The sequence below is a fragment of the Gorilla gorilla genome, chromosome 14 (genome assembly GCF_029281585.2).
Source record: "Gorilla gorilla gorilla isolate KB3781 chromosome 14, NHGRI_mGorGor1-v2.1_pri, whole genome shotgun sequence".
NCBI classification, from domain to species: Eukaryota; Metazoa; Chordata; class Mammalia; order Primates; family Hominidae; genus Gorilla; species Gorilla gorilla.
In genome coordinates this window covers 33,031,483-33,175,661 of record NC_073238.2, presented here as the reverse complement: position 1 = coordinate 33,175,661, position 144,179 = coordinate 33,031,483, and the positions used below count along the sequence as shown (strand labels likewise).

General features: G+C 41.2%; 1 protein-coding gene and 1 pseudogene across 6 annotated transcripts in view; both read right to left on the bottom strand.

Annotated features, from left to right (window-relative positions):
* Positions 1-24,303: 24,303 nt before the first annotated feature.
* On the bottom strand, positions 24,304-129,262 carry LOC129526211 (lysine-specific demethylase PHF2-like; annotated as a pseudogene).
* Positions 129,263-139,211: 9,949 nt separating this feature from the next.
* LOC129526440 (putative coiled-coil domain-containing protein 196) overlaps positions 139,212-144,179 on the bottom strand; it is a 12,317-nt gene continuing 7,349 nt past the window's right edge. For 5 of the 6 annotated variants that reach the window (XM_063697160.1, XM_063697156.1, XM_063697157.1 and 2 more), the window contains 2 exons: positions 139,599-139,657; positions 139,212-139,412 (listed from right to left, as the gene is read on the bottom strand). In XM_063697160.1, coding sequence (XP_063553230.1) covers positions 139,293-139,412; positions 139,599-139,657 — 179 coding nt within the window. In that variant the 3' untranslated portion in view covers positions 139,212-139,292. Of the gene's footprint in view, positions 139,413-139,598; positions 139,658-140,896; positions 140,938-144,179 lie in introns of all 6 variants that reach the window. The other variant, XR_010130470.1, reaches the window with a different exon arrangement.

Sequence of the window (144,179 nt, the reverse complement as noted above, 5' to 3'; positions counted from 1 at the left end):
CAGCCGGGGTGACAGAGCCAGACTCTGTCTCAAAAAAAAAAAAAAGAACTAATAAGAATGTATAAAACATGGTTAATTGTAAGGTCAGCATAAAACAAATAACATCTTTCTTATACATTATCAAAAGAAAAATGAAAATTATATAAGAAATTCAATTTACAGAGGAAATTTATGTCTACATGCAAATTGCCTAGGAATAAATTAGCAATAAATACATTGGAATATAATCTATTAAAATTTACTGAACTATGTAAAAGAAAAAAAAATTAGAGAAATGCTTTTAATGCATGGCATAAGACAATATTTAAAGACCTCAATTTTTTCCAGTCTCTCTCTCTGTCTTTTCTTTTTTTTTTTGAGATGGGTCTTGCTCTTATCACCAGGCAAGCATGCAGTGGTGTGATCTCAGCTCACTGCAACCTCCACTTCCCGGGTTCAAGCCATTCTCTTCCCTCAGCCTCCTCAGTCGCTGGATTACAGGTACCTCCCACCACACCCAGGTAATTTTTTTGTGTTTTTTAGTAGAGAGAGTTCACCATGTTGGCCAGGCTCGTTTCGAACTCCTGACCTCAAGTGATCCAAACAGCCTCGGCCTCCCAAAGTGCTAGGATCCCAGGTGTGAGCCACCATGCCTAGCCTCATCTATGATTTTATTTTGGCTTTCTTTCTCTTTTCCTTAGTCTAGTTAAAGCTTGTCAATTTTTATTTTTTTTCCAAAAACCCCCAGCTCTTTGTTCCATTGACTGTATTTTTTTGTATTTCGTATTTTTTTGTTTCTATTTGTAAAATTTCTGTTCTAATCTGACATTCTTTCTACTAATTTTAACATTTGATTTTTTTTGCTTTTCTCATTACTTGCTATTTGAGATCTTTTTACTTTTCTGATGTAGGCATTTATAGCTAACGCACTTTTCCTCTTATCACTACTTTTGCTGCATCCCACAGGTTTTGTTATGTTGTGTTTCTATTTTTATTTCAATAAATTTTTAATTTTTTTATTTCTTTATTCGTTGTTCATGAACGTGTATTTTAATTTCCATATGTGTGTACAGCTTTTAAAGTTCCTCCTGTTATTGATTTCTCATACTATTCCACTGTGATCAGAAAAGATGCTTGATATGAATTCAGTTTTTAAAAATAGGCTGTGACTTATTTGGCCTAACACATAGTCTGTCCTGGAGAATAATCCATGTGCTACTCAGTAGAATGTGCATTGTGCAGTTGCAGAGTGGAAAGCTGTGTAAATGTTAGGTCCATTCAGGAGATTACAGTTTAACTGATGATTTTTTGTCGTCTGGATGATCTGTTATTTGATGATAGTGGGGTGTTGATTATAATTGAGTGTTGAGGTACTCTATTATTGTATTGCAGTCCATCTGTCCTTTAAGGTCTGTTAATATTTGCTTCTGTGTTTAGGTGCTTGAGTGTTGGTTGCATTTGCACTTATAATTGTGATATTGCTGTATTGATTTCTTTCTCATTATAGAATTATCTATTTTATCTAACATATGTATAGCTACTCTTGCTTTTTTGTTTCCATTTGTATGGGATATCTTTTACCATCCCTTCATTTTCAGTCTATGTATGTCTTTATAGGCGAACTGAGTTTCTTGTAGGCAGTATATAGTTGGATCTTGTCTTTAAATCCATTCAGCCACTCTGTCTTAATTGGAGAATTTAATTCATTTATATTCAAGGTTATTACTAACAGGTAAAAACATACTACTGCCCCTTATTTTCTGGTCGTTTTGCTACTCTCTTTTTTCTTTTGTTATTTCTCTCTTCATTTCTTCCTCTTTCTCTTTTCTCTCTCTTTCATTCTTTCTTCCTTTCCTTTCTTCCCTCCATCCCTTTTTTCCTGTCTGTATTTATAGTGAGGTAATTTTCTCTGGGAGTGTGATTTAATTTTTTGCTTTTTAGGTGTCTGTTATTTTTAGGGTGTCTGTTACTGAATTTTGTTTTCTGGTTACCATGAGGCTAAAGAATATCATTGTAACAAGTGATTTTAAACTGAAGAAAACTTAAGTTTCATTGCAAAGAACAAAAAAGAGAGAAACAAAAAGCTATAAACATTTATTACCCCCTAAGTCTGTCCCCCCCCAGCACACACACATCTTGAGATTTGGCTCTCTTCAATATCTTTTTATATTGTCTCCCAATTTAAAAATTGTTGGGTTATTATTATTTTAATAATTTTGTATTTTAGCCTTTTGTTATTGCTAATTGCTATTTGCACCATTGTTCAATAATGTCTTAATTTGTTCTAATAATTACATTATATATATATATATATACACACAAATTTCTTAATGGCATGGGCATTTTCTTCACCATTCTTTTTCCAGCCTCTAGTTCCTATTGCCTAGCGAATAGAACACTTAACACTAAATGCTTGTCAGATGAATAAAAGAGCTCTTTACAGTGAGCAGATCTTAACATGTTGCCATATGTAATTTGATTTGAAATAATTTTCCAATAATTTAACTCATTTTGTTCTTTTTTAAACTTCCATTTTTACATTGGGGTGCATATGTAAGATATGCAGGTTTGTTACATAAGTAAACGTGCATTATTGGGGTTGATTGTACAGATAATTTCATCACCCAGGTATTAAGCCTAGTATCCGTTAGTTATGTTTCCTGCTTCTCTTCCTCCCCCAACCCTCCACTCTCTGATAGGCCCCAGTGTGTGTTGTTCCTCTCTATGTGTCCGTGTTCTCATCATTTAGCTTCCATTTAAAAGTGATAACATGCAGTATTTGGTTTTCTGTTCCTGCTTTAGTTTGCTTAGAATAATAACCTCCAACTGCATCCATGTCCCTGCAAAGAACATTATCTCATTTTTTGTGTGTGTGGCTGCGTGGTATTCCCTGGTGTATATGTACCACATTTTCTTTATCCAGTCTATAATTGATGGGCATTTGGATTAATTCCATGTATTTGCTATTGTGAATAGTGCTGCAAGGAACATATGCATGCATGTGTCTTTGCAGTGGAACAATTTATAATCCTTTAGGCATATACGCATTAATGGGATTGCTGTGTCGAATGGTAATTCTGTCTTTAGGTCTTTGAGGAATCACCACGTTGTCTTCCACAATGGTTGAACTAATTTACACTCCCACCAACAGTGTAAAGTGTTCCCTTTTCCCCACAATCTCACCAGCATCTGCTTTTTAACTTTTTAGTAATAGCCATTCTTACTGGCATGAGTTGGTATCTTACTGTGGTTTTGATTTGCATTTCTCTAATGATCAGTGATGTTGAACATTTTTAATATGCTTGTTGACCACATGTATGTCATCTTTTGAGAAGTGTCTGTTCGTGTCCTTTGCCTGCTTTTTAATGGCCTTGTTTTTTTCTTGTAAATTTGATTAAGTTCCTTGTAGATGCTGGATGTTAGACTTTTGTCAGATGCATATTTTGCCAAAATTTTATCCCATTCTGTAGGTGTCTGTTTGTTCTGATGTTAGTTTATTTTTTCTTTTTGCTGTGCAGAAGCTCTTTAATTTGATTAGATCCCATTTGTCAATTTTTGCTTTTGTCGCAATTGCTTTTGGTATCTTCACCATGAAATCTTTCCCTGTGCCTGTGTTCTGAATGGTATAGCGTAGGTGGTCTTCCGATGTTTTTACAGTCAAAAAACCGCTGCCCAAGGAAATCAGAGATGACACAAATAAATATGAAAAACATTCCCTGTTCATGGATAAGAAGAATCAATATTGTTAAAATGGCCATACTGCCCAAAACAATTTATAGACTCAATGCTATTCCCATTATACTACTACTGACATTCTTTGCAGAACTAGAAAAATCTGTTTTAAAATTCATATGGAACCATAAAAGAGCCCAAATAGCCAAGGCAATCCTAAGCAAAAAGAGCAAAGCTGGAGGTATCACACTACCCAACTTCAAACTATACTGCGGGACTACAGTAAGCCAGACAGCATGGTATTTGTACAAGAACAGACACATAAACCAGTGGAACAGAATAGAGAACTCGGAAATAAGACCATACATCTACAAACATCTGATCTTTGACAAACCAGATGAAATCAAGCAATGGGGAAAGGTCTCCCTATTAAATAATTGATGCTGGGATAAGAGGCTAGCCATATAGAAAATTGAAACAGACCCCTTCTTTACATCATATACAAAAAATTGACTCAAGATGAATTAAAGACTTAAATGTAAATTTAACTCATTTTGATACTGTTTCTTGTGCATAAAAAATGTAATACCTCTTCAGTGTGCTATATCCATCTGCTTGTATTTGTGATTATACTTCTATTGATCCAATCTCAGAAAAATTATTCTGTGTTCAATAAAGGCAATAAGATGGATGGATGATTTAGTTCATACCCTCATTTTCCCTGTCTCGAGGTCACTGTACTATCTGATGTTCACTGTCTGAAGACCATTGATATGTATATTTTATCAAAAATTTCTTAGTTTATTTAAGGCAAGAGTACAAACCTAGTCCTTATTACGCCATGTGTCCAGAATAAGTTCCAGTGTTATAAAAACCTATGAATTCTAATGTGAATACCAGCCAAAGTAGACTTCACAGGAAAAACAGTACAAAAGAGAAAGAGAAACATTTTATAATGATAAAATAATTGATTCATTTAAAAGACAAAACAATTTGAAATGCATATGCTCTTAATAATATAACTTCAAATTATATAAAGTAAAATTTTATGTAGCTAAAAAAGAACAGCCAAATTCATAATCTAAAGATTTCAAGTGGGGTTTATACCAGGGATGCAGGGATGATTTAACATATACAAGTCATAAATGTGATACATCACATAAACATAATTAAAAACAAAAATTATATGATCATCTCAATAGACAGAAAAAGCATTTGGCAAAATTCAGAATCCCTTTGTGGTTAAAATCCTCAGCAAAATTGGCATAGAAGGGGCATACCTCAAGGTGACACAGGCCATCTATAACAAACCCACAGCCGACATCAGACTGAACAGAGCAATTTTAAAAGCATTCCCCATGAGAATATGATGCCCACTCACCACATCTATTAACCATAGTTCTGGAAGTCCCAGCCAGAGCAATCAGACGAAAGAAAGAAAGGGCATCCAAGTCAGTAAAGAGGAGGTCAAACTGTCACTGATTTCCAATGATATAATTGTGTATCTAGACAACTCTAAAGGCTCATCTAAAGAGCTCCTAGATCTGATAAATTCACTTCAGTTTCAGGACACAAAACATCAATATACGCAAATCATTAGCACTGCTGTACACCAACAACAATCAAGCTGAGAATCAAATCAAGAACTTAATCCCTTTTACAACAACTGCAATATATATATATAAACACACACATATATATATACGTATTATATACATATGTATAAGTATTATACTATACCTGTTATATACATATGTATATGTATTATACATATTATAGACCTATGTATATGTATTATACTATACATATTATAGACCTATGTATATGTATTATACTATACATATTATAGACATATGTATATGTATTATACTATACATATTATATACATATGTATCTCTTAGGAACATCCAAAGCCAAGGAGGTGAAAGATCTCTTCAAGGAAAACTGCAAAACACTGCTGAAAGATATCATTGACCACAGAAACAAATAGATAACACATCTCATGCTAATGGATGGGTAGAATCAGTATTGTGAAAATGACCATACTCTCCAAAGCAATATACAGATTCAATGCAATTCTCATCAAAATACCATCATCATTCTTCATAAAACTAGAAAAAAATCCCAAAATTCATATAGAACCAAAACAAGAGCCTGCCTAGCCAAAGCAAGACCAAACAAAAATAATAAATCTGGATGTATCACATTACCCAACTTCAAACTATATTACAAGGCTATCCTTACCGAAACAACATGGTACTGGTATAAAAATAGGTACATAGACCAATGAAACAGAATAGAGAACCCAGAAATGAAACCAAACACTTAGCAGCCAACTGATCTTCAACAAAGCAAACAAAAACATAAAGTTTGGAAAAGACACCCTATTCAACAAATGGTAATGGAATATTTGGAAAGCCACATGAAGAATGAAACTGAATTCTCATCTCTCATCTTATACAAAAATCGACTCAAGATGGATCAAAGACTTAAATCTAATATCATAAACCATAAAATTTCTACAAGATAACATTGGAAAAAATATTGAAAACATTGTCTTGGTTCTTCATGACCAAGAAACCAAAACCAAACACAACAAAAACAAAGATAAATAGGTTGAACATAATCAGACTAAAAAGCTTATGCACAGCAAAAGGAAATAATCAGCAAACAGACAACACATAGAGTAGGAGAAAATCTTTGCAATCTATACATCTGTCAAAAACTCATATCCAGAATCCACAAGGAACTCAAACAAATCAGCAAGACAAAAAAAAATTCCATCAAAAAGTGGGCTAAAGACATGAATAGAAAATTCTTAAAAGAAGGTATACTAATGGCCAACAAATATATGAAAAAAATGCTCAGCATCACTAATTATCAGGGAAATGCAAAGTAAAAACACACTGAGATATCACCTTATTCTTGCAAGAATGGCCATACTTTAAAAATCAAAATATAATAGATACTGACATGGATGTGGTGAAAAGGGAACACTTTTGCATTAATGGTGGGAATGTAAACTAGTATAACCACTGTGGAAAACGGTATGGAGGTTCCTTAGAGAACTGAAAGTAGAACCTCCATTTGATTCAGCAATCCTGCTACTGGGTATCTACCTAGAGGAAAATATGTCATTATATGAAGAAGACATGCACATGCACGTTTACAGCAGCACAGTTTGCAATTGTAAAAATAGGAAACCAGTCTAAATACCCATCAACCAATGAATAGATAAAGAAAATGTGGCATGGAATACTACCCAGCCATAAAAAGAAATAAAATAATAGGCCGGGCATGGTGGCTTATGCCTGTAATCCCAGCACTTTGGGAGACCGAAGCAGGCAGATCATCTAAGGTCAGGAGTTCAAGACCAGCCCGGTCAACATGGTGAAACCCCATCTCTACTAAATATACAACAATTAGCTGGGCGTGGTGGCAGACACGTGTAACACCAGCTACTTGGGAGGCTGAGGGAGGAGAATTGCTTGAACCTGGGAGGCAGAGGTTGCCGTGAGCCAAGATTGTGCCATTGTGCTCCAGCTTGGGCAACAAGAGTGAGACTTTGGCTCCAAAAAAGAAAAGAAAAGAAAACATGAAATAATGGCATTTGCAGCAACCTGAATAGACTTGGAGATTATTATTCTAAGTGAAGTAACTCAGGAGTGGAAAATCAAACATTGCATGTTCTTACTTATAAATGGGAGCTAAGCTTTGAGGACACAAAATCCTAAGAATGATATAATGGACTTTGGGGACTTGAAAGGAAGGGTGGTAGGAGGGTGAAGAGACCACACATTCTGTACAGTGTACACTGCTTGGGTGATGGGTGCACCAAAATCTCAGAAACCATTACTAAATAACTTACCATGTAACCAAAAACCACCTCTTCCCCTAAAAACTATTAAAATAAAGACAATTTAACACCTTTCCATCACCACTTGATCAAATGAATAAGATATCAGTACGAAAAAAGAAGATTTAAAAAATAAAACAAATAAATATTTGCCATTTATAACCAGTTAACAAAATATATATTTTTTTCCATTGGTAAATGTTACCAAACATTTAACAAGATGGAATATATGATGAGTTATACATTGTCTCAATATACTTGAACTTTTTATATCATAGAAAGTACATTCTCTGATCACGAGCATATTAAGTTATTAATAAATAAAAATCAGATACTTAGAAAAACACAAGCTATCTGGGAAATAAACCATAAATCTCTGTACATTCTGTAACTAATGTTGTTTTAAAAATTCTTTATATTGGGGTATGTGTGTGTGTGTGTGTGTGTGTTTTGTTATTAGACTTACCATATGTCAAACAAATACGTTAATCTTTCACAGAACAAATTTTTCCTTGTATTTTTCTCTGTCCTTAATTTCTACTTTTATATTTGCTGTTGCCATTCTTCTTCCTTAAGTTTTAATGTAATCTGTTTTTGTAGCTTATCGTGGATGTTTAGATAATTGGTTTTGCATTATCTTTTTTAGGATCAATACACAAGACTATAAATATTTTTAATACTGCTATGTTTGCATCCCACAAGTTGTGATATTTAGTAGTATCATTATTTTTCAGTATGAAAGGTTTTCCAACTTCCCTGTGAATTTTTTCTTTGATTCAAGTACAACTTTAAGAGAATGCCTTGAAGGAACACAACGTCTGCATCTTTTAAGGAAAAAGACAATGATAAACAATTATAGTACAGTGTTACAGTTGGGGACTTTTGATACACGGTAATTATTGGTATTATTAAGTCAACTTTTCTGTAAGTCAGAAATTATGCCAAAATGAAAATTTTAAATTAAGTAAGGCTTTTACTCCATTACAAAAACACATCAGGAACTCAAGGATAATACAGCTTTAAAAAACGTATGTCAACATGTCATATTAAAAGATTAAGGAAGGAGGATTATACACTTAGCTCCACGGTTTTAGAAAAATACACTAAAAAATAAATATTTACTCCAAATTTTAATAATAATTCTTAGAAACCGTAAGATTGAAAGTTCTTGTTTGGATAGAGGGCATCTATGAGAAATATATTGTATATTATGTTTAAAGCAAAACATTAGAAAGATATCTTTTATTTTGGAAACTAGGATGCCTGTTATAATTAATTTTAAATGCAAAATTTGAGATGATTTTCAATAAAATAAGAGCAATAAAATTAGAAAATACATGAAAGAGTGAATGTCAAGCAGAAAGAATCTAGATTCTTCTATATTGAAGAAATCATAATGATATGGTTAAGATAAAAATAACTAGGCCAGGCATGGTGGCTCAAGCCTGTAATCCCAGCACTTTGGGAGGCTGAGGCAGGTGGATCATGAGGTCATGAGTTCAAGAGTAGCCTGGCCAAGATGGTGAAACCTCGTCTTTACTAAAAATACAAAAATTAGCCAGGCATGATGGTGGGTGCTTGTAATCCCAGCTACTCTGGATGCTGAGGCAGAGAACTGCTTGGACCCAGGAGGCAGAGGTTGCAGTGAGCTGAGATTGCGCCACTGCACTCCAGCCAGGGCGACAGAGCCAGGCTCTGTCTCAAAAAAAAAAAAAAAAAAAAAGAACTAATAAGAATGTATAGAACACGGTTAACTGTAGGGTCAGCATAAAACAAATAACATCTTTCTTACACATTATCAAAAGAAAAATGAAAATTATATAAGAAATTCATTTTACAGAGGAAATTTATGTCTACGTGCAAATTGCCTAGGAATAAATTAGCAATAAATACATTGGAATATGGAATATAATCTATTAAAATTTACTGAACTATGTAAAAGAAAAAAATTAGAGAATTGCTTTTAATGCGTGGCATAAGTCAATATTTAAAGACCTCAATTTTTTCCAGTCTGTCTCTCTCTCTTTTTTTTTTTTTTTGAGACAGGGTCTCACTGTTATCACCAGGCTAGCCTGCAGTGGCACCATCTCAGCTCACTGCAACCTCCACCTCCCGGGTTCAAGCGATTCTCCTGCCTCATCCTCCCAAGTAACTAGGACTACAGGCACATGCTACCACACCCAGCTAATTTTTGTATTTTTAGTAGAGACAGTGTTCCACCATTTGGCCAGGATTGTTTCAAACTTCTGACCTCAAGTGATCCACCTACCTCAGCCTCCCAAATTGCTGGGATCATAGGCATGAGCCTCCATGCCTGGCCTTTACTATTAATTCACAGCAATATCAGTCTGTTCCATCTAGGATACTTTTTGAAACCTAATAATTTCTTTCTAAAGTTTATATGGAAGACTAGATGGGTGGAAGTGGGAATTACAAAGAAACATTTAAAAACAGTAAAATGTCTTACCAATTTAAGGATCCCTGCCTATACTTATAAAAATATGATATTTATCTAAACATGATAATCATGTTAATTCAAACCAGACAATAAAGATGGAATAGCAAAATTAAATAATGAAAGAAGAAGACTAAATATATGTACTATAGTTCAGATTTTGTTAAATTTGGTTTTTTTTTTTTTTTTTTTTTTGAGATGGAGTCTCGCTCTGTCACCCAGGCTAGGGTGCAGTGGCGCGATCTCGGCTTACTGCAAGCTCCACCCCCCGGGTTCACGCCATTCTCCTCCCTCACCCTCCCGAGCAGCTGGGACTACAGGTGCCCGCCACATGCCTGGCTAATTTTTTGTATTTTTAGTAGAGATGGGGTTTCATGGTGTTAGCCAGGATGGTCTCGAACTCCTGACCTCGTGATCCACCCGTCTCGGCCTCCCAAAGTGCTGGGGATCATCAGGCGTGAGCCACTGTGCCCGGCCAAATTTGGTCTTTCAAATCAATGATATTATTCCATATTATTTATACCACACAGATGTAAATGCTGTATTATGCTGAAATATTTAAGCATTTGTTTTTGTGCCCCCAGTCAAATGATCACAGATCACATACATCTATGATATGTATATAATAGTGAAAATCCTACATCCCTGAGATAATTACTTGTTGATTTAATTTCTGCTATTTTCTGTTACTAGATATAGTGCATTTATGTTTTTAAATAGAATTCACCTTGTGTGTGTAGTGCATACACATGTGAGGTGTGCACACACACATGCACACATATGCCCTCATATGTGTGCATAAGCATACTCAGGTACACTTATTTTTGAGTTTATGCTAGCTTTGTATGAGTAATTTCTAGGTTTTTCATGTTTTGGTTTTGAATCAATTTATATATTAAGGAAATTATGCATTCTTTCTTTTCCTTTCTGAGCTATGAATTCTGGGCCCAGGGACTTTATTAGAGGAATTCTTTGATGAAGTTCTTTGATAACCTTCTCATTAATTATTTGTATGACAAATATTTTAGTATTGATTTCTTCTAGAGTCAGTTTTGATTATTTCAGACCACACATTTTAAAAAATGATTTGAGATTGGCACTTCATTTTTGGTTTATGTTATGTCATTATTATAATTCCTGTTTTTTCTCCTGATTTTCCATATTCTGCTTATATCATTGTACTTTTTGAGTAGCCAAATATATTTTAAAAAATATTCTCATGCCATGGAAGAAAGAACCTAAACACCTTTTGTGTGATCCATATCACTAGTTAGAATAAAGATCCAATAGACAATTTTAAATGCTATTAAGTTTTGATCAAATATTATTTCTCCACACCAAAATACCAAGTGAATGATGTGAAGTGTAAACCAACCATCTGCTATGTTTCATGTTACTGTCATACACTTGTTTCCTTCAGCATAATGTTAGCAAAAATTGTGTGTGCAGTCATCAGATAAATGTTCTGGGCATGATTTCCTTCCAGATGTAATTTTATGATCGTCCATTTTCCAATTTCCTATGAAATTCACTCATTTAGTAAGAATTTAGTGAATATCTTCTGTGCACACTGCTTTGTACTGAAATTGGTGATTTAAAAAGAAGTTAAAATGTGTTCTCTATTAATACTTTCTGGGAACATTCACTGTACATGTGCATCAAAGACATGCACATAGGAAGAATCTGCAACAATTCAGTTTATATACAATATGAACTATAAAAATGTGTGATACAGAAACTGTGTCTAAAATAACAAACTAGCCCTACAGGAAATAAATTAGAAAGACAATGAGAATCTGAACTTGAACTGGACATTGAATAATAAATAAATTTTAAGAGCCAACAGGAATAGAAAGACAATTGGAAAATTAGGTATATGAAAACAATATTTTTTGAAAACCTCTTTTCTGTTTTTATTCCATTAAAATTTTAGTATGTTGGCGCAAGATAAGTCTAAGAGATTACCATAGAATAGTAAATATGTGCTATAGACCTTAATGGTTTATCTAAATGCAGAAGTTTATTATATGGTTTAAGTCTCTATTGATTCAGAAAAAAATGCATTATTTTTATATTTACTTTCCCTGCTGAGTCCTTTGGCCTGCTTTTTAGAAATGTATATGGGTTATTCACATTATATCAACCACATGTATAGACAATTGAAGAAAGCTGTAAACAAGAAAAAATTGCTCTGATCCTCACGTAATTTATATTCTAGAAACAAAAGATACAATTTAATAAACAAGTCAGATAATATGCACTTTATGATAGGAGACATCATCCATGTCAAAGGTTCATAAACAATCCCCTGGATATGACCACGGCATGCCAATATATGTATTGTGGAAATATCATAATGTTGTAACTGAGCGAGTTGTAGAGAAACCCCACACTGTGAGACGAATTCAGGAGTCCTTTATTAGCCGGCAACCGAGAGACCGCTAGTGCTCAAAATTCTCTCGGCCCCGCAGAAGGGGCTAGATTTTCTTTTATACTTTGGTTTAGAAAGGGGAGGGGGAGCTTAGCTGAAGCAATCTTACAGAAGCAAAACAGGCAAAAAAGTTAAAAGGACAAATGGTTACAGGAAAACAAACAGTTCCAGGTGCAGGGGCTTTAAATCTATCATGAGGTGATAGACGTGGGGCCTTTGGGTGCTATCAACCGGACACAAATGCGGGGGCTTTGGGTCCTATCAACTGGGCAAATTCCTGGGAACTGTGGATATAGCTTGCCACAGTATCTTATCAGTTAATTGTGTTCTTTGATGTGCTAGGAGTCAGCCTGCACAAGTTAAGTCCTTGAGGAAGGGGGGTGGGTAAGAAGCTGCAAGGGGCTGCAAGTGAAGGAGCCAAACTGGAGTTTGTGTGGCTCTCTCAGCTAAGGGAGAGTCAATTCAGGTTAAAACAAGGTAGGATATCACAATAAGACCTTCCATGTGAAAAAGATTTGAAAGGAATCCTAGACTCAAATGAATATGTAAAAAGTTTTTATAGAATGTTAAGCAGGAAATGATTGTGATTTGAAATAACACAGGTGGGAATGGAAAGAGTAAATAGACCAAGGAAACATTTGAGAGAAACATACTTCCTGATGTTGTATTTATGCTGCAAGGGAACAGAGAAAAGGTATACATGAATATTTTTCAAATTTTTGGCTTAAAAATTTGTTAATCCAGTGCCTGATAACAGGGGGTATTAGTTAACACTAACTGCTTTGGTTGCCAGGTAAAGAAACTCTACTTTGTCAGGAAAAGGCAGGAGTCAATGAGCTATGATCCACGGCCAAATTGGTCTTGCCATCTGTTTTTGTAAATCAAGTTTAATTGCAACACAGCCATATCCGACACTGGAGCACCCAAACCTTATGTTCCATAAAACCTAAAATATTTGCAATCTAGCCCTATACAGAAGATGCTTACTGACCTTGGGCTAAAACGGAACAGTAAAATTCATCAGTGTTCAGTGTGTTTTCAGGTGTTCAGACAGTGTTATCCGGACTCTGCCTCTGCATCTTTCAGTTCTGCCTCAACATCAGCTCCTGCTTCAGTAGGCTCAGAAGGTGCTTCATGAGACAGCAACATTACCCTATCCATTTAGAATCCAGAGGGAGTAAACTTTGTCCAAAAATTTTAGCTAAGTTCATGGAAGTCACCGTCCGTACTGAGGTCTGGATTTCATGGCTTCTATGGAGTTATAACTGGAATAAAGTCATTTGGACTGAGGATTTGGAGTCTCCAAAGGAAAATCATGGTACTATTATTACCCACACCTGATGTCCAGCATATTGGGAACATAGGAGAAGCATAAGGTCTTGAAAGAGAAAAAAATATTTAATTTTAGTCATAATGAGTTAAAAAGATACAGTAATTAAATAAATGAATACTCATGCAGAACATATGAGCTAGATAAAGTGTTGATCTTTGGAGAATTTTATCTATATTGAGTCTATTGTCTCTCACAATGCTGCTGTGAAATACATGTCTCTATGTTTCAGATGAGAAAATTGAGGGAAACTGAAGATATTCAGAAATAATAGCAACCAACTAATGCTATTTATTTACTATTTGCTGAATAATTTCCTAAATAAATTTTTAAAGTAATTATCTTTCCCGGCAATGCATAATTATTGAGAAGTCACTGTTATAAGCATCAAATGCCTAGCTATGTACAAAAAGACAAAGTTTCTGCCGTCTGGGAAATCATGCTACTATGACATAATAGTAAGCAGGTAGAAAAAGTTGGCTTTCAGTACTTAAATGCCATCAGCAAAGTATGACGGGAGGCCTTCATTTTAAATGAATGCTGTATGTTTAGCCCAACTCCCTCTAAACATAACTGATATATGAATTGATATCGTACTAGATATTTCTGTTTTTGAGTCTCAGCATAATTTTGAGTGGAGAAAAAATATACATATATCTTTATCTGCGGTGAGATGCTCCTTCTATGTAAAGAAAATTGAAATAGAATTGTGTTTTTTCAGAAAAGCAAGATTAAATTTCTTTTGTTTAATACATGTAAATTATTTACTTATTGAAAGTAGGTAAGGGGAAGATCATGATCACAGTTAATGATTATTGAGTCCTTGAAAAATACCAAATAGTCTTCACTTAAATCATCTTTAGATTAACTGGAATTATTATAAACCTATTTTACCAGCATAGAAATTCTTGTGGTCAGCTGGTTGTTAATGCACCATACGCCGTATAGTCAGGATTTGAAGCCAGTGAGATACAGCTAGAGCAGCGTGCTTCTACTCACTACACCATGATGCCTCGATAGAACCCCATGGTTTTCATTGGTGCTGCTTGTTCTCTTGACTTTGCAGTTGACTCAGAGAAGTAGAAAGGAAATTGCAGCCCCTTTCCTGATAATATCAGGGATAGGAAAGTGACTGCAAACATTGAACACAATTTTAAGAGTAAGAAATGCTTGGACTCACTGTTTCCTGAATCGCATAGTGCAGAATATGAATTCAGGCAGTGGCTGACTTTGTCCTCCAACTGTATAAACAAGGCAGTAGACTCCAGGAGGGAATCTGAGATAAGTTTTTTAATTTGTTTTAGTTATTAGTTTTGTAACCTGTGACACCTGGAGGTGCAGTTTCTGTGGTCCTCTTTAACTCTAAACGGATTATGGAGCAAGTTGATAAATAGTCCATCACCTAGAAAACAGTTATGAAGAACAGGCCTCAAAAAACAACTTCATTGATGTCTATGTTTTTGGAAAGGAAATTCTCCCTTATGCTTTTCACAGTTATAGAAATCTCAGGCACAAAAAAGCCTTTTCATAAGTATTAGCACATACATTTTTTTTAAAATAATGAGAATGTTTTAAATGTCACAGAGAAAATATAAGGAGACATAATAGTTACATTTCAATAATACACTTAGGTACAAAGTAGTAAAAATTGTATGTTGTAATAGATGGGAATCGTATGTTGTAATGGATGGGAAATAGTAATTTGGTTCACAGTATTTGGAGCATGTTCATTAATCTAGATTAATACATTGTCTATTTAATTTAGGTAGAAATAACATTTTTATTTTATAATTATATAAGAACATAGCTATTTTTCAAATTTATACATTATTTCCTTAGAATCTGAAACTAAAATTTGGTTTTAACTGTACTGTCACCTTAGTTTTTCTTTTCGGAGATATGTAGTTGAGGTCAGCTTAGTAATATCCAGAATTTACACGTGTAAAATTTAGCAGGATTTTAAGATATACCGATATTGTCAAGAAAGTATTAAATAAATCATAAATTAATGACAATGATAAAATAATACTAACAATAATCATGGAAAACATTGATCTTATTATCCTTGAAATACCAAAGAATTGGCACAACGATGGGATTTTTTCAGATTAAATGATCTAAATAATTGCTTCAGTCTTCTATTATACTTTCCCAAACTAGATTCTTAGGACTTTATGATATGTGGTAGTTAAGAGTAAACAGAATGGAAGAAATAACATCCAGTAAGTTGTTTGCTTAACGTACTTATCACAGTTCTCACTTATAAGCTAATTTAAGCAATCTTTTTTAGGTATGCTTGTTCTAAGCTAAACCTAACATGGTTTTATTTTCTGATCTCAAAGAAGATAAATCTTAATTCTACTGAAGATATTGTTATCAATATCACTGTCTCATAAGCTTGCTAATATTTAGATATTGTGATACATACATACATACATACTTGATAAAATATAGGAGTAGACATACCTAGAAATAGATCTACCTTTTTTAATGAGGCTTTAGCTCATGGCAACTTGTGCACAAAGAAAGCATGACTGTAGTATCCATAGTAATAATATACAGGAGTAATCCTACTTCATTGAAGTACATTTATGAAAGGATAGCATTGTACCACAATAAAGGTCATAAATTATAATGATACTGGTGAATGGATTTGTTAGAGAAAATAAGTAAAATGGTATTCAATATGTGAGAATCATTTAACACTCATAATTTTATTTTTTTCATAACTTCTATGAAACTTTCTATTTTTTTTTTTTCTGGGATTTGACTTCTCCATTTGGCGAGCTGTCATTTTGACAGGGGCTAACACCAAAGATCATCTTTCTGGAGGGCCATTTTACTAGAAAGCTTGAAGACAGCTGTGGTGGGATTTGGTTTATATTAAACCCAGTTTAGAGGAGAATGCAAAGTCCCAGGTATACTGTTAAAGCAGGGCATTTCAAAGTAACATCTTACTTGGTTGCCACTGTGAACTGCTATCCTCCACTTCAATCCTGCCTGCAATCCTCCACTTCAAGGTCTGTTCCAGGAAACCTGTGTAACACAGTTATGCATAGAGTGGTCTTAGGAAGCTGACTGTAACATGAAAATTTAGAGTTGGATCTTTTGCTGACGTATTGAATATTCGTAAGAGCATATGATACATTTGTCTGTCATAAACATGTCATTTCAAAAAACCCTCAAAGTTGCCTTGTAGAACATCATTTTAAAACTAGTGTGTAGGAATATTTCATATCAGTTATTCAGTCTTCTTAATATCTGAACCCAAATTAATCTTCCATTCTGCTTTTATTTATAATGATTTATTGTCAGATTCAATAATTTATATTTTCATTTATTCTAAGGTAGGAAATACCAGCATAAAAACAAATTATTTGAAACAAATCACGTTGTTGTCCCATTTTACCATTACTCACATGTAGAAGATATTGTTTTTAACAAAAACAATAAGAGAAACAGAAACTACCATTTATTAACTGATGCTTACTGGAAGCTCTAGAAGGATCTTCTTATTTAACTTTCAATCAAGTTTTTCATGGACATTTTTGTTATTGAGAAATAATTTTAATTTATCAAATCCTCACAGCAAATTATAGGTGCCATTATGAACAGATTTGTTTTAAAAAACCTGATTCATAGAAAAGGTTAATGATATGGTTTGGATCTTTGACCCCATCAAATCTCATGTCGAATTGCAATCCCCAGTGCTGGAAGTGGGGCCTGGTGGGAGGTGATTAAATTATGGAGGTGGAGTTCTCGTGAATGCTATAGCACCATTCCTTTGGTGCTGTCTTGTGGTTGAGTTTTCATGACATTTGGTTGTTTAAAAGTTTGTGGCACCTTTCTCATCTCTCTCTTGCTCTTCCTGCAGCCATGTGAAGGGCTGTTCCCCCTTTGCCTTCTGCCATGATTGTAAATTTCCTGAGGCCTCCCCAAAAGCTGAGCAGATGTCAGCATCATGCTTCCTTAACAGCCAATGGAATTACGAGTCAATTAAATCTACTTTCCTTATAAATTACCAGTCTGCAGTTTTTCTTCATAGCAGTGAGGAAATGAACTAATTCAGCTAGTAAATGACAAATGCCATAAAAATAGCAAATAGCACAAGAAGATATCCAACCAAGACTAGGGGACTCCAGAACCTAAGGATTTCTGAAAGCATAGGTTTTTAAGAGTGTGAAGAAACTAAGCCTGGGACACATTTAGGAACTCAATTACGGAAGAAATAAAAATCATATATAGACTTTAAATTTAGAAGAGGAGGAGGAGAGGAGAAAGATGACAAAGAGGAGGAGGAGGAAGAAGACATTCTGGCTTAGCACATTTACTCCAGTCTATAGGGAAAGCTCAGTTATACCCGTTCTCCACTAACCCTAACGGGAGCTCTAATGTTCATAAGGGGCTTTCTCAAGGACTCAAATAAATCCTCAGGGATACAAAATAGGGTGGGATACCAAGCAGTAGAGTTGTGTGTGTGTGTGTGTGTGTGTGTGTGTTAGACAAATAGATGAAAAATTTTATTTTGAGACATAATCATTTCGTTTGGAGCCTCTCTCTTTTTCTCTCGATTTTCTCTTTCCCTCTTTCTTTTTCTTTCTCACTTTCCCTTTGCAATACTAGTGAAGTAAGGCAAAATGAAATGAGCATGGGATCTTTCTCTAGCTTGATAGATCGTTTGTTATTATTTGTTTCTTCATTACAAACTGCCCTGTTAAACTTTCATGGCTTAAAACAAAATACTATATCTTGTTCCTGAAACTGAACTTTGGGCAGGGCCCAGTGTGAAGGTCTCATCTCTGTCTATGTCAATCAGGTCAGCTGAGGAAATTCAACTGGGGCTACAGGTACAATTTTCAAGACAGCTCACAGATGTCACCAATTATTAAGAGAAATTGAAAAGGCTTTTAAAAATGGCTTGTCTCTAGCTTCATCCATGTCCCTACAGCAAACTATCACAAGGACAAAAAACCAAACACCACTTGTTCTCACTCATAGGTGTGAATTGAACAATGAGAACATTTGGACCCAGGAAGGGGAACATTACACACCGGGGCCTGTTTTGGGGTGGGGGGAGGGGGGAGGGATAACATTAGGAGATATATCCAATGTAAGTGACAAGTTAATGGGTGCAGCACACCAACATGGCACATGTATACATATGTAATAAACCTGCATGTTGTGCACATGTACCCTAGAACTTAAAGTATAATAAAAAAAATGGCTTGTCTCTACCATCCTAGGATTCTTAACACTGTGGATGATCTCCTTTTCTAAAGAAATTTTTTCCTTTTTGATTTATTGAATGTTTTATTCTAATTTCTCTACCTCTTTGACTGCGTCTCTCTCTCTACTTGTACACAGTTGTCTTTCAAGGCAAGGTCATGGTTTTGATGTCTTATATTCCACCAAGAAAACAAAAAGTGGTGGCTTCAATAATTGCCTTTAGTCACAGGAGCCTGAGTCCTGGACTCAGACTTCCTGGAATTGAATCTCTCTCTCCAGGTACTCGGTGTCTCCATACCTCAGTTTTCTTATAGGTAAAAATCTGGTGTATTAGTCAGGTTTCTCTAGGGTGACAGGACTAATAGGATAGATGTAGATATGAAAGGGAGTTTATTAAGGAATATTGACTCATATGATCACAAGGTGAAGTCCCACAAAAGGCTGTCTGTAAGCTGAGGAGCAAGGAAGCCAGACCGAGTCCCAAAACCTCCAAAGTAGGGAAGCAGCGCAATCTTCAGTCTGTAGCCAAAGGCCCCTGACAAGCCACTGGAGTAAGTCCAAGAGTCCAAAAGCTGAAGAACTTGGAATCTGATGTCCAAGGGCAGGAGGTATCCAGCACAAGAGAAAGGTGGAGGCCAAAAATCTCAGGGAGTCAAATCTTTCCACGTTCCTCTGCCTATTTTTATCCTAGCTGCACTGGAAGCTGTGTAGGTGTTGCCCACCCAGATTAAGGGTGGATCTGCCTCTCCTAGCCCATTGACTCAAACATTAATCTCCCTTGGCAACACCTTCACAGACACACCCAGGAACAATAATTTTCATTCTTCAATACGATCAAGTTCATACTCAATATTAACCACCACATTTAGGAAATTATACTGCCTTGCTCATAGGGAAATTATAAGGATTAAAATGTGAAAATAGGCTTAAAACATCTGGCACATTATATATTAAGCACTTATTAACATGGGCTGTTTACTTCGGCCCTGACCTGAACGACTCTTCTCAACCATTTTTCTTGTTCCTGTTCTTCTTGCTCAATTTAATATTTTCTCCTGATTTCCAGAGAGTAATTAGTAGTTAAAAATAAAGACTTAGTGATTAAAAGTCAATATCACATTTGAAGAAGAGTACCATTTAAGAAACGAGAAGACAATGTAGGCCTGGAGGCAGGAATATTTAATTGATGGCTGCTGTGGTAATTTGGGCATGAAATGTGGACAGCCTGAGCTAAGGAAATGGTGATAGGCATGATAGAGAGCTTTTGGAAACAGAGCGCATATACGACTGACTGTATGTATAAGTAGCATGGTTTATAGTGATTGAAATACTGGATGAATTGTTTGGCAACTCATTAATACAGAGAATAGAGATTGGTGACTGGTAATGAGTGTTACAATAAAAGCAGTGATAAGTTCAGTTTTGGATATCCTCATGGCAAGCTGTATTTAAGAAATTCAATTAGAGCTACACAATGCATATATGTATATACATATACTGGTCTTAAACTCAAAAAGGAGATGTGTGATCTGTAGATACACATTTACTGGCTATTAGCCCATGAATACGCATAAGATCACTTAAGGAGAGTTTGGAGGGTAAGAAGAAAATTGAGCCCAGAAGAGAATGCTATGTGACACTAACTGAAAATGATGTATGGAAGAATGACATAAAGAAGAAGAGTCTACAAAAGTAATTGAGAAAGGATGCTCAGAAATGTAAAAAAAAATCTTGAGACACTAGTGTCACAGGAGCTATGTATGACTGCATTTTAAGAGTGAAAATATGAAGCAATCTAACAGTAGTATATACCATAAAGAGAAGACTCCTACTTGAATTTGTTCCTGAGATTTAGCAAACTAGAGGACACTGGAAATTTCCAAATGGCACTTTTCACTTGAATAGTTGAATTGGAAGCCATACTACCATGAGTTTTAAGACAGTGGGAATAGAAATGTGAAATGGGAAGAGGAAAATACAATTTGGAACATTGCTGTGAAGGAGAACAATGGTGTAGCTGTAGTAGGTTGCAGGTATGTAAAGATTAAATAAAAATTGTTATGTGTGTTCATTTGTTTTCTGAGCTCATGGAAATGTAGAGATGCTTACTTTGGACAGGAAAGAAATAGAGTGGGAAATTTGGAGTCCCAGATAGGGTAGTGGATGATCTATGAAGCAAAATCCATGATAATGGAAGAGATGGGAAAACATGCCTCCCCATTTTTTCCTGTGAAAGACTGAACATTAGATTTGGGAAAAATGTGACACATCCCTGGAAATGAAAGAGGATAGAACATAAAGATCAATACAAATCCAGATGGATGTACAGATTGAGACAAGGAGAAAGAGAGAAATGAAGACCTCCCTTCTGATTTACCACTCATATGACGACTACTATCCTCCTCCTGTTCCTTTATGGTCTTTTTCTTCTCTTGTTTTACTCCTCCTCTTATTATTCTTTTAAACAAGCATAAAATATTTGGCATTGAAACACAGCACATTTCCAAGAACACAAAATTATAATTGGATTTTGGATTTCCACACTGCAAAATAAAATAATGTTATATTATTTTTGAGATATCAGTAGAGAAAATATTATAATGAATCAAAGACTGTGCTGAAGAAACCTTTGGCAGAAAGAAATTGAAAACATATATTTTCTTGGATACATAATATTTTCTTCAATTATATAAAAGACAAAAAATAAACCAAAAAGACAAAACCCGGTACCTATTGTCTCCATTTGGCCATAGCCAGGTTTATACCACAGTGCCTAACCCCCATCACCTGGGAATCTGACACCTGCATTCTTGATTGAAATGATTACCTATAGCATCCTCATTCTTTATTTTTGGAGGTTATTATGAATATTCATTTTTTAGTAAAAACTTGCAACTATCATTTGTTTGATAATTGAGCAACTATTTCAATCTTTTGTTAGAACTCTGCTGTTTTGAGGTTTTATTCTGAAAATAAAATGACCTGGAATGTTTTCATTTTAGTTTGGATGGGAAAAAACCAAGTGAATACCATGGTAAATATGTTCATTGCGATTCTAAATTACCTAATTTTAATCCCATATATTCTGAGGATAGTAAAAGAAAAGCACTGATGAAAAACAATTGTAAGACATTTTACACACCATTAAGAAATAAATAAATTACTTTAGGGCCCATGTAATACTCTTTTGGAATTTTGTTTTATCTGAATAAGTTTCAGGCCAAGTCTCTTTAGTTAACGTCATTATCTTTAATTCTGCATTAAAGAGAATTACACTGATATTTTTTACATTTGTGGTCTTTTTTCTCCACTCTTTGTGAATGCTATTTTTAACTTTTGCTACTTCTACACTCTGAAAGTCCAGAAAGAACATAACTTTGCATGAAGGCAAACAAACTTTATGCATCTTCTGGGCCACCTCTCCCAGAAGGGTGATTCAGTAAATTCATCCATTGCACCAAATGTTAGACCTCTATTTAGGCAACTGTTAGCAGAACAAATAAAATGCATTTCATTATTCCATATAATGCTAGATATTAACAAACTATATTATGTTTGTAGAACTCTCTATCTGAAGGCAGCTAATATATGTATAAAATGTGTTAAATATTATCTAGGGCTACTAAATGAGATGTTTAATGTTCTTTTGTAGATATCATGATTCATCAAATTATTTGGTTATTTTTACTGTGGGAAATACTTTAAATATGTATTCATAAAATTTTTTCAAAGATTTTTCAGGATTAAATAATCACTTCAAATTAGAATGAGATGTTTTGAGAGTACTATGAATTGAATCAATATTCATTTCAATCACTTTCTAATACAATTTTATTTAATAAAAATGTGGTAAACTAAAAACAAATGAACAAAACAAATTATTAATAGATACATAGATGAACACATACATACATACATACATAGATAATTACCATTTTCAGATTCCTTTGCAGATGGACTCCCATACAGCTGTGGTTCCTCTAAGTAGTTATAACTACATTGAATCAGAGGAAGGAAGCGAGCAATCAGAGGAAGCAACTATATTGAGGAGTGTTGGCTTCTTTAGAAAGCAGGCAGCACAGTTTCAGTGGGTATTCAGGTCTTGTTTTCAGGTCTAGTGGAAGTCCTAGCATGTAATTATTAAAATCCTTAGTGCTTAGAACTATAAAAAATAGTGTTGGGGCTTTCATTTAAAGATAACTAAATATGATTGAGCTTTTTCTTAACTTCTGTTGTTGCTGTCCTTCTTGGAGATTCTCCCAGCTCTCTAAGACTCTAATAAATCTTTCTATTTAAGTGAAACACACAGATTAGTAATGAAAGGGACACTGGTATAGGTTAAAAACTACACTTGCATAGAAAGAGTGCCCCAATTTGGTACCTGGCGATACGGGAATGGAGCAGAGGAAGGCCAGCTCCTAGAAGGAAAGGAAGAATTAAGTAGGTGCGGAGAGAGAAAGAGCAAGAACCTGAGAGAAAGCCTGGGAGGAAGCTGTGGGGAGTGAGTGTAATAGCAAGAGTCCCAGAAATGTCAATGAATCTTTCCAAATACTTAACATTAACGGTGCTATTCATGAAAGTACGCTGCCTTGAAATGCAGTATCCCATGCAATTAGGTCTTACTGTAGCAGCCGCAGATACCAGCTACATCACTTCTATTGTCCATTACCACCTATCATGATTAACATTGAGTGTCAATTTGATTGGATTGAAGGATATGAAGTATTGTTCCTGGGTGTGTCTGTGAGGGTATTGCCAAAGGAGATTAACATTTTAGTCAGTGGACTGGGAAAGGCAGATTCACCCTCAGTCTGGGTGGGCATCACCTAATCAGCTGCCAGTGTGGCCAGAATAAAAGCAGACAGAAGAACCTGGAGAAACTAGACTGGCTTAGTTTCCCAGCCTCCATCTTTCTCCCTGCTGGATCCTTCCTGTCCTCGAATATCGGACTCCAAGTTATTCGGCTTTGGGACTCTTGGACTTTCAACCACAGACTGAAGGCTGCACTGTCAGCTTTTTAAAGAGAATGTGGGTGGAAGGGAGAAATAATTGCATTGATGATGTTTTTGCAGGCTATCATGTGATAATTTTACTTAGCAGCTGCTCTCAAAATATTGTATGATGTTAGAAATAATGGGTCATGTATATTCCTAGATCAAGAAATTCATTCCAATATATGTTATCAAAGATGATTCCATCTTGAATTTGAACAGCAGACCAGGGACACTGGCTTCCTTATTATTGGAAATAAATGGGAATGTAGAAAAATATTAATATGTTTCTAAAATGTAAGTATATAATTTTTCCAAGAATATACATAAATGTATATGAATAAATGCAATTAACAAAACACATATTTTCATATATATTTGCATATTACAATACATATATAAGCTTATTTCTAGTTAACATAGTATAGAGCAATTACATTTTAAAGTTTTAATTCTATGATTAGATTCATTTAACAAAACTATAACGCTAATGCTGATGCTGCTGATAAACGCTATTTAAGTTGACTTAAGCATGTGAGGAGAGAAATAAATTAGATTTTTGGCAAGAATTGCTCTCTGTTTCCTAACAACAGCTTGTTCAGTTTAATTCCTAACAAGGTCATCATCCAATCCTCTGTAAATTTGAAATTTAACTTTTAAGAGTCAGGAACAGATGTGATGTGTTAATTGCAAACTTGCTTGTTTTGTGAGTTGATAGTCTAACGTTGAATTGTTTATTCATCTATTAACAATTTAACTAAATGGAGATCATTATTTTTATTTTTCACTTGGTCAGTTACAAATTATTATTATTTTTTTTTGAAATGGACAGAGTCTCATTCTGTTGCCCAGGCTGGGGTGGAGTGGCACGATCTCGGCTTACTGCAACCTCTGCCTCCCGGGTTCAAGGGATTCCTGTCTCAGCCTCCCAAGTAGTTGGGATTACAGGTGCCTGCTACCACACCTGGCTAATTTTTGTATTTTTAGTAGAGATGGGGTTTCACCATGTTGGCCATGCTGGTCTCAAATTCCTGACCTCAGGAGATACACCCGCCTTGGCCTCCCAAAGTGCTGGGATTACAGGCGTGAGCCACCGCGGCCAGCCAGTTAAAACTTCTTACTTCCCTGTTCCTACGAGGTAGTGTTTATTATGCTATGAGATAACCTCCATGGGGCTGTGTGAAAAGCAATTTAAACACCAGGGAGGGATCAAATTTTATCCTTTCTTCAGCTCCAATGTCTCACACAGTTTTATTAATAAGAAGCAATCATCAACATAAAAAGGCAGGCTGATCAGAGGTCCCCTCCTGTTCTTTGTCTTCCTCTTTGTCTTGTCTCACCTCCACTTCTTTGTCTTCATTCCTTTAGTGATTCCCTAAGGTCCACAAAGAACACAAGAGGCAGCAGTGAAAGCTGTGCTAAGTGACAATGTGGCCAAGACATAAGCAGAGTAGATGCTCATAGAAGGCACCAATTCAAGAGGAAGCCCGCTGCTCATAGTGATACTCACTTCCCTGCCCACGTTTCTGTACACTTGGGCAGTGCAGCACCTCTTCTATAGTGTCTCTTATTTTTCACTTCTTGACACACGGTTGCATTGTTGTTGTTGTTGTTGCTGCTGTTTTGACAACAGGTTTAACCTTGGGACTTGCTTCTAAATGTAAGCAGCAGTGATTTGTGAAGTGTGACAAACTGGGACTCAATTCTCCATGTTGTCTTCTTAGTTATGACCTTGAAAGCTTTTTTCCACATGGATCTTCAAATAGATACAGTGAGTAAAGTCTTCTAGTAACTTGCATGGCCATGTAAAAGAGAAATAACCTTTCACTGGATTAAACCAGTGATAATATGGGAAAGCTATAAGAAGTATCCTAGGTGAAAAGTGTATATTCATGTCAGACATGAAATAAATGCTCAATAAATGTGTTTTCTCACTCATAATCCAAGCAACATATTTCATTTCAAAGCAAGAGAGGACTTTAGATAGCAATTCTAGCTCTTAAACTTTTGTTTCCTATATAAAATGGGAAAGATCAATTTTTAAAATTCTATTTTTAATAACTTTCAGGAATAAATATCAATATTTTGTGAACATTCTGTTCTAATGTTAAAACACTGACAGAAACTATGATGCTTAGCTTCAATTCCATTTGATTTTATTTAAGCTGCTGCATTTCAAAAAGCAAAACTTGAATTTTCCATGCACTGAATTCTGTTGAATCCACGATAATTAAATGATGTGTAGGCTCCGTATTTAGGCATTATAAGTAATCTGGAGATAATTTAAAGTATACAGGAGCATACTCATAGGTTATATGCAAATATTGCAGCATTTTATATAAGATGTTTGGACATTTGCCAGTCTTGTTATCTGATGAGGGTCCTGGAATCAATCACCCATGAACACTGAAGGTCAGCTGTAGTTTTTTTGCCTATAACACACACACACACACACACACACACACACACACACACACACACCATAGTTAAGGCATGCTCATCCTTAAAACTTCAGTTCAAACATTAAATTTTTTCTTATTCGGATCACCATCGTGTCTCAATTTAGACAGCCTCTCTCTCTCCACTGTCCATAATGACCTGTCATGTATTCCTTCTAGTATTTGTCACGTATCATAGTACTCATTGCTTTTATTTTTTTTTTAAACGAGGCTGTTTGCTCCTCTGAGCAGCCTCAATGACTCATTCATTACTGTATTCCCATTGCCTAACACATATCTGACAAATACTAAAAGCACAATAGATGCCAGTTAAATGAACGGTAAATATAAATTAATATAAATAAATAAATTTTTCTTAAATTATCTGTTGCTTCTCAAGTTTCCTTTTCAGATTATCAATTTATTTAACAAATATTTCTTGAATGTTTACTATCTATAAAACGTGGAGCAAGAGAATGTAAAACTTTTTTGGAATAAAATTAATTTATCGTATGTAAGTTTAAATTAGTAATTAAGTAAATTATATTAATTTATTTTTATATTCTATCAATTAGCATTTGTTGGGTATTTCCGTGTGTGGTATCCTTTTTTAAATTGAAAAAAAGAAAACAATGCTCCAATTAGAACATAGAAGGCCTTGTGATACTCAATAAACTGAATACTATTGGAATTCACAATGGTCAATAAAGGAATTCCTGTGTCTTTAGTTATGGTCTAGGGCTATGCTGGTGTGTTAATGCTTATAATCAAATACTGTGCAGCCTTTAAATATAGAGGGTGTGTCCCTATGGTTTACGTCACACTTTTGATGGAACAAAATTAATCAGGGACACTTGGATTCTATTCTTGTGCTTTGCAGTGTTGGCAGCCTTCCGAGATTGGACAGATAATGTTCTCATTAAGCTGGTGGATGAGATTATCTTCCAAGCCATTGATAAAGTGTATGACAATAGTGGGCCTGAGAACTGACCCCAGTGGGACAGCTCTCAATATGCGACCCTAGTTTGTCCCATAATCATTGATCATCACCTATGGGTATGACCTTTACACCAGTTATACATTGACCTTACAAAATATTCCAAATTTCTTGGTGAAAAATGTCATATGAGTCTGTATCAGAGGACTTACTAGGATCCAGATCTATTAAAAGTCTTGCCTTTTTTTTAACCATCATTATCACAAAAATATTACATTGTTCTGGGGTGACTTTCATAAAATCATATTAAGCTATGGTTGACACCGGTGGTCTTTAAAACTATTTGGTAGCTAATAATTTTATGATTATATGTAGTAGCAATCCAAATATTAAAATTCGGTAGACTAATCTTTACTTTTGTTTTTTTCCTTTTCGTTAGAGACAGTGTTTTGCTCTGTAGCCCAGGCTGGAGTGCAGTGGTGTGATCCTAGCTCACTGTAACCTCTAACTGCTGGGCTCAAGTGATCCTCCACCTTATCCTCTCGAGTAGCTGTGATTATAGGTATGAGCTGCTGAGATTGGCTATTTTTTTTTTTTTGTAGAAGTGCGGTCTATTTTGCCCAGACTCGTCAATTTTTTAAATTATATTATTTTAAATTCTGTACTTTATTTTTCTATTGTGACATGTCCATCCCATATCCTCATACTTCCTAAACCTCGTTTTATCCACCTGCCTTTGCCTATTGTTCCTTTCTCAATGTTGCCCCTGTGCTGGATCATAATTACCTCAGTCCTGCTCTCATCAAAATCACCTGATTTGTGTGTGTTCCGTTATTCACATATTAACTTCCCTTTGAAATGCTTGTTATTTTGAGAATAAAAACAATTCTACATCCAAAGTGCCTAGCAAAGAGACCAGAATAGTCTGGGCACTTAATCAGTAAATACATCCTGTACGGTTTTATTCTTAGACTTTTCCTAGAATATCACTTTTTTTTTGCCTTTCCCCAAAACACTATGTCTGGTTGATAATGTGCTCCCCAGGAATTCATAGTAACAGAAAGAAAGCTTTTGCACATTCTTTGCTCACTGCAAGTGGCCAGATGCAGTTATTTCATCCTCTTCTTCAGTTTATCTTGACAGAATTTGCTTTCTGTCCATTAATAGTCATTTACTGTGCTCCCCCAGACATTCTTCCTTTTTCCTCAGTGATTGCAGCACCTGGTCTACATTTTCACCCTCTGCCTTGCCTTCTGCAAAGTTTATGACTATATGGTATAATTCAATCACTTCACAGTTTTTCCACCTCCATGACTCCAGTAATTTAATTTTTACCAGCCATAAGCATAACCATATAACCCTCCAAGTTCACAGACACTGAAATGTTCTATTTTCTCATAGGTGACATGCTCTTACTTTGCATCTGACCATGCTTATCTAAGTATTACTACATTTAGAAAGTAATTTTGGAGATACTCTTAACATGAAGAGTGTTCAAAAGGGCTTCAACGATCATTTTGCAATTAGACAAGCTGCAGTGGGAAGATGATTTGACTGGAAGGACCTTAACGACAGTTCAAATGCCAGTGAGAGCTTTAAAACTGCCTTCAGATAGCGTTTTTTGACTCCTTATCTAACTCCCATCCTAATCTCTACACCCAGTGATTGCAAACTTATTTCCCTGAAATTTAATTCAATCTCACACATATTTATTGAGCATATTTTATTTATGAGAAATAGTTCTAGGAACTTGGTATAAATCAGTGAGCAAACAGATAAAGCTGCCTTCCATTTTGCCACTTAGATCCTTTGCTTGAATTCTCTCGCAAATGTATCCTATTGTCTTGTATATATTATTGATAATTTCATGAGATTTCTGTGCTCAACAGAATCTTACATCTAGACAAATTATTTTCTAGTTTATGTAAAGATTTAAATCTGTTTTCTGTGTGTGGACAGGTTAAACAAGATAATGTTTGGGGTGCCTTGGATGATGACTAACATGTAGTAAGCATGATGCCTGTAATCCCAGCACTTTGGCAGGCCGAGGTGGGAAGACTGCTTGAGGCCAAGTGAGACCAGTGGCCAACATAGTGAGACTGCCTTTCTACATTAAAAAAAAGAAAAATTTTCCTTACCATGACTAGCATTGGTATTTTAGAGATTGCGGTAAAAGTACTGCATTTAAAATTATAAGTGCTCAGCCAGGCATGGTGGCTCACGGCTGTAATCCCAGCACTTTGGGAGGCCAAGGCAGGCAGATCACAAGGTCAGGGGTTCAAGACCAGCCTGACCAACATGGTGCATCGCTACTAAAAATGCAAAAATTAGCCAGGCGTGGTGATGTGTGTCTGTAATTCCTGCTACTCAGGAGGCTGAGGAGGATAATCGCTTGAACCTGGGAGGTGGAGGTTGCAGTGAGCCGAGATCGTGCCACTGCACTCCAGCCTGAGTGACAAAGTGAGACTCTGTCTCAAAAAAAAAAAAAAATTATAAGAGCTCAATGAAGTGTAAATATTTGTTTTACAATACTTTCGCATGGTACTTCCCTACTGAATAATAAGCTCCCTGGAGTCAAGGATTGTCTCTCTCATCCAATCTCTGTTTAATTTGTGTGATTTCCTATGTTGATGACACATCATTGACATTCTAAGTGTTATTTGCTATATTAAATTTAGTTAAAACACTATAATTTCATCTTAATTAACTGCTAGGTTTTTCTTTATTCTGAGTTTTCCAAAATATTTTTTAACACCTACCATTTTCAGTATAAAGAAAAAACCCCAAGGAACTAAATTATAAGATATTGTGAATCTAAATATTACTAGGTTTAGAAAAATGTCAAATTTCACTCTTCTATTAAGAAAGTTGCATTTGATTTTCTAATTATAATTGAGATTTACTTGGAGGATAGACAAATTATGATACATATGAAAGATTTAGCTCTGCTTATTGAAATGAAATGTGGAGCATCTTATTGTCTAATCCTGGATTTTAATTGAAGGAGAGGCAAATCTGAGAAATGTACACATAAGAGGCCATGATGAGTAGGTTTTTTACAAACAATCTAGTTTGAGGACAGTGAAATTTAGCTTCCAACATTTCCATAGCCCAGATTTTCTATATTTGGTATGCTAATGAATAATCAAATCACAATGAGTATGCATTTTAAGCCACAATGCAAGTACTGAACTTAATTTGGTGATGTAAATACATGATAATAATTATGGAAGTTTTCTTGGGTGAAGAGCAGCAAATGTTAGTACCACTAATGCGGTCCTTATTTGTGAGGTTCTAACTGCCTCAATCTGTCAAAAGCTGCTAAGGAAGCTGCCATGCTGTCTTTATTTTTTCATTTTCATTGCTAAAAAACTGGAAAAGAACACTCTGTAAATGAGCTAACCTACTTTTACAAAGTCATTTGCAGTCCTTTGCTATGTTTTTCTAGATAACTTTATAACTATGTGGGCTCAGTCTGTCTTGCATCAGTACTTCTAGGACATCAATATGAATATTTAGAAGTGTCTTAGATATGAATCATAAATCATTTTAATAAAGAATCTGATTACCACTGTTGCATATGACTATTCTTTAGGTTTGCTGCAACATGATAATTGAGCTTTTCTTTTGAAAGTGTGAGATTAGTTTTTCAACACTAACTGATGACAATAGCCTGTCTCTGAAGGAGTTAAACCTAGCTGCTAAGGAAGGCAGTGTTTTATCTCCATAAGAGCCATTTACTGCACTGTCTTCCACCTTGAATTAGAGGTGGGCAAGGTAATCTTATCAACAGTTCAAAGCAAATGCATTTTTGGGTTTCGAATTATGAGATGGCACTATATATTGCAGAGTGGTCTCTCTTGCATTATTTCAAGTTATTTCCACAATTCTATAAAGTAGATTAGATGTTTGTTAGATGAGAATTGCTAGATGAGAAAACTGAGACATATATAGTTGAATCACCTTAGTCATTTGCCTTAATAGACAAGCTCTCAAATTATTTTCTTCATTTTTAGTCAGAAGGTTATATTATTTCCAAAGGATAATATTAATATGTACCCTAATATATAATGTATTACAAAGTTTAAGCATTAGAGAACTACATAATACAGGAAGAGAAAGACCCACATAATCACCTTCCCCTTCCAATAACTGTTTTCAGTTCCCTTTCTTCCTTTTTCTACACATAATATCTATATATATTTTCATTCTTTTACTATTTACAAAAATGCAATAATGGATTCTATTCTCTACATACTATCAAAAATTTGTTAGAATTTTTTTCTCCGCTTAGTAATAAGGGGAAAAATAATATTATTTCTCTGTGATTGTATGTTTTTGTACATTTATTTGGGTTATTTTAAGTTTTTACTACTAATAAAAATGTTGTAATAAGAATTCTTGTTTATTGTTTTTTTTGCTCTCAGGTAAATTTTTAATTTACAAAATGTAGTATGTATCAATAAGTAACATGTAGTTGAATAATTACATATGTATTTCATTCAATGCACTATGTGAAATATATTATTTCATTCAATTCCTGACAATACAGAGGAATTATTGACTAAATGTCAGAAGATGATTTAAAAAATTAAGGTAACATTTTTCTAAATTTAATCTGTGAAAATACCTTTACAACTTTTTTAAAGGAAATTGGTCAATCTGTGTGTATTTAACTGTTTAGTAAACCAAGTAAAAACATATTTATCAGGTATTCACAATGGAAAACATGTAAGCTACTCACTTGTGGAGGAAGGGAAGACAAGGAGAAATGAGTTATTTAATCTCTGTTATGCTCCAATCATTGTGTGAGACTTTTTTTTACTGCCATTCTGTAATCTACAAACCATTATGTACATTATGAATTACTATTAATTTTATTGTTATATAATCTGATGCTTCAAATGGTAAAATAAATGAATAAACACATAAATAAAATCCAAGTTTACAAAGTTTGTAAGTGGTAAAGCTGAGATTTGAACCGAATATTTGATCCTAAGGTTAAAACTATTCTTATTTCACCATATTGCACGTGATATGATGCAAAGATATGAAATGTTTTGTGAGTAAACAGTCTATTATCCACTTTGCTTGTAAAGGGCATATCTATACAGAGAGATATGATATATCATTTCTTATAATAGTGGGGTTTCATGAATTTAATTATACATTTTCCTGTAAAAATAAATCTAATTCAGCTGATTGATTTTTTTCCATGGGTAACATTAAGGTAAAAGTGTCAATGTTGCAAACTTGGACAGAGACATCATTTTAGAACCCAAAAATTAAGTTTCTGTAAAAATGTAAAAGTAAAAATGTAATCTCTTTAATAAGTCTAGGTTCTAAGTCATTACTACTAACGTTGTGGAGAATGTCAACATCAACATTAATAAAACACTTTGCAGAGCAAAACAACTGAGGATTTGCCAAGAATTAGAGCAACATGATGAAGCGTAACTTTAATTTTTGAAGACAAAAATTACTCGAGTTTATTTATTACAAATAGCTCAGAGTGGTTAAAGAGGACTCCTATCATATTCTGATAAATTTTAAATCATCAGTTCAGCTCCTCCATATTCAGTACAATCCCCTCTTTATTGTGAGTGCATCTGCCCTTACAATCACAGTGGCTGCTTTTTCTACCACACTTTGAAATAGCCAGTAAATATTGAGAATTTATATTTACACAGAGAGATCTTCTGTGAAATCTTACATGTATTTATTTCATCTTAAGAAATAGTATAACAGTTGATCAAATGTTGCATAAACTCCTCCAGGACAGTAAACTGCACGTTCCTATTAAGTGAAATAAACTATCCCAGATGCCAGAATCCCACTGGGGGAAGTTTTCTGTGAAAGCATGCATTGGTTGCAAAGACATGGACAACTTATTCCCCAGGAAATATTCATTTACTATGACATCAGGGTTTTTATCGTACACCTGAAAATTTATTAGAATAAAGCACTGTATTTAAAGAAACTTACCCTAGCAATCATAACGCAGAAGCAATTAATGACAGGTATGTTTTTTAAAAAGGCATTGAATGTCATTAAACTAAAGCAAGTCACATGACTGTGATTGTGACTAAATTGTGTAGCCATCAGTAGTCCTTTTCTTTCACAGTTTTAGGGACGTGCTATTATACATTGAAAGCAAAGGGGTCATTGCCTTGTAAAGTCTGCCTGAATCATGGTTTCTTAGGGGTTGCCGGAAAGGCATTGGCCTCTGCGGGAGAACCCCAGCCTCGTCCGGGGGCCTCGCCGCTTTTTTCCCCAGATGCCCCAACGTCCCCGTGCAAACCTGGCGTCCTGTCCCTGTCCCATAGGGAACTTCTTGCCGCTTTGGGGTGTCGCCCGTGGGGGAGACACGCACCCTGGGTGCAAGTCAGGGATTCCACAACCCTCCCGGCCCTGCGTAGGGGCTTCCGGGAAGGCACTACCATCTGTGGGACAACCACAGCCGCCGCCTCGGCCTCGCTGCTGTTTTCTCTGGGCTGCCTCAACATACCCCCGCAAGCCTGGCATCCCGTCCCCGTGACCCGGGGGACTTCTTGCCACTTTGGAGAACCCCCGGTGGGGGAGACACACACACTGGGTGAAGCCGGGGACTCCACGACCCCCGGGGCCCCAAGCAGGGGCTGCAGAGAAGGCACTGGCCTCTGAGGGATGATCCCAGCCTCCTCCTCGGCCTCACTGCTTTTTCCCCCGGCTACCTCAACCTCCCCCTACAAGCCTGGCGTCCTGTACCCGTGATCCAGGGGACTTCTTGCCACTTTGGGGTGCCGCCCATATGGGAGACAAGCACCCTGGGTGCTAGCCAGCGACTCCACGACACGCCGGGCCGGGCGCAGGAGCTGCCGGAAAGGCAATGGCATCCGCGGGATGACCCCTTCCTCCTCCTGGGCCTCGCTGCTTTTTTCCACCTGCTGCATCAACATCCGCCTGCAAGCCTGGCATCCTATTCCCATGCCCCGGGGGACTTCTTGCCGCTTTGGGGTGCCCCCTGTGGGGGAGACGCGCACTCTGAGTGCAAGCCAGGGACTCCAGGACCTTCACGGGCCGGGGAAGGGACTGCCAGGAAGGCACTGGCCTCCGCGGGACGACCCCAGACTCCTCCTCGGACTCACCACTTTTTTCACCGCATTGCCTCAACGTTCCCCTGCAAGCCTGGCATCCTGTCCCCGTGCCCCGGGGCACTTCTTGCCACTTTGCGGTGCCCACCATGGTGTAGACACGCACCCTTGGTGCAAGCCACGGACTCCACGACCCCCGCGTGCAGGTGCTGCCGGGAAGGCACTGGCCTCAGAGGACCCCAGCCTCCTCCTCATCATTACTCCTTTTGTCCCCGGGCTGTCTCAACGTCACTCTGCAAGCTTGGTGTTTGTCCCCATGCCCCGGGGGACTTCTTGCCCCATTGGGGTGCCCTCCGTGTCGGAGACCCCACCCTGGGTGCAAGCTGGGGACTCCACGATGCCTCCCTGGTAGCACAGGGGCTCCCGCGATGGCACTGGCCAACTCGTGATGACCACAGCCTCCTCCTGGGCCTTGCCGCTTGTTTCCCCGGGCTGCCTCAACATCTCCCTGCAAGCCTGGCGTCCTGTCCCTGAGCCCCGGGGGACTTTTTGCTGCTTTCAGGTGCCCCCCATGGGGAAGACAGGCACTCTGGGTGCAAGCCAGGGACTCCACGACCATCCCCCACCCAGCCAGGGCCGGTGCAGAAGTGGCCAGGAGGGCACTGGCCTACTCGGGATGACCACAGCCTCCTCCTCGGCCTCGCGCTTGTTTCGCCGGGCTGCCTCGACGTCCCCCTGCAAGCCTGGCGTCCTGTTCCCGTGCTCCAGGGCACTTTTTGCCACTTTCAGGTGCCCCCCCACCGTGTTGGAGACACGCACCCTGGGTGCAAGCCAGGGACTCCACAACCCCCCTGGGCCCGTGGGAGGATCATTTGAGCCTGGGAGATCGAGGCTGCAGTGAGCTATGATCATGCCACTGAACTCCAGCCTAGGCAAGACAGCGAGACCTTACCTAAAAAAAAAAAAAAAAAAAGGAAGAAAGATTGGTCATTTGTGATGGATATCTGTAGCTTTGCTTTCCCAAGATCTATTTTCCTTTCTTTGGGTCCCTGATTTGCCTACAGGCACCACAACTGCAGCATTGTCTGTAACTCAGGAAGAACTGTCCTTACCATTGGCTACAGTAGTAAAGATAGCTGATCAGTATTTTGTTTTTGTTTTTTTTTAAATCAGCCACTCTGGCCACAGTAACTATTAGAGAAAGTATGTGATCAAGCCTGACCAATTAAAGCCAAAAAGACTGAGGGGATTTTAATCGGGAGCTCTCAGGATAGAGATAACCTCATCACTAAGAAGAGAGAATTGAACCTGAAGCTGCTGGGAAACACCTTCCTAAGAATGGTGCCCAACCTGGGAAAACAGCTCCTGCATTCTGCTTTGTCTAAGGCCAGCTCTAAAACACGTTATCCCAATCACTTCTCAGCCTTTTGGCTAAGATTAAGAGTAAAACACATCCCTAGGGCTTTCATTGTATTAATAAAACAAGTGAATAAATTGCCTTTTCCTTTATGAGTTTGTTTTCTTTCCTGTTCAATGTAAAAACCATGCTTTATACCCCATGTTGATTTTTTTTTAATAATAAGAGTTGAGGCCCCCATTCGGTAAAGGGATTTGCCTAGGGTCTCAAATATACCCAGCTGGATCCCATGGATTCTGACTCTTGCCTCGTGCTTCATCCACTACTCTTTGAACAGAGTTTGTGTCTTTAAGACTTTGCTAAATATCTAAAATCAAATTCTTATATTCACTAGAATATAATCTAAAGGAAGCTGGTGGTGGTTCCTTTCATGGTGGTTGTGATCCAGACTGTTGGCAACTCTTAGATATTCTCTACTGGATACATGCATATATATCACATAGAAATGTGACTAACCCGTAAGGAAAAGAACTGGAGAATAACTTAGTAACGGCATTATTATTATGCTCAGAGGCTCAGTAAAATACATATACATAGAACTATAACTAAAATTTAAAGTTTACATGTATAAATGTATTACTGTAAATATACATCCACTGATACATGAAACAATCACAACAGTCTGATTATATTTTATAAGATCGTTATATACATAACTACAGGATTTCTGCTTTATATTTATACTTACAAGTAGAATTTTCTTTTCCCCTTTTGGCAGGTAACCAAAGTTAAAAACATAAACTATTTAGAGAAATAAACTTGATACAAAGGGACAAAATAGATGCCAGAACCCTCATGTCATATTGCAAACTTGATTCAAATTCTGTTGCTGTAACCTTTGTGACATAACTTTATGTAAAGGTTTACCGATTTTTTTTAAATTAATATATTATTTACTTGAGTAAATGCAATAATAAATGTTCTAGTCCATTTGGCCTGCTACAACATAAATACCATAAACTGGGTGGCTTAAACAACAAACATTTACTTATCACAGTTCCGGAGACTAGGGACTCCCAGATCTGGTGTCTTGTGCTCTTCCTCGTAGTGGCCCAGGTCCACGCTGTTCTTGGCAGCCCTCTTCAGCAGTTGCTTGCCTGCACTCTTGCCGCTGCCACCCCCATTCTTCTGGGCACCATGGGATGCCAGCGAGCTCCTCTTGGCCTGGCCAGTGCGCCATGTGGTCTGCAGGCAGGAGTCGGAGGCCTGCAGGTTGGCCATGGACAGCATTCCCTGAATGGCTTCCTGCATGCTGGGGCAGGCTGGGGGCTGGCTACGGGCACGGAGAGTCAGGCACTCAGCGCAACACTCTTAGCCTGCAGCCCAGACACTTAGACAACAGCCCATGGCCTGCACCAACTTCTGCACAAACTCCTGGCCTTGGTGGCAGGCAGTGGGCGTGGAGCAGAGAGGGTGGGAGTGAACTGATGACTTCTCCCTTGGAAGAGGCCAGCAACTCCCCCATCCAGCTCTGTCCATCCACCCATACTCCACAGGGAGGGCTGGAGGCCTGGGGAGAGAGATGGGCATGGAGAGGAGAATTGGGAAGACAGCAGATGGGAAGGAGGGTCCAGACCCTCACATGGTCATGGTTTGGTCTCTCCCACCTTAAAGCTGGCAAGCAGACTCAGCGACTTCCCTCCTGCACCCCAGCCACTCTGTGTACTCCTTCATTCCACCCTGTCCCTCTTTCCCAACTGCAGAACTAGCCCTGGGCATTCCTTACTCCACTTCGCAGGGAACCTTCCCACGTGTCACCCTGAGAAGGGGCAGCACAGCCCACTCCCTCCCATGGCACATGCTCTCCCCAGTGACCTGCAACTTTTCTCCACACCCACACCTGCACCCACACCTGCATCTACACCTATACCTACCCCCACATCTGCATCTACACCTGTACCTACCCCCACACCTGCATCTACACCTGCATCTACACCCATACCCACACCTGCACCTACACCCATACCTTCACCTACATCTATACCTGTGCCTGCACCCACACCCACACCTGTGTCTACACGTGCACCTACACCCACACCTGCACCTACATCTCCACCTGCACCTAGCTCACCTACACCCACACCTGGATCTACACCTGTACCTAACCCCACACCTACACCCACACCTGCACCTACACCTGTGCCTACATGCATACCCCCACCTGCATCTACACCTGTACCTACACTCATACCCGCACCTGCATCTACACCGGTGCCTACACCCACAGGCACCTGCACCTACACCCACACCTGCATCTACACCTGTACCTACCCCCAGACCTGGATCTGCATCTACATATGTACCTACCACCACACCCGGATCTGCATCTACACCTGTACCTACCCCCACACCTGCACCTGCGTCTAAATCTGTACCTATCCCCAACCCACACCTGCATCTACACCTCTGCCTACACCTGTACCCGCACCTGCATCTACATCTGTGTCTACACCCACACCTGCATCTACACCTGTGCCTACACCCATACCCTCACCTGCATCTACACCTGTGTCTACACCCATACCCACACCTACATCTATACCTGTGCCTACATCCACACCCACACATGCATCTGCATCTACACCTGCATCTACACCCACACCTGCATTTACACCTGTACCTACACCCACACCAGCATCTACACCTGTACCAACCCCATACCCGCACCTGCATCTACACCTGTACCAACCGCATACCCGCACCTGCATCTATACCTGTACCTACCCCCACACCTACATCTACACCTGTGGCTACCCCCCACATCTGCACCCCCAGCTGCATCTACACCTGCACCTAACCCCACACCTGCACCCACCTGCACATGGACCTGCAGCTACATGTGCACCTGAACAGGCACAGCTGCACCTCAGCTCAGCACAAGCTCACTCCCTTCTGGCAGGCTCCACAGACTCTCAGCCTTTCTCTTTGCGCTGCCCTCAGCTTCAGGTGGCCCCTCCCATAGTGCTCAGCCTTTCTCTCATCTACATCCTTGTCCTATGCTCCATACCTGTGCACACACCTCCTGTCTACACTGGCTCTCCTCCTTCTAGAAGAAGCTTCTGAAACACCCGATATGTGATCAGCCTGTCTAGACACACAAAGTGGTGAGATGGGGTGACCACTGTCATCCCAAAGAACCAGGGGCTTCGTGCTGCTGGATGGCAAGGACCTCCAAGGCCAAGTCCTGGGCTCTTTGGGTACCTCCCTGCTGGGCCCTCCCATGGGATCCAGCCCTGGCCTCTTCATGGGGCCCTGCCCCACCCCAGCCCAAACACCCCTACAGCCAGGACCCTAACCTGTCTGTGCACCAGAACTACCTAGGCAGCTTTACAAATGTCAAGGCCCAGGCCCAACCCAAAAACTCTGAGTCAGGAGTCTGCCCTGGGCTCCAGATGCTGTGTGTAGCCAGGACAGGTGCCCCGGGCTTCCCCACCACTCACGTGGTTCAGCCCAGCAGGTACCCCCTGCAACGTCCCTTTCTAGTCCTCACCCCTGCCCACTTCCCTGTGGCCCAAACCTGGCCCCAGGACAAGGCAGCCCACCCCCCCCACAGGGGAGGCCCGGCCACATCTGTCACTGCATCTGGGCACTCCTGGGCCCATACTTGGGGCACATGGGGTGCCTGCTGTCCTCTCCCTCTGCTCCCTGGACCCACCCCTCCAGGACTCCTGCATCAGCATCACTGTCTCTCGAGCTGCCCATCCCCTCTCCACCACTTCCCAGAAGCACCAGAGGCACTTTCAGTAAAACCATTCAAACGAGAAAGGCTGGCAAACCTGTGGCTGTGAACACACCCCGGTGCTTTATGGGGTCTTGTGTACCAAGAACCCCTCACCAGAGACAGCCCACATGTGAGACAAGAAAGAGGACAACACAGTGGCAGGCGGGCCACCCAGCTCTGCATGCCTGTACCCACCTATGTCACCAGACACAGAGACTGAGGCACCTGGGGCAGTGGCCCATGAGGACAAGTCCCTGCTCAGAAGCAAGAGGGCTCCTAAGACTGAGGGTCTGCTGGAGCGGGACAGGGAGAGGAAGCTGCCGCAGGAAGCCCAGACACAGAGGGAGTCTAGGGCTAGTGAGGCAACTTAGACAAAAGCTGCCCATGCTGGACAGCGCTGAGGCCCAAACCCACTGCTCTCTGAGGGTCCAGCAGACTCAGGGGGTGCCCAGTGATGGGGGAGGCACCCTCGCTGCAGCCCTCACCAATGCCACCTCCCAGGCCCTGTCTCAGACACACTGGACTGCGCCGCGTCTCGGGTTTCACAGGAACTGAACAGGACTGAGGTTTGAAAGCCACACCAATGAGAAAATCAAGCACGGTCAGCCTCGAGTACTCCTCAGAAGGCACTGCCGGGAGCCGCCCCCACAGTGCCAGGACCACACCTCCCCTGCCACACAAGCTGCAGCTCTGAGGGCCCGCCTGAGCAAGGGTGGTCACTCCTGCTCTCACTGACATCTCCACAGGAACAGGCTCTTCCAGCCCCAGCTCAGGAGCCAGCCAGAGCACACAGTTCACGCTGCAGCCTCTAGCAGGCCCTACCCTATCCCTCAACTGGCCTGCAAGGCCCAGAAAGACTGGAGGGCGGGGTCTGCACCCAGCCCCGGGGTACGGGGGTGGCCAGGGACACCCACTGCGAGGGTTCATGCCGTGCCATCTCGGCAACCCAAAAGGATGAGGGCTGCATGCCTGGGCCCTGCAGGGTTGCTGGCGAATCAATGAGCATCGTCTAACTAGTTGGCATGAAAAATAATACATTAATCCCCCAATTATCATACCCAAATCCTCTCTTTTTCCCCCAGCTGTAAACACTGAACAAACTACCCACGACAAATTAACATATTTTCCTCCATTTTCTTCAGCTGTTTTTTCCAAGCAGTCCATACTTAAAACAGAACAAATGGACCATCAAACACTGACCTACGCTCCAAATGGGAGATTTTGGGAGAGGAACTGCCTGCAGCGGGCTGAGGGGGACCGGCGGTCTCAGTGGCCCCTGGCAGGCACATATGCACGTGCACACTCCCCTAAGGCATGGGTTCAGCAGGGGAAGCTCTGGGTTTCTTGTTATCAGTGTGTCCACAGACGGGTTGACCCACTCCTGGGCTCAGATTCACAGCCGGGAGCCCAGGACGCAGTGCCTCCTCACAGACTCAAGCACAAAACCCTCCCCACCTCTGTCCCCATCACCATGCCCCTGCAAGTCCACAGGTGCCCACAACAAAGCACCTTGTGACCCCTGGGCTCTTGGCCCTGTCTGCCCTCATCTTGGGGTGGCCTCAGACACCCCCTAACTCCACGGCTCCCAGGCCTCTCCAGGGACCTCGGGAGGGGCCTAGGGTGTTTAGAAGCCTCTCCCACCCCTGAGGCCAGTCACTGAGGTGTCGGCTAGTGCACACTTCTTCCCAGAGACGGGTATCCCTCAAAGAGCTGTGTGGAGCACCACAGCCTCTGATAGGGAGGAAGAGCTCATAGCCAGGCTTCACTCCCAGCCACAAGCACATCTCTGCAACAAGGAGCTTAACATGGACAGAAACCACCTAGTGCCAAGCAGGAAATCTGTCCCCTAAGGCACTATGGAAGCCTCCCATCATGCTTCACTCCCAATAATAAAAAAAAAACCTTACAGCTGGCTTTCTGATCAATATTACATGAACATAATATTGCATGTAAAACAGTAATACATGAAATAAAATACAGCCAATTGATTTAGCAAAAGCTCTTTTCAATCAAGCCCTTAATCCACCTTGCCCAAGCCTCTCGTCTGTCTAAAAGCAGGCCTGCCCTGCGGCCTCCACCTGCCCACTGAGCAAGCTCAGGGCTGTGGAGCAGGTGACAGGATAGCCCTGGGTTGCCCATGGATCCTGGAAACCACAGAGTCTCAGAGCAGATCTTGGGAACTGAGCAGGACCCAAGCATGGGCTCTGTCTTCCTCAAGCCAAGTCACTGCTGGACAAGGGACCCTCCACGCACACCCAGACATCACTGCCCAGCACTAGTCAACCCTCCAGGACCTCCAACCTCAAATTCCAGAATCAGGCAGACGGAGATTCTGAGCCTGGCTCTGCCACTTCCTAGCAGTGTGGCCATGTGCAAGTGTAAGCCCTCAGAGTCTCAGTTTCCCCATCTGTGCAATGGGAATCTGCAGCTGTCATGAGGACCAGGAGGGCTGTGCTCCCCATGGCAGCTGTGGCACCCTGCATGGGGCTAGGCTAGGGTCAGGCCAGCATTTCTCACCTCCATCCTCAACTGCCTAGCACCGTCTCAGAGTGAATGCCATTTAATAGCTTCCCAGGAACCTAGAAGCAGAGCTTCAGGGGCACCAGGGAGGGGGCTGCAGCTCTGCCCCCTGGGCTACCTGTCTGTAGTACATGTGGAACAACCTATGACATTTCCACCTGAAAAAACAACAGTCTCGGCACTTAAAATTGAAAACCTGTGAGTTCTGAGAGAATTTATTTACCAGGGACCATCACTAGAAAAGTAAGCCCTTGGTTGAAAGCAAAGCCCCAGTGAGACCAACCACACCAGCATATGTACCCTGCAGTGTGCCCTCTGGCATTAGAGCAGCATCTGTACCCTGCGTTGTGCCCTCCTGCCCAGGCCCGGGGCTGCTCAGCACTGGCTCCAGCTGTACGTCCACCTCACAGGCTCCCAGCACCATGGCCGAGGGCCGGCCCTGGGCCTGCCTGGTCCCCACTCTTGGGTGTTGCTGGGTGGTGGGGCCCACCTGCTGGGGTTGTATTCCAGGGCACCGATCTCCTCGCTGGCCTGCAGCAGGTGCAAGATGTCGGCTGCCAAGCTCCCACTCTCCTTCTTGACTCTGGCATTGTGGCCAGGCTTGGTGTCCGTGTCGATGTGCAGCAAACCCTCGACCAAGGAGTCATCACTGTGCCGCGTGAGAGACAGGGCATCGGTCAGGGGAGGGTCCAGCCACCGAAGTGGCCTGGGAGTTGGGAGGGGGATACTTTTTCCCTTCAGGGACTAAACTAGGTTTTTTAACGTTTTTAAAGAGCGCTGCCTTTCTAATGAACACTGCTGGGGTCAGACAGAGGCCCCTGGAGCCAACAGGGCTGGATGGCCCACACATGGGCACACGGGGCAGATGTGGGTGCTAGAGATGTCTCAGGACCACAAAGGACCAAACTGTCTTCACACTGTGCACCATATTCACAGAGAAACTGGTTCAACGGAACCCTTAACACGAGAGAGCCCCAGTGTGTAACACATATAAAGAGATGCCGCAATGACTGGGTGGAGAGGCGGGGGCAGGGCCTGCAGCCTCAGAGGGACCTCAACTTGCGGGAAAGCAGTTAACAGGCTCAAATCCGGATAAACTCCCCTGGCAGGGTGCTCAGTGGGGACAGGCCCCTCATACGCCCAGGCGGAGGTGACCACTGTGTCTTAGAGTTAGACGTGACCTTAGAACACTCACTCAAGGGTGGGGTGAGGGTAAGGGGCCCCTCCACCATCTCGTGCAGAAACACCCTCAGAGACCACCCTGGAGTCACTCAAACCATGGCCTTGTGCAGACACGTCTGCACATTCCTTCACACACACAGGGCTTCATGGATTCACATCTCTGCTCACACTCACTGACCTGACATGCACACACATGCATCCATGCACACGTGCATGTCTCACCTTGTACTTCCACTTGGCCTCCGACTTGCTCTTGGTTTGCTCTCGAATTTCCAGCCTCTCCACATCATTCTCTATGTGGACCACGTCCTTTTTGGGCACACTCAGGATGGTCTTTGTGGCCTAGAAAAAAGTGTTGCTGTGACCCAGTGGCAGACGCAGAGGGCCAGTGAGACTCCCTTCTGCCACACAGATTCTGTCTCCTTCTAGCCCATGTGCTTGCAGCTCATGCCCCCATCCATCTACCCATCCATGCATCCATTCACCCACCTATCCATCTACCCATCCATGCATCCATTCTCCCACCCATCCATCCATCCAACCATCCATCCATCCATTTATTCATCCATTCATTCATCCACCCATCCATCCATCCATCCTCCATGCATTTGTTCATCCATCCACTCATCCATCCACCCATCTGTCCATTCATCCACCCACCCATCCACTCATTCATCCCATTCATTCATCCATCCATCCATCCATCCATTCACCCATTCATTCATTCATTCATTCATTCATCCATCCATCAGTCCATCCATCCACCCACCCATCTTCCCACCCATCTACCCACCCATCCATCCATCCATGCATCCATTCGTTCTTCCCATTCATCCACCCACCCATCCATCCATTGCCTCATCCATTTATTTATCCATTTACCCATCCACCCATCCATTAATTCATCCTTGCATCCATCCATCCATCCATCCACCTATTCCTCCATTCATGCAGCCATCCATCCTTTTATTCATTCATTCATTCATTCATTGATCCACCCATCCATCCATCTACCCATCCATTCATTCATCCATCCATTTGTTCATTCACCCACCTATCCATCCATCCATTTGTTCATCCATTCATCTATTTGCTCACCCACTGATTCATTCATCCATCTATCCATCTATTCATTCCTCTATCCACACATCCATCAATCCATCCATTCATTCATCCATTCATTCATCCATCCAACCATCCATCCATTTATGCATCCATCCATTCATCCACCCATCCATCCAACCACCCACCCATCCATCCACTCACCATTTGTTCATTCATTCATCCACTCATCCATCCATTCATTTATTCACCCATCCATTTGTTCATTCATCCACCTTTCAATCCATTCATTCATCTAACCATCCATTTATTCATCCATCCATCCATCCATCCATCGATTCCATCTAACTATCCATTCCATCCACCCATCCATTTGTTCATTCATCCATCCATCCATATATTCATCAATCCATCCATCCACTCACGCACCCACCCAACCACCCATCCATTCTTTCATCCATCCACCCATCCATCCATTCATCCATCCATCTACCCATCCATCTATCTACTCATCCATCCAGCCAGCCACTCATCCATCCATCCCTTCATTAATCCATTCATCCATCTACCCATTCATTCACCATCCATTCATCCACCCATCCATTCATTTATTCATTCTTCCATGATCCATCCATCTACCCATTCACCCATCCACCCATTCATTTATTCATCCATCCATCCACCCACACATCAATTCGTTCATCTATCCACCCATTCATTCATCTATTCATCCATTCAACCATCCATCCAGTCATTCATCAATTCACTCATTCATCCATCCATCTGTTCATGCATTCATCCATCCATTCGTCCATCTATTCATTCATTGACCCATTCATCCATCCATTCATTTAGCCATCCATTCATTTGTTCATGCATTCTTTCATGCTTACCCTGAGAAAGGGAACACAAAAGTGTCCCACTACATCCCTGTGATGCTGGCCCTGAAATGTCCTGGCCCCCAGCAAGTGGATAACAACCTCCTCCTGGCAGAAGCTCATACTCAATGGTGCTTGATCTCAGGGGTTCATGGTCCCTGAAGCCCAGACGTAAGATCCTCTAGTTAGAGTGGGTCTTCAGGGATGGGCCCATCTCTCTCACTGTCCACTGGGACTCCGACTATCAGGGCAACTCTGCTCCTGTCCTCATCCCTGAACACCCTCCCCTCCAATGGCATTCTCCCTGTTGTTTCTGCACAGACACCTCATCTATCTTCAGGCTTCAGCCTCAATGCCTTGGCCCCAAGGAGGATCCAGGGCTTCTTTGTCCCCTGGCAACTGCTCATCTGGCTAGGAACCTAGACATCCCATCTTGGAAAACCACCATGCCTCCCCCACCAGGTGGCCCTCCTGAGTGCCACTGCTGCCACAGCACACACACACTGTGCTGCCTTCCTCAATGAGGGCCCCTCTCCAGGCCCACTGCTCTGTGGCTTGCTGGGGCAGAGCCTGTCCACCCTGAAGGGTCTGGGCCAGGATATTGCAGGATTGGGTCACGACCAGGCAGGGAAGTGCATCTTCTAGGCAGACTGACCTCACAGAAGAGCCCAAAGCCCCACATCCTCCCAGGGGCCCCTGGAGAACAAGGACAATGGGCCCTAGTTATATCTATGGGCCTGGCCCCCAAGAGATATTGCAGCACCTCTGGTGATGAGGTGGGGAGTCAGGGTGAGGGGGCCCTACCTTGCCCTTCTTGGGCGGCTCCATCTTGGTCAGTGCCTCCTTGGTGTGGGCTTTGAGCAGGTCCAGTTTGGGGACATTAGGCAAGGCTGACTCTCAGGACTTCTTCGCTTTCTTCTTGCCTCCATCTTTGAGATTCAGCATTTTGTGGAGCCTTGGGGGCTTAGGGGGTTTTGGGGGCTTGGGGATTTTGGACGGCTTGGTCATCTTCACAGTTTTGGGAGTCTTTTTTTTTTTTGGACACTTTCTCCAGGAGGGATTGAGGCGGAGTGGCCTCAGTTGGAGGCGGGGTGGCCTCAATTGGAGGCAGGGGCTCCTCCTTCTCCCAGTCCCCATCACAGACATCATCTGAAGAGGCGACAGTATTCACTTCTGGTCAGGTGGCTTTGGAGGCATTCTGGGGTACAGAAGGAAAGGGTTACTTGCTGCTTCTGCCAAACTGTGGCCCAGGAGGGTCTACACACCAGGATGCTGGAGACCCTCACTGCTAGCCTGGTGGGGAGCTGTTAGCCCAGAAAGGCTCAGCTAACCCACACAATCATGTGACATGCTCACACCCACCCCACGCTGTTGTGTGACACTCTCACACCTGCCATATACCATCAGTCACTTGCTCTCCCCAAGGCTCTTCTGTTCTACCCTGAGCACAGTGACTGGGGGCTCATCCAGGATCACACATGCTGGGACTCCAGGGGCTGAGGCAGGGGCTCCTCCCAGAGAGTTCCCTCCCCATGGGAGCTTCAGAGGGGCCAGTGCCATCTCTCAGTCCCTACACACTCACACCAGGACACAGACCCAGCCAGAGACCTGGGACCCTGAGCCCTCACAAAGGCAAGCTTGCCCAGGAGAGTGCAGAGAGTACTGTCTGGAGCTGGCAGCTCTGTGTCAGGCTGGTCCCCAGGCCCAGAGAAAGACAGGCAGGCCCTCCCCCATCCCCAGGGGTCCAGCCCAGTACCTGGGCACAACCCCACCTCACTGAGCCAGATCTCTTTGGCCAAGTCTTTGATGAGCTGTGAAGGTTTGAAGTGCTCCAGGAGCTTGTCCTCATGCTCTGCCAAAGAATACAGGGCAATGGGGCCCAGGGTCAGCGCCAAACATGCCCCATGGCCTTGATCTACCTGCATCCTTCCAGGCTGTCCCGATTGCTGAGACACCCAGATGAGCATTAGGAGAGGGGCTCCCCAGCCAAATTCTGTCCCAGCAAGAGGTCTCTGCTGTGACCCCCATCAATAGGTGTACAAACTGAGAACCAGAGGGAACAAGCATGCCTGAGGCCACCACCAGCGGGCTATGGAGTAAACATGGGTCCCATCCCTTCTTCCTGGTCAGAGGCCACTCCACTGGGCCACACAGCTGAGGTGAGGTGGGAGGGGCACCCTGGACTGCCCTGGGCCTTGAGGCCTGAGGGAGGTGGTGGCTGCAGGATGGCCCTGGGAGTGTACTGGCTGCCTCTCCTACATGGCCCACCCATGAGAGAGGCAGGCTGCACATGGTGTTACCTGAAGCCTGTACTCCCCCTCCTGAAGGCTTCCTGCAAACCTCCACTGGCCCTCTCTGGCCTGGGAGAGGGTCCTTCTCCCTCAGGAGTGGGCAAAGAGCCTCTGCAAAATGAGAGCCCCAGCAGGAAACACTGTCCCAGAGGGTGCTCAAGGCTAAGCCAGACCTTCCCCTCCCTTCTGTAGCCAAAACCAAGGGAAGATGCTAAGGAACACAGGAAGAACTTCTGTGGGGGCATGCACAGGAGGGTCATCAAGGAGGGTCACAGGGAGGGGATGCCCGGGTCACAGAGCAAGGTGGCTGGGGTGCTGCACCCGCATCAGGCAGCTTAGCTCCTGAACTGATGCCAGGGCCAGCCAGGAGGAGCCAAAAGGGCATCCCCAGCACTCCCTGTCCTGGGGCCAGCCACTCCCCCAGTCCTTCTCTGCCCCCACCAGGTTCCAGGCCTTTCTGTGCTCACACAGTGTCATCCCACCATGAGCCATCTGTCCTCCACCCGCAGACCCACTTTCCTCCCAGGACACATGGGCACCTGCCCACCCTCCTCCCACCAACTTGTGAGCCCCTGGTGGAGGGTGCTCTGCACCTACATCTGTCCTCCCCCAGCTCTCAAGTGGCCCAGTCAGTGGAGAGCAGGGGACAGACCCATGGGGTGTCTGGGGCAAAGTCACACCCTGGGCCAGGCCAGGCAGGAGAGCACCACCGACCCTGCCAGGCCGGATCTTACTGAAGCAGGACAAGCCCTGGACATTGCTGCTGGGTCTCCGGGGAGGTGCTCCCACCTGTCACCGCTTTCCTGCCCTGGGGCATTTGTGACATGATTCCTACCTGCTTCTTCGTCCATGGTTGGAAAGCAACATTGAGAATTTTAGCCCCTTGGACTAGATGAGGGGGCAGCTGCTTGCCAGATTTGTGAGAGCCCAGGAAAGAGACACTGGGTGAGGTGGGTGGGTGCCCACTGCCCGCAGGTGCCTTCAAGCCCAGCCACACAGCCAGACTGGGGGACGCCAGGTCCAGCCTTCCAGAGGTCTGCCTTCACCCACGGCCACCATCCCAAATGCCAACGGTTCCTCTTGGAACCTGGGGGCGCCCATCCTCCTGGTGGCCTGCCCTGTGAGAGAAAAGATTGGCTCTCCTACTGTGCTCCCACTGTCTCATCCTCCAGGCCCCTAACACAGGCTGCCTGGCTCTGCTCACTCTGCCCAATATCCCAGCCCTGACTGAGCAAGAGGCCACAGTCATGTCAGGAGCCGGGCCACAGGCTGTCGCTGGGCATACACCAGACATCCCCAGGCACCTCTTCCCACCTCATGGCGCCCCTTGGCACAGTGGAGGGACAAACCACAGCTCAGCTGAGAGATGTGCTCCTGCTGTGGGCCTCCATTGGAGAGGGCTCCAGGGCTCTGACTCACCAGGGAAATGACAGCTCCCTGGGTTTTCTCAGTCCTGGGGGCCAACTGAACTGTCATCCCCTCAGAGAGGAGGGCCCAGGCAGAGAGGACATGGCCACGGTGGCCTAGCTGGCCAGTAATCAGGCTGGCCTTGTAGGAGGGCTTCCCGGGTGCTACCCTGATCCCCTCCTTGCTGGCATGAGTCCCCTGAGGGCAGGGCTAAACTCCCATCCTGGGCGCTTCCCTCTGCCAGAGTCAAGCTCAGGGCTTCACATTTAGGGAGCAATGGGAAAATCTTACTGAAACCTGACCAGCCATGACTATGGACCATTTTTCCTTCTCAAACTAGGGCTAGAGTGCAAAGGGTTCTGGGTAAAAGAGCTCTTGACTGCTATCAGAACCAAAAAAAGAGCAACTAAGAGCAAATTCTGGTGAAGGGCACACTGAGAAAGCAAATCATACATAAATGCAAACCCTCCTGGAGGCTCCCTCATGCTGCTGGGCAGACTCTGGAAACCTGAACAGGGTGGTGGCTGCCAGGAGCCACCTGCTCTCATTTCTGAGGGTGTAACCAGGCAGGACCTGGAACAGAAGGGGCAGCCCAGGGATGCCACAGTGTGTCCACAGAGGGCCAGGACAGAGCCGCAAGCCTGCCTCATGGTCCAGCTGCCATGGCCCTGAGGGATCCTAAGGGGACCCAGAGCCCACTCACACCCACTCCTAAGCTCGTGACAGAGCCAGGGCCCCACCTTCCCAATGGAGACAAGTGTGGAGTGTGGAGCAGGTGTGACTGATACCTGCACAGAGGCCATGCACACTTGCCCCTCTCAACCCACAGCCCAGCGTTCATTCTAAAACAAGGCACAGTCTAATCAGAAGGAGAGGCCCAGCCTGTTCAATCTGGTCCTGCATTATACAGACGAGGAAACTGAGAGCCAGGAGGCTGAGTCAGTCCCAAGGGGACTTGCTCAGGCCACAGGAAGGTGGCACTCACACCCTGACAGCCCTGACCTAGGTCTGGCCGCCCCCACAGCCAAGAGCCTCAGGCTTGGACGCCCACCCTGGAGTGACCAGTACATTTGAACACCTCCAGCAGGTGCTTCCCCAGGTACCAGAAGGCGGTTTAGAAGTTGGGAAACTGAATCAGGCTGCACAGTTGCAACCTTCTTCCCACTTCATATGCTCTGGAAGCCACCAAAGAGCCGTTCTCAGTGCACTGACCATCAAGCAGGTGACGATGGGGGTGGATCCAGGCCCCAGACACACCAGCTCAGGCTTCCCCTCTGGGCCCTGCATAGCTGAGGTGGACCAGCAGACAATCGCCCTGGGTGGCTGCAGGCCTTGATGCCCATGAGAGCTCTGTTGGTGCCTGAGAAGAGGAGGGAACAGCCTTTTAAGCAGTCCCAACCTCACCAAGGGCGACTATGACTGTCCAGCAGCCAGGTCCCTAGAGACGCCGGCCTGCACGATACCAGAGCCCACCTCCTCCTTCCTTCCACATCAAGAAGAGGCCCACCGAGGCTGATGGTCATGTCCAGGTCACCCACAGGCAGGCTGAGCCAGTGCTCGGCCCAAGGCATCTGGCACCGACCCCGCTAGAGAGAGGACACTGCTGTGCGGAGCCTGAGGGCAGACAGTGAGGCAGGCACTACCTCCTCTGGATCTCCACTCAGGCTGTGGAGGAAATGTCCCGTGAGGGCCAGGCAGTCCACAGCGGTGAGTGTGGCATAGATCCAGCCTGAGAGAGAGACAGGAGTGTTTGGTGCCCCACCTCGCTCCCATGAACGGGCTTCTCATGGCTCTAGATCAGAGAGTGGCAGAGACCAGCACAGGCCTTCCCCGGCCCAGCCCAGGCTCCAGCTCCTGCCCGCCTGTGCCTTGGTGTCCTGTCCACCTCTGCAGCTTCACCAGCAGCCTGGGGCCTCCCTGGGAGAAGCTCTCTGGTCCTGGCACCACCCCAGCCTCCATGGAAGGGGGTTGGGGTAGAGGCTGCATCTGAGGCGGCAGGGACTAGTCAGTCCAGCCCTGTACCACACAGACAGGGAAACCGAGGCCCAGAGCTGGGGAGACTCGCTCCGGCCACATGAGCGCAGTACTCAGAGAGAGGAAGCCCCAGCCTGTGTCCAGCCACCCGGCCTCCCAACCACACTCAGGGGCAGGAGACAAGGCCGGGGCAGCTGCATTGCCCCCAGAGCTGGGACTGGACCCCGGGTTATCCTCGGAGACGGAGCCTGGGCCAGATCCTGGGAAATCCACAGCTCTTTCTTAAATAGCTGTGACGGTGAGGAAGCCGACGGAGGGAGGAGGGACCCAGAGATTACAGAAGATTCTGAGGCTTATAAATCAGTAAAATGTGAAGGCCTCAGTTGAGACTTTTTTTAAATGGAAAAAAAAAAACCCTATAAAACGATTCAAAACTCTGAACACAACTTAGCTATTTGAGGATACTAGGGAATTGTTAATTGTTCATTTTTTGAGGTGTGAGAACAGTATTGTAGCTGTGTTACTTTAGAAGGAAAAGCAGCCCTTCAGAAATAGTGGAATATTTAATAAAACAGCAGGATGTCTGGGATTTGTTCTTACATCATGTAGGGGCACACAGCGGCTCACGACGGGCTTTCTCCTTCAGCACAGACTCAAAATGTCCCCTAATGTTGCCTTAATTAGGAGCTAGCGCCCTCCTCCCTCACTGGCTCTGATGCCGTGGCTGCTGTCCCCACACAAGGCTCTCTGAACTGGGTCTCCAGCCATGGGCTCAGTCACAGTGAGCCCAGCCAGGCTGTGAAAGGGGCTGACTGGCTGTGCAGCTCCAAGGTGGCCTCAGTGGTGAGGAGTGCCCACGCTGACCAGACAGCACAAGCTCCATTGCTGGCCCCTCTGCAGGGACTGGGCTGGGGTGGCGTTAAGCTCCAGACAAGGGAGCAGGCATGCCAGGGATGCAGACAGACCCCGTGGTGGGGACACAGCCCGAGGGAGAGGGGCGTAACCTTGATGAGGGCCGGCAAGCCCTAGGACATGATCCCCAAAGCTGCCTGCACTCACCTGAGGGGATGAAGAGGGTCTGGCCCTGCTCGACGATGCACTTGCAGCATTTGTGGACCTGGTCAGCAAAGAACATCTCGCTGTGGTTAAAGGCAGACTGCCAGAGCTCATCCAGGGAGATGTTGGCCAAGGTCAGCCTGATGAGATAGAAGGTCTGCTCCCCCTGCCAAGAGAGCCTGTTGGCAGAGCTGCTCATGTGGAACACGGGGGTGGGGGGTGCAAGTGTTAAGTCTTAATGTGAGAAGTATCCCATCCAGTTCCACAAATCCTGCCTGCAACACTGAGAGCACAGGTGCTTTACAATTCAGAAGTGTGCATGTTAGGAAGGTTCTGGGTATCAGGCACAGTCAAGAGCTAAAACCCGTAAATCCCACATTACATAGTTTTGAGGCACTACAAATGGTGTGGGTGCCCAGGTTGCAAATAAAGCTGCAACTGGTTGTCAGAAGCATTCCAGGTAGCTCCACTCTTGAGAGCCACTTGGATCCCAGGCTAGGTCAAATGATGCTACTGTGTCCCAAGCAGTCTTATGCCAGGCTCCAGGAGGGGTTCTGCACTGGGAGCAGCAAGACCCCTGTCCTACTGTAGTGAAGCCAAGGCAGGTTCCAAGAATGCCCCAGTGACTTGCTCAAGGCCTCCCAGAGGTGGCATCAGCACATGCACCTGCCCCCAGCTCCAGCTCCAGCGGGTCTGGAGTAGCTCAATGAGCACTTGGGGGAGCCCACAGCTTAGGGTTTCCTTTGTTTCTGTTGCTATTTATGTCTCATTTTTCTTCTGGCTTCCCTCTCTCGGCCTTGATGATGAGATTCCTAGCCTTCCCTGCCTGCTCAAGATGCCCCTATCCTACCTGCTGCCTCCTGTGCGGGGCCCTGGCTATTGTTGGCCCCTTCCAGGATGTCTTCACAACACCCCCCTCCCCCCACTTTCTCCTCTAAGTGCACGGTCACCCAGCAGCCTCACCCAATTATTGAGCCTGAATCCCATTAGAAAAAGGAGACACTCGTGCAGTTCTCTGATCCCACATGCACCCCTGCCCCTTCACCCACACATGCACCCCTGCCCCTCCACCCAGCAATGTCTCCATGGCCTCCTGTCCCAAGGATGGATGGTCCAGGGCCCACTGGGGAGTGGCATCTTGTCCACAGTCAGGGCTCCCGGGGACTGCAGACCATCTTGCAGATGGGTCACGGCTACGGCAAAGCCGAGGTGCCCTAGGGGTGTGGCTCACCTTGAGCACGTGGTACCAGGCAGAGGCGCCCCCACAGTCGACGTGGAAGTCGGTGTAGCTGTCCTTCACGCAGATCAGGCAGGACTTGGTCACCTTGGGCTTGGCCAGCAATGCATCATCTGGCCAGGAGTTTTCTACCCAGAACAGTTTCTTCACGGTGTCAGGTGGCTCCACGAAGCTGGACATTCTGGGGGTGGGACAGGAAGGTGGTGAGGGAACGTGGGACTCCCTTTTTGATGTCCCCTGGAGCGGGAAACATGCTCTGTGAGGCACGTCCCACACTGTCTCACCACCTGCGGGCCAGAGGTCACAGCTCCCATTTCACAGAGGAGCACACAGGATCACAGAGGGCAAAACAAGCCCAGGCGCTGGCTGTGGCCCTGGCAGAAGACTGGATCTGATGCTGGCCTCCACCCCCAGAAGATGATGAGAAGACCCCAAAACCATCCATCCCTGAGAGGGAAACTCCGGGGACCTGGAAAGTGAGTCTTTCTGGATTGGCCACGTGCATATGGCTGTGGCGCGCCGGGCTGGAGCATAGATATCACTTCTCACATTCAGCCCAGGTGCCTCTGGTGTCACCTGGACAACAGCCACTGCTCTTCAGAGCTGACAACAAGGTACTCGCGACACCTGGACACATCAGGTCACTGTCAAATCCAGCCAACTCATATCCAGCGAAGATAGGGAAATGCAAAGGCAGCCTTCGAGTCAATGAAATGTCACCGTCCTGGATAAAATGCACTACATTTCATCAAAAACGTCAAACTAGGCCAGGCACGGTGGCTCACGTCCGTAATGTCAGCATTAAAATTTATATGTAAAACACACATAATATACATAATCCATCCATTCTTTTTCTTACTCAAAGAACTCATACTGAAACACACTCTTCTCCACTGTTTTTTACTTGAAAATACATCCCAGAGATGTTTCTCTACCAGTTTGTTAAGACCTATCTCCCTCTTCTTAAAGGCTATACAGTATTCCATCACAAGATATTCCATACTTTTTTTTAAAACCAATCCATTTGCCAGATATTTAATGTCCTTTGTTTAGAAATAACGCTTTAGTAAGTGTCTCCGTGTAGATATTTTGTGGTATTTTTGAGGCATATCTGCGAATTCCTACAGGTGAAATGCTATGTAAAAGAATATATGTATTTAAATATTTCATACTTATTACCAAATTGCCTTCCAAAAAGTTCCACAAATTTGTATTCCATGAAGAATGGTGGTATAATTCTTTGCGAGGGATTTGTGTTCTCAAACTTGCATTTTTGCCAAATTGATAGTTGACTTTTAATAGGACACTGATGTTTTACATTGCTTATTTTCCTATTTGTTCAGGTTTTCTTTATGGGTTTGTACATAGTCAACCTTACTAATCTTTTCCTTTATGGCTTCTGGTCTTCATCTTTGTTTTAGAAAGTTTGCCCACTTTGATATACTAAGTTCACTAATGTTCTCTTCTATAACTTCTATGCTTTTGTTACTTTGCAGTCTTTGATCCATGTGGAATTTATTTAGGTTTATTGATGTCACTTTATTTTTTTCCCAACTGTTTAGCCAGGTGTTCTACACTATTTATGAAGGCAGTCATCTATTCCTTCCTGACTCGATACACTATCTTTATGTTTACATCTATTTCTGGATTCTTTCTGGATTCTCCCCATCTCTCTAGTTCTTGAAATACCAAATTGCTTTAATTATTATTGCTTCTTAATCTATTTTGATAATCTGATAGGCACAATGTATTCCATTACTCTTCCCTACATCCTCCTTGTAACTTCCTACATATTTCATATTTATGTTAGAATAATTACCAGTATTATTTTCTTAATTTTCTCTATCAAAAGGAAATGACTCTGATAGAATGCTCTAAGTATTCTGTATGCTGTATGCTCTATATTTTTAATAGACACCCCTTATTGGTTTCAGAAACTGTAGTTCCCTACAAAGCTGAATCTCCAGGCAGTAAGCAAGCAGGACTTTTTATTTCCTCTTCTAAAATTTACTTTAGCCTTTGGATTCAAGCAGAGATGTACAGAGCCTACTAATCTCCCACCTTTTACAGAGCACATTTAGTCTGTATCACTACACAGTAGCCCAATTCCAAGTTGCCACTCCCTGTTTCTGGACAGAGATTCTGGCAGGTCTGTGGCTTGTGTCACGTGTGACTTTGTATTTCTGTTTCATTTCTGGTCCATAGGGAAACCTGTGATGCTTTTGAGTCCAATTTACCACGCCCTCTTGACAGTCCATGTGTGTGTATTTCCCTCTTAGGTTTTTAAAAGGAGATTCTCAGAATCTAAAAGTATAATTATCATTTAATGAAGCTTTGGGTGGTCATGATCACTGGGGCTCGGGGACAAGATCATATGGTCATCTTTCACTAGGAGACTTTTCGGAGGTTTGTTTTTATATCTGGAAACTCCAATATGTTAAAATCCCCTTGCATAGCCAAGACTTCCACTATATTCCTTCAGAGATATTCTGAGTTCGATTCCAGGCTGCCTCAATAAAGTGAGTAGCACAATAAAGTGAGTAGCACAATAAAGTGAGTAGCACAATAAAGTGAGTCACACAAATTTTTTGTTTTCCACTGCATATAAAAGTTATGTTTACACTATACTTCAGTCTATTGAGTGTGCAATATCATTATGTTTAAAAACCTAATTTAAAATACTTTATTGCTAACAAATGCTGACACAGAGACATGAAATCAGCACATACTGTTGGAAAAAACGGCGCCAATACACGTGCTTGATGCAGGTTTGCCACAGATCTTCAATTTGTAAAAAATGCAGTATCTGTAAAGTGCTGTAGAGTGAAGTCCAATAAAAGAAGGTATCCTGGCATATGTTTTTGCTTAGCAATATAGTGAGACTTTTGGGCATTAGTCTATAGGCAATATCCTTTGCTTCACACCTAACTCTAAAGTTAGGGGCAAAGAGTGATGAGTGGGGATAGGAAAAGATGACATCGGGAACTTATTAGATGATGAAGTGTCCATGCTCAATTTTAAAAACTCTTATCATTTTTCCTAGACAGCAGATTGTATAATATGAATTCTCTGATCTAGCTGGTTGTGCTGTTTGATTTAGAAAATTGGGCATTGGAGGGGTAACTGTCTATCAATGGCAGTTTTTTTTTTTTTTTTTTTTTTTTTGACAGAGTCTAGCTCTGTCACCCAGGCTGGAATGTAGTGCTGCGATCTTGGCTTTCTGAAACCCCCACCTCCTGGTCTCAAGCGATTCTCATGCCTCAGCATTCCAAGTAGCTGGGGTTATGGGCATGCTCCACCATGGCTGGCTAATTTGGTGTTTTTTTGTTTTTTGTTTTTTTTTTGAGATGTGGTTTTGTCATTTTGCCCAGGGTGGTCTCGAACTCCTGGCTTCAAGTGATCTACATATTTTTGACAGATACCCTTTATTGGTTTAAGCATATTTTGGCTTCCCAAAGTGCTGGGATTACAGGCGTGAGCCAACGCACCCAGCCTCAGTGGCTGTATTTCTTACATTATTGTTACATGGTACAGGTTTTCATAATATTGAAAACAATACAATGTGAAAATAAATATAATCCCCGATTTCTTTGGTTCTTTTAAAAATATTTTATTTTTTAGTATATGTGTTTAAAGTGTAGAAGACAATGTTTTAATATATACAGTGAAATGGTGTTTGGGGTCTTAAATGTGAAGTAATCTTTTCATATTTCTGTGGTTATTTTCTTATTTTTTTCAAAGGTAGAAAATACTTTCATATTCTCACAGGGGAACCACTTAAGAAAAATGTCAAATTTTCCATGAATGTAAGAAATCTTCAATTACATGAGGGGAAAGGATGCTTTTGGGATGGGACGAACACCATACGGGCTAAGTCAAGGCCATTTCAGAAACTGTGACGTCTTTTAAACTATTCTCTGCCATGTTCCTTTCTACCTTCCAAGGTTTAGGAGGAATTTCTGCCCATTAGAACAGGTCAGAGATTTACAAAGTGCCAAGTTTTCTAAAGGAGAGATTCTATAGAGACTGAGAAACTGGTTAACTTACGTAACGCATTTTTGGGTATCCTGAATTATTTTCATTAAATGTACTCGTAAGATTCTTAAGATGAGGAATTATGCGTCACACTTTTAAAAATGTTCTCAAAAGAACTTGCTAAGGGCTTGACAAACACTTGCTACGTTAACTTACAAAACACTGTTGGCACCATCTCAGCATTTTAATCCTGACAAATCTCAGGACTGACAAACTGCATGTTAATGTCCTTGTTTTCTATCGAATGAACATATTTAATTTTTGGAATGAATTGAAACTCAACCCGGATTTACTGAATACCAACCTTGCCTAAGATGACAAATCATTCTTGAGAGCAGCACTGTGTCTCCAGAACCCCAGAGCAGGGCCAGGCTCTCTGGATTTTAGCTCTAGGTGTCCTCCCATTTGTCTTTCTTACCGGGTAAATGAAATCTTTATTAAAATCCAAAAGTATAAGACAATACTGTTTATTCTTAGAAGCTACCACTTACAGAGGAGAATAATGCCCCAAATTATAGATAAATTGAATTCTAATGACCTTGTTCGCTTTCTAGTTGTCACCCAATGTAAGCATTTCTGTCTGCAGGTCACCAATATGCCTAATAAAGCATGAAAAGCCATCACTGATGATTTTCTGATTCACTCATCTTTGAATTCATCTGCCTTGCTTAGAGTGAAAAGGAAAATGTCTCTATATTAGTCCATTCTCGCATTGCTATAAAGAAATACCTGAGACTGAGCAATTTATAAAGAAAAGAGGTTTAATTGGCTCATGGCTCTGCAGGCTGTACAGGAAGTAGAGAGGTTTTGGCTTCCGCAAAGGCCTCAGGAAGCTTCCAATCATGGCGGAAGGCAAAGTGGGAAGCAAGGCCTCTTACATGTCAGGAGCAGCAGAAAGAGAGCGAGGGGAGGTGCTGCACACTTTTAAACAGCCAGATTTCTCAAGAATTCACTTACTATTGCAATGACATTACCGGAGGGATTATCTGCCCCCATGACCCAATCACCTCTCACCAGGCCTCACCTCGAAAACTGGGGATTAAAATTTGACATGAGATTTGGTGGGGACATAGATCCAAACCATATCAGTCTCTTTAAATTTCTGTGTCCAAAAGGGAACATTCTTGGGTACTTTATTCTATTCCATTAATTTGGTAAATGATTAAACCCAAGGAAGAAGCTTCTTGAATGAAATAATTATAAAAATATGGATCTTGATACTCTACTAGGTTAAAGCAAGGTTTTTGTTATTGTTGTTGTAGCAAATCTCTTATTAAGCAACTTTAGCATTATAGTCTCAGTAAAAAATAGTGAGTCCATCCCAGCATGCATGTTTTTGGCAAAGTGATCGTAACAGTGGAGTAAGTAAGTTGTGATTGCTTTCTTAAAGGACACCTTCAAATAACTGTCACCTGTCTTCTGTTTTATTCTACCACTAAGTGGGGGCATCCCCATACTTCTCAGTTGAATGCAATACTAATTCCTTTACCATCTTCAACTTCCTGTCTATGCATTCCTTTCATAATCTTTACAAATTATGATGCTAATCATCTTACAGATTTTTTCACTCACCTTAGAGTTATCATAATTCCTCCTGCACAAATTTTAAGGACAGAAGTTTTGACCCCAATGATCCCATCAAGATGTTGGGTTTTCCCTCCAAGAAGTTTTCAGAAAACTGACTCCTAGATAGTGATCAGGTTTTTGTTAAGAAGTATCCAAAAGATGAATATATGTGTCTTAAATAAGCTTATTGGGTATTTTATTTTACTAGGAGTCAGAAATATAAAATGTTTTTACATTTTATCACATATTAGGGATCTGAAAGTGATATACTCTTATGGTTATAAAGAAAAAAAGAATGAGCTCACATTCAATGAAAGATTGTGTCTTTTATATTGAGAAAATAATTTGAAGACAAAGGTAATGAGGAACCCAGTGCAAACTGCTAGTGGACTCTCAAAGGTGTCAGTACTCAGTGATTCTTATTTTTCTTCTCTTTTTTTGAGACAGTCTCACTCTGTCACCCAGGCTGGAGTGCACTGGCACAGCCTTAACTCACTGCAACCTCTGCCTCCTAGGTTCAAGCAATTCTCGTGCCTCAGCCCCCTGAAAAGCTGGGATTAAAGGCAAGCACCACCATGCCAAGCTACTCATTTATTTACTTATGTGTGTATGTATTTATTTATTTTTATTTTATTTGAGACAGAGTCTCACTCTGTCACCCGGGCTGGAGTGCAATGGTGCTATCTCAGCTCATTGCAACCTCTGCCTCCCAGGTTCAAGGGATTCTCCTGCCTCAGCCTTCAGAGTAGCTGGGATTACAGGCATGCATCACTGCGCCCAGCTAGTTTTTGTATTTTTAGTAGAGATGGTTTCACCATGTTGGCCAAGCTGCTTGTGAACTCCTGACCTCAAGTGATCTGGCCCTCTCAGCCTCCCAGAGTGCTGGGGTTACAGGCCTGAGCCACCGTGCACAGCCCAGTTTATATATATATATATTTTTAAACAGAGATGGGGTTTCACCATGTTGACGAGGCTGGTCTCGAATTCCTGACCCCAAGTGATCCGCCCACCTGGGCCTCCCGAAGTGCTGGGATTACAGGCATGAGCCAATGCACCCACCCCTGAATAATTGTTTTGTCTGTACATTTCTCATGTCTTATATGGCACTGTAAAGGCAATCAGATCTTTTCATTCATGTGGTTTTGGACCTTTTCAATAATGGTATTATTCTTTGTACTTAGAAGCTTGGCAAGCACTAGAACCCATCTCTCAAGCAAAACAGGCTGAAGACATCAGGACATATAGCAGCTGCAGCTTGAGGGAGGTTGCATGAAATATTAATCCTGCTTCTCTCAGAACAGAGTCCTGCAGCAGAGCCAATGAAGCAATCACTAGCTCCACAAATAAGACACTGCAATAAATTTAAAAATACCTAAGATGTTTTTGTAGTCTGTGGTAACAACTATGCATGGTAGAAAGGCTAGTGAAAAACAGCTACATAGACCAATGTAACACAATAGAGAGCCCAGAAATTAACCCATGATATATGGTCAACTAAATTTCAATAAGGATACCAAGAATACGCAGTGGGAAAATGACAGTCTCTTCAATAAATGATGTTGGGAAAACTGGATATCCACACACAAAAGAATGAAACTGGACAGCTGTTGTACACCATACCCAAAAATCAACTCAAAATGGATTAAAAACTTAAATGTAAGACTTGAAACCGTAAAACTCTTAGAAGGGAACATAGGGGAAAAGATCCTTGATACTGGATACAACACCAAGCAAAAATAAACAAGTGGGACTATATCAAACTAAAATGCTTCTGCACAGTAAACAATCAATAAAATGAAAAGATAACCTATAGAATGGGAGAAAATATTGGCAAACCATATTATCTGGTAAGAGTTTAATATCCAAAATTCCTAAAAGATTCATACAACTGAACAGCAGAAAAACCCACAAATAACCTGAATGAAAAAATGGGCAAAGGACCTAAATAGACATTTCTCCAAAGGAGACATACAAATGACTGACAGACATAGGAAAATGTGCTTACCATCACTAATCATCAGGGAAATGCAAATCAAATCCACAATGAGGGTGGCTCATATTTTTTAAAAAAAATAACTGTTGGTGGTGAAGTGGAAAAAAGGAAAACTTTGTATATTACTGGTGGGAATATAAATTGTTACAGCCATTATAGAAAATAGTATACAGGTTCCTCAAAAAATTAAACATAAAACTGCCATGTGGTCCAGCAATCCCACTATTGGGTACATATCCAAAGGAAATGAAATCAGTATGCTGAGGAGGTATTTGTACTCTCATGTTTACTGCAGCATTCTCAGCAGCCAACATATGGAAACAACCTACGTGTTCACTGATAAATGAACGAATGAAGAAATTGTGGTGTATACACACAATGGAATATTATTCAGCCCCCAAAAAAGGGAAACCCTGCCATTTGTGACATGGATGAACCCAAAGGACATTATGTTAAGTGAAATAAGCCAGATACAGGTAGACAAACACTGTATGATTTTACATATATGTGAAATCTAAAACAGTGAAGCAGAGAGTAGCATGGTGGTTGTCAGGGGCTGGGGGAAGGGGGAGATTGGAAAGTGATGGTTACAGGGTACAAAGTTTCATCATAGTGCCTATAGCTAACCATAGTGTACTGTGTACTTAAAATTGCTAAGAGGGTAGATCTTCTGTTAAGTCCTCTTATCAAAACAACAATAATCATAATAAAAGGGGTGGGAGGAAACTTTGAGATGTGACAGGTATGTTTGTAACCTTGATGGTGGTGATGGTTTCATGGATGTTTATCCCCAAATTGATCAAGATGTATACATTGAATATGTACAACTTTTTAGATGTCAATCATACCTTAATTAAGTGGTTTAAGAAAAATAACAACAACAAAAGGCTTGTGGAATACACTAATCAGAGAATATAAACATCATCAGGGAGTTGCAGAAGCAGCATACCTGATTACTTGGCCTGATTTGGGGCCAGACATGGGGAAGCCAACTTCAGGAACAACCAAATGAGAATCCACTGGACTCACAGCACAAAGCTACCTCAAAGCAATCTGGAAGATATGCCAAAATGACACATTACATGAAAAAAAAATAAAAACGAATTACAATTCTAAAGAAAACTTCTGAAGTCCGCAGATTGTGTGTGCGTGTCCATTTGTGTGCATTGTTTTTTTCCAGATCTTTTCTTGCAAAATTAAAAAACTTTTCCTTTCGCATTTTCCCATCATTCCACAGTTGCTTTTCTTTTACCAAGTCCTAAATAGCCTTTACTCCCTTGTCCACCAGTAAACATTGGTTTCACAAAGCCAAGAGGTTATCTAATCTTCATCCTAAAAGAACGGTGATCCTTTACTGGTGATTTGCATTTTCTGCCTAGAAATCTAAACAATTTTTCTTTGTTTTCGAGCTTAAAAAATTTAACCAGAATATAGCTTAAGGTTAGTGTTTCTCTATGAATCTATCACTAATTATGTATAATGTTGTTATCTCGTATCTTTTGGCTATTCTATCTTTAACAGGTTTCTTCATTGGTGGGTTCTCTCTACTTCAGGAACATCAATTGTCTTTACGTTGATCACTTTTTGACTGTCCTCCATTACTGATTACATGGTCTCTTATTGCTTTGTCTTTTATTCTCTGCACTCAACATGATTAAATTAAGCCTTTATATCAGAATTTTAGTTTAGCTAATCATATTTCAATCATTACTGTTCTAATTTATCGGTCAGTTCCATGGTGGTTTGTTTTAGCCCTCAGTTTCTTTCTTTTGCTTTGAAATCTTTCTTCTCATTTCACTGTTTTATAATCTTTGATTTCCTTTAAAAATATATATGTTCTTTCATTCCTTAGCAACATGGTGCAGTTGCATAAAATTGTCTTCCTTTCCTTGGCTTCTGTTTTCTTAAGTTATCATTAAGTTCTTCACTTGTCATTTTTGTATTCAGTTTTATTCATTCAATATTGATTTACTGAGTGCCTAACATGTGTCAGGCACTATCCTTAATACTAAGGAAAGACCTGCTAGGGACACCATGTTTCTGCCCTCATGGATATTACATTTCAGACACAGAAGTCAGACAACAAATAAATAGATCTATAATAAAACATCAAGAGAGTCTATACTGGGGGTTTGTGAGCTCCTGGCTCAACTCTTAATTCCTCAATTGCTGCTATCATGCAAAAGCAACCACAGACAATCAGTAATCTAATATGTGTTACTGTGTTCCAGTAAAAGCTTGCTGACACCTGCTTTCAGGCAACGATTTGCATTTATCAATGTTATTCTCATCCTCTTTCCGGTATTGTTTTTTGAGGTCATTCCACTTACTGATATGATGACAATCAGGTATAAGGTCCTGGGTGGGCCAGTAGAGAAAAAAGAGGATGATGACCATTCCCAAGGACATGCAATGAGCCCTTTTCTTCACTTACAATTACTTCAAAACCAAGAGGAAAGGGCCATTTTGTTCTCTTCTGGCTGTTACCCATTTCTGGTTGTCTGTATAAAAGAACAAAAAGGTTGGAATCTGATACCAGCTTCATCTTGCAACTCTCCAGGCCCGCTACTGGGGTGACTACCAACTAACAGGGCACCCAGAGAATGAGAAAACATGGACATCCACAAGTGAAATTTCCCTAAAGGAGTAAGAGATCACAGGAAAGTTGTAACGACACCTGCTGACTTAGTATTTTCTTCTACTGCCTGATTTCTTTTATGCACATGGTAGACTTAAACATTTAAGTGTCAGCTTATTTTCCTAGAACACTAAAATACTTTAAAAACACATTTTAAAATTCTTATTACCAGCCTTGGCATCATAGTGAGACCTTGTCTCTACTAAAAGTAAAAACAAACAAACAAACAAACAAAAACTAGCCAGGCATGGTGTTGCATGCCTGTAGTCCTAGCTACTTAAAGGCCAGAGGCAGGAGACTCATTTGAGCCCAGGAATTTGAGTTTACAGTGAGCTATGATTGTGCCACTGCACTCCAGCCTGGACAACAGAATGAGACCCTTTCTCAAAGAAAACCCCTCTAATTTAAAAGAGAACAAAAGTTTTTATTCACTGCAGAAACAAATGCAAATAGGCAAAGAAAATAAATATGATCCTGAATCCCCTCTCCCAAGAGGACAAATGTTAACATTTCTACACATATTCTTCCAAATATAAACCTATATAAAACTAATATATATGAAATGTATTATATACTAAAACATTAAACTCATATTGAATATGCAGCACTTTGCAGCCTTCCATAAGTAATACACAATAGCAATAACAAACATAAGAGAATATAAAGTACTCTCAAATTGGCCTGACTTATAACTGCTTTTTGTGCTTACTAATGTATCATGAAACCCTTTCTAAGTCTCTAAATGTTTTCTTTGTTTTTTCATTGGTTGCATAGTATTCCACCGCACAGATGTACCATAAGTCATTTAAAGAATCTCTCCTTTTTGGGAATTTAATTTGCTTCTATTTTTTCAATATTATGACCAACACTTTAAACGAATATCCTTTCACCTAAATATAGGCATATATTCTTTTTTTCCAGTATCTGTTATTTTTGTTTTTGTTTTGTGTTGAAGACAGGGTCTCTGTTGCTCAGGCTGGAGTGTACTGGTGTGATCAGCTCACTGTAACCTCAAACCCCTGTGCTCAAGGGAGCCTCCTGTCTCCACCTCCCAAGGAGCTGAGACTACAGGCATGCACCAGTGCACCTGGCTAATTTTTTAACTTTTTCTTCTTGTAGAGATGGGGTCTCACTTTGTTGCCCAGGCTGCACTATGTACTTTGTAATAGAATTCTTCTTTATAAATATACTTTACCTCATCTGGGCACTGGTCTCATTTTTAGGTTGAAAACTTGGTGGCAACACTTGAGAAATGCTGGTTCTCTTTGCTAGTTTTGGTGGGGTGGCAGGAGAGGTAGACAACCCCTGGGTTAGGGTTAGAATATTGATGCTCTGTGAGGCAGTACCTACGAGGTGATGAGGCCCATGTAACTACTTGAAGAGATTAAGGGATCCAGTAGAGGGTGACTGTGAGTCAGAAATCCCACTGTGACCCTTACTACCTACAACCAGGAGAGTACCGTTAAACAATTCAATACTAAAAGTGGGCATGAAAAAAATCCAAAGGGTATCACCAGCTGACAAAGGGCAGAAAATTTATACTCTAGGTTGACATTTAGGCCTTAACACACCATGACAGCATGAGGCTCCATGGGGTGTGTCAGCATGGGGGATCTGAGGAAGCCCTCCCCTCTCTTGCAGTCTGTGGCTCTGCCTCATGAATATTATTACAGAAACCTCTGCGTGAAGACCATAAAGTGCATACTTTTTGACATCTGAAACCTCAGCTTGTTGGGAACAGGCCCCCAAAATCTGGCCATAAACTGGCCCCAAAACTGGCCATAAACAAAATCTCTGCAACACTGTGACATATTCGTGATGGCCATGACACCCACGCTGGAAGGTTGTGGGTTTACTGGAATGAGGGCAAGGAACACCTGGCCCACCCAGGGCAGAAAACCGCAAACAATAGCATGAGCCATCTGTGCCTTAAGGACATGCTCCTGCTGCAGATAACTAGCCCAACCCATCCATTTATTTCCCCCCCATCCCTTTGTTTCCCATAAGGGATACTTTTAGTTAATCTAAAATCTATAGAAACAATGCTAACGACTGGCTTGTTGTTAATAAATATGTGGGTAAATCTCTGTTCGAGGCTCTCAGCTCTGCGGGCTGTGAGATCCCTGATTTCCCACTTCGCTCCTCTGTATTTTTGTGTATGTGTCTTTAATTCCTCTAACGCAGCTGGGTTAGAGTCTCCCCGACCGAGCTGGTCTCGACATCAGCTGGTCAAGTCCATCTGGGAAACATATCCTGAGATGGGTGGAGCTTTCACGTCTTATTCATACTTATACTTTCTTCCTTTCTTTTCTTTTCTTTTTTTTTGAGATGAAGCCCCCTTGTTATTTGCCTGGGAGTCTAGGATACAGCAGGCTCTGGGTAAATACATACTGTAAAGTTGGCAGGTAGAAGGGGTTTTTGGCTGTTGTTTTTCAAACAGATTATTAATATGTTGACATTATTAAAAACACATGCACATGAACATCACCATTGCCCCAGAAGCCTCTCCAGCTCACGAGTGTCAAGCCCAGTGATTTATAAGATTGCTTGCACATATTATATTTTAAAGCACATATTGCTTTTGTGAAATGTGTATTTATTATACATTTTGGAATTGATAATGTATGCCGAAAAGCAGCCTCTGCCTTGCTGGATCTGAGACAGTCTATCATGTAAACACACTTCTGGAAGGGACTTGATACAAATGCTTTAGACGGGGTCAACCAGCTTCCATGGTCTCTCTCTCTCTCTCTGTCTCACACAAACATGCACACACACACACAGGCCCCTTCTCCTCCCCCGACCATGTCACACCCATATAAATAGATAATAAAAACAGTAATGGAACAACAGCCCCAGAGGAAAGCTCTGTTAGGAATAAATCTGATTTTCAAAGCTGCAAAACACCCATCCAGCGAAGTAACCTTGTAAAAAGCAACAATTTATAACTCTACAGATTGGGCTGCCCCAAATTAGGGAAATGGCTTTGTGAGCCCCCAACAAGTGTGTTCTTCAAATACCCTCAGCTGTGGCTCCAAGTACAAGAGTTGATAGGAAATCCAATTTGCGGTCAGTCTATATGGAGAGTGTTCCAGACTCTGATCACCTTGGTAAGGCCATGTGGGTCAGTGTATGGCTGTGTGGGTGTGGGGGGCTGTGTAGGTATGTGGGTCTGTGTGTTGCTGTGTGGGTTGGTGTGTGGCCGTGTGGGTCTGTGTGTTGTCACGCTGTGTAATGTGCATTCACACTCCACTCTGGCAGCTTAATCTTTTCCTCCCCAGCATCCATTAGCGTAATCAACTGGAGGCCTGCCCAGAACCTGCCAAGCTTGTATTAATGTTGGCTCAGGGGGAGATTTATTCCTTCCTAGCACAGCACCGGCTATCCCCAGCATCCATTAGCGTAATCAACTGGAGGCCTGCCCAGAACCTGCCAAGCTTGTATTAATGTTGGCTCAGGGGGAGATTTATTCCTTCCTAGCACAGCACCGGCTATACCTGGCTCAGCTAGGACTCTCCCACCTTTATACCCCTCACTACACTACACATACACACACACATCCATGCACACATACAGGCACATGCACTTGCACACGAACACACACATACACGAGTGCCAGGTGGAACTAGTTCTGACTAGTGTTTGGAAGTGGAAGCTCCTTGGCCTCTGCCAAATATAGTCAATCACCCCGAGATTTTCAGAGCCTCTGCATCATTGTCTGATCTGGAAACCCCTTTCCTATTCTGCAAGGGCCACAAGCACATTATAAATGCAATCTCACTTGGAGGCTTAAGTGCCAACCTGGGGTCAAACAGCTGTGTCATCTGAATGAGTAATTTACCTCTCTGCTCATCAGTTTGCTCATTCATAAAATGGGAATAATATTAGCAGGATGACATCATGAGGTTCCTCATTAAGGTATCATTTTTAAAATGAACAACAGTCCCTGCCCAGTGGGAGAGGCATCAGACAGAATGTCTACTCCCACCTCAGTCCAGGATGGAATTAATCTCAGCCTCTTACCCCTGCTAAGTCCAATCACACAAACCCTGCAGGGAGAAAGAGAGCATCTGCCATAGAGTCAGGCTGCCACCCTGTTCACCTGCTTCTGTCCTTGGCACCTGCCCCTGAGCTCCAGACACACAGAACTCTTCACTGATCCCAGGACACACCCCCTTTGCACATGCTGTGTCCTCTGCCTGGATTTCCCTTCCACCTATTCTCTGCCTAGAAAACTGACATCACCCTTCAAAGCTCAGATCTAAAACCACCATTCATTGCAGTCTTCTCTGCTCCCTCCTCTTCTCCCTTAGCCTCAAGCAGAGATAATTTCTTGGGTCGCCATGGAATCTCATGAAAAGTTCTATTTGAACACTTTCTATACTTGCAACACCAGGACATGATGTGGTTCTTCCACCAAATGGTGAACCCCTTGAGGAGAGGAGTTATGTTTATCTTCGATTCCCTAATACTTAACCCAGTGTCAAGTACGTACTAGTAAACTTAATCCATGTTTGAATGGATTATTCTTTGTGTCCTCAAAGTTTAACTCCAGGACTGGGGCATACTAATTACCTAATCAGCGTTTGTGGAAGTGACCAATTAATTGTTATGAAGCTATCTCTACAGCCCCACAGCCTAGTAGAGTTAAGTGTTTGAATGAGTGAACTGTGCCTCATATTCTGGCCACTCACTATGCTGCCTGGACCATAGTAGGTGCCAAAAAAAGGTTTGCATGAATGTCCATTCCCCCTGCACCTGGTACAGAGTTTATCTCACTGTTGCAATTGACAACCCCCATGCTTCTTCAACTCAATTAGTGCAGGTTTACCTTACTTACCTGATGATGCAATGCAGGTTCAGGGCAGCAGAGGATGGGGGAGGGAAGGAGGGGCTCTGCTCCACTGGTTCATTCAAGAGAACCCAGGCTCCTGATGGCTCTGCCAGTTTCAACAAGTGGCCTTCCAGGGTCATCCTTGGTGTTGAAACCTCGCTGGAAAGTTGTGGAAAAAGCAGGAATATTTTATGGCCAGGCCAAGAACTAGCCCACATCACTTCTGCTCACATTCTTTTGGCTAGTACTCAGTCACTTGGTCAAACCTCACTGCAGGGAAGGCTGGAAAATGTAGCTTTACTGTGTGCTCAAGTAAAAGTGGAAATGGGTTTGATGAGCAGTACTAAGTCCAAAAAACTTGTCAGTCATCCACAGATATTTGATGAATAATATGAATAATGAGTTTTTCTATACCTGGATACTAGGTATAGGTATGTTTCCACATAGCATATGCTCAATGAGTAGTTGAAATAATTCATCTCTGTATTCTGAAAAGCCTTACATATTGTCTGATGTGGAGATTGTACTCAGTAAATAAATGGATGAAAAGGAGGGAGAGAGGGAGGGAGGAAGGAAGGAAAGAAGGAAGGAAGGAATGAAGGAAGGAAGGAAAGGTTTAATAACAATGTATCGATGAATGGATGGGTGGATGAAAGAAATCAAGGATGGGTGGGAGAAAAGTAGAAAGAAAAGATTTAATAACAGATAAGTGAATGATGTATAGATGAATGGATGGGTGAAATCAATCAAGGATGCAAGGGAGGAAAGGAGAAAGGAAGGGAGGAACAAATGAAGGAAGGAGAAAAGGAAGGAAAATGCTAAGAGTAATAATGGATGGATGATGGATAGATGAATGGATGAAAGAAAGGAAGGATGAGTGAGAGAAAGGAAGGGAGATGGGAGGAAGGTATATATATATATATATACTACATACATATATACATATACATAGTTTTGTTAATATGTAACAAGAATTAGGAGATATATATATATATACACATGCTTGGGAAATGAATTACTTGGGAAATTGTTACCGTCATAAACTAGGGCAATGGGTTACCCCTGAGAACTCAGGTCTTCCTGTTAGCCCCAACTGCTCAGTCCCCACTTGGTCCTGATCCCTTGGCGCACCCCTCATTACACCCTACACAGGGACTTGACCACCTTCCAGCTTCCAAGTAGGAGTGAGCTTACATCCAGGTTTCCTGGGTGTGGTGGCTACAGCTTCAAGTGGGAGCCATGGAAAATGGGGGGTGGGAAGACAGAGCAAGGTTTTAGATTCAAAATCTACACTCTGCTTGAGTGATCAATATCATTTCCATACTATAATTACATTGCCCAATTCTCCCCTGATTGTACTGCTATCTTCTAGGCTGTCCTGGTTGGAAGGAATCTAAAACTATGAGATGTCAGATTCTGTGAAACAATGACTTCCCAAGGAAATAAGGAAGTATGGTCCTAGACAGTAACTGATAAATCCCATTAGGTCTCTTATCCCCTATTTGGTCTCTTCTGAGATGAGATTGTTGATTTGTCTAATGCAAACTGTGTATCCAGTATTGCTGAAGGAGAAAAATTTGCCCAGCTTTGGAGGATGAGGGCTCAGGGAGTCTAAGCCAGGGAGCAGAAGGAGGATGGGACTGAGGTATGGTACGTGGCTACATCAGATACATCTTGACAGATTTTTCTCCATGTTCTGCCTGATTATTCTGGTCCACAGAACTCCTACAAAGAGAGTTTGCTACTATAGTGTTTTAAGTCAGGAGCCACAGGATCTGTTCTCGTGAAACTTGGTTAGGATAAAAGAAAAAGGGGGCGCATTTGGCTCAGAGCTCAGAGGTGCTCCACAAGGGATGCCCCAGAACTCTGCAGATGGTCCAAGAGGAGAACACATCTCTGCAAAGCACCCCTGCCTCTCCAATACTGATATCCTCATTCCCCAGCTTCTGTACCCTAAACCCAGAACTTTGCTGAGCTAGAGTGTGTTAAAATAATTGTGTTTATCTTGTGCTCTTGTAAAATTTAGGACTCGTTTGCTTAAGACATGCCCCCACCCAGCCAATCTCTTCCTTCCCGTCTTTTCTGGGTCCAGGGATCAGAGAGGAAAGACTTTTGTTAAAGAGGAAAGCAAGCTGAAGTGAAAAGGAAAGAGCACTAAACTAGGAGTCAGGCAATGAAATTACAATTCCTATCTTGTGGCAAAGTTGCTGAGCTGCTTTGAGCAAGTCTCATCCCCTTTCTGGCCTGGCCTGCAACTCCCCATCTTAAGATAAGGGGTTAGTCTAGAACATTTTAAAATTAGTTGCTAATATTTAAAATCTAGAGATCCCACATAAAAGAGGTTTTTAACTCCTCCCATGAATTCAAATCGGAAACACCAGTCTCACACTCCCACTTGGCCTCAAACAGCTGAAACTGAGTGGTAGCTTCTCGCTTTAGGTGGGAGATGCACTCTCAGGTTAACCACAATCCCCACTACTCCCTATTGCTTTATAACTTGCTTCACTTGCTTATGTTATCAACTGGCCCTTGTAAGCTTATGTTTATAATTTCTAGATATCTACTCCCACTCCAGCTTCATCAATCCAAGATAAACTCACTCTCGCACAGAAGCCAAGGGTAAGAACCATCACCTGTGACTGCTACTTGTCAACACTAATTAGGCCTGCATGGTCCCAATTCAGCACCCTGGACAAATTATTGAGAGCTATTGGAGGCAAGTAAGTCCTCCCAGATCCCACCAAGTCCTGTCTAATGGGCAGCCACGCCCTTGCCCAGCCTCAGAATGTGCTGATACCTGGTAGACTGGAACTTCATCTTGTTATTATCACCAAAGCCCTGAATCTCTGCTGAATCTGCCCCGTGTTTGATTCCTTTGTAATTCTGCCACTCCTTGGGATCAGGTTGGGGATGTGTAATTCTTCTCTGTCAAGACATGTCTAAACTGCCTATCTTTTACATGCAACTGCTGCTTCCCAAAGGCCACCGTCCATGTTGCATAAAGAATGATGGATTTGATATCGTATATTACCGCTGTGCACTTTCATTTTCCATGTCTGATTTTCCTCCCCCAAATTGCTGAGTGATCGAGAGGCTAGGGTTGTTTTTATGAGAGGTGTCATAAGACCATCTTCATGCACAACATGGCCAGGCAAGGTGGATCAGAGATAAAGAAAAATTGTCAGGTACCTCCGAATTGTTTCTTGCTGGTATCTCTTTACAAGTTCCCTCCAAGACATCTCTCCAGGAGTCCATGGCTGTCAGGAGGATATCAGTTGGTTAATCTGGTTTCAACTCCTTACAATTACTTAGCCCACCAATCAAAACCCACCACAATTTGGGACCCACTGAGTGCCCACTCTGTGCCGGCACTGTGCTAGGTCTAGGACATAAGATATAAAAAGTGTATCTCTGTTCTTCTGAAGCTCCTATTCCAGTGAGTAAGAGAGACAATTAAAACAAAGCTATAGTGTGATGCAGTGGGTCACACCTGTAATCCCAGCACTTTTGGAGGCTGAGGCGGGTGGATCATTTGAGGTCAGGAGCTCAAGACCAGCCTGGCCAAAATAGAGAAACCCCATCTCTACTGAAAATAAAAAAATTGGGCTGAATAGGAAGAGCTCCAGTCTACAGCTCCCAGCATGAGCGATGCAGAAGATGGGTGATTTCTGCATTTCCAACTGAGGTACTGGGTTCATCTCACCGGGGCTTGTTGAACAGTGGGTGCAGCCCATGGAGTGTGAGCCCAGGGGCATTGCCTCACCCAGGAAGTGCAAGGGGTCAGGGAATTCCCTTTCCTAGCCAAGGGAAGCCGTGACAGATGGTACCTGGAAAATCAGCACACTCCTACCCTAATACTGTGCTTTTCCAATGGTCTTATTAGCAAACGGCACACCAGGAGATTATATCCCGCACCTGGCTTGGAGGGTCCTATGCCCACAGAGCCTCACTTACTGCTAGCACAGCAGTCTGAGATCGAACTGCAAGGTGGCAATGAGGCTGGAGGAGGGGTGTCCACCATTGCTGAGGTTGAGTAGGTAAACAAAACAGCCGGGAAGCTTGAACTGGGTGGAGCCCACCACAGTTCAAAGAGGCCTGCCTGCCTCCGTAGACTCCACCTCTGGGGGTAGGGCATAGCTGAAAAAAAGGCAACAAAAACTTCTGCAGACTTAAACGTCCTTGTCTGACAGCTTTGAAGAGAGTAGTGGTTCTCCCAGCATGGAGTTTGAGATCTGAGAACAGACAGACTGCCTCCTCAAGTGGATCCCTGACCCCCGAGTAGCCTAACTGGGAGATAATTCCCAGTAGGGGCTGACTGACACCTCATACAGCCGAATTCCCCTCTGAGACAAAGCTTTCAGAGGAAGGATCAGGCAGCAACATTTGCCGTTCTGCAATATTTGCTGTTCTGCATCCTCCGCTGCTGATACCCAGGCAAACAGGGTCTGGAGTGGACCTCCAGCAAACTCCAACAGACCTGCAGCTGAGGGTCCTGACTGTTGGAAGGAAAACTAACAAACAGAAAGGACATCCACACCAAAACCCCATCTGTACATCACCATCATTAAAGACCAAAGGTAGATAAAACCACAAAGACAGGGAGAAACCAGAGCAGAAAAGCTCAAAATTCTAAAAATCAGAGTACCTCTTCTCCTCCAAAGGAACGCAGCTCCTCGCCAGCAATGGAACAAAGCTAGACGAAAAATGACTTTGACGAGTTGACAGAAGTAGGCTTCAGACCACCGGTAATAACAAACATCTCTGAGCTAAAGGATGATGTTTGAACCCATCGCAAAGAAGCTAAAAACTTTGAAAAAAGACTAGATGAAAGGCTAACTAGAATAAAGAGTGTAGAGAAGTCGTTAAATGACCTGATGGAGCTGAAAACCATGGCACGAGAACTACGTGACAAATGCACAAGCTTCAGTAGCCAATTCGATCAAGTGGAAGAAAGGGTATCAGTGATTGAAGATCAAATGAATGAAATGAAATAAGAAGAGAAGTTTAGAGAAAAAAGAGTAAAAAGAAATGAACAAAGCCTCAAAGAAATATGGGACTATGTGAAAAGACCAAATCTGCGTCTCATTGGTGTACCCGAAAGTGACAGGGAGAATGGAACCAAGTTGGAAAACACTCTGCAGGATATTACCCAGGAGAACTTCCCCAACCTAGCGGGGCAGGCCAACATTCAAATTCAGAAAATACAGAGAATGCCACAAAGATACTCCTCGAGAAGAGCAACTCCAAGACACATAATTGTCACACTCACCAAAGTTGAAATGAAGGAAAAAATGTTAAGGGCAGCCAGAGAGAAAGGTTGGGTTACCCTCAAAGGGAAGCCCATCAGACTAATAGCTGATCTCTGAGCACAAACTCTACAAGCCAGAAGAGAGTGGGGGCCAATATTCAACATTCTTAAAGAAAAGAATTTTCAACCCAGAATTTCATATCCAGCCAAACTAAGCTTCATAAGTGAAGGAGAAATAAAATACTTTACAGACAAGCAAATGCTGAGAGATTTTGTCATCACCAGGCCTGCCTTACAAGAGCTCCTGAAGGAAGCACTAAACATGGAAAGGAACAACCGGTACCAGCCACTGCAAAAACATGCCAAATTGTAAACATCATCGGTGCTAGGAAGAAACTGCATCAACTAACGTGCAAAATAACCAGCTAACATCATAATGACAGGATCAAATTCACACATAACAATATTAACCTTAAATACAAATGGGCTAAATGCTCCAATTAAAAGACACAGACTGGCAAATTGGATAAAGAGTCAAGACCCATCAGTGTGCTGTATTCAGGAAACCCATCTCATGTGCAGAGACACACATACGTTCAAAATAAATGGATGGAGGAAGATCTACCAAGAAAAGGAAAACAAAAAAAGCAGGGCATGCAATCATACTCTCTGATAAAACAGACTTTAAACCAACAAAGATCAAAAGAGACAAAGAAGGCCATTACATAATGGTAAAGGGATCAATTCAACAAGAAGAGCTAACTATCCTAAATCTATATGCACCCAATACAGGAGCACCCAGATTCATAAAGCAAGTCTTTAGCGACCTACAGAGAGACTTAGACTCCCATACAATAATAATGGGAGACTTTTAACATCGCACTGTCAACACTAGACAGATAAACGAGACAGAAAGTTAACAAGGATATCTAGGACTTGAACTCAGCTCTGCACCAAGCGGACTTAATGGACATCTACAGAACTCTCCACCCCATATCAACAGAATATACATTCTTCTCAGCACCACATCACACTTATTCAAAAATTGACCACATAGTCGGAAGTAATGCACTCCTCAGCAAATGGAAGAGCACAGAAATTATAACAAACTGTCTCTCAGACCACAGTGCAATCAAATTAGAACTCAGGATTAAGAAACTCTCTCAAAACACTCAACTACATGGAAACTGAAACTGCTCCTGAATGACTACTGGGCACATAATGAAATGCAGGCAGAAATAAAGATGTTCTTTGAAACCAATGAGAACAAAGACACAGTATACCAGAATCTCTTGAACACATTTAACGCAGTGTGTAGAGGGAAATTTATAGCACTAAATGCCCACAAGAGAAAGCAGGAAAGATCTAAAATTGACACCCTAACATCACAATTAAAAGAACTAGAGAAGCAAGAGCAAACACATTCAAAAGCTAGCAGAAGGCAAGAAATAAGTAAGATCAGAGCAGAATTGAAGGAGGTAGAGACACAAAAATCCCTTCAAAAAAATCAGTGAATCCAGGAGCTGGTTTTTAGAAAAGATCAACAAAATTGATAGACCACTAGCAAGACTAACACAAAAGAAAAGAGAGCAGAATCAAACAGATGCAATAAAAGATGATAAAGGGGATGTCATCAGCAATCCCACAGAGATACAAACTACCATCAGAGAATACTATAAACACCTCTATGCAAATAAACTAGAAAATCTAGAAGAAATGGATAAATTCCTGGATACATACACCCTCCCAAGACTAAACCAGGAAGAAGATGAATCCCTGAACAGACCAATAACAGGCTCTAAAATTGAGGCAATAAATTACAGCCTACCAACCAAAAAAAGTCCACAAGACAGATTCACAGCCGAATTCTACCTGAGGTACAAAGAGGAGCTGGTACCAGTCCTTCTGAAACTATTCCAGTCAACAGAAAAAGAGGGAATCCTCCCTCACTCATTTTATGAGGCCAGAATCATCCTGATATCAAAGCCTGGCAGAGACACAACAAAAAAAGAAATTTTAGACCAATATCCCTGATGAAAATCAATGCAAAAATCCTCAATAAAATACGGGCAAACAGAATCCAGCAGCACATCAAAAAGCGCATCCACCATGATCAAGTTGGCATCATCCCTGTGATGCAAGTCTGGTTCAAGATACACAAATAAATATACGTAATCCATCATATAAACAGAACCAAAGACAAAATCCACATGATTATCTCAATAGATGCAGAAAAGGCCTTCAACAAAATTCAACAGCCTTCATGCTTAAAATTTTCAATAAACAAGTATTGATGGGACATATCTCAAAATAATAAGAGCTATTTATGACAAATTCACAGCCAATATCATACTGAATGGGCAAAAACTGGAAGCATTCCCTTTGAAAACTGGCACAAGACAGGGATGCCCTCTCTCACCGCTCCTATTCAACATGTGTTGGAAGTTCTGACCAGGTCAGTCAGGCAAGAGAAAGAAATAAAGGGTACTCAATTAGGAAAAGAGGAAGTCAAATTGTCCCTATTTGCAGATGACATGATTATATATTTAGAAAACCCCATTGTCTGGGCCCAAAATCTCTTTAAGCTGATAAGCAACTTCAGCAAAGTCTCAGGATACAAAATCAATGTACAAAAATCACAAGCATTCTTATACACCAATAACAGACAAACAGAGAGCCAAATCATGAGTGAACTCCCATTCACAATTGCTTCAAAGAGAATAAAATACCTAGGAATCCAACTTACAAAGGAAATGAAGGACCACTTCAAGGAGAACTACAAACCACTGCTCAATGAAATAAAAGAGGACACAAACAAATGGAAAAACAATTCATGCTCATGGATAGGAAGAATCAATATTGTGAAAACGGCCATACTGCCCAAGGTAATTTATAGATTCAATGCCATCCCCATCAAGCTACCAATGACTTTCTTCACAGAATTGGAAAAAAAAACTACTTTAAAGTTCATATGGAACCAAAAAAGAGCCTGCATTGCCAAGACAATCCTAGGCCAAAAGAACAGAGCTGGAGGCATGACTCTACCTGACTTCAAACTATAGTACAAGGCTACAGTAACGAAAACAGCATGGTACTGGTACCAAAACAGAGATATAGAACAATGGAACAGAACAGAGCCCTCAGAAATAATAGCACACATCTACAACCATCTGATCTTTGACAAACCTGACAAAAACAAGAAATGGGGAAACAATTCCCTATTTAATAAATGGTACTGGGAAAACTGGCTAGCCATATACAGAAAGCTGAAACTGGATCCCTTCCCTACACCTTACACAAAAATTAATTCAAGATGGATTAAAGACTTAAATGTTAGACCTAACACTATAAAAACCCTAGAAGAAAACCTAGGTAATGCCATTCAGGACATAGGCAGGGGCAAGTACTTCATGACTAGAACACCAAAAGCAATGGCAACAAAAGCCAGTATAGACAAATGAGATCTAATTAAAGAGCTTCTGCACAGCAAAAGAAACTACCATCAGAGCGAACAGGCAACCTACAGAATGGGAGAAAATTTTCACAATCTACCCATCTGACAAAGGGCTAATATCCAGAATCTACAAAGAACTTAAACAAATTTACAAGAAAAAATAAAACCCCATCAAAAAGTGAACAAAGGATATGAACAGACACTTCTCAAAAGAAGACATTTATGCAGCCAACAGACACATGAAAAAATGCTCATCATCACTGGCCATCAGAGAAACGCAAATCAAAACCACAATAAGATACCATCTCACACCAGTTAGAATGACGATCATTAAAAAGTCAGGAAACAACAGGTGCTGGAGAGGATGTGGAGAAATAGGAACACTTTAACACTGTTGGTGGGTCTGTAAACTAGTTCAACTATTGTGGAAGACAGTGTGGTGATTCCTCAAGGATCTAGAACTAGAAATACCATTTGACCCAGCCTTCCCATTACTGGGTATATCCCCAGAGGATTATAAATCATGCTGCTTTAAAAACACATGCACTCATATGTTTACTGCGGCACTATTCACAATAGCAAAGACTTGGAACCAACCCAAATGTACATCAATGATAGACTGGATTAAGAAAATGTGGCACATATACACCATGGAATACTATGCAGCCATAAAAAAAGATGAGTTCATGTCCTTTGTAGGGACACAGATGAAACTGGAAACCATCATTCTGAGCAAACTATCGCAAGAACAAAAAACCAAACACCACATGTCTCACTCACAGGTGGGAATTGAACAATGAGAACACGTGGACACAGGGTGGGGAACATCACACACTGGGGCCAGTGGTGGGGTGGGGGTAGGGAGGAGGGATAGCATTAGGAGATATACCTAATGTAAATGATGACTTAATGGGTGCAGCACACCAACATGGCACATGTATACGTATGTAACAAACCTGCACATTGTGCACATGTAACCTAGAACTTAAAGTATAATAAAAATAAATAAATAAATAAATAAGCTGGGCATGGTGGCACTCACCTATAATCTCAGCTACTCAGGAGGCTGAGGCAGGAGGGTTACTTGAACTGGGGAGATGGAGGCTGCAGTAATCCAAGAAAATGCCACTGCATTCCAACCTGGGTGTAAATAAATAAATAAATAAATAAATAAATAAATGCTATCTACTAGCCAGCAGTGATAAACACTTGGAAGAAAACTATCTGAGTAAAGACGGGATGATGGTAATGGATATTGTAGGTTAGAGCCATGAGGGAAGACTTCTCCCCAAGGTGGCTTCTATGCAGACCTCTAGATGAAGTGGATGCTCAGGCTGTGAGGAAGAGCTTTCCCGGTGAAGGGAACAAATGCCAAGGTCTGGCAGCTACAACATGCTTGGAATGTTTGAAGACCAGAAAGAGGGTTTTTGTAGCTACAGCAGAATAAGAGAGAGAAGCTACAGAAGATACTAAGGTCAGAGAGCTGGTCCTCATTGTCCGTTGCTCCCACTGGCTTTGGCTTTAAGTACTCATTTGCAGTCTGCAGAGAAACAGGACCAACAAGATATGCAGACAGAGACATGGATGCACACTTAGAGATACAGATGGAGACAGAGATGATAGAGATGGTGATGAAGATGGAGGTAGCGATGGAGATAAAGAGGCAGAAGTAGAGTTAGAGGGAGAGAGAGAGACATAGAGATAGAGACAGAAATAAAAAAAGGCTTACTTTAAGGTATCTGTTCATGGAATTGTGGGGTTGGCAAATTCTGAAATCTTCAGGGCAGGTCAGCAGGCTGCAAGTGCTCAGGCAGGAGCTGATGATGCTGCAGTCTTGGGGAAGAATTTCTTCTTCCTCAGAGGAACCTCAATTCCACTCTTTAGGCCTTTAACTGATCAAACGGGGCCTATTCAAATTATTGAAGATAATCTCCTTATCTTAAGTCAACTGATAGTAGATGTTAGCCCAATCTACAAAATCCCTTCAGAGCAACACTTAGATTAGTGTTGGATTGAGTAACTGGGTGCTACATCCTAGCCAGGTGGACACATACAACTCCCCACCACAGGCTCTTTGAGCTCCTGCATTATTCTCCATCACATGCCTCTGCTTTTGGCATCCTCTCTGTGCACAGCTCCAAGTGTGTCTCCTACCACAATGACCAGTATGGTGTCTGACCTAAGGATACAGTAGAGATGTTATTGTTATTATTTTGTTAGTCACCTTAAATATTTTTAGAAGAGTGAGAATATATTTCAAAATAAAATGTATGATTTCCATATCCCTATCTGGGTTTTGGGATGTTTAGATTTCAGCGAGAGGAGTTTGGCAGGCTTGCCCCATCTCCTGCAATGCTCTCAGAGTGCTGGTGGATGAAGGATTGCCCTGTGAACCTCTGACTCATCTGCTTGTTCTGTGAGCTTTTACATAAGAGCAGAAAGACAGCTCTAGACTGAGTCAGGCTAGAGAGGGCTGTGGCATTATCCTTAAAAGATACATCGTCCATGAATGTGTCTCCACACCCCATCCCCAGGCTATATCCCTTTGGGGAGAAAGAATGCTAAGCCCTCTCTATGAGGCTGCCCCAAGTCTTTCCAGGCTGGGCTCTCTCTGACTCCACTTCACCCCATCAGGCATTTGCTGTTGAATTAATATTCCTAACCCCAGCTCTGGTCTTGACAGCCCTTGCTCAAAACTTCAGCTCTCTGTGGACTTCAGGAAGGAAGACCAACTCCACAGCATGGCTTTAGAAAGCCTCCATGATTATCCCACCCAAAACTCCTGCAGCCTCCCCACCGTTTCCAGATTCTTACATATCCTTGACGGTCAGGTGACACCTGTGTCCTCCAATGTCCTGACATTCCCACCTCCCTCTGCTCAAACCCCTTCATCCACTAGAAAATGCTTTCTTCTTTTAAATATCCTTGAGAAAATTCTATTCTGTTGCAAGAAAAAAAGATAAAATGTATGATATTACAAATGAGAATATCTGTCCAACAAATATCACCCTTAGGAGAATCACAGAGCGACCCACAGAAAGGAGAAGATATTAGCAATAGTATCTTCAATCAAGAACTAATATCCAGAATATATAAAGAACACCTACTAACCAGTAAGAAAAGTGTAGAGTCTCCAATGGGAAAAAAAAAAAAAGGCAAAAGACCTGAACAGGTACTGCACCAAAAGAAAGAGCAGGAAGGCCAGGCCAGAAGGCCAGAATGTTAGGAGGCAGAACACCAAACAGACAGAAGGCCAGAGAGAGGGCCAGAAGGAAAAAAAAATAGAAGGCCTAAAGGGAGAAGGCCAGAGGACAGAAGGCAGAAGGCTAGAAGGCAGAAGGCAAGGAGAGAAGACAGAAGGCAAAAGACAGAAAGGCAGATGGCCAGAGGGACAGAAGACAGAGGCCAGAAGAAAAAGACCAGGATGGAAAGCCAGAATACAGAAGCCCAAGATAGAAGGCCAGAAGGTAGAGGGACAGAAGACCAAAAGGCAGAAGGCCCAAAGGGAGAAGAAAAGGCCAAAAGGCAGAAGGCCAGAAGGTAGAGGGACAGAAGGCCAAAAGGCAGAAGGTCCAAAGGGAGAAGACAAGGCCAAAAGGCAGAAGGCCGGAAGGGAGAAGACAAGGCCAAAATACAGCAGACCAGAAACCCAGAAGGGCAGGCCAGAGGCCAGAAGGGAGAAGGCCAGGCCAGAAGGGAGAAGGCCAGAAGTCCAGAAGGAAGAAAGCCAGAAAGGCAGAGGCAAAAAAGGCAGAAAGCCAAAGGGAGAAAAAGCAATGACCAAAAGGCAAGGCCAGAAGGCAGAAGGTAAGGCTAGAAAGTACGGTGAAGTGGAGTCAGAGAGCCCAGCCTGGAAAGACTTGGGGCAGTCTCATAGAGAGGGCTTAGCATTCTTTCTCCCCAGAGGGATATATAGCCTGGGTTGGGGTGTGGTGACATATTCATGGATGATGTATCTTTAAAGGTAATGCCACAGCCCTCTCTAGCCCTGACTCAGTTTAGAAAGGTCAGAAAGGCGGCCTGAGGCCAGAAGGGCAGAAAGAAAGAAGGACAGAAGGCAGAAGGCCAGACCAGAAGGCAGAATACCAGAAAAAAAGAAGGCCAGGCCAGAGCACCAGAAAGCCAGAAGGCCAGAGGGATAAGCCAGAATGCAGAAGACCAAAAGACAGAAGGCCAGCAGGAAAGAAGGCAGAAGACCAGGCCAGAGGACAGAAGGCAGCAAGTGCAGAAGGCCAGATGGCAGAAGACGAGAACAGAAGGCAGAAGGCCAGATGGCAGAAAATCATGCTAGAAGGCAGAATGCTAGGCCAGATGGCCAGAAGGCACAAGGCTAGGCCAGAAGGCTTGGCAAGAAGGCCAGAAGGCAGAAAGCCAGGAGGCCAGGCCAGAAGGAACACGGCCAGAAAACAATAGGTCAGACCAGAAGGCCAGAATGCCAGAAGGCCAGAAGGCCAGAAGACCGGCAAGCAGAAGGACAGGAAGGAAGGAAGGAAGGAAGGAAGGAAGTGAAAAGGCCAAAGGCCTGGCTAGATAGCCGGAAAAATGAAGGCAATAGGCCAGATGGCCAGAAGGCAGAAGACCAGCACAAAACGCCAGAAAGCAGAAGGCCAAGCCAGAAGGCAAGAGGACAGAAGGCCAAGCCAGAAGGCAAGAGGACAGAAGGCCATGCCACATGGCCAGAAGGCCAGAAGACAGCGGGCCAGAAGGCCAGAAAACAGAAGGCAAGGCAAGAAAGCAGAAAGTCAGGCCAGATCAGAAAGCAGGAAGAGGACAGAACACCAAACAAAAGAAGGCCTGGAGTTCCAGAAAGCCAGGAGGCCAGAAGGCAGAAGGCCAGAAGAAAGAAGGCCAGGCCAGAGAATCAGAAAGGCAAAGGCAAGAAGATAGAAGTCCAGAAGGCAAAAGTCAGAAGGCCAGAGGACAGAAACCCAGGCCAGAGAAACAGGCCAGAAGGCAGGTGGCCAGATGACCAGCAAGGAGAGACCAGGAAGGAAGGAAGGAAGTCAGAAGGCCAAAGGCCCGGCCGGATAGCCAGAAGGCAGAATGCCAGATAGCCAGAGGCAGAAGACCAGAGAAGAATGCCAGAAGGCCAGAAAACAGAAGGCCAGGCAAGAAGGGTGAAAGCCAGGCCAGAAAACAAAACGCTGAAAGGAAGAAGGCCAAGCTGGAGTGCCAGAAAGCCTGAAGGCCAGAAGTAAGAAGGACAGAAGAACAAAAGGCAGCAGGCCAGAAGGCCAGAAAACAGAGGGCCAGGCCAGAAAACAGAAGGCCAGGCAAGAAGGGTGAAAGCCAGGCCAGAAAACAAAACGCTGAAAGGAAGAAGGCCAAGCTGGAGTGCCAGAAAGCCTGAAGGCCAGAAGTAAGAAGGACAGAAGAACAAAAGGCAGCAGGCCAGAAGGCCAGAAAACAGAGGGCCAGGCCAGAAAACAGAAGGCCAGAAAACAGCAGGCCAGATGACCAGAAAGCAAAAGACAAGGCAAGAAGGCAGAAGAACAAGAGGAGGAGGCCAGGCCAGAGCACCATTAAGCCAGAGGCCAAAAGGAAGAAGGCAGAAGGCCAGGAGGCAGAAGGTCAGGCCAGATGGCCGGAAAGCAGAAGAAGGCCAGACAGAAGAAAGCCAAAGCCAGAAGAAAGCCAAAGCCAGAAGGCCAGAAGGCAGAAGGCCAGGCCACATGAGCAGAAGGCCAGAAGCCAGAAGGCCAGAGGCCAGGCCAGAGAGAAGAGGACCAGAACAAAAGGCCAAAGGCCAGGAGGCAGAAAGCCAGAAGGCAAGAAGGCAGAAGGCCAGGCCAAAAGGCCAGAAGGCAGAAGGCCAAGAAGGTAGAAAAGGGCAAGAAGGCAGAAGACCAGGAGAGAAGACAGAGGCCAGAATGGCAGATAGCAGAAAGCCATGCTAGAAGACAGAATGCCAGGCCAGATGGCCAGAAGGCAGAAAGCCAGAAGGCCAGGCCAGAAGGAAGAGGTCCAGAAAAGGAAAGGCCATGCCAGAAGGCCAGAAAGTAGAAAGCTAGAAGACCAGCAAGCAGAAGGGCAGAAAGGAAGCAAGAAGGTGAGCAGGCTGGAGGTCTGGCCAGATAGCCAGAGGGCAAAATATCAGGCCAGAAGGCCAGAAGGCAGAAGGCCAGGTAAGAATGCTAGAAGGTCAGTAGGCAGCAGGCCAGAAGGCCAGAAAACAGAACACCAGGAATGAATGCAGAAGGCCAGGGAGGAAGGCCAGAAAAAAGTAGACAAGGGAAGAAAGCCAGAAAACAGAAAGTGAGGCAAGAAGGCAGAAGACCAGACCACAAGAGAGAACACCAAAAGGAAGAAGGCCAAGCCGGAGTGCCAAGAAACCAGAAGGCCAGAAGGTTAGAAGGAGGAAGGCCAGAAGAAAGAAGGACAGAAGGCCGAAGACCAAGCCAGAGGAGCAAAAGGCCAGAGGCAGAAAGCCAGAGGGCCAGGCCAGAGAGATGGAGGCCAGAAAACAAAAGACCAGGCCACAAGGCCAGAATGTCAGAAGGCAGAAGGCCAAGCCAGAAGACAGAACACTGAAAGAAAGAGGGCCATGCCGGAACACCAAGAAGCAAGAAGGCCAGAAGGCAGAAGGTCAGAAGACCAGCAAGCAGAAGGCCAGGAAGGAAGCAAGAAGGTGAGACAGCCAAAGGCCTGGTCAGACTTCCAGAGGGCAGAAAACCAAGACAGAATATAAGATGGCAAAAGGCCAAGCCAGAAGGCCAGAGGGTAGAAAGCCAGGCCACATGGTCAGAAGGCCAGCAGGCAGAAAGCCAGGGAAGAAGTCTAGAAGGTCAGTAGGTAGCAGGCCAGAAGGCCAGAAAACAGAAGGCCAGGCCAGAAGGCAGAAGACCAGAAGGCCAGGGAAAAAGGCCAGAAGCAAGAAGACAAGGGAAGAAATCCAGAAAGCCAAGAGAGAAGGTCAGAAGGTCAGAAGACAGCAGGTCAGAGGCCAGAAAACAAAAGACAAGTCAAGAAGGCAAAAGGCCAGGCCAGATGGGCAGAAGGCCAAAAGGCAGAAGGCCAGAGAGAAGATGGCCAGAAACCATAAGGCCAGTCCCAAAGGTCAGAATTCCTGAAGGCACAAGGCCAGAAGGCCAGCAAGCAAAGGCCAGGCAAGAAGGCAGAGGCCCAAGCCAGATGGACAGAGGTGAGCAGGCTGAAAGCCAGAAGGCTAGAAGGGCAGAACGCAGAATGCCAAGCTAGAGAAAAGAGAGCCAGGAAAGAAAAAGCCAGGCCAGAAAAGGCCAGAAGGCAGAAAGAAGGCAAGACCAGAAAAACAGGCTAGAGGGCAGAAGGCCAGAAGACAGCCAGCAGAAGGCCAGGAAGGAAACAAGAAGGTGAGAAGGCCAAAGGCCCAGCCAGATATCCAGAAGGCAGAAGGCCAGATCCCAGAAGGCAGAAGGCCACATCTCAGAAGGCAAAGACCAGGACAGAAGGCCAAAAGGCAGAAGGCCAGGCCACAAGGTCAGAAGGCAAAAGGCCAGAAAGCCAGGGATGAAGGCCAGAAGGTCAGTAGGCAGCAACAAAATACAGAAAACCAGTCAAGAATACAGAAGACGAGGCAAGAAGCCAGAACACCAACAGAAAGATAGTAGATGCTCAGGCTGGAGCGCCAGAAAGCCAGAAGGCCAGGCCAGATGAGCGGAAGGCAGAAGGCTGGGAAGCCAGGCCAGGCCAGAAGGCAGAAGGCTACAAGGCCCAAAAAAAGAAGACCAGAGGACAGAAGGCCATAAACCTGGAGGCCAGAATGCAGAAGGCCAGGTCAGGTGCAGAAGGGCAAATGACAAGAAAGCAGGCGGCCAGAAGGACAAAAGCCAGAAGGCCAGAAGGCAGAGGGCCAGAGGGCAAAAGGACAGAAAACAGAAGGCCAGGCAAGAAAGCAGAAGACTAGAAGGAAGAAGGCCAGGTCAGAAGACCAGAGGGCAGAAGGCCAGGCCACATGGCCAGAAGGTAGAAGACCAGAGAACAAGGCCAGAAGGTCAGTAGGCCAGAAAACAGAACTCCAGGCAAAAATGCAGAAGGCCAGGCCAGAGGGCAGAACACCAAAAGGAGGAACACAGGAAACGGGGATGGCCAAGCTGGAGTGTCAGAAAGCAAGGCCAGGAAGTTAGAAAGAAGGACAGGAAGACAGGAGGACAGAAGGCCAACAGCCAGGCCAGATGGGCAGAAAGCCAGAAAGCAGAAAACCAGAGGCCAGGCCAGAGAGAAGACAGCCAGAAAACAAAAGGCCAGGCCAGAGGGCCAGCATGCTGGAAGGCAGAAGTCCAGGCCAAAAGACAGAACACCAAAAGGAAGACATCATGCCAGAGCTCCAGAAAGCTAGAAGGCAAGAATGTAGAAGGCCAGGCCAGATGGCAGTAGGCCACATGGCCAGAAAGCAGAAGGCCAGAGGCCAGAAGGCAGAAGGCCAGAATGACCAGAGGCCAGAATGCAGAAAGCCAGGCCAGAAGGCAGAAAGCCAGATCAGATCATCAGAAGGCAGAAGACCAGAAGGCCAGAAGGCACAAAACCAGAAGGCAGAAGTCCAAGTCAGATGGTCAGAAAGCAGAAGTAAAGAAAGCCAGAAGGCCAAATGCAGAAGGTGTGAAGGCAAGAAGGCAAGGCCAGAAGGCAGAAGGCCAGGCCAGATGGCAGCAGCCAGAAAGGAACCAAGTAGGTCAGAAGGCCAGAAAGGCTGGAAGGCAAAAGGCCGGAAGCCCAGAAAGGAGTAAGGCAGAGTCAGAAGACAAGAAGGCAGCAAGTGAGGCCAGAAGGCAGAAAAATGAAGGCCAGGCAAGAAGGACAGAAGTTTGGGTTGTATGTGAAATCTTCCCCAGGCTCATTACATTAAAAAAGCTCCTCTCTGGTAAGAAATCTCTGCTCTTGGCATGGAAGGAAGAGGCTGTGGGAGGCTTGCTCACATACATTCCTTCATTCATTCCTTTACATATTACTTCTGAGTTGGCCCTTCAGGGATCCTCTCCAGCTTAAGTCCCCTGAGTCAGTTATATTCAAATGGAGTGTTACTTTCTTACATTCGCATAGAGTTTCTAAACTTCAGCCCATCACCTGCACTGCTTTCCGGTTAAGTTTTAGGTCTTGTTTATGTTCCACATGCTATGTATGTGAGGTATGATTAAGCAGCCTCCATTTCATAGAAACTCAGATTAAAGTTTGACTTTAGGCCAATTTCATTCCAAAATTCAAATTATGCAAAATTGGCTGCTAGGCCAGTGCCTATGTTCATCTCTATTTTCAGGCAGGTGGCTGTGCCGGGTTTCTAACGCATCCCATTCCCAGGTCCCTTAGGTGGAAAGGCAGGGTCATTCCCTGAGACTTAACAACTGAAGCATGGATGAATGGGAATTTCCTGAAGATATCCTGTGTGACTATCATTTCATGCTTTTTAAGTTCACTTTCCACACCTGAGAAGATGTGAAAAGATGTTTCTTTGAGAAAAGAAACAGCTACAGTGGCATTAGGGGAATGAAAATTTTATAAAAGCAAGCAAGACGTGTGTGGGTATGTTTCAAATACTGATCTTTAACAAAGAGTAGAGACGTGAAATAAAGGAATATACCAGCCATCAGAAGAACATTATAGGACATCAACAATTAGAGAATATTATTAAGACTAAAATGAGAGGGAAAATTAAAAGATGGATGTTGGGGAGATTAAGACAGGGAAAATCAACAAAGGGAGGGCCAAAAACAAAGGGCACTGTGTAAAGTTTAACTCCAGTCATAGAAGAAAGATGCCTCCCTCTGAGGCCAAGGAACGTGCTGAAGGTTAGATGAAGAGAGAGGGAAATGTCTGAAGACTTATGACACTACTGGACAGGCATTTTCACATTGGCCTCAATACCACATTGGAAAAGCCACTCCCTCAAGGACACCTGAGGTTGACATGGCCCCGGTCCTGTCCCTCCTGGGCAGCTCTTCACACCAGCTCATAGGACCTGGAGCTCACCTGCACTCGGAATTGGGGCAGCCTCCTCCTTCCCTCCGCTTCTCCTCTCCTGGCTCTGAGCACTCACATCTGATTTGGAGAGCTGATAACCTGTTTGCAGAAAACACGTACCTGAATGTTTCGTTCTGTGCTGAGATCTGTGCCTGATCTTCAAGGGCAGGGAGGGGAGGAACACAGCACACATGAAAGGGCAATGCCAGGAAGAGCACCCTAAATACCAGAGACATGGGAGGCCCCGCCCACAGCAGGAAGGGCACCTGGCCTTGAGTTCAGAGACTGGAGGGCTGTTTGCTGATGCCCATGCCCAGGGCTAAAGACAGACTGCATGGCCAGGCATGGTGGCCCCTGCCCGTAACTGCACCACTTTGGGAGATTGTGACTTGAGGCCAGGAGTTCAAGGCCTGTCTGGGCAACATACAGACCTTGTCTCTAAAAGAACAGAAAATTAGTTAGGCGTAGTGGTGTATGTCTGTAGTCCCAGCTACTCGGGAAGCTGAGGCAGGAGGATCACCTGAGCCCAGAAATTTGAGGCTGCAGTGAGCTGATTGTGCCACTGCCCTCCAGCCTGGGTGGCAGAATGGGACACTGTCTCTGACAGGCTGCTAAACCTTCTCTTTTTTACACCCAGGATGGGATTGTTTCCACAGTAGATTGGATCTTATTTTCAAAAGATGTCCAATAGGCATAAGCTCAATCAGAACCCTGAGAGGTCTATTTTAGAGGAACAGTCTCTGCTATGTTTACTACTGGGGTGTTAAACTCCACCATGGTTCACAGAGCAGAACGCTTGTTAGTAAATACTTAACACTGTTTTTCCTCCTTTTAACAAATATCCATTGAGTGTCCAGCATGGTTCTGGGTGTTAGATATGGAGTGGCAAAAAAACCCCATAAATTCTTGGTCAGGAAGTGGGCATTCTCATGAGGTGACAAACTACACATAAGTAAATAAATAAGCAAATTCTGTCCAGTTAGCTCTAAGTGCTATAGGGGTGCAAAGCGGTTCTCCCTCAGCTAAGGTTTCGCTTTTGCGGCTTCAGTTACCTGCGGTCAACTGTGGTCTGAAAATTAAGTATCAAGCAATAAGATATTTTCAGAGACCCCATTTACATAACTTTTATTACAGGGTATTTTTATATTATTTGATTGTATTATTAATTTTTATTGTTAATCTCTTGCGTGTGCCTAATTTAACCCTTATCATGGGTATGAATGTACAGGGAAAAACAGCATAGAAAAGGTTCGATACTCTTATTTCAGGCATCCACTGAAGATCTGGGAACATATTTAAAGCAGATGAGGTGGGGACTACTGCATAGGAGCCAGGGCAGAGATGGAGTGGAATGTGGGGAAGCTATTCTGGGTAGCATTTGATGAAGTAAATGAATGTTGACAGATTCAGCCACAGATGCCACAGGACTCAAGATCTCCAGCATCATGTCTCTGTGCTTCCTCAGGGCTGTGTCCAGTAGTGCCCACTCCTCCCTGGTGATGTTCACAGCCAGATCCTTGAAGGGCACTGACTTTTTGAAGGACACCGTGGTTCAGACCGTGCTACTCCCCAACAGCATCGACGGGCTGCACAGTCAAGGATGACATCCCTGAGAAAGCATGTATGAAAAGCTCAAACTGACTGGGCACAGTGGCTCACGCTTATAATCCTCAAACTTTGGGAGGCTGAGGAGAGTGAATCGCTTGAGCTCAGAAGTTCAAATCTAGCCTGGGCAACATAGTGAAATCCCTATCTCTACTAAAAATACAAAAAAAAAAAAAAAATAGCTTGGTGTGGTGGCAGGCATCTGTAGTCCCAGCTACTCAGGAGGCTGAGGTGGGAGGATGGCTTGAGCCTGGGAGGCAGAGGTTGCAGTGAGCGGTGATTGCACCACTGCACTCCAGCCTAGGTGACAGAACCAGACTCGAGGGACAGCAACAGGGACAGGGAGAGGCAAGAGGGAGAGGAGGAAAAAAATAAAAGGAAAGAGACAAGAGGAGATGAGATGAGAAGAGAAAATGTCAAACCCCGTTCAGAGACTGGGCCGTGGTTTGGTTCCTCTGGGCTGACTCGGCAGAGGTCTTTTCGATACATCCAGAGATACACTCTTATAAGTAACAACTTATTATAAGGTCATGCCACAGGAGGTGCAGTGTGCAATAACCTGGCAACTCCACAATAAAGTACCAATTCTACTTCAAAGTGATCATAAAATTTGTACTAGGAAATTTATAAATAAATTCTACTCCCCTCCAATGTTAATGAAATCTACAGGCTAGTCAATAGAAGGAACACCCATGTTCTGCCACTTATCCACTGTGGTGATGGGCAGATTATCCCCTGATATGAATCTCTCAATTCTCATCAGTGAAATGGTTTAACAACTTGTATTAGTCTGTTCTCATGCTGCTAATAAAGACACACCTGAGCCTGGGTAATTTATAAAGGAAAAGAGGTTTAACGGACTCACATTTCCACATGGCTTGGAAGGCCTCACAATCATGGCGGAAGGTGAAAGGCACTTCTCTTTTTTTTTCTTTCTTTTTTTTTTTTTTGAGATGGAGCCTCGCTCTGTCACCCAGGCTGGAGTGCAGTGATGCGATCTCGGCTCACTGCAAGCTCCACCTCCCGGGTTCACACTATTCTCCTGCCTCAGCCTCCCAAGTAGCTGGGACAACAGGCGCCCACCACCATGCCTGGCTAATTTTTGGTAATTTTTTATTAGAGACGGGGTTTCGCCATGTTAGCCAGGATGGTCTCGATCTCCTGACCTCATGATCCACCCACCTCGGCCTCCCAAAGTGCTGAGATTACAGGCGTGAGCCACGATGCCCAGCCATGAAAGGCACTTCTTACATGGCAGCAGGCAAGAGAGCATGGGAGCAAAGCAAAAGGAGAAACAACTTATAAAACCACTGATCTCATGAGACTTATTTACTACCAGGAGAACAGTATGGGAAAAACCACCCTATGATTCAATTAACTCCCACCGGGTCACTCCCACAACACATGGGAATCATGGAAGCTACAATTCAAGGTGAGATTTGGGTGGGGACAGAGCCAAACCATATCATTTCACCCCGGCCCTTCCCAAATATCATGTCCTCACATGTCAAAACTAATCATGCCTTGCCAATAGTCCCCCAAAATCTTAACTCATTTTAGCATTAACTCAAATGTCCACAGCCCAAAGTCTTATCTGAGACAAGGCAAGTCCCTTCCACCTATGAGCCTGTAAAATCAAAAGCAAGTTAGTTACTTCCTAGATACAATGGGGGTATAGGCATTGGGAAAATATCCCCATTCCAAAAGGGGAGAAATTGGCCAAAACAAGGGGCTACAGGCCCCATGCAAGTCTAAAATCCAGTGCGGCATTCAAATCTTCAAGATTCAAAATGATATCCTTTGACTGCATGTGTCACATCCAGGTCACACTGATGCAAGAGTTGCCAGGGTCTTGGGAAACTCTGCCCCTGTGGCTTTGCAGCGTACAACCTCCCTCCCAGCTGCTTTTATGGGTTGGTGTTGAGTGTCTGCAGCTTTTCCAGGTGCGCAGGGCATGCTGTTGGGAGATCTACCATTCTGGGCTCTGGAGGATGGTGGCCTTCTTCTCACAGCTCCACTAAGCAGTGCCCCAGTGGGGACTATTTGTGGGTGCTTCAATCCCATATTTCCCTTCCACACTGCCCTAGCAGAGGTTCTCAATGAGGGCCCTGCCCGGGCAGCAAACCTCTGCCTAGACAACCAGGCGTTTCCATACATCCTCTAAAACCTAGGGGGAGGTTCCCAAACCTCAATTCTTGACTCCACACCAGTACATGAACCCAGCATAAATGCCTCAGAACATTGTTTCGTTATTGTTGTTGTTGTTCCTGTTTCCTTGTCTTACCAGAATGAACACGAAATTTGTCTGTTAAGACGAACTGATATTTACTGTTTGACCTTGTACAGGATATATCACCACACCGAGCCTCAGCTTCCCATTATAATACTGGCATAACAAAAGAGTTTTATAAGAATAAAACAACAACAGAAAAAGCTTTATAAAACCTAAAGGGCTATACTTTTTTAAATACCTTGTCCTTGCCAAAACTTGTCTATTTCTGATTCACTGTATAACTATATTTTCTCCCCTTGGCCCATGCGTCATAGGACAATACCAGATTTTGCTCAGCATTCTGAACTAAACCTCTAGTTTTCAGACTCTTTTACTTCTTTTAATCAATAGAAAAGACCTGCTATGTTTGGAAAGATCGATTCCACAAAACAAATGGAAAACAATCATCCAAAAATTTGTTAAGCATCAACTATATACCAGAAACTGTGAATCAGAAAATAACATATGGTGAAAAATATGAGACCTACTAAACTGAAAGATCATTAAAAGCTGAAGTCTAACCAATTTTTCACCCATCTACAAAAAGGTGAGATTTCTTTTCCCTTCCTCCTGCTTTAATTCTAATTCTTCCTACCTCCTCTGTTGGATAGAGGAAGAAGGCAAAAAGAAGCATGAGGGAAAAGCTGGATTCAGCCACAAAGGCTCCACCAAGAACATTGGAATAAAACAAGCTATCTAGAAATCTACAGCACTCTGTACACTTCCAGATATCCCAAGTAATTAAGAAATAGAGAAAGAAAAAGCAAATTTACTGAACATGTACAAAATGTCAGTCATTGTTTGAGGCCCATACAAGTACATTATCACATTTAATATCTATTCAATCTTGAAAGGCTTGCATTCTTCTTTCATTCAACAAATATTCATTGGGCACTTACAATGTGCAAGGCACTATTCTAGGTACTTGAAATCTATCAGTAAACAAACTTAATAGATGAAAATCCTGCCCTTCTAACAAGTAAAACTTATTCAAATGAGGAGAAAGACAAATGTTAACACAATACATAAATTAAGAATTACCTTAAACAGCAATAAATGCTATAGGAAAGAAACAGAACAGGTAAAGAGGATTAGGAGTATACAGGGGAAGGGTGTATGTGAAAAGGAGAAGAGGTTGTAATTTTAATTACAGTCGTTTGAGAAGGTGACATTTGAGGGAATTTGGTCATGTGAGTCCTGGGGAAAGAGTATTCTAGGCAGAGAGAATCATCAGTGCACAAATCCTAAGGTGAAAGCCCATCTACATGTACCAGGAACAGCAATGAGGTCAGTGTGGCTGAAGTGGAGAGACTAAAGAAAACAACAGAAGTGGAAAGACTAAAGAAAAGAATAAAAGTAGAAAGGTAACACAGAAAAAACTAACAGGTGGTCAGATCCTATACGCCCTTTTAGGCCAGTGGCTTTTAAACTGAGTGAAATGAAGAGCCACTGGAGAGTCCTCAGCAAAGTAGTAAAATATTTCACTTACTTTTTGAAGGCATCACTCAGGCTGTTTGGAAAAGACTGCAAAAGGATGTGTAAAAGGATAACTGAGAGACAAGATAGGAGGTTACTATAGTAATCCAGGTGAGAGATAATGGTGGTTTGAACCAGGGTAATGGCAGTGAAAGTGGTGGGGAATTGACACATCTGGGATATGTTTTCATGGTTTGATCATCATTTTGATGATAAGTTGGCTGTGGGAGAAAGCAAGAGAAGTCTCAAGGATAGCCCCAACTAGAAAAAGAGTAGACATTTACTAACTGACAAATACTCTAGGAAGAGCAAGTGTTAGGCAGGGAATCAGTATTTGGAATACATTAATTAAGTCAATAAGACACCCAAATAGTAATGTCAAGTAGATACAGACACAGGTGTATATATGTGTACAATTCAGGAATAGTTTCTTAAACAGGTATATAAATTTAGGAGTTGTAAGCACATAGCTGGTATTTACAGTCATGATCATCAAGAAAGTGAGTGCAGAAGATTTTTTTAAAGTATAACATCCCAGAAGTCATGTGAAAAAAAAGTATGTACAAGAAGGAATGATCAACTAAATCAAATGTTGCTAAGTCAACAGAAATGATGACTATTGAGAAATTAACTTGAGATTTAGCAATATGAAGATCATTGGTGACCTTATCAAGAGTAGTTTCAATTCAGTGATGATACGGTTTGGATCTGTGTCCCCACCCAAATCTCATGTTGAAATGTAATCCCCAATGCTGGGGGTGGGGCCTGGTAGGGGGTGATTGGATCACAGGGGTATAGTTCTCATGAATTAATTTTAGCACCAACCCCCCTTGGTACTGTATACTGACAGAGTTGTAAGGAGATCTGGTTGTTTAAAAGTGTGTACCATCTCCCCCCACTCTCTCTCTCTTCCTCCAGCTCTGGCCATGTAAAATGTGCCTTTTTTTCCTTTTGCCTTCCGCCCTGATTGTAAGTTTCCTGAGGCCTCAGTCACTATGCTTCCTGTATGGCCTGCAGAATCGTGAGCCAATTAAACCTCTTTTCTTTATAAATTACCTAGTCGCAGGCATTTCTTTAGAGCAGTGCAAGAATGGACTAACAAAAGTGATAATGGCAGAAGCCTAATTATACTGGATTTAAAAGGAAACAGGAAGAAAGAAATCAGAGTCATTGAGCACAGATAATCCTTTCAAGGAGTTTGCTGCAATTGGAAAGCAAATAACTGTTATCTGGTCAGGGAAGTAGTGTCAAACAAAAGAAGGTTTAAAGACAGAGGTAGCAGTAGGTTTGTCTTCATGTGGTAGTGATGCAGTATGAAAAAACTTTATGACATAGGAGTGAGAGTGGAGAACTGTTGGAGCAATGTCCCTAAGAAGCCATTAGGAAATAGATTCTAATGCACAAACTAAGGGATTGGTTATAGAAAAGTAAAGAATAATGGGTAGAAAGATAGGTTATATGGATGGAGATGGTGGTAGATGGGTAGACAGAGTAAAAGGAGTCTATGCAAGTTCTGTTCTGATGGCTTCAATTTTCTCAGTGAGGTAGGAACCAAAATCATCAGCTGAGAGATTGAGGATGAGATGTTGGAAGGTCTGATGAGAGAAAACATTAAATAAGTCATCTAAGAAAATAGAAGAATAAACAATCTAGGAAAATACAATATGAATGCCAGGCAGTATTAAGGACTCACTTGATACTTGATATTTGTGACCATGAATTTAAGTAAAGCTAGTCAGCATGATTCTGCATTTTCCTCTAGACATATATAGCTGCTAATTTAGACACTAACAGATACTAACTTAAAGTTTAAAAATGGCTGGATTTAAGCTGGACTTAAGTGAGAGTGAGACAAGAAAGCTGAGGGTATATGCAAGGAAGTTGAGAATGCAAATCATAGATAACAAAATACTATAAAATTTAAGTTGGACAGAAGAGAAAGTGATGACTCAAGGAACAAAGGAACACTTAAAAGATGCTAAGATCAAGACGTTAATTATCATCTGTGTCATAAACAAGACTTAATTAAGTTGCCTAAATCACAAAGCATATGAATGACACAAATGGAACAGAATCTAAATCCAGATGTGTCGCATTCACATCATTCTGTCCATGGTACTGACAGCACCAAGCTGCTCTGTGAATTTGTTTTTCATCGGCATACTAACCTCCAAAAGGATGAACCTAATGCAAAACTAAAAGTTAGACTATTTTACCAGGCCTCGTGTACCTCCCTCTCCCTCAGTGTCCAATGCTCAGAGCCTGTCAGTGTCCAAACTTCCATATACTGAATCTTGCCATATCCCACCATTTGTACAAAATCACTTTCACATTTCTCTGCAGATCGATCTCCTTCATAAAAATCTGAACCACTAAGAATTGCTCTGAATAGAAAAATATTTATACAAATAAATGACTATATAAACTTAACCTTCTTCATGGGTATTTTTGTTCTAACAGGGAGTCTAGTTAACCCACTTGAACCTCTATTGTGAAATATATTTAGGTCAAAATAATTGACCTAAGAACTTTTGGTTCTTGACTTTTATTATTTCTAGTACCTTCTCCCTTAAAAACACATATCCTTTACAAAATCTTAGAATTCCATTTTTCTTATCTTTCTCTCAGAGAATGAAAAAGTGATGACACTAACATGCCATGGATCAGACCCAAACTTGTGTTAAAGATATTTCAGGCTGGGTGCCGCGGCTCACACCTGCAATCCCAGGACTTTGGGAGGCCAAGGTGGGTGGATCGCTTGAAGCCAGGAATTCAAGACCAGCCTGACCAACATGGAGAAACCCTGTATCTATTAAAATTACAAAAATTAGCCAGGCTTGATGGCTCACACCTGTAATTCCAGCTACTCAGGAGGCTGAGGCACGAGAATCACTTGAACCCGGGAGGCAGAGGTTGCAGTGAGCCAAGATCGTGCCACTGCACTCCACCCTGGGTGACAGTGGGAGACTCCGTCTCAGAAAAGGAAAAAAAGAAAAAAAAAATTAGCCAGGCACCATGGCTCACACCTGTAATCCCAGCTACTCAGGAGGTTGAGGCGTGAGTATCACTTGAACCCAGGAGGTGGAGGCTGCAGTGAGCCGAGATCACACCACTGCACTCCAGCCTGGGCAACAGTGCAAGACTCGGTCACAAAAATAAATAAATAAGTAAAAATATTTTATACTTAGAACTCTAAATTGAACGTTATAGTAAGCGTGGGACTACCTGGCAAAGCAAGAACTAAGCGTAGCCAGTTGGAGAACTCTAGTGTTCTTCTGAGTATATGGCTAAAAAAACAAGTCTTATTCATAATTTATGTCAAGACTATTATTTTTAAAGAAACCATCAAGTTAGCACAATAAGAAGCTTTCAGTCCTGAACATACACCAAAGTATCATCACTGATTATCACGGAAGACAGAAGGAAGAATTCTACTATAAACATTATACATCACTATTTAATTTATTTTCAATTAGCATGTGTGGTGGATTCTATCACAATTTGTAATTATTCACTCCACTTTCCTTCAAAAGGAGCATCATCCACACCTGTTCCTATGTAACTGACAGCACTCCCATAAGAGTAACATCCCTGCTCCACTGACTTTGGCCTTGGCCACTGGTTTGCTTTGGCCAATGGTATATAAACAAACATCCAAGCAGAAGTTTTAAGAGCCACTGTGTATTCCTGCCAAATCATTTTCTTTTTTCCCTCTGTTACAAGAACAGCATGGCCCAAATAGAAGTTGTTCTCTAGCCTGGATCTCAGAATTAGAAGATATGTGGAGCACGAGCAGAGCCACTGCCAACCTTCAGCCAACATGAAGCAAGAGCAAAAATAAGCAATTGTTGTTGTGAGCTGCTGAAATAGAGGTCATTTGTTATGCAACATAACTTAGCAAAAGTACACAATACATTGTGTATTACTTTTATAATCAGAAAAACAAATAGATTTTGCTGTTTCAAACTTTAAGGACAGCAGTTATTTTAATGCTTCAACAACTAGAAAAAGATGAATTTCAGTCCAATTTTTAAGACACCAGAGTGCTTATGAAAGAACAAGAAGTAGATGAACTGAAATTCTAGAAAGAGAAGAGCCCTTCCTAGGTGTGCAGATAACCATCTGCTATTTTATTTCCTGGGAGCATTTGAAAATTCTGGACAGAGACTGAGAACTGAGATTGGCCCAGACAGAAAGACTCCACTGGTGAAAGCAGAAAGCAGGCTGGGCGTGGTGGCTCACACCTGTAATCCCAGCACTTTGGGAGGCCAAGGTGAGCAGATCACCTGAGGTCAGGAGTTCGAAACCAGCCTGACCAACATGAAGAAACCCCGTCTCTACCAAAAATACAAAATTAGCTGGCCATAGTGGCACATGGCTGTAATCCCAGCTACTCAGGAACCTGAGGCAGGAGAATCGCTTGAACCCAGGAGGCGGAGGTTGCAGTGAGCCGAGATCACGCCATTGCACTCCAGCCTGGGCAACAAGAGCGAAACTCTGTCTCAAAAAAAAAAAAAAAAAAAGTAGAAAGCAGCTGAGCTTTTTCATACAGTAGTCTGAAAACTAGAAAGCCCCAAATGCAAGGTTGAAAGGAACATTTGCTGAATTCTAAGTAATGAAGGTGGCTGGGAGACGTGCTAGAAGGGCAGAGTGAAATCTCCCTCAGTATTACAGTGCTTACCAGAAAAAAAGCCTTCCTAGAAACAGGGGACTAACTGCAAAAAACACATGACAGACCTCCCACATTTGCATGAATTTAAAGCACTGTAAATAAACCAAGAGATTACCGGGCTAATCTCAAAACCTCTAAAGAACAGAATTAGATCTCCTGCAGTCTTTCAGGGCTGTGGAGAAGAAATCTGACAGTCTTTCAATCAAAAATCTGAGTATGTCAATGGAGACAAACCAGAGATAGACTAAATCTTACTAAAACTGCAATGCAGACTGACCCTAATAAAACTCTAATTAAATTGGCCTAACAACTAAAAAGGGGAATCATCTCTGGTGGAAGATATCACCTTCAGCCTCTACATAAATTACTACAAGTTTCAGCATATAATAAATGTGAAATTTATTAATTTCATATATTGTATTTCAAAACACATATTGTATGTTTTTCACATACAATATATGTGAAAAAAAACAAGAAAAAATGACCTGTAATCAAGACTAAAAGTAAAGCTAGAGATGACACTGATAGTGGAGTTAGGAGACAATGGCTTTAAAATAGCCATTATCCATAGGCTAATGAAAGGGAAGGAAAAAAAATGAATAAAATTTATAAAAGGATGGAGATAATCAACAAAAAAGGAAACCTATTTAAAAATAATAAAACTTCCTAGAGCTGAGAAAATAAGCTATTAAAACTTATTGGATAGGTTATTCAACCTGGCACAGAAGAGGAGAGAAATTGTAAGTTTAAAAAATAGCTCAACAAAAAATACAAAATTGAACCACAGAGAGAAAAGACAGAATAACCACATGAGACATGTGGGACAGTCAAAACGTCTAACACAGTTTAGAGGAGAGAGAGATTGGGGTAGAAGCAAAATATAAAGATATAAAATACAATTTTTTCCAAGGTTGATTTAAAAAAAAAAACATTAACCCAGAGAATCCCAAACATGATAAATGCAAAGAAACCCTTGCCTAGACACCATACAAACTATTAATGAACTAAAGACAAAAATAAAAATCTTAAACGCAGCCAAAAAAACGCACACTCCTTAAAGGAGCAACAATAAGGAAAAACAAACGAATTACATATCTGAAGTGCTATAAGAATAAAAGATTCAGGCTGCACATGGTGGCTCACACCTGTAATCCCAACACTTTGGGAGGCCGAGGCAGGAGGATAGCTTGAGGCCAGGAGTTTGAGACCAGCCTGGTCAACATAGTGAGACCCCGTCTCTACAAAACCTAAAACAAAAAATTTAGCTGAGCACGGTGGTGCCACCTGTACTCCCAGCTACTTGAGAGGATAAGGTAGGAGGATCGCTTGAGCCTAGGAGTTAGAGGCTGCAGTGAGCTATGATCACACCACTGCACTCCAGCCTCAGTAACAGAGCAAGACCCTGTCTCAAAACAGCAACACATGCCAGCCCAGAATTCTGTACCAATAAGATTTTCCTTCAAAAAAGAAGTCAAAATAAAGGGATTTCAGACAAAAGCTGAGAAAATCTGCCTCAAAGAGACTGGCACTACAAGAAATATTAAAGGAATTTTTTCAGGCTAAAGGAAAATTATCCCGGATGGTAGCAAAGAACTGTAAAAATGAATTATGAGCATTAGAAAGGGTACACAGGTGGATAAATATAAAAGAATATTTACTGTTTACAAAAAAATTATGTGGTTTGTATCATATATTGAAATAAAATATGAAAAAAATAGCACAAAGGGCAGGAGGGAATAAACAAAGTTAAACTGTCCTAAGTTTTGCATTGTTTGGGAAGTGGTAAAACATTAAGATACACTAAAAAAAAATCAAGAAGGTTTATTAAAATCTCTAAGATAACTAAAAAATAACCACAGAAGAATGTATAACTGAAAAGCTAATGAGCCAAAATGGAGTTTAGAAAACCTGACAAATAATACAGGCAGGAAAGAAATTTAAACACCCAAAGTATGGATGGGACAAATAGAAAAGAAACAGTAAGATAAAAGATTTATGCCCAACTATACTAGTAACCACATTAAATGTAAATAGAATACATATTACAACTAAAGCACAAAGCTTGTGCAACTAGATAAAACAAACATGACCTGACTATATGACATTTCCAAGAGATATACTGTAAATACAAGAATATAGATTGGCTGAACTAAAAAGAAGAAAAAATCATACCATGGAAGTATTGATGAAAAGAAAGAGTGACTATATTAATAGAAGGTAAAAGTAGACTTGAAGGCAAGAAATATTACCAGAGATAAAGAAGGTCATTTCATAATGACAAAAAGGTCATTTCAACCATAAAATAACAATGCCAACTTTTAATTCACCTAGTAAGAGCTTCCAACTACATGAGGGGAAAACTGAAAGAACTAAAAGTCAACAAAACTACAGTCATAGTTTATAATTTTAAGACACTACTCTCAAAACTGAGAGAACAGGAAAAAAGAAATCAGTCATTTGAAGATTTGAACAACTTGATTAACCAATATGACCTTACTGACAAAGAACATTAACACCAAAGACTGCAGAATCAACATTCAAGTACACATGAAGTGTATGAATCTATCAATCACAAATGCTTTCAGAGAATAAAAAAGAGAGAGACTTCCCAATTCAAGTACACATGAAATGTATCAATCTATCACAAACACTTTGAAAGAATAAAACAGAGACTTCCCAATTCTTTTTACAAGGCTAACAAACATTGATAACAAAATCTGACAAAAATATTATAATAAAGGACTATTACAGGCCAATATCTTTCATGAATAGATGTAAAAATTCTAAAGAGAATATTAACAAATTGAATCTAATGGTACATAAAAGGGACAATACATTATGACAAAGTAACGTTTATCCTAGGAGTATAAAGTTGGTTTAACATTTAAAAATCAATCAATGTAATTCACCACATCACAGAATTAAGGATACAACCATATGATTTATCTCAACAAAAGCAAAAAATTTGACAAAGTTTACCACCTATTCATGATTTAGAAAACTATCAGACTGGGCGCAGTGGCTCACACCTGTAATCCCAGCACTTTGGGAGGCCAAGGTGGGAATATCATTTGAGCCAAGAGTTCAAGGCCAGTCTGGGCAACAGAGCAAGGCCCTCTCTCTATAAAAATTTTTTCAAAAAAGAAAAGAAAACTAGGAATAGATAAGAACTTCTTTAATCTGATAAAGGTTACCTATAAAACTTACAACTAACATCATAATTGGTAAATATTGAACATTTTCCCCTAAGATTAGGAGTGAGACTATTTCAATTAAACATTGTTCTAGAAGCCTTGGCCATTGCAATAAGGGAAAACAAAGAAACAATTATAAAGACTGGAAAGAAATAAGTAAAATAGTTATTATTCTCAGATGATTTGGTTGTTTGCATAGGAAATACAAAAAAATCTATAAAATATTAAATATTAAAAATAAGCAAATTTAGCAGGTTGCTGCTTGTAAGATAAAAATACAAGAACTGTATTTCTATGTATTAAACAATTCAAAAATGAAATTTAAATAATGAATACCATTTACAATAGCACTTTCAAAACATTAAAATAGCTAGCCATAACGCTAACAAATGATATGCAAAACCTCTACATTGTAAACCAAAAAATACTGCTGAAAGAACTTAAAGACCCAAGTAAATGGATAGATAATCCATGTTCATGGACTGGAGGACTCTATATTGTTAAGATTCCAATTCTCCCCACATTGATCTTTAGCCTCAATGCAATCCCAATCATAATATTAACAGTTTTGTTTTCACTGAAATATGATTCTAAATGTATATGGAAACACAAAGGATAGAGTATACCCACCACAAAAAAAAATGTTGAAGAAGAAAAAAAATTGAAGGAACTTATACCACCAGATATCAAGATTTAGTATAGAGCTACAGTAATTAAGACAGGGTAGTATTTGTACATAAATAGACCAGTGGAAGAGCATATACACTCTAGTAAGACTCACCTGATTTATATCAAAAGTGTTCTATAATCCAATGGTGTAAGGGCAATTTTTTTTTCAAAAAATGGGGCCAAATCAATTGAATATCCTATGTTTTATTTTAAAAATTCCTGGTTTTTACCTCACATCATTCATTATAAGATAATTTGAAATGCATCATAGAGCTTCGAGTAAAAAAGAAAGTAATACAATTTCAAAAAGAAAACTTTGGAGAATATTTTCATGATCCTGTAATAGGCAAAGATTTCTTAAACAAAACATTAACAAACCAACTAAACCATAAAAAGCAAACTTGGTAAGTTGAGGTTCATTAGAATTGAAAACTTTTATTTATTATAATACACTATTAAGAGAGTGAAATGACTAGCCTCAGACTGGGAGAAGAAATTTGCCATGCAAAGGTCTCATATTCAGAATACATAAGGAATTCCTATAAATCCATAAGACAAAGACAGCATAACTTTAAAATATGTCAAAAATTAATATTAAAAGGTGATCACCATCATTATTTGCCTGGGAAATGAAAAGGAGAAGCCAGTGCACACTGACCAGAATGACTGAAATTAAAAAGACTGACAATACACAATATTGACAAAAATGTAGAACTACTCAAACCCTCCTACATTGCTGGTGGGGATGTAAAATGGTACAGCCACTTTGGAAGACAACCATCCAACAATTATACTCTTAAAAATGAAACAATATATTCATAAAAAGAAATACACGAGAATATTCATAGCAGGTTTTCTTTGTAAGTCAAAAATTAGAAACAATTCAAATGTCCATTAACAGAAGAATAAATAATGATCCATTCATTCAATGAAACACTACACAGCAATAAAAAGAACCAAGGTGTACCAACATCATGGATGAATGTCACAACCATAATAAACGAAAGAAGTCATTCCCTTTACATGAAGTGCAAGAACAGGAAAGACTAATCTATGATGATAAAAATCAGAATAATAATTACTTGGGAGTGACAGGAGAAGTGGATATTAGTTAACCTGTGAAAACCATGAAGGAGAGGCTTCTGGAGTGCTGGAGATGTTCTACATCTTGATCTGAGTGTTAATTGTAAGAGTTTGTACACATAAAAAACTCACCATGCTATACAATTAACATCTGTACATTTTACTGTATGCATGTTATATCTCAAATTTAAAAATTGCTACTACAGCAAGCAATTCATATGGATGTATACTTGGAGAAAATCTTCTTACAATAAAGGATACACTGGATAATTCTTCAAAAATACCCAAGACCAGGAGAAAGGTATTTTAGCCCCAACTCAGTCATTTAGATACGTAAGCTCAAATAAATCATCTAACTAGGTCTTAGTTTCTTTACCTACTAGAGTGTGTTAGTATAGATAATCCTTAAAGTTCTTCCTATATCCAAAAATCTGAGTATTTGAAATAAACTGCTTAATTTTAAAAACTGAAGTCTCAAATTTCAAATTACCAGATAGTCACCTAAGGCGTAACTGTAACAAAACTGTGTTCACTCCTGTAATTCTAATTTAAGATGGCTAAAATCAGATAACTGCATGCTGCCATTTATCCTGAATGTCCTATACCTATATTTAAGTTCATCTACTTTAGCCTAGACACTCTGGTACCACCGTTTCAGCAGATGAGAAACTTGACAGCCAGATTACCTTCCCTTTCTTTTCTAAGGATAAGTTATTCATTCTTCCAGGCCTTACTGAAACACTACCTTCCTTAAAATGCCATCCCTCCTACAGCCATTCAGTCAAAATTAATTGTTCCTTCCTCTGTGCACCCACGGCATGTTGCTTGTACTTCTATTACAGCTTTTATTTCATTCTGTATTGTAGCTACTTGCTTTCATGTATGCACGTGGGCCCTTTCCAAAGGAAGGATATACCCATTCAGCCAACCAGATCAGCTAAGTCAAACCTGGAAATCAATGGTGGCAACAGAGTAAGATCATCTTTACATACTATTCTATGTTTATGGTGGCAAAGTAAGATAGCAGATACTAAAAGCTGCCATCCTCTACTCAAAGCAGGAAGAGATTACAATAAATATTCAAGATACTGAATTAATTTCAGTTCTTCACTTTTGCTTACACACCAGTAGAACAATGAAGTAGCCATAGGCAGAGAGCTGAATAAAGAAGTAAATTAGGCCTGTAATGGGGAAAAAAAAATTATTAATTAACAAATTATTAACTTGTTAATAAATAGATGGCTAGGGAGAAGGCACGTGGACTGACTATTCGGGGACTACACACTCAGCATCCCTTTGATGTTAACTGATCCTGTTCCTGCCAACATGGTTTGTAGAACCTAAGCTCTATCCTCTGATCACAGATGACTGATCTAGGACAATCAGCATTCTTCCTCAAACATTTTAGAAACACTGCAAAAATAAAGTCAGTCCTCTGAATGGCTAAAATGGTAATATGTAAATAATTAGGGAAGTGTTGACACTGTTTTTCCCAAAGTGGAGAAGGGAAGTCTGTGATAAGAGAAAATGAAGACTACTTACAGGGTAGAGCAAAGATGAGAAACAGTCCTCGGGAATCTTCAACCCTGGGTCCAATGTTCCTAGGACCCAATCTTGTGTTTGGGTTTTGTGAGGCAGACACCCCTATATTCTTATAATAATTGTTCCCTTTTACTAAAGCTAGTTCAATTTGAGTTGTCACTTGCAACCAAAACAATCTCATGATATACTGAGGATAGTTTGAATATCCTCAATTAACCATGCTTCCTAGCATTTACACCCTTGGGTAGTCTCTTCCCACAAAGACTCTGGGCTGAGCCTGTGACTATTTGACCAACAGAATAATGGCCGAAGTGATGCTGTGAAAGTTTCAGGCCTATCCCTTGGCCTGGCATCTTCTGCTTCCTCTGTCTCACAATGCTTGCTCTTAGAATACTTCTTATAACCCAACTATCACACCATGAGCCTAAGGAATCAGCCATATAGAAAGACCCACATGTAGGAGAACCAAAGCCCTGGCCAACAATCCCAGTTGAGCCTCCAGATATCACAGCTCTATCAGAACCCCAACAAATGCCACCGGAAGCAGAACCAAATTAGTTCACAGAAATTTGAAAAATACTAAATCGTAGTTTCAAGTAACTAAATTTTGTGATGCTTTGTAATGCAAATTTTAACTAATATAAAAGTTCGATTCACATGCAGGTAACTTGGAATTATATTTCCCTTACAACAGACTACGTCTTGAGCGGGAGTTGGCAAACTACAGCCCTTAGACCAATTCTGGCCTGCCATTTCTTTTTATAACTAAAATTTCGGTGGGACACTATAATGCTCATTCATTTATACACTGTCTACAGCTGCTTTCATGCTACAAGGGCAGAGCTGAATAGTTGTGAGAGAAATCATATACAGCTCACAAAGCCTAAAAATTCACTATCTAGTCTTTTACTAAAAAAGTTTTGAAAACCCTGTCATACAGTACTTGGCAAGGGTTTCAATATAAAAATACCTTAAAATGTAAACCATTTTACAATCAACTAATCATACTTAAAGCATAACATTATAAATACTTACTAGTTTTAGCCTAACACCATGCAAAGTACATGATACACTACATATTGAGTTGAGCCGTATTGTTTGTTAACAAGTCAGGCTATGGTCAGACCAATATATTACTCATAGACAGAAAAACAATAAAATAACAAAATTAGATCCATTACCATTCAGCTGCTTAAAAGTTTCTACTATTTGGGAAGTCTGCATTATTCATCTTTGAGTTTGTCATGTATTATATGACCTACTCCTGAATTGTGCTAAAAACCAGAAATGAATGTTTCACTGTGATGCATAATTGACAATTTGTTTGTTTGTTTGTTTTGAGAGGGAGTTTAACTCTTGTAGCCCAGGCTGGAGTGCAATGGTGTGATCTTGGCTCACTGCAACCTCCGCCTCCCAGGTTCAAGTGATTCTCCTGCCTCAGACTCCTGACAATTTTTTAAAATTAACACTTCACAAACTCACCTGCAAAAGAAAATTTGAAAATCCAAGTCCAGTATAAACCTAAATTTGGCCAAGCATGGTGTCTCATGCCTGTAATCCCAGCACTTTGGGGGGCTAAGGCGGGTGGATCACCTGAGGTCAGGAATTAAAGACCAGCCTGGCCAACATGACGAAGCCCTTTCTCTACTAAAGGTACAAAACTCAGCCAGGTATGGTGGCAGGTGCCTGTAATCCCAGCTATTTGGGAGGAGAATTACTTGAACCTGGGAGGCGGAGGCTGCAGTGAGCTGAGATAGCACCACTGCACTCCAGTCTGGGGAACGGAGAGAGACTCCGTATCAGAAAAAAAAAAAAAAAATCAAACAAACAAACAAGATAACAGTGGGCTGAGTTGCTGGCAAGATGGCCGAATAGGAACAGCTTCGATCTGCAGCTCCCAGCAAGATCAACGCAGAAGGCAGGTGATTTCTGTGTTTCCAACTGAGGTACCTGGCTCATCTCATTGGGACTAGTTAGACAGTGGTTGCAGCCCACAGAGGGCGAGCAGAAGCAGGGTGGGGCATTGCCTCACCCAGGAAGCACAAAGGGTCAGGGAACTCCCACCCTTAGCCAAGGGAAGCCCTGAGGGACTGTGCTGTAAGGAACTGTGCACTCAGGCTCAGAAGACCGTACACTCCCTTGGTCTTCACAACCCATAGACCAGGAGATTCCCTCTGGTGCCTGTGCCACCAGGGCCCTGGGTTTCAACACAAAACTGGGTGGTCGTTTGGACAGACAGCGAGCTAGCTGCAGGAGGTTTTTGTTTTGTTTTTTTTTCATACCCCAGTGGTATCTGGAACACCAGCAAGACAGAGCCATTCACTCCCCCGGAAAGGGGGCTTAAGCCAGGGAGCCAAGTGGTCTAGCTCAGGAGAACCCACCCCCAAGGAGCCCAGCAAGCTAAGATCAACTGGCTTGAAATTCTCCCTGCCAGCACAGCAGTCTGAAGTTGACCTGGGACACTCCAGCTTGGTGCAAGGAGGGACGTCCACCATTACTGAGGCTTGAGCAGGCAGTTTTCCCCTCACGGTGTAAACAAAGCCCAGGGAAGTTCCAACCCGTCGGAACCCTCTGCAGCTCAGCCAAGCCGCTGTAGCCAGACTGCCTCTCTAGAATCCTCCTCTCTGGGCAGGGCATCTCTGAAAAAAAGGCGGGAGCCCCAGTCAGGGGCTTATAGATAAAACCTCCATCGCCCTGGGACAGAGTACCTAGGGGAAGGGGTGGCTGTGAGCACAGCTTCAGCAGACTTAAACGTCCCTGCCTGCCAGCTCTGAAGACAGGAGCAGATCCCCCAGCACAGTGCTTGAGCTCTGCTAAGGGACAGACGGCCTCAAGTGGGTCCCTGACCCCCATGCCTCCCAGCAGGGGTCAACAGACACCTCATACAGGAGAGCTCTGGCTGGCATCTGGCAGGTGCCCCTCTGGGATGAAGCTCCAGAGGAAGGAACAGGTAGCAATCTTTACCATTCTGCAGCCTCCACTGGTGATACCTATGCAAAGAGGGTCTGGAGTGGACCTCCAGCAAACTAGAGCAGACCTTCAGCAGAGAGGCCTGAGTGTTACAAGGAAAACTAACAAACAGAAAGGGATAGCATCAACATTAACAAAAAGGACATCCACTCACAGACCCCTTCTGAATGTCACCAAAATCAAAGAACAAAGGTAGATAAATCCACGAAGATAGGGAGAAACCAGCACAAAAATGCTGAAAATTCCAAAAACCAGAACGTCTCTTCTCCTCCAAAGGATCACAACTCCTCGCCAGCAAGGGAACAAAACTGGACGGATAATGAGTCTGATGAACTGACAAAAGTAGGCTTCAGAAGGTGGGTAATAATGAACTCCTCCGAGCTGAAGGAGCATGTTCTAACCAAATGCAAGAAGCTAAGAACCTTGAAATAAGGTTAGACAAATTGCTAACTAGAATAACCAGTTTAGAAAAGAACATAAATGACCTGATGGAGCAGAAAAACACAGCACAAGAACTTTGTGAAGCATACACAAGTATCAACAGCCGAATTGATCAAGCAGAAGAAATGATATCAGAGATTGAACATCAACTTAATGAAATAAAACGTGAAGACAAGATTAGAAAAAAAAATGAAAAGGAACAAACAAAGCCTCCAAGAAATATGGGACTATGTGAACAAAGACCAAACCTACGTTTGATTGGTGTACATGAAAGTGATGGGGAGGATGGAACAAAGTTGGAAAACATTCTTCAGGATATTATCCAGGAGAACTTCCTCAACCTAGCAAGACAGGCCAACATTCAAATCCAGGAAATACAGAGAACACCACAAAGATACTACTTGAGAAGAGCAACCCCAAGACACATAATTGACAGATTCACTGAGGTTGAAATGCAGGAAAAAATGTTAACGGCAGCCAGAGAGAAAGGTCGGGTTATCCACAAAGGAAGGCCATCAGACTAACAGCAGATCTCTCGGCAGAAATCATACAAGCCAGAAGACAGTGGGGGCCAATAGTCTACACTCTTACAGAAAAGAATTTTAAACCCAGAATTACCACATATCCAGCCAAACTAAGCTTCACAAGTGAAGGAGAAATAAAATCCTTCACAGACACGAAAATGCTGAGAGATCTGTCACCACGAGGCCTGCCTTACAAGAGCTCCTGAAGGAAGTACTAAACATGGAAAGGAACAACCAGTACCAGCCACTGCAAAAACACACCAAATTGTAAAAACCATCGTCACTATGAAGAAGCTGCATCAACTAACGGTCAAAATAACCAGCTAGTATCATAATGACAGGATCAGATTCACACATAACAATATTTACCTTAAAGGTAAATGGGCTAAATGCCCCAATTAAAAGACACAGACTGCCACATTGGATAAAGAGTCAAGACCCATTGGTGTGCTGTATTCAGGAGACCCATCTCACATGCAAAGACACACACAGGCTAAAAATAAAGGGATGAAGGAATATTTACACAGCAAATGGAAAGCAAAAAAAGCAGAAGTGGCAATCCTAGTTTCTGATAAAACAGACTTTAAGCCAACAAAGATCAAAAGAGACAAAGAAGGACATTACATAATGGTAAAGGGATCAATGCAAAAGAAGAGCTAACTATCCTAAATATATATGCACCCAATACTGGAGCACCCAGATTCATAATGCAAGTTCATAGAGACCTACAGAGACTTAGACTCCCACACAATAATAGTGGGAGACTTTAACACCCCACTGTCAATATTAGACAGATCAACGAGACAGAAAATTAACAAAGTTATTCAGGACTTGAACTCAGCTCTGGACCAAGCAGACCTAATAGACATCTTCAGAACTCTCCACCCCAAACCAACAGAATATACATTCTTCTCAGGACCACATTACACTTACTCTAAAATTGACCATATAATTGGAAGTAAAACACTCCTCAGTAAATGCAAAAGAATGGAAATCATAACAAACAGTCTTCAGACCACAGTGCAATCAAATTAGAACTCAGGATTAAGAAACTCACTCAAAACCACACAACTACATGGAAACTGAACAACCTGCCCCTGAATGACTACTGGGTAAATAATGAAATTAAGGCAGAAATAAATAAGTTCCTTGAAACCAATGAGAACAAAGACACAACGTACCAGAATCTCTGGGACACAGCTAAAGCATTGTTTAGAGCAAAATTTATAGCACTAAAGGCCCACAAGAGAAAGCAGGAAAGATATAAAATCGATACCCTAACATCACAATTAAAAGAACTAGAGAAGAAAGAGCAAACAATTTTAAAAGCTAGCAGAAGACACGAAATAACTAAGGTCAGAGCAGAACTGAAGGAGATACAGACATGAAAATCTCCTCAAAAAAATTAATGAATCCAGGAGCTGTTTTTTTTTTTTTTGAAAAGATCAACAAAATAGATAAAACACTAGCCAGACTAATAAACAAGAGAGAAGCATCAAATAGGGGATAAAGGGGATATCACCACTGATCCCACAGAAATACAAACTACCATCAGAGAATACTATAAACACCTCTATGCAAATAAAGTAGAAAATCTAGAAGAAACTAATAAATTCCTGGACACATACACTTTCCCAAGTCTAAACCAGAAAGAAGTGGAATTCCTGAATAGACCAGTAACAAGTTCTGAAATTGAGGCAGTAATAGCCTACTAACCAAAAAAAGTCCAGGACCAGAAGGATTCACAGCTGAATTCTACCAGAAGTATAAAGAGGAGCTGGTACCATTCCTTTTGGAACTACTGCAAACAATAGAAAAAGAGGGAATCCTCCCTAACTCATTTTATGAGGACAGTATCATCCTGATACCAAAACCTGGCAGAGACACAACAAAAAAAGAAAATTTCAGGCCAATATCCCTGATGAACATCAGTGCAAAAATCCTCGATAAAATATTGGCAAACCGAATCCAATAGCACATCAGAAAGCTTTTCCACCACGATCAAGTCAGCTTCATCCCTGGGATGCAATGCTGGTTCAACATATACAAATCAATAAATGTAATCTACCACAAAACCGAAGCAATGACAAAAACCACATGATTATCTCAGTAGATGCAGAAAAGGCCTTTGACAAAATTCAACACCCCTTCATGCTAAAAACTAATAAACTAGGTATTGATGGAATGTATCTCAAAATAATAAGAGCTATTTATGACAAACCCACAGCCAACATCATACTGAATGGGCAAAAACCAGAAGCATTCCCTTTGAAAACCAGCACAAGACAAGGATGCCCTCTCTCACACTCCTATTCAACATAGTATTGAAAGTTCTGGCCAGGACAATCAGGCAAGAGAAAGCAATAGTGTATTCAAATAGGAAGAGGAAGTCAAATTGTCTCTGTTTGCAGATAACATGATTGTATATTTAGAAAACCCCATCGTCTCAGCCCAAAATCTCCTTAAGCTGATAAGCAACTTCAGCAAACTCTCAGGATACAAAATCAATGTGCAAAAATCACAAACATTCCTATACACCATTAACAGACAAACAACCAAATCATGAGTGAACTCCCATTCACAACTGATACAAAGAGAATAAAATACCTAGGAATACAACTTACAACGGATGTGAAGGACCTCTTTAAGGAGAACTGCAAACCACTGATCAAGGAAATAAGAGAGGACACAATGAAATGGAAAAACATTCCATGCTAATGGATAGGGAGAATCAGTATTGTGAGCCATGCTGCCCAAAGTAATTTATAGATTCAATGCTATCCCCATCAAGCTACCATTGACTTTCTTTACAGAATTAAAAAAAAAAAAAAACTACTTTAAATTCATATGGAACCAAAAAGAGCCCACATAGCCAAGACAATCCTAAGCAAAAAGAACAAAGCTGGAGGCATCATGCTACCTGACTTCAAACTACACTACAAGGCTACAGTAACCAAAACACCATGGTACTGGTACCAAAACAGATATATAAACCGATGGAACAGAACAGAGGCCTCAGAAATAACATCACACATCTACAACCATTTTATTTTTGACAAACCTGACAAAAACAAGAAATGGGGAAAGGATTTAATAAATGGTGTTCGTAAAACTGGCTAGCCATATGCATAAAAGTGAAACTGGACCCCTTCCTTACACCTTACACAAAAATTAACTCAAGACAGATTAAATACTTAAATGTAAGACCTAAAACCATAAAAACCCTAGAAGAAAACCTAGGCAATACCATTCAGGACATAGGCATGGGCAAAGACTTCATGTCTAAAACACCAAAAGCAATGGCAACAAAAGCCAAAATTGACAAATGGGATCTAATTAAACTAAAGAGCATCCGCACAGCAAAAGAAACTACCACCAGAGTGAACAGGCAACCTACAGAATGGGAGAAAATTTTTGCAATCTATCCATCTGAAAAGGGCTAATATCCAGAATCTACACAGAACTTAAACAAATTTACAAGAAAAAAACAACCCCATCAAAAAGTGGGTGAAGGATATGAACAGACACTTCTCAAAAGAAGACATTTATGCAGCCAACACACATATGAAAAAAAGCTCATCATCACTGGTCATTACAGAAATGCAAATCAAAACCACAATGTGATACCATCTCACGCCAGTTAGAATGGTGATCATTAAAGTCAGGAAACAACAGATGCTGGAGAGGATGTAGAGAAATAGGAACGCTTTTACACTCTTGGGAGTGTAAATTAGTTCAATCATTGGGGAAGACACTGTGGTGATTCCTCAAGGATCTAGAACCAGAAATACCATGTGACCCAGCAATCCTATTACTGAGTATACACCCAAAGGATTATAAATCATTCTACTGTAAAGACACATGCACAGGTATGTTTACTGCGGCACTGTTCACAATAGCAAAGACTTGGAACCAACCCAAATGCCCATCAACGATAGACTGGATAAAGAGAAGTTGGCACATATACACGGTAGAATACGATGCAGCCATAAAAAAAGGATGAGTTCATGTCCTTTGCAGGGACACAGATGAAGCTGGAAACCATCATTCTCAGCAAACTAACACAAGAACAGAAAACCAAACACCACATGTTCTCACTCATAAGTGGGAGTTGAAGAATGAGAACACATGGACACAAGGAGGGGAACATCATATACTGGGGCCTGTCGGGGTGTGGGGGGCTGCGGGAGGGATAGCATTAGGAGAAATACCTAATGTAGATGACAGGTTGATGGGTACAGCAAACCACCATGGCACGTGTATACCTATGTAACAAACCTGCATGTTCTGCACAGGTACCCCAGAACCTAAAGTATAATAATAATTTTTAAAAAAACTAAATTAATGATTCCCAAACTTTTCTACCAAAACTTATCTTTGGCAATGCTCTACATTTGATAGATTCTCTTTTAGCATCTGATAGTTCTAAAAGTATCTTTTCCCTTTTATACATAATATTTATTTCCCTTATGCCCCAAATCATTGTTTATTTAACCTCAAACATATAAGGTCCTCATCTACCAATTTCAAGTTCCTCTACTACAAATCAACAATCATGTATATAAATATTTTATTTTACTATCACTTTACCACCCTGCATTACTGCCCCAGTTGCACAATATTTCAAACTTTAAAAACACCTTTTTAACTAGGGTACTTTAACTTTTTAACTAGAACACTTAGTATTCCATAACCATAGTACCCACATATATGTATGTGAATTTTCTCCACAGGTCTTAACAAGCCTTAGAGACTATCAGAGGCAGTTTTCCATACATACTTTACTTTAAACCTATATCTCAAAAATCTCAAATTCTTGCTGTTAGTTACTACACTACAAATAGCATCTTCTAACTCTAACTGCCCAAAACTTAAGCTGGAAAACAAGAATTTAGATCAAGCAGAACCCCAGCTCAGTACTGAACCTTAATGATGTTGCTAAAATAAGATAAAATAGTGGGGAAAGGGCATGGGGATACACCAAGATTGAGGTCAGATACCCAAAAGTTGTACAGGTTGCTTCTGTTGCCCTGTTTATTAAGGTAATTATATTCAAATGTATTATAATACACAACAAACATTTCATGAATATTTAATATGTGGGCACACTCATTAAAGGTTTACTTCATTATCTCACTTACCACAACAACCCTCTAAGGCAGGCATATTAGTATTATTTTCCATTTTACAGATGAAAAAAACTAAAGCTTAGAGAAGTAACTCTAAAAACTTCACTTAGGTATAAACCCAGGTGGTCTAATCCAGAGCCCACCTACTATTCTGAATATCTGTGTGAACCTAAAACATAATATTGTTCATCAAAGGTATTATGTCTTATTTTACAACAGCTTTATTTTAAATTTACAATAGCAAAATAATAACTATTTTGGAGGGAGTGCTAATTTTTTGTTTTCCAGATCTCTAGTGTAGCAATACATTTTAAATTTAAAAAGAAAAAGTAATACTTCAAATACCCCTAAATCACTATTATTCTTCTAAGCTTGATTGTGGGAATCTGTCATTACACTTAAGTTCATATAATTTTTTCTAAGGTCTATATATTTAGCAATTTGAACCTCTGTAGCACATGATATTGAATGAAATAAAATTGCACATATTGTGCAGTGGAAGTAACAGACATTTATTTTCATTTACACTTGTTATGAATGTCTGTGTCTTTTTCTAGTAATTTTTCCTGTTTGAAGGAAAACACTTTAGATCAATAATTTTGCCGTCACTAATAGATTTCAGCAATGATGGGATGGTAAACATGAGGCATGTTCCTCAGATTTAGGATTAATAAAATTTTAGAGCTGAAGGGGATTTTAGAGATCATCTACTCAACTTTCCATTTTACAAATAATGATACTAAACTCCCACTGAAAAAATCCAAAATAGAATTTCATCCAGTGTTCTTTCCCCACATAGTGGTAACAGAACCAAGACTGGTCAGTTTCTAGTCTTTGCTATCATAGATTTTCAGAATCAAATAAGAATATATTCAGTCAACATTTTAACAGGAAAAAAAAAGGACAAACAAAAAAAGAGGTGGTGATTAGAAAAAAAATTATATATTTTAAAGGTAAATCCAGGGTAAAATAATTAATTTTCACAATAAAGATTATTGTAGAAAAACCACTATTTCTACAGCAAAAAAAAGTAAAAGAACACATATAAAAATCATACACAGATTTTCAAGAGATCATCTGCAGGGGAAAGACCACCATCTCCTAAAAAGGTGTTGAACAGAACTCAGGTGTATCTTGAAAAAGTGCTTAATTTTCAAATAAATTTGGAAGCACTAGACTAAATACAGGTTAAGAGGTCTCCCTCTCCCTCCTCTCCCTCTCCCTCTCTTTCCACGGTCTCCCTCTGATGCGGAGCCAAAGCTGGACGGTACTGCTGCCATCTCGGCTCACTGCAACCTCCCTGCCTGATTCTCCTGCCTCAGCCTGCCGAGTGCCTGCATTTGCAGGCACACGCCGCCACGCCTGACTGGTTTTCGTATTTTTTTGGTGGAGACGGGGTTTCGCTGTGTTGGCCGGGCTGGTCTCCAGCTCCTAACCGCGAGTGATCCACCAGCCTTGGCCTCCCGAGGTGCCGGGATTGCAGACGGAGTCTCGTTCGCTCAGTGCTCAATGGTGCCCAGGCTGGAGTGCAGTGGCGTGATCTCCTCTCGCTACAACCACCTCCCAGCCGCCTGCCTTGGCCTCCCAAAGAGCCGAGATTGCAGCCTCTGCCCGGCCGCCACCCCGTCTGGGAAGTGAGGAGCGTCTCTGCCTGGCCGCCCATCGTCTGGGATGTGAGGAGCCCCTCTGCCTGGCTGCCCAGTCTGGAAAGTGAGGAGCGTCTCTGCCCGGCCGCCATCCCATCTAGGAAGTGAGGAGCGCCTCTTCCCCGCCGCCATCCCATCTAGGATGTGGGGAGCGCCTCTGCCCCGCTGCCCCGTCTGGGATGTGAGGAGCGCCTCTGCCCAGCCGCGACCCTGTCTGGGAGGTGAGGAGCGTCTCTGCCCGGCCGCCCCATCTGAGAAGTGAGGAGACCCTCTGCCTGGCAGCCGCCCCATCTGAGAAGTGAGGAGCCCCTCCGTCCGGCAGCCACCCCGTCTGGGAAGTGAGGAGCGTCTCCGCCCGGCAGCCACCCCGTCCGGGAGGGAGGTGGGGGTCAGCCCCCGCCAGGCCAGCCGCCCCGTCCGGGAGGGAGGTGGGGGGGTCAGCCCCCCGCCCGACCAGCCGCCCCATCCTGGAGGTGAGGGGCGCTTCTGCCCGGCCGCCCCTACTGGGAAGTGAGGAGCCCCTCTGACCAGCCACGACCCCGTCTGGGAGGTGTACCCAACAGCTCATTGAGAACGGGCCATGATGACAATGGCGGTTTTGTGGAATAGAAAGGCGGGAAAGGTGGGGAAAAGATTGAGAAATCAGATGGTTGCCGTGTCTGTGTAGAGAGAAGTAGACATGGGAGACTTTTCATTTTGTTCTGTACTAAGAAAAATTCTTCTGCCTTGGGATCCTGTTGATCTGTGACCTTACCCCCAACCCTGTGGTCTCTGAAACATGTGCTGTGTCCACTCAGGGTTAAATGGATTAAGGGCGGTGCAAGATGTGCTTTTGTTAAACAGATGCTTGAAGGCAGCATGCTCGTTAAGAGTCATCACCACTCCCTGATCTTAAGTACCCAGGGACACAAACACTGCGGAAGGCCGCAGGGTCCTCTGCCTAGGAAAACCAGAGACCTTTGTTCACTTGTTTATCTGCTGACATTCCCTCTACTATTGTCCTATGACCCTGCCAAATCCCCCTCTGCGAGAAACACCCAAGAATGATCAATAAAAAAATAAATAAATAAATACAAAAAAAAAAGAAAATGAAAAAAAAATACTGTTATAAACCCTTGGATTGAAAAAGTTTATAATGATAACTTCTACAATGTAAAAAATAAAAAAGTAAAAAGAGTTAAAAAATAAAAATAAATAAATAAAATTTAAAAAAAAAAAGAGGTTCCACAATTATTACCCACATCTTTAATATGCCTTCATATACTGTGAATCTCCAAATGGAGGGATACATTATGTGGCACTTTCCACATTTATTTGATCACGTAAAAGCATTTTCATATAATACATACTATAACATCTCCCGGACAAGTGTTGCTAGAACAAAATTTAGGAAAACACTGGGAGGCACCATTTGTAGAAAAAAACACCAAGACCCATAGTTGATCATAAATTCAAAATAAAGCAACATAAAGGGCTCTTTAAAAAATGGGTAAAATATTTCAATTATGTGTGTATTACTATTCTAAAATGTCTTTAGAGAACCACTCTTTTATATAGAGTATGAAAAAGTGGTGGTCAATCATTATGAGTTCTCCTGATATACAAATTAACCACCCTTCACATCACAGGGGCCTGGGTTTAAGCCATTGATTGCCACACCCTAACTTATTCCAATTCCAATTTGAAACTATCTGCCAGAGGAGCATCTTCATGGCAGAAGCAGGAGAAAGAAGAAACAGTGACTGATATAATGAACTACATTCTCAGGGAAAAAAAGAATGAAGCAAAAAGGCATCAAGACTTCAGGGAACCTCTAAAAAAAAAGTTGTCTGCTTGCTCAGCACACTTTTCCCCTTTTAGTGACAGAAACTCCTCTCCTTTTAAAGACTTCCCTTGTTCCCTCTGCTGTGGTCTGAATGTGTGTGTCCCCCTCCAAAATGCTGAAACCAGACCCCCTATCCCAACCCACCCTGTGATGGTCTTAAAGAAGTAGAACCTTTGGAGGAGATTAGGTCACAAGGGGTCCACCCTCATAAATGGGATTAGTGCCCTCATAAAAGAGGCTTGAGGGAGCCCTCTTGCCCTTCCAACATATGTGGACATAGCTAGAAAGCCACAGTTAAGAAGGCACTGTCCCTGAGGAACAGGCCCTCACCAGACCAGATCTGCTAGTGCCTTGATCTTTGACTTCCCGGCCTCCAGAACTGTAAGAAATAAATTTCTGTTATTTATAAATTACCCAGTCTAAGTATTTTGTTACAGCAGCCCACACTAAGATACCCTCTCTATGTGATCCTGGTGAGGTTACCTATTTAGTATCCCCACTCCCGAGGATGGACATGTGATACAGACCTGGCCAATCAAGCCTCAACCTCCTGGTTACAATGACGGGCTCCAAAATTGACATGTGAGTCGTGCCAGGTGAGCATCCTGGAAGTTTATATACAAATGTCACGAGAAAAAAAAAAATTTCCTCTGACCACCATTTAACCCAGCAATTCCATTACTGGGTATATACCCAGAGAAATAGAAATCACTCTACCATAAAGACACATACACATGAATGTTTACTGTAGCACTATTCATAATAGCAAAGACATGGAATCAACCTAAATGCCCACCAATGGCAAACTGGATAAAGAAAATGTGGTTTGTATACATACATCATGGAATACTATGCAGCCATAAAAAAAATGAGATCATGTCTTTTGTGGGAACATGGATGGAGCTGGAGGTCATAATCCTCAGCAAACTAATGTAGGAACAGAAAACCAAATACCAGATGTTCTCACTTACAAGTGGGGGCTAAAAGAACTCATGGACACAAAGAAGGGAACGACAGACACTGGGGCCTGCTTGAGGGTAGGGGGTGGGAAGAGGGATAAGCAGGAAAAATAACTATTGGGTACCAGGCTTAGTAGCTAGGTGATGAAATAATCTGTAAAACAACCCCTCTGACATGAGTTTACCTATATAACAAACCTGCACATGTACCCTTGAAACTAAAATAAAAGTTAAAAAAAAAAAGAAAATATTTCCTCTGGACTCACTAATTGGGAAGGGGAAACATGAAACTATTACTATAACTTCTCAATCTACCCCTCCTCTATAACCTCACAATTCTGACTATAAGAAGAAAGTCAGCCTGCAACATACTCAGAAAACAGAGCACTGAAATGGAGAGTAAGAGTCCATGATTACATTTCTTCCCGATCACATTATTTGAGTCCCTTAAGTCAGCTCCTCCTCTGTAATCTATGGCTATGTAAGTTTCCCCCTTCACTTAAGCTAATTTTGATCTCAGTAACTCTCATTTGCAATAAAGAATCCTAATAAAAGGATCCTGTGTAACTCAAGAGGTATATTCAAAAGAACTTGTAAAGCTAAAAAGCTAATACCCAATGAAGGTGGGAATATTAATTAATACATCCTTATTGGAAAGTAAATTATCTATTAAAATTTTTAAGTTCATATACCCTTGACCCCAAAATTCTACAGATGGTAATCTTACATTATAAAAAACTTATAAACTTGTAATGATAAATGTATAATATTATTATCTACAACATCTGTCTCAGTGAAAAATCAGAAACCTCGATGTCCATCAATTAGGGACTAATTAAATATAGCATAACCTACAATGCAGTAAGACCCATTAAAGTGAAAGACCCATTAAAGATCTCTATGAAATAATTCTGACATGCCAAAGAGGAGTATCATGTAGTAGTTAAGAGCTTACACTCTACGGACAGATTACATAGATTCAATTTGCAGCCTGTTCGTTTACTGCACTAACTTGAGCAAGTTACTTAATCTCTCTCTGCGACAATTTCTTCAGCTGTAAAATGGTGATAACACTAACATATTATTACGAGGATTAAATGAATAGGCTCTGTAACAGGCTCTAGAAGGTATTTTACACTTCATAGGCTCTCAATAAAGTTAACCACTATTATTTTCACTAATATGAAAAGATGTCCAAAATATGCTACAGAGTTAGGGAGTGAAGGAAGAAAGTGCGAAATACTATGTATGAGCAAGAATCACAATCTCAAATGCCTATCAAGGTCAGGCAGCCAACACGTATTAAACAGAAACTGTGGGAAACTGAAGAACGCATGTCCTATCTTATGCGGACAGTAACTCTAAACAACTATTATGTGAGAAACATGTTGTGTGTTGCTGAATCTTAAGAAGCAAAAAAAATATGGATTTTATATGAAATATCTTTTTTTAAGTGTTAGAAACAAATACTTTTTCTAAAATACAGTAGGGGACTAATGAAACACTGGTCAATTAGGGCCAGTGGTCCATCAATTTGCAAGCTCTGATGTATTGTATGATACACATACACATATTCAAATATATCAAATATATGACTGTATACAAAAGAATAAACAAAAAGATTTTTTAAGTGGTTAACACTAGAGAGAAACTAGAGAAGTAATGTGATGAGGCTTAATTTCGCATTTTACCTTTCTGTATTATTACATTCTTTATAACACATAAATATACTTTAATAAATTTAACTAATTAAAAGAATGACGTAAGAATTCAGGAGCTTTCTTATTTGCAATTTTTTAAATTTTCTTTTATATTTTACATTGACATACAATAATTATACATACTTATGAGATACATAGTGATGTCTCAATACATATAATGTATGGTGATCAGATTAGATAATTAATATATCCATCATCTTGAACATTTATCATTTCTTTGTGTTGAGAACATTCAATATCCTCCTTCTAGCTATTTGAAACTATATATTACTGTTAACTATAGTCACCCTACAATGCTACAGAAGACTAGAATTTATTTCTCCAATCTAGCTGTAATTTTGTATCCTATAACACATTTCTCCCTGTATCCCCTTCCCCCGACTCTTCCCAGTCTCTAGTATCCTCTGTTCTACTTTACTTCTATGAAACCAACTTTTTTTAGTTTCCACATAATAGTGAGGACATGCAGTGTTTAACTTTCCATTCCTGGCTTATTTCACTTAATATAATGTCCTTCAGTTCCATCCATGTTGCCATGAATGATAGGATTTCATTCTTTATGGCTGAACAGTACTCCATTATGCATATATACCATAATTTCTTTGTCCATTCATCTGCTGTTGGACACCTAGATTGAGTCTATATCTTAGCTATTGTGAATAGTGCTGCAGTAAATATGGTACACATGTCTCTTCCGTATACTGATTTCCTTTTCTTTGGGTAAGTGCCGAGTGGTGAAATTGATGGATCATATGGTAGTTCTATCTGCAGTCCTTTAAAGAACCTCTATACCGTTCTCCATAGTGGCTGTACTTGTTTACATTCCTATCAACAGTATATAAGAGGTCCCTTTTCTCTACATCCTTGGCAGCATTTGTCATTCTTTGTCTTTTTGATAACAGTGATCCTAACTGGGGTAAGAGAATACCTCACTGTGGTTTTGATTTGCACTTTCCTGATGATTAATGATGCTGAACATTGTTTAATATATTTTTTGGCCATTTGTGTGTCTTCTTTTGAGAAATATCCCATCTTTTTTTAATCAGATTGCATTTTTGCAGGGTTTTTTTTGTTTTGTTGTTTTCTGGGTTATTTATTTATTTATTTATTTGGCTGTTAAGATGTTTGAGTTTCTTGTATATCCTAGATATTAATCCCCTGTCAGATGAACAGTTTGCAAATATTTTCTCCCATTCTATAGGCTGCCTTTCATTCTGTTGGTTATTTCCTTTGCTGTATAAAAGCTTTTTAGTTTGCTATAATCCACTTGTTTATTTTTGCTTTTTTTGCCTGTGCTTTTGAGGTCTTATTTATAAATTTTTTTCCCAGACCAATGTCCTGAAACATTTCCCCTATGTTTTCTTCTAGCAGTTCCATAGTTTCCTGTTTTACATGTAGGTCTTTGATTCATTTTGAGTTAATTTTTGTACAGAATAAGAGGTGGGGCTCTAGTTTCATTCTTCTGCATATGGATATCCTTTTTCCCAGAAACATTTCTTGAAGATACTGTCCTTTCATCAGCAAGTGTTCCTGGGACCTTTCTCAAAACTCAGTTGGCTGTAGATATGAGGATTAATTTCTGGGTTTTTGATTCTGTTCCTTTGGTCTATGTGTCTGTTTTTACACCAGTACCATGCTGTTTTGGTTACTATCACTTTGTAGTATATTTTAAAGTCTGATAGTATGATGTCTCCAGCTTTGTCCTTTTTGTTCAGGAGTGCTTTGGCTATTCCAGGTCCTTTATGGTTCCATACAAATTTTAACTTTTTTTTTCCTATTTCTGTGAAGAATGTGATTGGTATAGAATGTCATTGATAGGACTGCATTGAATCTGTAGATTGCTTTGGGTAGTGCCCACTTGCAGTTTAATTCAAACGTAACTTCTACAATGTGGATGTTAATTTTATGAAAGCATAATTTTTAAAGTTTAGACTATAATCAAAATGTTCTGTATAGACTCTTAGGTGAAAGTGAAGAGGGGGGCACCACAGTGTAAATGTTCCTTCATCTTTTTACGTCTGAAAATAGTATTTTTACTCTATTCAGTTTCTTCTTCTTTTTTTTTTTTTTTTTGAGATGGAGTCTCACTGTGTGGCCAGGCTGGGGTGCAGTGGCACAGTCTTGGCTCACTACAATCTCTGCCTCAGGGGTTCAAGTGATTCTCCTGCCTCCGCCTCCCGAGTAGCTGGGATTACAGGCACACACCACCATGCCTGCCTAATTTTCGTATTTTTAGTAGAGGTGGGGTTTCACCATGTTGGCCAGGATGGTCTCAATCTCCTGACTTCGTGATCTGCCCGCCTCGGCCTCCCAAAGTGCTGGGATTACAGGCGTGAGCCCCTGTGCCTGGCTCAGTTTCTTATTTATAAGATATCCAACAGTTCTTAACCATTAATTAGACTTTAAAGATTATTAATTTCAAGTGCACATTAATGTGTTTTTTAAAAGAACAAGAAATAATTAAAAGAAACATTTCATTTTTACTTAGCATTCAAATTGCACTTAATCTCTTTCACTCATAGAGTGGATTTTTATTAACATTTACAACATCAGGCAGACACATTTAGCCATGATCCTGAAATCGTGAAGTACTATACAAAGAAATAAAGCTATTTATTATAGTAATACCCACTCATTTTCTGATGCCCTGAACCCAAAAGTGAAAATATGTGCCTTTAGACCCTCACTTCAAATCTAACTGGATGTAATATCACAAATAATTCTTAGCAAGTTTATGTGGTTCCCAAGGATACAGTAGATTAGAAGGGCAGGGCAGGAAGAGGAAGGGCAAGTGGATAAAACCTGAAAAGCATATACGTTATGGAAACATACTATCATGTCACAGTAACAGATATTCAGAATAGAATGTAGAAATATAATTGCTGGCCAGGCACGGTGGCTCACATCTGTAATCCCAGCACTTTGGGAGGCTAAGGCAGGTAGATCACTTGAGGTCAGGAGTTCAAACCCAGCCTGGCCAACATGGTAAAACTCTGTCTCTACTAAAAATACAAAAAAAAAAAAAAAAAAAATTAGCCGGGCATGGTGGCAGGCGCCTGTAATCCCAGCTACTCGGGAGGCTGAGGCAGGAGAATCACTTGAATCCGGGAGGCAGAGGTTGCAGCAAGCTGAGATCGCACCACTGCATTCCAGCCTGGGTGACAGAGTGAGTCCGTCTCAAAAAAAAAAAAAATGTGTATCAAAAAAATGGCTTGACATAAAAACAGTTTTGGTGCTTGTACTTGTTATCTACTTAAAAAATAAAATATAAAAGTACCTTATTCCTTGAAATGAAACATAAATGAAGCATGAATGTGTCAATATTCAACTTGACTGAATAATGTTTTCACAGTAGTGCTAGAATATATGCTTCAAGACAAGAAAGATTGAACTGTCTTAATCACTATTGTATCCCTCACTTAGCACAGGGCCTTGGTACATAGTAGGTGTTGAATACTGAATGCATTATTTCATTTCTCACATTAACCCATCAAGGTAAACACACTTACCCCCATTTAAAGGTAAGGAAACTGTGGTAAAATGTGCTTATCTTGAAGGTGGGAGAAGAGGCATAACTTTTGACTCCTAACAGTGTTATTTTGATCACCAGAATCAACATTAACAGCATTTTCAGAATTTTACCTATAATTTCAAATTTTTAGTTTTTAAGATATCAAATTTCATTAGTCTAAAATTATCTCACACAAACGATACCCAACTAAAACAATACACAAAATTGAATGCTATAAAACATCTCAAACACACATCATTATAAATATCATCCTATTACCAGAAAAACATACCTTTTAAAAACTAATCAACTTCACTCCATCTACCCTAAACTATCCTTTTAGTAATAATAGCCAAGTTCTGGTTTACCTAAATGTTTCTTAAGGTACTATATAAATTTTACACCACCCAATTTTTTTATTAAACACCTTCTATCCAATTACTTCATTAACAGACGCTATGACAAAAGGGCACAAAAGAAGTAAAGAACATAACCATATATCTCAAGAACTTTAAAATCTACTTTGAATAAGACATGTATACACGAAACTGTGGGAAGTTGCTCCCAAAGCAACATACAAAGAGGAAGGAACCAAAAATAACTGAGTATCTCATCTGAAAATGCTAGGCATTTTCATATGCGTTACCTCTATTAGTTCTGAAAATTTTGTAAAGTAGATATTGCCATCTTCATTTTGGAGAAGAAAACTGAAATTCAGAGAGGTGAAATGACTTCCCAAAATAAAGGGCAAATGAGGGTCTGAAGTCCAAGTCTATCTGACTCCAAAGTTCTATCCTTTTTAAGCTATACCATGCAGCCTCCCACATATACATTACAGGGTATAGACAACATTTATAAACGTTGTAAGGAAAACAAAGAAAGACATCATTGAAGAGAATAATTCCTAGGAAATATTTTATTGACAAAGTCAGTCCTGAGCTGTGTCTGAAACCTAAGTGTAAGATTGCTAATAACAGAAAGATTAATGTCACAAAAATTTCTAAATAAAAAATCTAAATATTTTCCTTCTTTGATCATTATTCTATTTCTTATTCTCTTGCATTTTTATGTATAACCTACCCTCCCCTATAAGCATTCCCATTATAAAGACAGAAAAAAATTAACTAGGTCTAATATCCTATATTTCTCTTTCCTGCTGGTCAGAATGCTAAAAGATAGAAACATATACTGCCATGACAGCCTGGAAGTGATCTTAGTGATTTCTTCATTTTAGTGGTAAGAAAAGCTGAGAGAGGGTTACATAATATACTGAAGGTTACAAAACTTTACTAGCCAGAATAGTATGAGAACATAGTTCTTACAGTGTTCTTTCTATGATCCAGTGCTCCTTAAATTTTTTGCCATGAAGTGTCAATAACACAGAAGAATGACGAGATCTGGAGCTCACTTGAAATATAATGGGCTCACCTGAAATTTCTTTGAAGTTTCTAATTTCATCTTAAAGCCTCATGTGAATTCTATATTTTGTGCCTAATTTACTCATGCTTATCTTATTATTAAAGTTATTTAAATTAATACCATCAAGTAAAATTGGTACTTAAAAAATTATTATGTTTGTTCCTATGGCTTAGATTCTAAGCCTTATAGGTATCCCTTGACACAATGTCATGTACTCCAGTTTGAGAAAAATGCCCCAAATTATGGTGACAATTCCTTCATCATATTTCATTTCCTTGCTGCTTTATTTTTCAAATTAAGAATTCTTTTTAAAGCATGGTAAATTTAATTACACTCTTTCGAAATGTATAAATACTGACAAAGCTACTGCTAAAATTGTTGGGGTTGTTTAAACACAAAATTTTCAAGAAGCTCTACTTAGTTAAAATTAATTTATTAAAAACAATTTAGTTTATAAATTCATTAAAGAACCTGGATAGAACTTCTACCTAGCAATACTTCATTAAACATTTCCTTTTTGAGAGTTCACTCAAAAAAACTTTTTAATGAAAGTGAGATTAGATGCCATTCATATTGACTACAGTCCCAATTACTTTTAAGTAGGTTAAACAATCTTTTCTTCTTCCTTGGTATTAATCTTCTCTGCCCAGATGTGAAGGAAGAAATCCTTTGTGGTTTCACTACTTTCTTTTTCAGGATCTTTTTTTAATACCTTTCAAATTCCAAATATGCTTCATTATTCTTCAATCCTATTTACAGAAACAGAGTAATAGATTTTATCTATTTTACTGATCGTTTTTAAAAACACCCTGTTCAACTTAGCCAGGAATCGATCACTAGCAAGATTAAAAATAGACTCTTATTCGTCACTTCCTCCCTAAAAACATACTATTGACTTTCCACTATATGCCTACTTGAAGTCAAATAGTCATATGTGTTTTTAATGTATTTAAAACTCTTATTGTATAGCAACTAATACTTTTTCAAGTCCTTGGCCAGTGATGATAGTATTAAGTATATTCACTTTGAAGTCAAATTGTCACATGTGTTTTTAATATAGTTAAAATTCTTATTGTATAGCAACTAATACTTTTTCAAGTCTTTGACCAATGATAATAGTACTAAGTATATTCATTAGAAATTAATTTAACATTTTCCTACTTTGCCTAAACATTTAATTCTCTAATACATTGCTTTCAACAAAAAATTCACAAAATAACAATCTATTTCAAGAAATAGGATTCCTTTCAAGTCATATAGATCAATATAAAAAACACATATTAAAAAAACAGCTAAGTTAGGCAGAACATACAGTTCCACTTAGTAGGATTTAATAGTAATTTGCCTACTTAATGACATCTATTCTCAAAACAGATATAATATGTATATATCCTTATCAATAAATGGGCTTTTCAAAAAATAATATTGACACATAATATACCAGAACAGGTTTCAAGAATGTAAAAAAGTAAATGCTTAAACAATTGCAGAGTTATAAGGGTAGCATCTGCTTGGCTCAAGCTTATTTTTTTAATACTTTGAATGCCTTCATTTATGAATAACTGAAATACTCCCTACATGTTACTGTAATATTTTGATGTTCTCATTTACAATTAGTCTTTTAACTAATCTCTAGTACCTAGTCTTATATTTGTTCCAATATCTCTTACTGATTTCAAATCAACAGGTTAGTGCAATTAAAATGTATATTACTACAGCAAAAATATGATTTTTAAAAATGCCCTTTCCCAAAAATTTGTACCTTTTTCTCATTCATGCCCCTATTAGTGGCAATTTAGGTAATGGATTATCATCTTCAGCTAAGTACCCTGGTATCAAACATTAGCTGTAGCGAACTAATATGATATTAAGTAGCCAATGGAATAATCTATATGATTCTACATTCTATACATACATGTAGTCATTATTTTCCTAGTAATGTTTCTGTAGAGCTTTTACAGGTAAAACTAGTATGCTGCTTTGATAAACAGCTTCTTTCAAAATAGAAAAAAGTATGTGAAGAGTGACATATTCCAGATATAGTGAGCCTGCTATGTAACTGGTAAGATTGACTTCAAGTATAATCACTACTAAAGCTGTTAGAAAAAAATTCTACATCTGCACCACATCTTGTTTCTAATTTTCAAGTAGCAGATACTTGTTTATTTGCTTCATGTTACTCATTACCATATTACCTCTAGTCTCTTCTATAAATAGTAATACAAGTAGACAACTAATTAGACACAGAAATATTTCAAACTAGACCTTAGGTCACCAAACACCATGTGACTTTCATTTCTGTCAAGTCAACATAAGACAGTTTCGAACAAAGTTGTTGTTAGAGATGGACAATAATATTCAACATAAAATGTTTCCACATACAGCCTATTTTATATACATACATGTTCTCATTTTCCTGATTTTAAAAAAAGTATAATTAGAATATCCATGTTACATTAATTATCATAATCTCATTTTCAAGTGCTTAATAATTCAAAATAATGAAGCAAAAAAATGCTTCTGCTAAATATTTCCCTTTCTACCATTATTCTTTCATAAACCTAATACAATTAATTTATTTAATGAGAAGTCTCAACAGACTATGTATTAAATTTGCCAAATTCACAACTGAAATGAAGATAACGAAAACATCTAATGGATGAAAAGTTTCAAAGAACAAATATCTTTCAACAGGTAATAAAAAATGTCACAAAGTCAATTAAAAACTTTAGAAATGACAATATGACTTCACAAAATACTAAGTAACATATTGTAAAATGTGTGTGTGGGTAGATCACACTTTCCACTATCTTTGTAAAATAGATATAGATAAAATACTTAAAATTAGTATTACGAAGCATGCCAAGGAGATTTTCTAAAAGAGACCCTCCACCTTTTAAGAGCCACAAATAATAATTTACAAAAACCACAGTTCAACTCAACTTTCTTAAGTATGAAATCACAATACTTCAGTTCAGTAAAGAATAATTCTACATAGTAAAACTGCAAAACCTTTAGTTCTAGAATACACAAAATTGTACAGCACAGCTTCATTTTTGTAAGTTCTTTCCCCCAAATCATATGGTATATCAGGCAAGACCACAGAAATTAAGCTGTTGATAATGAAACCCACTAGTTACAGACTTGAGAAAAATCAGTTTTCTTTCCTCTCCATCCTAGTAGACAATATCTGTATCAACAACTTTCAAGAAAAAGCCTGAGTTACTTCTGACTTCAAATATACATGTTATCATTAAAACCTATTTTCCTCTATTATCACTTATTCCAAATCTGTAGCTGCCTTTTCATTCCTTCAGCTACATCCTTGTTCCTGGCCCTAGACTTTTCCCCCTAGACTACTGTACCTCATTCTCATGAGATGGCTTCCCCTGACTGTCTTTAATTCCTCTGTCAATGTTAATGTTACCTTCTCTCTAACATTTTACCTATGCCACCTACCCATTCCACTTCAGCTTTTCAAGGCCTTTACATTGCATTTTTATTTCGCTCAGGAGCCTCATCATCAACTACATATTTATTTATAAAGTGGCTGCTGACTTTCAACTCCCCTTAAAATTGCCAGTTTCTTCTTGACCTAGTAAATGTATTAAATTCTCCCTTCAGGTAGTCACATTCGCTCCTAATCCATCTGAATACGGAATTTCTTTTGCAGTTAACCCCAAACTCATAGGTAATGTATTTAGAAAAGTTTTGCACAATAATTACATACAATGTTTCTTCATTTGTTTGCGTATCAATGTTATCCATATTAGACTGTAGGGACACCAGATAAGGGCTGCATCTTTCAAAGCAGTCTGTACAACACCTATCTGCTATGTCACTTCACAAAGGTAAGTTGATTCGTTAAATGAAACTATTATTTAATGGAAAGCTTAAGTAGAAAATGTTCATTTTAAAAATATTTCTACGGTTTAACTTTTAAACATCTATGGCCTTTTTTATTTCCACAGACAACTGACATATTTTGGTTTCTCACTACTCTATTAATTGTCAAAGAATGGCTAGAATTTAAAGTGCAAGTTGAGGGTAGATAAAAGATATACACTTTCACATCCCACCATCAGATTATTCGAAAATTGGCAATGTCAGCTCCAGGAATTCTGAAATACAACTGAATCTTCACATACCCAAACAGTTTCAGAACCAAAAGAAGAGAACAGCGCACCTTCTGATTTGGGGGTTCCCTTTTCTGCAACTGGTTTAGACTAGTTTCTCTATCCAAGGGTCTTTTAATTAGGAAAATTCAATTAATCACCATCGATATACGGAAAGAATACCAGGGAAAGGCAATCCTTTACTTAAAAGAGAAAAAAGGAGGCTTTGGATATCACCTTTTCATAAAATTCAGCAGCTAAATTAAGCTTTGCACTCAATATCTGCCGGCAGTCTCAGACATTTTTTTTTCTACCTAATAATAAAAGCAAGTCTTACTCAATTTAGTCCCTTCTCGAGCACCGTCTCGACCTGTCAGAATTTGACAGTTAAAGAAAAAATTAAAAAAAGAAGTAAGGGAAACACTAGGATTCCCGTCCACATTGCTTCTTTTTCCGAAATCACATCACTGAGTCTTGGATTTCCTTCACTCCAAACTAAGCCCTCAGATTCCAAATATGGTTCTTTAACCCCCGTCTCGCCACTCAATTACACATAAACCTTGCCAATTAGAGAACCACAGCAGAAACCCCTACAAATCCGCTTGCTGTTCATCTTGGAAGTCATGCCCTGCAGCAACTGCCGATCGCCGAAGTGACGGATATTAACCAAATTCAGCGCAACGGAATCAGACATGCAGAACACACACGGCTTTCGCGAGGGAGGGAAACGCGACCCGGGAAAAGTGCGCTCCTCACCAGCCTCGGGACGCTCTACCGGGGTGGGGGTTCCCAGAAAGGAGGGGGAGAGGAGCCCGAGTAGGGGAATCCTGCCCTCTCAAGTAAAAAGCTGGATCCCCCGGCAGCAGGCTGCAGCCCGTCCTCGCTAAGGAAACGACGAGGCAGACAGAGGGCCTTTTGCTCAGAAAGGCAGAAGGCAGACACTTTCCGAGGTCCGGACGCAAGCCGATCCCCCATCCCCCGAGGGAAGCGAAGGGTGCCCCATGGGTGGCTGAGGGGACGCCCGGCCCGCGAGGGACAACCCGAGGAGGAGCAGTTTCATCTGATTAACACCTGAGTCTCGTCCAGGCAAGCACAGATATTGGCGTGGGGCCGCCCAGGTGGGGGGAAGGGAAGGAGAGGAAGGGGGTGGAGATGGGATTCCTCCCTCTCTCTGAAGAGCACTAGCGGAGGATGCGCCCAGGCCAGCCGAGAGCGGCATGCTTCAGACTGCGGAGCCGGGATCCCGCCGCCTGCACCGACAGCGCGGAGCCCCGCAGCGCCCTCCGCACCGGCCCCTCGGTCCCCGGGGGCCCAGGACTTTGCTTCCGAAGGCGCTGGGGCCTAACATCCCACGGGGTCGACCCCGGCTCCTGGGGCCTGGGGGAGGGGACCCGCGGGAACACCCCCAATCTCCGGCGGTTCTCAGCGGTTGTAAAATGCACCCCCGCGGTTCCCTTCTTCAGCCTTCCCTCCTCCCGAGGCCGCAGAGAAGGGCCACCACAGGCGAAAAGCCTAAGGCAATGCAGGGACGGCAGCCTCATAGGTCCCGGACCTCCTCCCCCGGTTACCTGTAAGGACTCCGACACGGATTTGATGGTCGTGGTTAGTAAGGATCATTCCCTCGGTCGCCATGTTTCCCAGCGCAGTCACCGCACTGACAGGAGCCGGGAGAAACCGGAGCCCGGAGCGCGCGGGCCGGGAGCGCGCTCGCCGAGGAGAGCGCGACAGCTAGGGGGCCAGAGAAGCGCGAGGAGAGCGGGGAAGGAGGGGGAGGCCGCAGAGTGCTCGGTGGCCTGCGTAGGGGAGAGGCCGCGCCGGGAGTGCGCGGGTCCGCGGGAGGGGGAGGAGTCAGGGCGCGCGGCCCCAAGTCCGGCAAGAAGGAGGCAAGCTTGCGGGGCGCGGTGGCCGCACGGGGAGAGCGCGCGGAGGCGGCAGAACGAGGCCGGAGAGAGTCGGCACGCTCTGCAGAGCGCGAGACCCAAGGCAGCTAGATGGCAGGACTGAGAGGAAAGGATAGCACACGCTCTGGAGGTTGCGGGGGCGGACTCGGGGACAAGGGCGGAGCTACACCCCTAGGCGTGGAACTCGTGGAGAGTGAGGGGAGGAGTGAGAGCTCGGGTGCTGAGTATTGGGAGCGGGAAGGAGCCGGCCCAGCCTGAGTAGGACCGCGGATCGCTCCTGGGCGCGCGAGTAGCACCGGATTGGCTGAGTGAACGCGGAGCGTGTGCGCGCGAGGCACGAACGCAACCTCGGCCGGGCCCCAGACAGAAGCAATCCCCTGCCGAGCCTGACACCTCGTTGGTTGTCCGCGCCTTAGGCTGGCTCTCGCCGGCGGGCCGGCTTTCTAAGAGGGGACCGCGGGGGGAGCGAGGCTGGCTCAGCACGCCGGGCCTCCTCTTGCAGCCCTCCGGAGCGGCCGGCCGCCCCACTGAAAGCGCTGGGGAACCGAGAGGTGTCTTAGAAAGCTGCATGAGTAGCAGAACGGCGGCTACTATGACAGAGAGGCCGCCGTGGGCGAAGAGGGAGGTATCCTGTCCTGCCTCGTGCTAGCCGCTGGCTTCCTCAGTCGGCTTTCCCTGAAGGAGGATTTCCGCTTCACCTGTGCTTTAGGATTCCATTTCCAGTCAGTGCCTGCAAGACGATCCTCACGTGCGAAACTTAGGAGTCTGAGGCAGGGCAGCTGGAGTGGAGATACCTGGCTTCTCTTCCTCCTGCTGTCCCACGGTTTTGTGGCCTTAAGCCTCTTCGCCATGAGCGCTGCTTTTAGATGAAAAGCATCAATCTCCTTAGCGAACGAGAACGTGTTCCACCTGAACCACAGTCCATTGCCGCGGCGATTTTCATTTCAGTATTCGTGGGGTGTGAGATTACCATGAAAGTAGCTTTTGTTGCCATTTATTTCCATGTGCCTTTCATGAAACGTGTTATTAATCACCTGTGGCTATTCTACGTTAGTTTCTTACTATCGTTCTGGACCTTTCAACTTATGAATTTTAAAAAGTTATATGCGTGTGTGTGTGTGTACACACACTCATACGTATATATTTTCTCTTCTTAGCTGTAGTAACCTGGAGGCATAAAAGTGAAAAGCAAAGTATTAAAAAATGTATATCAGTGTTTATACACAAATTTCAAAGTCACTTTGATAGGTTTTTTTTTGGTTTTGGTTTTGGTTTTTTTTGATCCGGAGTCTCGCTCTGTCGCCAGGCTCCAGTGCAGTGGCGCGATCTCGGCTCACTTGCAACCTCTGCCTCCCAGGTTCAAGCGATTCTCCTGCTTCAGCCTCCCGAGTAGCTGGAACTACAGGCGCGTGCCACGACACCCAGCTAATTTTTGTATTATTAGTAGAGACGGGGTTTCACCATGTTGGCCAGGATGGTCTCGATCAAGATCTTGACCTCGTGATCCGCCCGCCTTGGCCTCCCAAAGTGCTGGGATTACAGGTGTGAGCCACCGTGCCTGGCCGATTATGAGTTTTTTATTGTTCCGTTGGAACATGAAATTACCCATCCTCTGAAGATTCACGTGCTTAAGTATTTCATTTTAAATAATGGGGCCTACAAAGTAGATGATGGATGGAATTGAAGTGGGTAAAATAAATTAATGGCTTTTTTGCTTTTGTTTTTGTTTTTAGTATGTGTATTGCTGGTATTTTTGACAGTAATTAAAAATTTAAGCCGGGTCATGAACTCATTTCCTATCATTGTCACCTTAGATCCTGGTGGCCAACGGGTTGTTAACTAGTTTGAAATGAGAGATAAAGATAAGAAAGTATGTCCAAGAGAATGATTTCCGTTATCTCAAACTAAACATGAAGAGCAAATAGTTGGTTATATTGTTATCTTCCTAACCTATCTCTATTCTCTGCAACACACTCTAAATGGTTAGAAAATATCTTGAGCTTATCGTCTATCTTACATCTATCTTAGACGTAAGGTCTAAACCTGCCCACTAACAGGTTGTGACCCTAAACAAATTTGGGCCTTTTCCTTCATCCTTTAAATAAGGTGGTAGACTAAATAAGTACCTTTTAAGTATAGTGGTAGACTAAATAAGCACTCCTTTAATTAGAATATTCTGTAATTATTCTAATTAAAGGAATAAAACTGGAAGAAAACTGGCACTTTATTTCACAAATCAATAATAAGAGGACAAGAGACTAACTTTCTGCATTCATAAAAGGGGTGATGGTTAAATTCATTAAAATTTAAGTGGGAAGGGTGGATATGAATTAAACTTTCTAAAGCAGCAGTCCCCAAGATTTTTGGCACCAGGGACCTGTTTTGTGGAAGACAGTTTTTCCATGGATGGGGATGGGGAGGGTTGATGGTTTCGGGATGAAGCTGTTCTAGAACACCGCAGATCATAAGGTATTAGATTCTGATAAGAAGCCACAACCTAAATCCCACGCATCCGCAGTTCACAATAGGGTTCATGCTCCTATGACAATCTAATGCAGCCACTGATCTGACAGGAGGCGGAGCTCAGGCAGTAATGGTTACTGCCTGCTGTGTGGCCTGGTTCCTAATAGGCCACGGATGGGTACCTGTCCATGGCCCAGAGTTTGGGGACCCCTGTTCTAAAGTATATGGTGGTTTATTAACATTCATTATGTTTTACTGACTGTAAGTATTAAAATTCCTAAAAAATAATAATAGAACTAAATTATAATGCTTGTCTTTCAACCGGTTTTCTTAAGTGTATTCATCTTTCTCAAATTCAGCAACCTTTTACAAACCTTACAAAGGAAAAACGCAGTGACTTTACTGTCTAGAGTGAACTTTTACTGATGGTTATTGAATGAATATTATAATATGTACACACTATTACTCTTGTTACAGTGTGACATTCTTCAGAATTCATCCTGGAATCAATATTATGCCAAAGAAAATTTTCTGAAAGGTAGGAGAGAGTGCCATTTTCCAAATATTGATAAATGTCTCAGGAAACATGGGGCATGGGGTGTGGTGTGGGTTGGGGTGGGAATTTGTGTGTAAATAATTAGAAGTGCCCAGGGAGTTATTCTTTCCATTCTTAGGGTTTTCATCATGAAAACTACAAGAGTTTCCATTAACCATCCAAGATAACATAAAAAAAAACAGGTTAACATGTGGCTTTCATTACAATTATCATGGAATGAAACTTTATATTTCAGTAGAAATGAAGTTATTATTATTATTATTTTTTGAGACAGTCTTGCTGTGTCAGCCAGGCTGGAATGCAGTGGCACCATCTCAGTTCACTGCAACTTCTGTCTCCTGGGCTCAAGCAATTCTCCTGCCTCAGCCTCCCGAGTAGCTGGGATTACAGGTGTGTGCCACTATGCCTTGCTAATTTTCGTATTTTTAGTAGAGATGGGATTTCACCATGTTGGCCAGCCTGGTCTTGAACTCCTGACCTCAGGTAATCCACCTGCCTCGGCCTCCCAAAGTGCTGGGATTACAGGCGTGAGCCACCGTGACCGGCCTGAAGTTAGTTTTTTCCTAGTACTGGTATATTTACACTTAGCCCACCAGTTAACTCTTAGTTTTTCTGTGGTTAATCACAATTTCTTTTTTTTCTTTTTTTTTTTTTTTTGAGACAGAGTCTCTCTCTGTTGCCCAGGCCGGACTGCCGTGGCACTATCTCGGCTCACTGCAAGCTCCGCCTTCCGGGTTCACACCATTCTCCTGCCTCAGCCTCCAGAGTAGCTGTGACTACAGGCGCCCGCCACCATGCCCAGCTAATTTTTTGTATTTTTAGTAGAGACGGGGTTTCACTATGTTAGCCAAGATGGTCTCGATCTCCTGACCTTGTGATCCACCCGCCTGAACCTCCCAAAGTGCTGGGATTACAGGCATGAGCCACCGCGCCTGGCCCACAATTTCAGTATAAGCAAGGCCAAATCTCATTGGGCTTTTCTGGGTGCAGACTCTCCTCTATGTCTTTTCCTACATGTGCATACCTATGATAAAGTGTAATTATATAGTAGTCACCGTAAGAGATTGACAGAAATAACTGATAATAAAATAGTACAATTATAACAATTTACTGTAATAAAAGTTATGTTAATGTGGGCTCTCTCTCTCTGTCTCTCAAAATATCTTATTGTATTGTACTCACCTATTTTCAGACCAGAATTAGTTACAGCAATTCTAGGGGAAAAAATACAAAGCCTAATTCAGCCAATTTAAAGTTCTTCTTGACCATAATCTATCTTTCTTTGGGGAAAAAATACATTTAAAGTAACCAAAGCTTCATCCTCACCATTTTTTAAATGGTAAAATACACATTCATAAAATTTACCATTTTAGCCATTTAAAAGTGTACAATTCAGTAGCATGAAGTACACAGTAGCCCTCCCTTATCTGCAGTTTTGCTTTTCTTGGCTTCAGTTACTCTATTTCCCTGAAGCCCACGATTGGAAACCCAGATGTCTGATGACATGCTTGGTTGCAAGCAACTGATCCTAGTTGAAGCCAAAAGAAATTCATTGGCTCATGCACCTAACAAGTCTGGACTTGTGTAGCTTCAGGGTTGGCTAGATTCAGAGTCTGAAACTATGTCATTAGGATGTCACTTTGAGCTATGCTTTCTTCTTTGTTAACTTCATTCTCACCTTGGCTCTTCCTACATTGCAAAAAGATGGCATTGGCTTCTCTAGGCTGTGTGTGTGTGTGTGTACACACACACAAATATATATTCATATGTTTTTAAGAGAGACAGGGTCTCTCTGTGTTGGCCAAGCTGGTCTCAAACTCCTCACCTCAAGATATCCTCCTGCTTCAGCCTCCCAAGTAGCTGTGATTACAGATACTAGCCACAGCATCTGGCTCTAGGGTATAAGTTAGATCAGTACCCCATTATAGTAAATATTTAGTATATTTAAAATGTTTTTATCTGGAAATTTGAATATAGGTAACCTACTGTATTAGTCTGTTTTCATGCTGCTGATAAAGAGATACCTGAGACTGGATAATTTACAAAGGAAGGAGGTTTAGTAGAGAACTCACAATTCCATGTGGCTGGGGAAGCCTCACAATCATGGCGGAAGGCAAGGAGGAGCAAGTCACATCTTACGTGGATGGCAGCAGGCAAAGAGGGAATGAGGAAGACACAAAAGCAGAAGCCTCTGATAAAACCATCAGATCTCATGAGACTTACTACCATGAGAACAGTATGAGGGAAACCACCCTCATGATTCAGCTATCTCCCCCCGTGTCCTTGCCACAACACCTGGGAATTATGGGAGTACAATTCAAGATGAGATTTGGGTGGGGACACAGAGCCAAACCATATCACCTACATAAGCAAAAGCTCCATAAAATCCTTAATTTTTACGAATGTAAAGGATCCCAAGAACCAAAACTAAGAATCATAGATTTACATCATGTGCCAATCCGCAAAGCACTTATAAGACAAACTCCTCTTTCTCCATTATACTATAGAGGTTATTCTTTCCTGAGGGCTCCAGTTTATATACCTTTAATTCTGCCTACATAGTCACATATTAATATTCAGAAGGTAGAGAAGTTCTTCCTAGGTATGTACTGGCAATTTACAAATGTACGAAATTTCCCCATTTATTTATGTGGCTGTGTATCTGATAAAAGAAGAAAACCAGGAACAAAAATTTTGATTTCTAAAGGAAGCACTAATTTTTCTCCCTCCTGAAAGAAAAAAAAAAAAAAGGTAGACCATAGAAGAGAAGGGCAGTATTTTCTAGAAGAGGGAAAGATCATTAGATATGGGAAAGGAAAATGAGATTTGCTAAATTGGAAAGTAATATTAATTGCCCCAGAAGCTATTTGATTTCTTAAAAGGGCTCTGTCTGCAATGCCTTCAGTTTTTAGGATTCAGTATATATATCAAGAAAAGATAGTCCAAGCTTAAAAACTGACATGGATTGACTTTAAGTGGACCTTTTAAAAAATCAAAAGCATCATGCTTTTCTACCATTATTCATTGGTTTCTATGTAACTAAAATTTATCTTAAAGCCCAGCATCCCCAGAAAAATGTTTTTCCTTAAAAAGCAATGTACAAAACAAAAATTATTTTGTTAACCTAAGTAATCTCACTTTCCCTAGGTTGACTAATAATTGGGGGAAATATAGTTTCTAGGAATGTTTATATCATGTTTTATACTTAAAATGAAAAGTAAGTTTTCATGTTAGGAATCATAAGTGAATTTGTGAAAGAAGTAGAGAAGATGGATTTTTAGTTGTCCTGAAAAATTCTCAATTTTGCCATGTAATAATTATATTTCATATGTATCTGCCTGTGCATCTCCTGCCGTGAAATTGATTGGTTGCAGACCAAGCCTCCCTTTCCAGCATGGGACTTTGTTCTCTTCCCATTTCCTAATATTTGTTGACTAAATACAGAACGTGTGAATCAATAGGGACTTTGAATTGGTAGCAATGCAGGCTCCTTCCAAGGTGCCAGAGGGACCAATAGAGATTTTACTTGGCGTGCAACAGGTTACAGAAGCCTCTACCAATAAAAGGAGAGACACCACCTAAGGTGGCCACTGTTCACATAAACAACACTAAAACTAGATTTTCTGCCTGGATCTACGAGTGTAAGGCAAAATGTTATGTGTTGTCGCTTCCCCTCTTTGATTATTGCAATTCTAGACTAAAGATGAAAGTATCAGGCTGTTGTTGGCCTTATTTCATTTAGGAAGTGTGACAGACATTACGAATCACTTTCTGGCAATGCAAAAGGCAATTTTTTGGGATAGAATGTTAGCTGATATCCTCTGCATGGCTAGAAAGTCAAGATAAAATAAATGAGATAAGTTACAAAAATAGTCTACCCAAAGTTACGATTTGTAAATGTATTGCTGGTGGGACAGGTTTTTCCTCAATTGACCTTGAAATTGAAAAGTATTGCCCATATGTGGTTAAGGTTATCAGAGATTTTATTCTCAGAGGAATATAATCAGAATATTATGAGTACAAATAAAACTATAATAATGATGTTTCAATACCAAGTACTTTTTGATTACTAGTTCAGTTTACTATAACTTGATTTGGAGATAGGAATACCCTAAATATAGACATATTCCCACCAAATTGTAAGGTATAGCCCTCTCTGTAATTTAATATTGGGTGTATCAGTTAATCTCTTGGGAGTTTGAGTAGCTTGAATAAGTCTCTGACCTTTTGAATAAGTTGACCATATAAATTTGTCTGTACTCACAAAACTGAGATCCATTTCCTGGATTCACTGAAATGCAGACACTCATGAGGAGTCACCCAATCTAACTGATAACTTTATACTGCCCTTCTGAAAGTCAGAGTCCAATATAAAGTCCTAAAGACAAAGTAGGATAACAGGCTATCCCAGTTTTGTGTTTTGAAAAAATTGAAAGGTTTGGAACATTTGAAGGAAAGATGTTAAGCCTGACTGGTAATGAACATAAAATGTAAATACTTTGGCAATGGCAAATAATTCACTTTTTAAGAAGTTACAACCTCAGCTACCAAGTAAACTACTTTATTCCATGCCTTAGTTAACAACAAACAAGAAAAAAAAAAAAAGGAGGGAGGTCATATACTAATCCAAACTCATTGTAGTGGTTAAAAAAAAAAAAACCCATAATTTTAAAACATTCAAATGATGCTCTTTTAATTTAATTTTAAAATTGGGAATCTAAAGCCCTGAGGTTAAATGACTAGTTCAAGGTAATCAGTAGTACATTCAGATTTTATATTTTCATCTTTTGTTCTCATTGCTCTGTCTAATCCAGTTGACTTGGAAAATCTCTCAGGACTGCCAGAATCTCCCAGGGACTAAATAAGTACAGTGATGGCTTTCTTGAAACAATGTAAATTACATACTCCACTAACTCAGTTGGTAGAATATGAAACTAATCACCTCAGGGTTTTAGAGCCCATTATTTTTGTGGTTAGGAGAGGAAAGATACAATTTAGATTGGAATATGAACTGGCAGTATTAATACCTAGGCTCTGGTAACCAGCCCTGGCCCCAATTAACTGTAGGAATTTAGACACCTTTTCAATGTATCTGGACTCCAGTTTCCTTTTTTGGAAAGTGAAGGAAACTTTATTTAAAGTTCCTCCTAATGCCAAAATTCTGTGATTTCTTGTAAACCGTTTCCAGTGCAAAAGTACATTTAAAAATTCATATTTAAAATGCATCTTTAAAGATTTAAATTGACCTTGAGAAAAAGAAGATTTTGAATTGGCTGGCTCACTTTGCTTATTACCAGAAAGTATGAGGGATTCCTACAGATTATGAAGTGTTTTGTGACAAATCAACTCTTCTATACTGACATGAGATAGGAAATTAATGACAACTTAGAGTGAAAGAAAATATCTGAAGATCTCAGGAACTATGATATAATCCAGTGGTAATTTACACAAGGCAAGACATCGAGAGACCTGGGACTTGGAAATTAACTTTCTGTGGCCTTCTACATATCATTTACTGAGCCTCTTTAAAATGCTAGGCACTGTGTTAAGCAGTCAAAATGAAAAGATAGCAAGATAGAATCCTGGCCCTCAAAGAGCTCACCACGTGGTGAGGAAGGTAGCTGGATAAACCAATAATTGCGATAGAGTTCAATTAGTGCTGTGACAGAAGTAAGAGAGCCTAGCAACAAGTCTCAAACCTGATTGCACATTAGAATTTCTTGAGAAGCTTTTAAAAAATACGGATGCTTTTGCCCTATCGCTCAGTTACCATAATTTAAATTATCTGGGGCGGGGCCCAGTAGAATGCTATTTTTCAGAGCTCTTAAGGGGATTCCAATACACAGCTAGGATTGAGAATCAGTGGGATAGAAGGGCAGCACATTCAGTCCTTAAGACAAACAGGCAATGGTCATAGCTAAAGGAGAGAAGTATCTTTCCACTTTGTGCATGGACCTAATAGAACTAATGATACATGGGGAGAACTGTAAATATTAATAGTAATGTGGAGCTCAATGTGGGATGTATGAGAAAAGGGGGACATAGTGAAAGATGAGACAGAGAAGGTAGGCAGGAGGCAGATCATTTATGGTCTGTGAAGGACCTTGGACTTCAGCAAGAAACCAGTAGGGGAATGACATGATCTCATTTATCTTTTATAAAAGATAGCTTCAGTGGTACTGTGGAAGATGAATTAGAGGGACTGGAAGCAGGGGAAACCAATTAAGAGGCTATGGTAATCCAGGCAGGAAGGAGGGCCTGGGGAAAAAAACAAAAACAAAAACAAACAAAACCACAGTGGTACTAGGAAAGTGGATGATATTCAAGGAATAGATAACAAGGAGGCAGAATCAACAGGTCATTTTGATGTTTTTGGTGAGAGAGTAAAAGAAGTCTGTGGCATATAATTTTACTTATTTTATACCTACTTTTTCTCATTTCCCACGGTTGGATCTGTCCACAATTACATACTTCAGAAGTGGAGAGGAGCTCCTTTTTATGGACTTAGTAAAAACATATTGTATAATGTGGTTGAAATGTGGTCATTTCAAATCCAAAAGCTATCAAAATAATCAGAGGTTGTTTACAATCCCTAAATGACTACATTCCATACATGTTTAAGGCCAAACATCCAACATTTCCACCCAGATTGGTGGGGGGAGAGAGGGAAAACAGCACTAAAACAAAGGTGTGAGAGATTTTAATTAACACAAATGGCTGTGCCTAGTCTTTAAATCTGTCCAAAGCAAATGGAGCGAAAGCCTGCTAATTCTTCAGTGCTTCATCTGGCAATGACCTCAGAAAAAAGAGCCTCCCTCCTGTATCATCAAGCTGACTTCCTTTAGTTCCTTGTTGTTCTGTGTAGATCTTTGCTCCCAGAATTCTCTAAGACAGGGAAAAACAGAGGAAAAAAGACAGCTAAAATATTGAGTACCCTAGCACCCACTCTGCAAATCCCCTAAAATATTAAATTAGAATATATGTTAAGCAATGCATTCCAAAAATCTATACCCACTATCTATTCAAGCCCTTAAAACGATTTTTTGTTTGTTTAAAGAAAGTAGTTCTCACCACATGGTGTTCATTTCTGCCAGTAGTCACTCTGTCCATAGTTGTAATGCCCATAGTACCTAAGGGGAAACATTAGGAAAATAAGAGCTTCTTTTGAGGGAAAAAAAAAAACAACACTAGTTTTGTTTTGTTTTGTGTCACTGTGGGTATTAGCACTGATGTGAATTTTCTGATTTTTTTTTTTTTAGAAAATAACTTTGTCAAACAATATTTCAGAAGTTGGAGTGGCAGACTATTTTTCTGTTTATAGCTCATGTCCCACAGGGGGAAAAATCATTTAAGAATTATATGCAAGTAAATAAAGAAGTGGAATAATAAGTTATGTGTATATATACATACCCTCAGATAAACCAGATAGATATATTTCACAAAAATGGTCAATTATAGATAGTGGAGAATAAACAAAAGATAAAGGTGAAGATGGGGAAGAGAAAGAGGAAGCAGATAGAATGGTAGGCGTAGGGTGAGAAGGGAGGCAATGAAAAGGAGAAAAAGGGAGAATTATAGGGTGCTAAATACGACTGATAGTGAGTCTGTTCTAAATTAGAGTTGCCAGACTAAAATATGGGACTCCCAGTTAAATTTGAATTTTAATATAAACACCAAATAATTTTTCATATATCTCATGAAATATTTGGGACACACTTATACTAAAAATTATTTGGTGAAATTCAAATTTAATAGGGTATCCTTTTTTATTTGCTAAATATGATAACATTTTCCTAGACATACTGCTGCACTCCTGAGTGTGTGATGCCCACAAATTATGGAATCTGTTGTCACCCACTAAAATAATATTAATAAGGGTACAGTTTATTTTGTCAAGCTTCAAAATTTATATTTAGGAAGAAAAGAATTTTATTCTCCCCCTGAATTTCTGTGAAGTATTAAAGAAGTAAAAGAATGACTTACTTTAGAAATTAACTTTATAACCTATTAATACCATAAACCTAACTTTGACATTCAAAAGGTTCAGGTTGCCTCAAAGCTTTAAAAAGCCTGTACTTGAAAGCAACAGTACTGCTTATCAAGGACCTGGATTTGAGCTAGCTGTGGTTTTCTGCCCCTGCCTTTCAGCATTTTAGCTTAACACTACTATTTTCCCTTCAGCAGCACCTGCTGAAGTGTAGTTCAGCCATCAGGAAGAATAATACTAAAGTGAAGTAAAGGTTAAAGCCAGGAAGAATGACTTGCTTTCAGAACAGAAGGAGTTAGAGAGTAAATAAGGTCTCAAAGAGTATTCATTTCCCATTTCGCTGGGCTTTCATCTGAATTTATAAGTGTAGCATAATACTCACATCCAACGTTCAGGTTTTTCTCAGAAGAGCTCAAGGAAATGCTAAGAGTTGGTGGGGATTGAGGGGAGGAGAGAAAAGCAAAGCTATCAGAATCAAATGTCTTAACACAAGTTATATTATTGCTGAAGATAAACCTCTTCTTTAAACACCAGCAGATATGATGGGAAATTCAGTTGAATTTAGAGATTGCTTAGCACCTGTGCTCTCTAAGATAGGTGACTGCCAAAGTCCACAAACTTGCCTTCTGGACTCTATAGAAGTTAGAGAGGGCCTACAATACACCCTGAATCAAATTATAATTTTACACTGGTGGAAAAGTAAATCCTTTCAAATGTCACCTGTCTCCAGAAAGATCAAAAGTAAAGACTTCACCATAGGTGTAAACAGACTAAGTGAGGCAGCATGCCAAAGAGATAACATGGATGACGGTAATGCCACATCCTGGGCATCAAGGGAATTCACAAGTAGGGATTTGTTGAAGTGTAACAAAATCAGTAATATTAACACAGGATTGTATTTTGCCAGCTACACAGATCATACAACTGCAACTCAGCCAACCAGCACATCAGACAGTGGGAGGAGGAATTCTTGGCTAAGAGTACTGAGGTAAACTCTTCATCTACTTGGAAATGCTTAGAACAGAAGAGCCTGTACCCTGATTTACTGAGAGGTGTGTCCAAAATTATATTCCACCCTTTCTCTAAGACAGGTTTGTGCAATTCAATTCTTTTGAAACTAGAGAAAAAGAAACGCTTTCCTGTAACACTGTTAAGTATACAAACTTCAAATAAGCACCATCTTTTATTTTTTGTTTAGTGCTCATTTTTTATTTTAGTGCCCCAATCGCCTGATTTATCTGTGGTAGAAGGGAACACTATTCTACAAGGATTGTGGAGGAAGTGGGCAGTGACTGTTTTTTGAAATGGAGAGAACTGTAGTACAGGGAGTAAAATACTAGGTAAAAATTATGCAACAGAACACTGAGTTTAACATGGTCTAATCAAGGCTGCCAGTAATACACCTTGGTGCCAAAAGAGCATGTGATAAAACATCAAGAAATTTTTTTCTTTTTTCATTTGATACATGAATGTGGCACCTTTTGTCCTGAGAGTAATAGAAGACCGATCTCTCCCACAGCATTTCATGGTTCCTGAATTACCACTCTGTGGACTTGAAGCCTGGATGTGGTTGGTGCCACCTACTGGGCTAAATGCAGAGTTAACAATTTCTTGCTGAACAAATTAACCTTAGGAGTATGCTTCTTCACTGAGAAGATTATACGTTAAACAGATAATAAATTTGGATTCAAATTATAGCGTTTAGATCTAGAACAGGCATGAAAAGTCACATGCTTTTACACATCCATTTTGTAGAATAGTCTAGGGAATAAGGATTGAATATGGAGCCAGAAGCCTGGCTTCTCTGAGCTTGTTTCTTGTTCTATAATACCTTTCATAGAGTCACTGAGGGTTGCACAAGGTATTAAGTTCTCAGCATGCTCCATGTTAATGTTGTTTGTATTTTTAAAAACTGGAATTAAATGACTTCTCCAAGTCATATAACTGGTGAGCCTCAGAGGAAGGCCTGCAACTCATGTATCTGAGTCTTAAATTCAGTGCTTTTTTCCTTAAATTACAATTTGCCAAAATTTGATGATGAGATGATTTTAGGTGGCAATTGGGATAAATTTCGGTGTTGGGACAAGGCATTAAATACTATAAATCACAGTGAGAAAATTATTGCCTTTTCAATTATTTCAAACTTGATGGCATAAAGGAGAAAGTTGCAGTTTGGTGCTGGCTTTCTTTAAAGTTCTCTGTGTCTTTTTTTTTTTTTTTTTTTGATACGAAGTCTCACTCTGTCACCTAGGCTGGAGTGCAGTGGCGTCATCACAGCTCACTGTAACCTCTGCCTCCCAGGTTCAAGCGATTCTCCTGCCTCAGCCTCCTGAGTATCTGGGACTATAGGTGTGTGCCACCACACCTGGCTAATTTTCTGTATTTTGTTGTAGAGATGGGGTTTCACCATGTTAACCAGGATGGTCTCAATCTCCTGACCACGTGATCCACCTGCCTCAGCTTCCCAAAGTGCTGGGATTACAGGCGTGAGCCACCATGCCTGGCCAAAATTCTGTATGTCTTTCTAATCTCACTTCCTAATGGAGATAAAATAGATCTCAGGCTTATGTATTTTTCTAGAACATTAAAGTCTTGTTTTTTGTGTATTTATTATTAAGTTTACCTTCTATTGTGGAAAACTATATTGATTCTTCATTTAAAATAGTAATATAAATTTTATTTTCAAGGAATGCATTTAGGAAACTAAAGAAGTCAATGTAAACAACAAATATTGAATAAATAATAGTCCAGGTGATACACAAAGTTGGAAAATACTACAACACCTACCATTAAGAAATTATTACCAAATAGGTTGGTAATAACCTCTTTACATAATTAGTTTTAAAATCCTTTATGAAGAGAATATTTGTTTTCTTTTAAATAATCAAATACTAGAGGTGATAAAATAGGCCACATAACCAAAATATAGGACTCCATTAGATTTCAAATCCACTTGGGCTCAAACGAACCTATAGAGTTTGAATACGTGTGTTAGAAAATGAAACTGGCCCATAATTAGTGCTAAATGGATGCAGAATCAATTTAACACATTGATCCATTGCCTGTGGCTACATTAATTTGTGGTAACTAAGCCGTATAGTACCCTATCATTTAATTCTCCAGGAACATAAAAGGAAAGGAGAGAAAAGAAGATGTGGATCTGTGGCTGTTCCAATTCAAAGTTGATTCAATGTTTTACATGCAAGGAGAAAAAATATCTCCTGAGACAATCAAGTTGAATGGAACCCTTGTTTACTAATTTAGACTTAATTTGATTCTGGAGCTAAAAAGCTTTTGGCTCTTTACCATATAGATCCCTTGAGATGACCTTCAGCTAATTTTGAATGAAGTAAAACAGGGACTTGTCTGTCTTCCTCATAACCCTCTTCTCTTCTATCTTTTAAATTTGTATCTTAATGATTTAATACTGCTTCTGGTTGCATTCCAGGATTCTTTCCAATTTTGTGCTGTCCAATTCTTATTAGAACATAAATTGAAAGAAAAATATGCATAGAATACTGCCTGAAGGATAATCAGTTCAGTCTTACTAGTTTTCTAAAATTTACCTATGGATCCAGCCAGACCAGAGAGTCTTATGTACCTGAATCAAATCATCTTGAGGTGATTTGTCACTTAAAATAAATTTCAGATTAATATCTTTTTAT